We start from the raw sequence: 138,718 nt of genomic DNA on the forward strand, positions 1-138,718 counted from the left end.
TTGCACTTTGGCATGGGGAAATTGTACTCATAATAATATTGGAGAGAGGGATCACTATGACGCTAAAGTGCAATTTCCAACTAAAGATTTGATAGGTAATCGAATCATCTAGTATGAGGGCGTTTAATGCAGAGAAAGAGTGTGGAGTCCACAATTGAATGCGAGAAGACATGCATAGAAATATTAAGGGGGAAGTTTTCCTTCACCTTGTGGTGAAGGAATCGTATAGCCATCAATGGTTGTAATTCTCTACCCTTTATTCACAAATCATCAAAATCACATCCTTACTATTGTAAGATAACCTAGGAAGAGCAATCGAAGGCTTCATTCAAGGGAATCCCTTGACCGTGACTGAAAAAAAACTAGGTCCTAATCTTAATCATTTTCGATATGTTTCTTTCATCATCATTTATTTCTTTGTTTTTTTTTTCCTCCTCATTTTCTCATATTGGAAGAAGATTCAATGGCACGAGCCCCTCTCCGTTAAAGAACCCACAAAAATAAAATAATTAAAAAAAAACTATGTATCACACATTAATATTTTTTTTAATCCTTCGTCACTTTTGCCATATTGCCTGAGAAGGAAGATTAAAAAGTATTTGGTAGAATAAGCAAAGTAAATGTCCACTCAGGTGAAAGTGAAACAAACAAACAAACAACCGTAATTTGCGCCACGTAATTATTCCTTTCATGTTTAAGACTTCTTTTACCTAACTTTAGATATAAAAGTTTTGATTTGGGCCTACATGAAAAATGAAAACACCACTAGTTAGAAAATAATAATAATGAATCCAAACAGATTGATTAATATTCGGGTCAAGAGTCAAATCTCGTGCCCTAAGTATTTTGAGACATGAGAGGAAGCACCAGTAGTTACCACCACCCCACCTACCAAAAAAAATAAAACAAAACGCAAATATATTAAATGGAAGCCTTACAATATTAAAATTTTTAAATGGCCCCTTAAAGTATAGTCTTAGGTATTGGTATTAATTAGCTTTACCAGTAGCTAATCTTTTTTGTTTAATTATTATTCTATTTTACTTTCCTAGCCCCAAAAAAAATATTTTAACATCGATACAAATCAATTTTATCGGGCCGGATCAGATTGTTTTGCACATCAAAATACCAATATCATGATTTTTTAGACCATTTCATCCTCCCGTGTATCGAAACCACCGCTATGGTAAACGTATCAAGTACCAACGATACTGATAGGTATAAGTTGATACAACCGATATATCGATATATTGAACTGTTCCTTCAAGACAATCTACCAATCTAAGCCATTTGGAGGGGTTTTTTTTTTATTTTTCGGCGGAGACAGCTTACCTTCACTCTCCAATGAATGGAGAATTCCTTGCCTATGGGTTTGGATGTCTTGGGATGAATATCGGAAACAATAGAGAGAACATTATCAATTTCTTACCGTAGGGGACAAAGTAATAATGATCCAATTGGGTATATTTTCTTTCAGCCAAGGTGGAGAATTTTTTTATTTTTTATTTTTTATTTTATATATAAACTATCATATATAGAGGGCGGACCTCAATGCAACTAAGCGATCACGGGATCGAGCCAAGAAATAATCTCTCCGTGAAGTGAGGGTAAAGTAGCATACATAATGAACATGTGCACTAGGTACAGAGAATCATCCTCTCCGGTTCTCTGCCCAGTACAGTTCCCTAGTGCCTCTAATAAGAGTGGGGTGGACCCCACCCGGACAATGTGTTCGATAGGGGTAAAGTAGTCATCTCCACCCCCTATGAGAGGAACCAGACAAACTGAACCGGGCTAGGAACCTAAGAGGATAAAGATCCCACTAGGTACACCCTTCCCACTCCCTATTAAACAGAATCGAAATTCTCCTCCCCATACCTTATCATTATACCTTTACCCAAAATACACCTCCTCAGTATACAGCCAATACAATACTGATTCATAAATCCATGCTCTAACTTGACAATGATGAGGTAGTGATAAATTTTGGACCTCAAATAGATCATACATATAACCCATCGTCTGTTGTAATACCCCTTGGCATCTTTGGTCGTTAATAAGAATTTCAATGTTGACTTTTCTATGTTTCAAGGCTTTTAAATCCAAATAAAAAAATCCTTTTTCACACCATATGAACATTTGATATGGTCCCAAAGGTTACTACATGTAGATGACATTTGGGATCATTTAGGTAAGTTAATGTTGCTTTGGCCATGAAAGAAATTAGAAATTTGTCAACCTCTAAGGACTTCACAATTTGCTCACAAGCCTATCTAAAAAAATGCATGTGATGAATAAAAAAATTATATTTATTGATTCTACCTCTTATTTTTTTGTAAAAAGAATGAATCGTTTTGTCAAAGAATTAGAAGAAAAAAATCATCCCAACAGTCGACTACACTACACAAAATAACTAGAACCAATATAGGATGAAAAGTTCATCAAAATCAGATTGATACGATTTTTTGTTTTGATTCATCAACTTTTCTTCTACCCAGAGATCCTGATTCCGGCCGCTCCAAAGCTGCAATTCCTAGTGATTTTTGGACAGAGTCGTTGGGTTTCAAATCACTGGCCAATTTAAAGGTTTTTGTGACCAAATCCAGCAGTGACCGATTCAACTCCCAATTCTAAGTTTTAAATCCTTAGCTAGAACGCAGGCAGCTGCATAAATGTGCATGAGATATATATACCATTTGATTAACATACAGAGAGCATTGCGTAGGACTGTAAACGGATCGGATTCGGCTCAGATAATGCTATATCCGCATCCGATTAGCTATCGGACGGATTCGGATAATGCTAAACGGATACGAACACGGATACAAATTGGATATTTTATCCGTTTACATGTAAATATAACTTTTCAAACAGCTACAACCTATCCGTATCCGCATCCATTTAACTTTCGAACGGATTCGGATAGTGCTTAACGGATACGGACACAGATACGAAAATGGATTTCGACTATTCATTTACACCCCTAGCGTTGCGTTGAAATTTATAATCTTTCATTTCGCTTTCGCAGATCAGTGCAAAATGCGGAAACATGGCAATGATGCTCGATCATTTTTTTCCATTGCGACTGTCCCAAAAGGAGAATTGGTGCAGGCGTATGCGGACTATTTATGTTGCAATATTTTCTTCTCAGTACTTCACGACTTTTTTTCCCTTGTCGTTTCAACTGGAGGTGGAAGCAAAGATCAAGATCAAGCTACTGACAGTTACCAACTGATATCTTTGAAAATCAGTCAGGGATCAGGAGTATCCAAATGGATATATCATGGATTCATTTAAGCATGAATTGAGGATAAACCGACTTAAATCAGACAGGAATACAGGGGCTGCATTCCACAGCATTGCGGTATAGAACTCAAATGTACGCCCAAAGCCATCCACATCGCCATCCTCCCACTCACCTGATGCATGAATGAGCAGTAGACTGCATTTATACCATGTATAATTAGAGTTGCTGAAAGAGCTTCTTTCACATTGGCCCGTCACCTCATCATCTTTTCATCCTCTATGATTCAGCCAGACTAACAGAGATTTAAAGCTTTAAAATTTGGTTGAAAACGAAAATGATAAACCATATGGTTGAGATGAAACCCCCAAATTTGACTAAGTAAATCCATGATGGGAACTTGGACAACCGAACCCCATGTGGCACAAAATGGTAGGCAATCAATCCCATCAAAGGAGTTTTGGAACAAATTGTCATGAGGGAACTTGGACAACCTAACCACATGACATATAAAGAGCAGAAATCCTGAATCTAATCTCCTTCATATAACTTAAACTGTAGAATAAATAATATTGATTACACTGGACCCCAAAGGTTGTGGAAATACTTCCTATATAAGAAGCTGTGAATGATTCTACTGCACAGGTGCCAAAATCATCGACCACAGGCATTCGCAACTAATTCCCAAAGTCACAAATGCCAAAAAAACAGAACATCAAACAATTTATATGTATCAGGGTTCTATTGAAAAGGTGTCAAAATCAACCAGGGACATATGCTAGTTCCCAGGTTCACAAATGCCACAAACAGAAAACAACTAAAACAATCTATACAAAAGCATTTCCCTAAAGAAATAGCAGCATGATTTCATAAAACTCCATTCTATAATCTAATTCATGTTAATAATATTACCCTATCACACAACAATCCCATGCTCCTCCTCCCCCCCCCCTCCCCCCTTTTCCCCTATTGCAGTTACACGTAGGGATGTCTAGGGTGTTTTCTATTCAAATGGGGTTAATTTTGTAATTTTTATTATTGTCATTATCACTTGTAAACTACGTAGGAGGTAGAGTTCAATTCAGTTTTAGTCTTGGTATTAGATTAGGTGTCTTTGTTTCCTTTTCTTTACATATGCAAGCATGAACACATCAATATCCAGTATTAGAATAAAATGAAAATGAAATCTTTGTGACTGTTGTGTGTATGTGCTGATATTCCTCTCCTCCCTTCCTTTTTACTAGAACCATGTCCGAGTTCCTATAAGTTACCAAGGCTGTGTGATTCCCTTCCTAAATTTCCAGCATCATCTAGATTGTCTTTGGGCTGTAACAGTTCACTTGTTTGGTTCAGTTATACTACAGGTTGTGTTATCATGGAGAAGAATATACTTAATTACAACAAAGAACAGATTCTTTCTTTTTCCCTGTTTTTTTTTTGGGTGAATAAAAGAATCCAATAACAAAGAAAAAGGGCCCACAAAGGGGAGATACAACAGCCCAAGGCTAAGAAAACTTCAGCTGGAGGGAGCTGGAGCAGAGAAAGAAACATTTGAGAGACCCCAGGAGACAGCAATAAGCCTGTTCCTTGGAGTGTCAGTGCAAAAAGAGGGAGGGGCATACAATAATTTGGAGGAGATTTCAAAGGAAATGGAATCCCAAATCTGTTGAAAGGAACGAGAATTGGAGGTCCATTTCCTGATATTCCGCTCCATCCAAATATGGTTAATAGCAGGACAGAAAGCCATCTTCCCCACAGTGTCGCAGATAGAGGATTCACCAAAGGTCATATCAACCCAAATCCATTCTCTAGAGAAGTTGAGAATCCTTCTTTGCATAGGCCAGCACTTGGACAGAATCCCTTTCCAAATGGCCCTGAAGATAGGGCAATCAAAGAAAAGGTGAGCCGAGTCCTCGATATTGCTCCAACAAAGGCAGCAGGCATTGGAGACCTGAATCTGGCGCCGCTGGAGAAAGCTTGAGTAGGAAGACAGTCAGTAAAGACTCTCCAAGCAGTGAAGCAGTGGCGAGGGATGTGATGCTTGAACCAGAGCAGCTTCCTCCAAATAGCCGTCGAGCCCTTGAACCGGATAAGATTCCAAGCCCCCTTGGAGGAGAAAAGGTGCGAGCTGTTTGCAGTCCAAGAGACACAGTCACCCCGAGAAGGCAGCCTTCTTTGGATAGTTGGCAGGTCGTTCCAAACGAGAGCAAGCGGTTGGGAAGAGGTGGGGGGGATCCCAAACATCATGGTGAAGAATATCAGTAACAAGAGCCTGCCTATGGAGACCTGTAGCATAGATTGTCCTTGGGGTAAGCAGGTGAAGTAAAATTCCCTTGGGGTGCCAATTATCCAACCAGAGAGAAGTGGAGAGGCCGTCACCAATGCAGCTGAGGATGTAGCTTTGCACCAGATGACGAGACTCAAGGATCTTACGCCAAACCCAAGAAGAGTCAGAGGAGACAGAAGCAGTCCAAATAGAGTCTTGGCGGAGAAGGCCCGAGTAAACCCAATCTACCCAAATGCTCTTCTTCTTAGAGGCTATCTTCCAGATGAGCTTGATAATACCAACCTGGTTGACATCTTTGATTCTTCTAATGCCCAGACCACCCCCCTTTTTTGGGAGGCAAACTGAAGCCCATCTAATTGTGTGAAGAAACCTTGGCGAGTCTGTCCCTTTCCAAAGGTAAGCGGCGAACAGAGATTCCATAGACCTGATGGTAGCTTTCGGGAGCCCATAAATACCCGACTAGCATATGTAAGAAGCCTCTAGGACAGATCTAATAAGCACCAGTCTGCCTGCAAAGGAGAGAAGTTTGGCTTTCCATAACTGAAGTCTTTTCCTCATAAGGTCCAACATGGGAGTGCAATGGTGGGCAGAGAGCCTGGCTGGAATCAAAGGGAGCCCCAGATACTTGACTGGCAGATGACCCTCAAGGAAACCTGATCTCTCCAAAAATGCCCCTTTGACAGGGCCAGTAATACCAACAAAGAATATAAGGGACTTGGAAGGGTTGATGCGGAGACCTGAAATCTCATGAAATTGCTGCAGACAGAGTAAGATACACTCGAGAGAGGCGATGGAGGCCTTCGAAAATATCATCAAGTCATCAGCAAAAGCAAGGTGGGTAAGCTTTAAGCCTTTGCACTTGGGAATGGGGGCAATGAGATGCTGGTCAGTACAGGTCTGAAACTTCTCCCCCCCCCCCCCTGTTAAAACCCTCATTTCTGAATTCTGTTTCTAACTTATCCCCAGGCCATTTAAAATACCAAATTGGTCCGCTCCTTTTAAATTTATTTGTGATTCTGTCCTAAGTTCAGTTTCCTTCCCAAAAAGGTCCTGCACTGTTCTGGATATTTACAAATAGCCATTGCTCAGTCTGCCATTCAATTTGAGTTACTTATCATTCTTGTCTGCCCACAACGACCTACATCAGATTTTGGAACCCTAAGTTGCATTAATTGGTATCAGAGCCAAATTTAACCATGATAGGAACCTCTCATCTCATATCACTAATCCTGAGTTGTATAAGAAATTATGGGAAAACTAGCAAAAGAGTGATGCTAAACTTGATAAATTCATGGAAGACACAAGTTTATGGCAGAAAGTTTGGTTACATGAGAATAAACTCACAAGACTTTCAGTGAGATTCTTCCCTTGGTGAGGAAATATGATAAGCGAGATGATGCAAGACCATTTACACTAGTTCCTCAGTTTGGAAGTCTACAGATTACAAGATTGCCCCGAGTTAGCTATTCCCCGGGATGTCACCTGACAGTTTTCAGACATGGATTATGGCATCAAGATCGAGGTTCTAGAGTTTGACGATGATAAGGGACTGGAGGATTTTCTTAACTGGTTAACAAAAGTGGAGAGGATTCACCTACAAACCCTTTTCAAATGACAAGAAATGCAAGCTAATCCTCACCAAATTCACTGGGCATACTTGTTCGTGGTGGGATGATGTACCACAATAAAGGGTTATCAGGCGACTTGGACCCATCACAAATTGGGAGGCTATGAACCAAATATTGAACGAGAACTTGGTCCCTCCTAATTTTGAGAAGATGCTCTTCCACAAGGTTACTTTCCACCGAGGCAACAAAAATTCGGATACCTACACCATGGAGTTCCACAAGTTGTCTCCCAATTGCACGTTTCAGTATACAGATCAACAAGTGTTAAAGTACATTAGTGGACTGAATACAAAGATCTGGTTAGAGCTTGCTAACGGAAATTTCAATACAATCAATGTGGCAGCTGCATATGCCAAGACAGCCAAAGAAAAGTACAGTAATTTGAAGGAAATGATCAAGACTTCTTCAGACTACAGGTCTACACCCAAAACTAAAGAAAGGAAGACTGAGCCTCGCAAGGTTGAAGTCAAGACGTCAAAGTTCAACAAGGATAACGAGAGGCTGAAAAACATTATGTCACAACTGTAGCAAGAATGGTCACTTAGGTAGCAAGTATCCCCATAAAACCCATTCAATGAACATAGCTAGCACACAATCAACAAAAAAGGAAAGCAATAATAATGAGTGACATTATCATTTTTATCCTCCTTTGATCCAAATGATGACACAAATTACGGTCTTGGTGACAAAGTCGAAGCTAATTCAGCTATGCTTACTTCATTCGCCAAGTGCTAGTAGAAAAGGCTCCCCTTTTCTGACAAAAGGGTATTCCATCACATGATGAGGATTCCACTATAGTTCATACAGTTGTCAATACAAGACCAAACGCCAACTTCATCTCCATAGACTTAGTTCAAGCATTTAACCTCCCATAGAAGTAGCTTTTTAAGAAAATTTGTGTGTGAGGTTTTGGTCCTAATGCTAAAGAAGAGGCCGGTGCAATCTTACGAGTTGACCTATAGTTTGGGCCGCTTCACTACCTCCCTTGCTTAGTCAACCCCTTAGCGTATGTAACGTTCTTTTAGGGCGACCTTGGCAACGAAAAGATGGTTATTTTTACGATGGTGCACGAAACACTATCAAAGTGAAACAAGGAGTTTGAACATTTCAGATGTTGCTTCACATGTTGATAGATCTGCCTCGACAGTGACAATTCTCTCTTCCTCGAGCTATGGGTTAATCTCTCCTCCCCATTCATGCAGTTGTGGTCCTACCATCTTCCCCGAGTTACATGCCACCTTGTCAAGATCATCTTGGGTCTGTGACCTAACTCAACTCCGTCACGTTCTTTTAAAAGCAGGAAAGCTAATTCAGTTACACATATAGATGTTGATGTGAACCCGGGTTCAAACAGCCATGTTTGGGTCTCTTATGGGCCCACCCAAGTATTAAACAATTAAAAAATGAGGTGTAATGGCAATTTTGTAAATACATGGAAGTTTACAAAGACGGTGGCAATACGGTAATAACATAGAATCTTAAAGGATTAATAAGGTAAATAAAGAAGGATGTGATAGGGATTATAAAATAAAGAACAAGGACAATCTTGGCAATAACACAAAATAAGGGATAGAAGAGGATTAAATAAAAAAAAGAAGGGCATTTAAGGAAATAAAAATATAGGGGTTTAAAACAATCTACGAATGAAGGTTGTCTTCAACCTTCGACCAAAGGCAAGGATGGTAGAACCAGCCCTACTCCAGGAGCAGTATCTCACGCAATAACAATCCAATCAGGGCTGAAATTTTGGAGTTGAGTTCCTAATCCAAAGTCCTTTTGAGAATAACCAAATGCAGATTCAGGATAGTTAATAAAATACTAAATTTTCTGTAAACAGACCGATGCAGTAAACAGGAAACCAGACCTGAACCTTGTTGTGAAACTCACAGCAGGAGGGTTGTTATGGTGGGCCTTTGGGATTTAGGTCGCCCTCTGGTGATGAACTGGTAACCCAATTCTCAGGTCGATTGGGCTTTTACAACCAGGGAGTTCTAACAATTTCTTCCCAAGCCAGAGGTGCAGCCAATCGCAGGGAAAAGGAAAGAACAGTAACAGAAATCAAAAGATAAAAAAGGCAAGGAAACCAAAAGAGGAAGGGAAAGAGGAAAGAGATTGGGAAGAACACACGTGAAAAGAGTGATCCTGGTCTGAATGATGGAGGAGTAACATGCACGGCCAACAGTCGTAGTAGTAAAACTTAAAATTTCAATATAATTCCAATATATCCTTCCAGTCAATGGTTACAATATAAATAAGCACAGACTCCTATTCTCCTATGTAACTGAATATAGAAACTAAAATAAACAATGTGTTGAATAATGTAAACCAGAATACCGTGGGGGGTATTCTGGTCTTTTGGGGAGTTTATTTTATGTTTTAAGTCTGTTTTATTACTGCCTAGCTAAGTCGGCTATGGCAGGGGTATTTTAGTCCTGTAATCTTATTGTTAAACATTATAAATAAAGGTGCCTGGGTGATCACATTCGATCATTCAAGCTTTCCCAATTCTGGTTCTGATATTCTAGTTCTGAACATGGTATCAGAGCTAGGGTTTTAAGCCCTTCTCGATTTCCAAAACCCTTCCCCCCTTCCATCGATTCCCCTTTTCTATCCCCTTCATCGATTTCGTCTCTCTCTCTTCTTCCTCTTTCTTTGGTCCCCTCAACCCTTCAAGGGCAGCACCCATGAGGTGATCCAACTATGGTTCGAGTGCTGCCCTCCATCCCACCTCAATTTTAAAACCTAATTTCAGATCAATAGCTGCTGCAATTTTCCATCTCTGCAATTCAGGACTGCTTCAACTCTTGTGAAAATTGATCTCATAACAGTTGGGAGATTGATTGTGTTTTTTTGGAGCATCACTGCAGGTCTACAGACAGCATCTATCCTATCTGAATTTTCATTGATTGAAGACCTCAAAGCTGCAGGCTATTTCCCCTTCTTATCGATCTCAACTGTCAGGGTTTTTCAAAACCCTGACACCTTATCGATTTGGTTCTTCTAGGCTGCTGTTTGGGAAGATTTTTTGAGGGATTATTCCCTGATTACATTGCTGCAATCAACCCTGTTTCTACACCAAATTACTGCTGTTTTTTGAAGATCTGTATTCTGTCCAATTCAAGATCGATTTCTGCAGAATTTTGGAAAAATTAGTTTTTTTTTCTCAAGGATCGAAATCTGCCTTGCTGACTTATGGGTGACTCAGAGGTTACCTCGGCTGCTTCTGGAGGAGATCAGACCAGGAATGATTTCCTGCCCTATGCTGCTGCCATCAAACTCGATGGTATCAATTATCTGATTTGGCCCAGATCATTATCCCTGATTGTGGCTGGCAGGGGACTCACTGGCCACCTTATTGGTACCACCAAACAACCCACTGAAGAAGGGGCTGCCCGCACTAAATGGGCTGCCAATGATGCAATGGTGATGTCTTTTGTTCTGAATTCCATGACCACTGACCTCTCTAGTCAGTACCTTCTCCTTGACACTGCTACTCAGATATGGACTGCTGTCAAGGGTACTTATGGTCGTTCAGGGAGTGGTGCTCAGATTTATGAGGTCAGGAAGACTCTTCAAAACACTACTCAGAAGGAGATGACAGTCACTAAGTACTATGCTGCCCTCAAGTGCTTATGGCAGCAACTGGATCACTATGCTCGATTCCAGCCCACTACTGCTGCAGATATTACTGCCTACCATACCTATGTAGATCAGTTTCGGGTATATGACTTTCTGGTTGGACTTAATGATGATTATGACCCTATTCGGGTATAGGTTCTTGGTCGGGTTCCTTTCCCTTCTTTGGAGGAAACCTTTTCATATGTACATAGTGAAGAGACAAGGAGGGCTGCTATGATGATTACTCCTAAGGTTGACAGGTCAGCTTTACAGACTACTGGTTCCATCACTACTGACACTTCTGCTAATAATGTTGCTGCTACTGCTACTACTAAAGAGCTTGTGAATTGTGATCATTGCCACAAACCATATCACACTAAGGCTCAATGTTGGAAACTTCATGGGAAGCCTGCTGATTTTGAGAGCAAACGTGTTCGTGCCAAATCTAAAAACAAGGCCAATCACACTGAAAGTGTAGCTCCAGCTCCCACTACTGACATCGGTTTCTCCCAAGACGAACTTCAAGATCTCCGCCGTCTGTTGCACACATCTGCTGCCTCCACTACATCTGCTGCCAATTCAGGTTCCTTCTTTGCCCGTACAGGTATTTCCTTTGCTGGTCATTGTGCATCAGTAGTTTCCACTCCTTGGATTATAGACTCTGGAGCTATTGATCACATGATGGGTTCCTCCAGTCTTTTTAACACATACTTTCCTGCTTCTGGTAAGGACAAAGGGAAAATTGTTGATGGGTCCCTCTCCTCCATCTCTGGGAAAGGATCAATTGGCTGTTCCCCTTCTTTGACATTATCTTCTGTGTTACATATACCCAAGTTCACCACTAATCTTCTCTCTATTAGCAGTATCACCAAAGCTTTAAACTATAAAGTGATTTTCTTTCCTACTCATTGTGTTTTTCAGGAATTGGACTCGGGGAAGACGATTGGATCTGGTAAAGTGCATGGCGGATTGTACCTGCTTGATGGAGATCCTGCATCTACACAGGCTATACCTTCTAGACTTTGTTCACCAGCATCTTTCTCTTCTGAATTACACATATGGCACTCTAGACTAGGACATCCACCTTTAGGTACCTTATCTACTTTATTTCCAGCATTAGGTAAATCTTGTAATAAAGAAGACTTATTTTGTGAGCCTTGTGTCTTGGCCAAACAGACACGTTCAAATTATCTCATTTCTAATAAAAGATCATCTTCTTTATTTCATGTTGTTCATTCTGATGTGTGGGGTCCTAGTAGAAAAGTTTCACTTTCGAGTCATCGATGGTATGTCACCTTTATTGATTGTCATTCTAGATTTATTTGGGTCTATCTTATGCACAATAAAAGTGAGGTTTTCTCATGTTTTCAGCACTTTCACCAGCTGGTTAAAACTCAATTTTAGTCCACTATTCAAATTTTAAGGAGTGATAATGGGCGAGAGTATATGGAAGGTCAGTTCCAAAAATACCTGGCTGCCCATGGGATCCTCCATCAGACCAGCTGTGTTGATACTCCAGTCCAAAATGGTGTGGCTGATAGGAAGAACCGCCACCTCTTAGAGGTAGCTCGTGCCCTTTTGTTTGCCCGGAACGTCCCTTCTATTTATTGGGGGGATGCTGTCCTCACTGCCGCCTATTTAATTAATAGGCTGCCCAGTAGGGTCCTTAACTCTCGACCCCCTGTTGAGCTATTACTTGGCTCTTCCTCCTTTGTTGTTCCACCCAAAGTGTTTGGCTGCGTTTGCTATGCCAGGGATACCAGGTCCCCGGGCAAACTTGATCCCCGTAGTCTTCGGTGCATTTTCTTAGGGTACTCAGCTACCCAGAAGGGGTATAAGTGCTATCACCCTCCATCCCGCCGGACTTTTGTCGGCATGGATGTCGTGTTTCATGAGCATGTCTCCTACTATATGTCCCCACCTCTTTAGGGGGAGAGTGTTAGTGAAGATGTGTTGACTGTAAACTCTCCACCTCCTCTCCAGTCTGTTTATCTTGAGTCTGTTCAGCCTACTCCTCCCCCCGAGTCAGGGGGAGCAGCCCACTCTAGCCCAGACTCCTGTCCAGAGGACCATTAGTGAATTTCAGAGGAAGATTGATGCTAACAATATAAAGACCTATGGAAGGAAACATAAGCAGGTTCAATCAACCGTTGCTCCCGTACCCATCCAATTGCCAAACCTGGATCCAGAACTTGCCTCTCTGCCCGGTAATATTTCTTCTCCTGAGTTGCCTATTGCCTTTCGCAAAGGTGTCAAGACTTGCACTCAGCGTCCTATATCTCATGTTGTTTCTTATGACTCCCTTTCCCCATTATTTTGTGCTTTTATTTCTTCCCTTTCTTCTGTTCGTGTTCCTAATAATTGGCAGGAAGGTCTATCAGATGGAAAGTGGAAGGCAACCATGATGAAAGAAATGGAGGCTTTGAAGAAAAATAACACATGGGAGCTTGTGGTTTTTCCACCTGGGAAGAAAACCGTTGGATGTAAATGGGTGTTTGCGGTAAAACAAAAGGTAGATGGCACCGTGGATAGATATAAAGCACGACTCGTGGCCAAGGGTTTTACTCAGACATACGGCATTGATTACCAGGAGACCTTTGCACCTGTTGCAAAGTTGAATACAGTTCGGGTATTATTGTCATGTGCAGTCAACCTTGGTTGGGATTTGCAACAGCTAGATGTTAAAAATGCCTTTCTAAATGGGGCACTGGAGGAAGAGGTATACATGGACATTCCACCTGGTTTTTCTTGTGACAGAAATAAAGAAAAAGTGTGTAGGCTGAAGCATGCATTGTATGGGCTGAAACAGTCACCCCGAGCTTGGTTTGGTCGATTCCACAAAGCAATGATTTCTGTGGGCTATAAGCAGAGTAATGCTGATCACACACTCTTTATCAAGAGGGTTGGTGAAAAAATCACTGTTCTTACAGTCTACATTGATGACATAATGGTTACTGGCAATGATGGTGATGGGATCAGACAGTTGAAGACCTTTCTTGGCCAGGAATTTGAGATTAAAGATCTAGGTAAATTAAGATACTTTCTTGGGATTGAAGTGGCCAGATCTTCAAAAGGCATATTTCTCTCCCAAAGAAAGAGATACTCCTATGGATCCTACTGTTTACTAGGCTGCCACCCTTCGGATACTCCTATGGATCCTACTGTTCGGCTCAAGGAAAATGATGGTGAGTCTGTTGATAAAGGCCGGTACCAAAGACTTGTAGGGAAGTTGATCTACCTTTCACACACTCATCCAGACATTGCTGTTGCTGTGAGTGCAGTGAGTCAATTTATGCATGATCCCTACACTTCTCATATGGAGGCTGTTCTTCGTATTCTACACTATTTGAAGTCGGCTCCTAGAAAAGGCATCCTTTTGTCTTCACATGGTCACCGACGGATAGAAGCATACACCGATGCTGATTGGGCTGGTTCTGCAGATCGGAAGTCTATTTCTGGGTATTGCTCCTTTGTAGGTGGAAATTTGTCACCTGGCGTAGCAAGAAACAAAATGTAGTTGCTCGTTCTAGTACCGAAGCTGAATTTCGAGCTATGGCACAAGGAATTTGTAAGTTACTTTGGCTTAAAGGGCTGCTACAAGATCTGGGTATTCCTATTTGCCTTCCTATGATGTTGTACTGTGATAACAAGGCTGCAATCAGCATAGCACACAACCCGGTACAACATGACCGTACCAAGCATGTTGAGGTGGATAGGCATTTTATCAAGGAGAAATTAGAAGATGGGCAGATTTGTATTCCCTTTGTGATTTCTTCGGATCAACTTGCTGATATCTTCACCAAGGGACTGCCTAGAAAGTTATTTCATCCTAATCTAGTCAAGTTGGGCATGATCGACATCTTTGCTCCAACTTGAGGGGGAGTGTTGAATAATGTAAACCAGAATACCGTGGGGGGTATTCTGGTCTTTTGGGGAGTTTATTTTATGTTTTAAGTCTGTTTTATTACTGCCAAGCTAAGTCGGCTATGGCAGGGGTATTTTAGTCCTGTAATCTTATTGTTAAACATTATAAATATAGGTCCATGGGTGATCACATTCGATCATTCAAGCTTTCCCAATTCTGGTTCTGATATTCTAGTTCTGAACACAATGAAACTAAATAAAATCTTTTATATGTATCCAACTTTGCGGATATAAAAAGATTGCAAAAATTTACTAAATAATCTTAAGCCTCTAATTTTGTGTGACAGCATCCGTGAATTGGGTATTTTCTATTTAAATGGGGTATTTTTGTAAATTTAATTATAGTCATTAACTCTTGTTAGCTATGTAGGAGGTAGAGTTCAATTCAGTTTTAATCTTAATATTAGATTAGGAGTCCTTGTTTCCTTTTCTTTTATATGCAAGCATGTACCCATTGATATATAGTATAAGATGGAATGATATTGAAATTTTTGTGGCTGCTGTACATGTGTGCTGATATTCTTCTTCTTCCTTCTTTACTCAAATCAGGTCTGAGTTCCTATCAGTTACTAAGGCCGTGCGATTCCCTTCCTAACGTCCCAGCATCATCTTGATTGTCTTTGGGCTAAACAGTTTCTTCTTAATTACAACCAAGGACAGATTCTTGGTTTTTTCCATTAAAACCTTTTTTTTTCTAAATTCTGTTTCTAACTTATCCCTAGGCCATTTAAAATACCTGATTGGTCTTTTCCTCTTAACTTTATTTATGATTCTGTCATAAGTTCTGTTTGTTTCCCAAAAGGGTCATAAACTGTTCTGGATTTTTACAAAACTGCCATTGCTCATTCAATTTGAGCTATTTATCATTCTTGTGGGCCCTTAGCAACCTACATCAGGTTTGGAACCCTAGGTTGCATTACCTCTGGGCTTTAGAGAAACATGCACCATAGGGACAAGCAAAGCGAGATGGACAGAATCATGTGGTAATGAAAAATGCTATGATGAGCAAACACCTAAATACCACCTCTGACCCCATACAGTAACTATATTTATCACCAAGCTATTAATCCACCCTACCAAATATCAAACCATCACTTATGTGGCCCAACTATGCAACTATGCGGTATCTCACGAACATTAACCATCAGATTCAATAATGGACAACAAAAGCACCAAGCTTTGACTATTGCCACAACAAGCAAATATCATGGTTCAAGCAGCAAACACCATAAATCAGATCACTCTCAACCTGATTCCATAATCACATTGACTAGTTGACTTTTCCCTGAAGGCTGAGGAACATCAAACACAACTTGCATAGCGTATACTTCTGACAACAGAAATGGCGTATGAATACAAGTATCCATTATAGAAGCAACACAAAGATGTAATCAGTTTGCCAAGGTTAGGGTCACCCTCTGGTTGTAAAAGCAGGCAGCAGCTTTAGGAAGTGTACATCCAACATCCTCGTCAGCTTTACCATTTGCAAAACATTTTTATGCAAACAGTAATAGTCGAACAGCATGACCATGCCATGTCATGTCCTACCCTTTCGGGAAGTAAGCATCAAATCCAAAAGAATATTTAAACATAATTAAAGTTTCTCCCAAGGCTCCATTTGTTTCTAACTACTACCCACATGAAAGGAAAATTTTCAGGTAAAATACGAATGGAGCCAAAAGAACTAATGCTAAACAGCATTAATGGACACAAGCCAACATCGAGCAACACTGCAACAGGGGAGATGGGGATATTTGGAGTTTGGACCATGGTGGCAAGAAAGATCAAAGTGAAAAACCAACAACGAGGTGGCGGGATTGCTGCAATCATAATTATCAAGGCATTGAGGCGCCTTGCCGCCTTGATTTTAGACCCTCTCCAACGCCATGGTCGCCTTGCCGCTCTGATAACTATGGCTGCAACTGCTGGTCCCTATGTTTGGGATCCTCATAAACCAACTTAACATTGGGATTACAAGATTTCCCTTGATACCTGGCCCTCTTATCCATTCAAAATTACAAGAAATGAGGAAGTAGAAGGTTCAGCAAAACAAGGTGGAGCCTGAATACCGAAGAAACTGCAGTAATTGCCATGTTGGCACCAAAGAAAGGAGCTAAAAACCTCCAGGTTGAAGCACAGTTCATCAATTCAGTCTACTTTTTAAATGAAACATTTTATTTTGTTTCTCATAGATAATTGAAACAGAGAGATCATGGATTGGAGTGGATTGAGTAGATCATAAAAACAACAATGAATCTTAGAATGATCATAATATTAAGTACTTCATGTCTTAACTAAATCCTTCCTTAAAACGTTTCACAGAATATACGTGCATTTGGGATCTTAGAATGATCATAATATTAAGTACTTCATGTCTTAACTAAATCCTTCCTTATAACATTTCACAGAATATACGTGCATTTGGAATCGTCACCAAATCGAGATCTTATCCAAAACCAGGTGCAACAGGCTACAGTTAAACAAACGTCTATGATAATATCCAGGAAATAACTTACAGTATACGCCGGCGCTTCTTTGAAAGATTATCAAAGAACTGATGGACATCGGCTGTTGTGACTGGTTTTGATGGGTCAGAAGACTCCTGCACAGACCATGTATAAACAAAAGCTTCACATGCAACCTTTCTTTTCCCTTGTGAACTTTCACATCAAGCAAGCATTATCAGATAAGTCGAACCAAGTAATAGACTTTGGATTATGGAGTACATACCAGGAAGGATCGAAGCTCATTTTGCATATCTGAAATCCCATTCATGATCTCCAATTTTTCGACGTGACCTAATCCGTTGAGAAAATTTAACTCCACTCCTTCCTGCTGCTGCAACTTCTCCTCCCTCTTCTGCTTTGCCATTTTCTCATATTCTATAATTGTGTCCTCCTTGTCAATCAGAAAGCAAACACCCTTGCAGGCATAGAATTCTGTACAAGTATCACACCTGCATAGAAGATCTCTCCAGTTTTTGGAGAGGAACATTGGCTTCTCTTTCTCCAAGACAAATGGAGCTACTCGGAGATCTACTCCAACTATGCATCTGGAACTTACATCAGGATTCTGTGAGCACTGCTTTAAATTCATAATTTTCATAGGCATTTCTGCAAGCAATACACCCTCCTCCAGCTTCCCCGCCGAACAAACTGATGGTGCATCTACCGAAGCATTACCTTCTAAACTTATAATTTTTGCAGACATTTCTCTGAGAGGTGAAGAGTCTTTTTTTAATGTCTCCGAAGAACAAATGTCATTATCAAGTTTCAGAGAGGAAGGACAAGCTGATTGTGCATCTCCCAGCACGTTACTCTCTTTGCTAGTACCTATCTGAGCATCACTTTGCCTCAATGGTGCCCAAATGGTTCGAGGATAGAGGGTCAAGAAAGAACAGATAACAGCACATTCTTGACAGATGAAATCTTCGTAAAATGGTTCACCTTCGTCATCTCTTGGTATCTGTAGCATGAGCAAAAGTTGGACATATCAAAGTAGAGACCTAAAGAGAGTACAGAGTTGGTGGTCTAATTCTAAGAACATCAGAGATTAACCACAAAAATGATGACAAAAAATGAGGAGCTGAATTTAACAAATAGAATACAGGATGCAAGTGCAACAGTATGTGGGAGCAAACACTAGTATCAAGCACCAAAGAAGATAGGTAATAGTGTTGGATGTGGCAGCTTTCTGGAGTCCATAAATCACAATGACAAAGCTATATGAGAGACTGAGAGGCATGCTTTTCTGTTGCAACAGAATGAGCATGGGTTGTTGTTTGGAAAACACATCAAAGTTGACTTGGAAGCACAAAAAATGTGTTCCTTGGGTTATCCCTTTCCATGTGTCAATATCTAGTTCCTATCCTCTAGCCCTGGCCTTATGCTATATTGGAGAAAAAGACACATTCCAGGCCTCATTTGTACAAGAATATGAAGAATATTAAAGGTATTTCCATAGAGAAGAAGTGGGAATGCAAGGTGGGCCATTGGGTGGACATCAACAGTGAAATAGTACATGCAGCTAAATAATGCAGCTCATCATTTGGATAGTCTATATTTGCCATTTCAGCCCTCCATGTTGCAGCAAACCCTGTTGTACAGTTGTGCCCAACATGATGCAGATCTAAAGACCTACATCAGCAAGAAGAAGTAGTCCAAGTGTCCAAGTAGTTTAGTGGATTTCTATTTTTATAAGATTTCCATACTTAGTTTTATTTTATGTTTTTAAATTGAATCAGTCCAAAGATGGTTGAACCAGAGGTTCCATTTAAGTGATTAATTAGTTTTTATTTTATTTTGGTTTAGTAGTCATGTGACTACTTAAGTGGTCCACTCCTCTTGATGTAGTCCTAGGTAGGAGTAATCCCACTAGGAACCAGGGTAATAGCATGGTCCGAAAACTCGGGTCTCGAAGCCAATTCGGCCCACGAAAACCGAGTTGGGCCGAGATCTCGGCGAGTTTTTGCATTTTTTTTTTTTTTACTCGGAAGCCCATCTTGGTGGGTTTTAGGGCTCTGTTGGGTCTGAAAATTGGTACACAGCCTATTTTAGGCCATTTAAACACAATGGCATTATTAAATTTTGTAAAAACAAAGTCCAAATATGACTTTTACATCGGACCCTTAGTTGCTAGGTGGCGACGTATTAAAATAGCATAATAGATACATTAATGACATAATTTATGTACATAGAACTCAAACAAAACATTCAATTAATAGTAAACAAGTTAATAAGCATTACAAATGTTTAAGTTACAAGTTACAACTTCATCACATAAAATGAGATTGAATGACATATTCATTCCCCATTTGTCCCACATAGTCTTCCCATGACATATTGTTGCTAAACTGTTGTGTATAGTCCTCCATAGCATTCATATAAGAGTTCTCATCCACATATGCCAACATCCCTAACCTAGGGTATAGCTGTTCCACAGTGGCGTTAGATCGTTACCATGAAGGATGAGATGCACCACTTATGCTACTGTCATATTAAAGAATGCCTGGGACTTGGAATGTGGACGGATCGATGGACCCAATACTGGACCCAATGCCAGACTCACTGCTTTGATAGTCATACGCATGTGTTGGCTGCCCAAACTGACAATAGGAACTATATTCAGAACCGGTGCTCTGCTGGCCATAATCATACTCATAATGAGGTTGATATGATTGCCACGGCTGATGCTGACTACCAGTATCCATACTCATGCTTCCAAAACTTGCTAGCATGGTGTTCATACTCGTGTCATCATACTGAGGTTGGTTCTATTTACGACCCGTCCTTCTCTTGTAAGTTTTGTTGTGGCCACCATGGTCTTGATCTTGTGTGGCATGTGTAAACTGAGACTCACCTGTGAAACGCACAGGGTCCTGCTGTGTTCCCACTTCTTGCTAGTATTGCTTGCGCATCCCCTCATGACGATCATCATAATATCCACTAGCAGGCATGCCACCACCAGTACCACCACCACTACTACCAACAAGAGGGTCATCACCACCAGCAGGGTCATCACCATCACCATCACCATCATCATCAGGAGGAGTTCCTGTTGCAGCCTCAAATGGTCTTGGTGACTGAGAATGTGCACGCCCCTCTTGCGACATATAGTCCTCAACATCTGTGGCGGTTACGGATTCAATGGTGGAGTCGGGCCTACCTCCAGGCTCATCATTGCAGTCAGATTGTGTCTTGGGATTGACCTCCAACTTCTCAATAACATTTTCAACTGCCAGTAACAAATCCGTGTCCAGCCCAAGATCATGCGAGTACTGGTACTTTAGATTCAAATAGTATGCTAGTAAAGGGGAAACCACAAATATAAGTTGTTAATGACTGAATACTTTAGAGGTTTGAATATGTAAATGTAAAAACTCATATAAAGTGTATAGATGTTGAAGTGTTGAACTCACCAGCTTTATGCAAGGGATGACTCAAGTGCTTCTCCCATCGCTCATCAATGATGTTAATGTATGAGCGAGCACTTCGGGGTATTGCAGCTCGGACCATTTCCCTCATCTTTTGCAAGGCAGCATATATATGGGGCAAGGTAGGCTTCTTCTCCGTGGCAACCATCCTTAATACTGCCACCACTGGTTCTACTATGGCAACAACTTTATACAAGTCATTCCAAAATCCATCACTTGCAATAGTCTGTTGTGTTGCCTTCCCTTCTTGTGTCCTAGAACCTGGCCATGTAAACCATTGGTCACTTGCAAACATTGACCTCAGACCTACTACTTTCGACTGGATGCTCTTCAATGCAATGTAAATGGTGGCAAATCTAGTGACAGCTGGCCTTATTAAATCCCCCTTGCATTTCTCCCTCATCAAGGCTAAAGCATAACCATGGTTATACACAAAGGTGATCACTTGCCTTGCCCTATTGACCACACCAGCCACCAAAGCTTTTTTCCCCATGCCCTTTAGCATTAGATCAATAGAATGGGTCCAAAAGAGGCGGATGACGGATCCTCTTACTCTTCTTGTTCATCAGTTTCTCTCCAGCCTTCTTAAAATTAGAACCATTATCCGTCACAATTTGGATAACGTTCTTATCCTCCTTCACCACTTGCTTCAGTAGTTTGTACAAGTATGATGCATCCTTGACATGCTTTGATGCATCAACAGATTTCAAGAAGACAATCTTCCCATTACAACTCACCATGAAATTTATAATGGACTGTCTAGTAGGTCCAGTCCAACCATCAGCCATAAGAGTAACCCCATATGTGTCCCACCTTGGCTTCAGACCCTCTATGTACTTTTTCAGCTCCTCTACCTCTTTAGGCAAATACACATTATACAACTCATATGGTGTAGGCCCCTTCCATCCTGGGCCAGCCCTCCCTGCAGCATCAAGGAATGCATTATAATATGTTCCTTGTGCTACATTAGCTGGAATGCCATTGTATAACATGAACTTACTGAACGCTTTCCGTGCATCCTCTTGTTTACCACCAAACACTTGTGGGATGGTTGGCTGGAAGACATCTTGTTGCCTAAAGGTAGATGGATCCTACTCAAAAATGGTATCTAGGGATCGTGCTCATGGTCGGGCTTGGGGCCGTGGGGTATCTCTTGTGCTAGTGCTTCTCCTCCTCTCATCTTCTTGCACTGGTGCAGCTGAGCCAGATCCACCAGCTCCTCTTGCTTGCTCATATGCTCTTATATTGTCAAAATGAAAACTTTACCTACTTGCTGACAAATCCTCCATTCAGCCTCTGATTCGAACTCACCAGGTGTAGGCCTATATTCAGTATCATCTCCTACTCCCCCACGGATGTCTACACCAGGCCTCTCTAGCACTACCTCATCGAAAGCTATTTGTTGTCTTTCCCTCTCAGCTTTCTTTGTCTGTACTCCTCTTATATTTTGTACCATTGCCAGTTTCACTTAGCTCGGAACATTTTTGTATTTGGCAACATCCTTGCCCAGACCAGACAAATGTTCCTTTAACCTAGTTGCTCCTCCAGAATTTAGAATCTTCCCACAGTAGTTACACTTTGACTTCTTTTTGTCCTCAGACATTGGGACTCCATGTAACCATGCTATATCCCCCATTGTGTAAGAAATATCTTATTTTTTACACTGTTATACAAAAAAACATGTATTGGTAACTATTACAGACTTAAAGTAAGGTATTAAACACTTAAAGTATTGTATTTATAACTATTAAACATAATATGAAGCTACTACAACAATCAAATACCTATCTCTTATTTATTCCCTAACCCTAGTATTTATTTATTAATTAAAAATAATATTTATAATTTTTATTAAAAATAATTATACCTTCAAATATAAAATATTATAACATAATGATGTATTTGACATCATTTGAAGTTGGACATTATGTACAACTATTGTGCATAATTTTTCAACAAAAACAGGTATTTTTTCTTAATTTTATATATTTTTTAACTATTTCAATAATATTATTATTAAATCTGAAAAATAAAGTATTTTTTTTAATGGGTGAAAAAATAAAATGACTCCATGAGGCTGTAGAGCATGCAAACTAGTCTAACATACATCAAGATCACATCCAAACAAAAAGTATTTATCCTATTTTTTTTAATTTCTTTTTTGAAAAAAATCATTTTTTTTCCAGAAATTATAATAAATAATTTAATAACCCGAAAAAAATTTGGCCTCCATCAAGTCATAGATCGGCCTAACTTGTATAACATAACTCAAAATCACACCCATCTACCAACATTTCATCAATTTTTTTTCAAAAAAATAGGTTTAGGGAAAATGGGTTTACCTTCAAAAAACCTTCACAAACTTGAGCAATCCTCCAAAATTGAGCTGCAATCTTCACTTTGCCACCAAATTCACCTTCCAAATGTTTGAATCCAACCAAATAATGAAGAAGGGAAGAGAAGATTGAGAGAAGAAGAGGTGTCTCTATCGACAGAATAGCCCCAAAAACAAATCTGTTTTAACTTAAAACAAGTCATTTGGGTCAAATGACCCAGCCCCATACCCGACACCCAGATTTCGACCCAAGATCTCGCCGAGATCTCAGCGAGATTTTGCATTTCTCCTTCTATTTTTTCCCTGTTTTTTCAAGCCTATTCGAGAAGAGATCTCGGCGAGATCTCGCCGAGATATCGCTGAGAAACTGCACTTTTGTGTTTCGCCTCTCATCTCGTCTCGGCTTTCTAAAAAACCGAGAATCTCGGCGAGATCTCGCGAGATTTCGGACTATGGGTAATAGGATCAATAGCAAAAGGAAGTATGGGGGCTGCTGGTTCAGCAGTTACAATAAGACAGCAGTGTAGTTTTAGGTCAAAATTCTAAGGTTAGGGTAAGGTAATGGGAAAATAGTTTATAGGATTAAACTAGGCAGGTTTTAAAGGTCTTAATGAACTAGGTTTGGTTAGATTTGAATAAGTTTTTAAGTTTCAGAAATTTTAGGTTTAGGGTTTCGGGTTTTGGGAATGAAGGGGATGATGAGATTTAGGGTTTTTAGGGGGAATTAGGTCAAGGGGTTCTGGTCGAGTGTCACTGGTATGGAGAGGGTGGTTCGGTAGAAGTTTGGTGTGGTTTGGATGGTAGGTTAGATCTGGACAGATTTTAGAGGTTTTAGGTTTTAATGGGGAAGAGGGGGATTAGGGTTTAGCTGTTGGAATGGGGGCAGAATGGGGATCGAGTGAAGGAGATGGCCTACTGGAACTATGGTGTAAAATTGGAACAGATCTGATGGTGGGAAGGGGCTGGACAGGATAACTAGGGTTTAAAACAATTAAGGTTTAAGGGGGATCGATCAGGGTTAGGTTGAATGGAGAAGAAGAAGAAGGAAACTTGCAGGGAATTAAAAATAACTCACTGGTTTGATCTCCTTCAAAGGCAACAGCAGCTTGATGTAGCTTGATAGTAGAAAAAAGACCTCCCGATCTACAAGATGCAAGGAGTCGCCGGAATCCACCAGCCCTCACCTTGATATTACTCACAAGGCAACCTTGATATTACTCACTAGGCAATTCTCAGAAAAGAGAAGCAACAGCAGCAAAGCACGATTTTTTAAAACATAATTAGGTGGGGGAGCCTCTCCCACGATCTCTTATTAAATAAGAGGCCAAATGTCTAACTCCTAAAACTATTACAACTTAATCTCCATCCAAAATCGTGGAGAGGTACAATTAAGTGATTTAAAACAACTCAAAAAGCATAAAAAGACTCAATTGACCCTAATGACTTAAAAACAACTTAAAATACTTGAAATAAAAGAAGATTCCCTACCAGCCAATAGGATCACTTCACTTAAATTAGACCAATTGAACCAATTGGGTGCAACCAATTTAGACCGGTTCAATTAAAAACACAAAATAAAAACTAAGTATAGAACTGAAATAAACTAAACAAAGGCTCCTACTAAAACCCTAGGCTTAGGGTGGCTTCTTCAATTCGAGGAGGCTAGGGTCTGCATCACCTCTCCACTGTTCCTAGGAGAGGATGTGTTTTGTAACTAAGTTGGTTAGGGGAATCTTGCCTTCTCCTAGGCTGATTAGAACATGGCCTTTTGGCCTTATAAATAAAGCTAATTTTTGTGGGGCTCTTTTCACCTCACAATTTTGAAAATTTCAACTCTTAAGCTGTTGCTGCAACTTGTCTTCTCCAAGGAGAATTGTCTTGTGTTTGATCAAGGCTGGTGTGATCGGTGCTTGATCCGATTGACACCTTGCGGTGTGAAGCAAGGGTGGTTCGTTTTGGCTCTCTTGGTTCTCCATTACTGTTCTTCATTCAAGCTCACTGCTGTCAAGGTGTTCTTCTTCAACAAGAAGTAAGTTTGAATCTGATCCAAACGCTACCCCCCCCCCTTCTTCTTCCCTTCAAGACCTCCCACAACCATTACAGTCCAAATCCACCATTAGAAACCCTCCATACCTTGATCGAGTCTTCCCCTGCCCCTTAGGGAAATTCGATCCAAACCTGCACCAATTCTGCCCAGCCATCAACCCTAAATCTCACTTTCCCTTCTTCCCATTAATTCCCAAAACCCTAACATCACCCAGCCTAAACTAGCCACAGGAACAGTTTCAAACTTTGATCGAGTATTCCCCACACCTAATAGGAGACTCGATCCAAACCTGGTAGTTTTCTGACCAGCCAAAGTCCTTCAATCATCATTCCCCATTCCGTAACCTAACCCTAATCATTCTCAGTCTTACAAACCTTGCTGCCAATTCTATCCAGCAGTCTTAGGTTTGTTATTTGTTAACGTAACCTTCACTGGAAGACTTCCATACATCATCTAACCCTAACCCTACCATCAAACCCTAAAACCCCCTAAACCCTAACCCTAATTTAGCCTATTTGAACCCTAAACTGATTCAACTTTGGAGAACAGATCTTGGTTTGGCTCCTAGTTTGATAATTCAAACCTAGACTACATTAGAACACCATTCATTAGAACTTTCCCCTTAAAAGTTCAGCTGGAGGAATTTTAATTTTTGTAAATTGGTAAGGAAAAAAAAGAGAGCTTTATGCACCTTGAGAGTTTTTTGGATGATAGTTACTGCAAGTATAGGGTGACATTGCCAACCTATAAAGACCATTGGCTGCCAAAGAAGTTGCCACATGGAAGATTTCATTACAATGTGACACACTTGACACACATGTAAATATGCACAACATGTGTGCGTGGGTAGGGTGTCAAACAGCTCAAAAGTGAGAGTTCCTAATCATTGCGCAGGAACTTTCAATGCTTTTGTCATTGAAATATTTAAATACATGTTTGCAAATTGTCAACCTTTGATCACAAAAGATTACTCTGTAGGGCTCTCACCTTTGTCCTAGACACAACAGAGTCACATTGATGCAGCGTCTAGAGTGGTTAGACCAATACAATTGGCTTTGGAAACCCAACCCAAACAGAACCGAGCCAACCTGGGTTTTGGTCTAATAAAGGCTAGTGGTGGTTTAGTTAGGAGTTTTTTCTTTTATTTCTTTTATATTATCATGTCTTGCTTTGAATAGGTTACGTAGGAAATAGGAGATAGAGGTTGAGTTAGTTTGGATTTTACATTCTAGTTAAAGAATCTTTGTTTGTTTCTTCTCTTTATATACTTGTAACCAACAAACTCAGTTTTAGAACGAAAAAGAAATAGATTGGAGTATGTTGTGGTGTGTGTGCTACCGTGATTGTGGAGCTTTCCTTTCTTCCCTACAACTTTGCTAGGCTGAATCTTGAGACCATTAATTTGGAGAGAGCATGAGCCCAGTGAAGTCAACAGCAATGACAGTGATGAGGAGCGACAACCTTGCTATGTTCTCCATCCCGTTTTGACCGCTCAAAAGGTCTCTGAGGATTAAGAATGGCGCCACAATAATATCTTCCAGATCAGCATGAAGTACAATGACCAATTATGCAGCATGGTGATTGATGGAGGTAGTTGCACTAACGTCGTCTCTGAAGACGTTGTCCATAAGCTAGGATTGCAGACAGAGCCACATCCAAATCTCTACAAAGTTACATGGGTGAATGACACTAATTTCAAGATTACTCATAAGTGTTTGCCCATCTACTCTAATGGTGGATTTGTGGATACAGTACAATGTGATGTCCATCGTCTAAAGGTGTGCCACATTCTTCTTGGTCGAGCATGGCTGCTTGATAAGAAGGCACAACATTGTGGGTATGCAAATACCTACTCTTTCAAGCACGACAACAAAAAAATGAAGTTTCTTCCAGCTAAAGATCTCCCCAACATTATGCTCAAGAAGGTAGGAGGATCATTCCTCCAGCTTGTTGACTCAGATGGCCTCCTTGATCCTTATCTAAACTCGATGGATACGAGTTCTTTCAAGAGGAGGAGAGTTGATGCAATGGCTCCAGAGTGGTTGGACCAATACGATCAGCTTTGGAAACCTAAACCCAAACAGAACCAAGCCAACCTGGATTTTTTGTCTAATAAAAGCTGGTAGTGGTTTAGTAGGAGTCTTTTCTTTTATATTATAATGTTTTGCTTTGAATAGGTTACATAGGAAATAGAAGATAGAGATTGAGTTAGTTTGGGTTTTATATTCTAGTTAGGAGTCTTTGTTTCTTCTCTTTATATGCTTGTAACCAACAAACTTACCTTTAGAATGAAAAGAAATAGAATTTAGAACACTGTGTCAGTATGTTGTGACTATGATCATGGAGCTTTCCTTTCTCCCCTGCAACTCTTATTTTCCATCTCAGATATCTTCCTGTTCTCTCATTGGGCCTCCAACATACAAACTACAGGTTTCTCCCCCCCCCTAAGGTTTTTGGACAGATGTATAGCATGATTGTCAAACGGTCACCTAGGTGATGCAAAGGCGACAAGATGGCCCTTGAGGCCCAAGCCAATTGTGCCAAGGCACTAGACTTAACCTGATGAACTTACCCCCCATAAGTTGTAAATTTCAATTATTTCTCATTTCTACCATTCTATGCTAACTCAATTTTACCACCTTCATGTTCCATATTTTAGCCTTTACAACTAAAATATATGCATGATGACATGTACCTGGAAAGTATGGGCTGGAACATAACACATGACAATCACTTTGGGTGCCTTGGGATCAAGGCAGCTCCCTGCCTCCATGGTTTGCTTTGGCACAATGACAACTATGGTGTATAGTCTATATTCAAAAGCCAAGAGATGGGGAAGAAGGTGCTGTACATACTCGGATCTTAGCCAAACTACTCTCGTTTCTTCTCAAACACTATGACATGGCATTCATATGTCATGCAGACAAAGGACAATGCACGTCGGCTCCATCTGACCATGAGAGGACTCGATCCAACACGTCATAGTTCATATCAGTAGGCAGTCACAGACCACATTATTGCATTGTTGGGACTTGGAAGACTAGGGTGTCTATGACATATTTATTGTTCACTGCACTTTGGTGTCTATGAAATATGCACTGTTTATTGTACTTTGCAGTTTCTACTTTTAAGTATTTAACTATTTCTCAAATAATTATTCAATATTATGTGTCTTCATCCATTATTGCATACTTTACTTGTTTTACTTGCCACTTATGTCTCATACCACTCAAACAATGTGTAAAATAAGCAATATTACATAAGGGTTCAACGTTTGCGGTAAACCAACCAAAACACCATATTGGGTGCTTTTTTTTTACAATTTGAAGATTTAACTGTGTTTATAAAGCATAAAACAAGCTTCCCTTAAAGTTTTGGAGAACTATGGTCATCTGCCCACCAAAACATCAAACTGAAACCAAAAAAATACACTCTCGCCAAAATCTTGGTGGTCTCGACCTGGTCGAGACGAGTTTTTGAACCTTGATCTTAGCATTCTCCTCAGCAAATAACGGGCAAGGTGTAAATTAAAGATAACATTATAAAGGTTGGTCAAAAAGCGTGAAATCAATTCTAAAAGGAACTTAGGACAAAAAGAACACATCAAGCCAGGAATATTAAAGCATGAAAGGAAGAAACAATTCAAGTAATCTTTTGCAAACTACGATTATTCCACGTTGAGTCTAGGCATGTTAATATAGAACACATGTGGAACAGTGAGATATCTATAAGTGGAAAATGCCTTATAAAGCAAATCAAAAGCTATATCAGAATCAATTCACCCAAAATGTAATATCAAGGACATTGACAAGGGGAAAAGAGGTAGCGTACAGAGCACTGGTATCATTAATGAAATAAATGTTACAGGAGACATACACAATAATCTGGGCAAATACATATTCACACCATCCAAAACCATTGACAGTTCATAGATCCAAAACTGCACCAACTGGGCAAATACTAATGAATCAATTGATGTTCTTGGCTCACAGACTGCAACTCATGAAAGTCCAGGATTTGGCAACAAGGTAGTCATTGGAGACAATCAGGTCAATTTGATGCAGGAATATAGTCAATTAAGAAAGACCTTTTCAGTAAATCAGTAAGAGAATATCAGTCAGTTAAGAAGGCCTGGGTAAGCAACACTTTTTTCCACCTCGATATTCACAGTTTGGGATAAGAGTCACCAGGACTTATCCCATGCAAAACCAAGATAGCAATATTGATAGATCACAAGCATAGCAAGGAAAAATTGCAACCAACTGCATTAACATAGCATATCGAATGACCAGTAACTATAAGCCAGACAACCTCATCAGGAGACTGAAGACCCAAATGGTTCTCATGGAACCAGTCCTCGCAGATGCAGCACTGTATCATCTCCACCTGTTCTTCAGCATCTGGATCTGGGTAAGGGCGACCACATTCGCAATAGGAACCTTTGAAATTATGGTTGTATGCATTCCCCGAATTTTCTGGATCTTTATTTGCAAAAAGCTTGCAGAATAACGCCCCAAATTTTGAATTTCCACAATCACACTTGAAGTTTCTCTTCGTCCATAACTCCACGACCTTATCAGAGTAGCAAATATTCTCCATCAATTGTGAACATATTATAAATTGATAACATACAACAATACTTTTTTTGGATGGGGGTGGGAGGGGATAAGTATCACATGCAATAAACTTCAAGAACAAAAGCACTTAGCAAACACTTCAGATGGCTCACATGTACATCAATAAAAAAGACAACTTAGCACAAGGTTTAGTTTCTATATTTTCCATTCAAGTCCATAGTCAAATTACTCAAGAAAGTTTTGAGTCCGTCTATGATGTATAAACACAATCTATGCTTGCTTTGCGCGTCTTCACTTTTTATCAGTCCAGAGAAAAAGACTAAACTTAATTTCAAAGAGAAAAATAAAAACCTGCACTTGAGCTGCATTCCTCTCTGGTAAAAAGATAATACTGATGGGTGATGGATTTCATCTAAAACTGAAATTAGGTATAGCTGCCCAGTTCTCTTTCTACACTTCATTCCTATAAGTTCCTAATTGGAATTCCATAAAGTTCAATATCTGATTTTCTATTGAAGCACTAAGTTCTTCTAGTCAGTGGTCAGAGAAATATGAGAATTATAAGCTCTTTGATGCAGATTACAAACCAAGTTCTGTCGTTTTCATCCCTATTAGAATTCCATAAAGTTCAATATTTGATTTTCTATTGAAGCACTAAGTTCTTCTAGTCAGTGGTCAGACAGACATGTGAGAATTATAAGCTCTCCGATGCAGATTACAAACCAAGTTCTGTCGTTTTCATCTATTCTTTTCTATCAACCAGATTCCTAATCATATTTCTGTCGCTCTTCAATCGCATATCTGCCTTTACAGAATTAATTATTCTTCATTCCAATACCATAGAAGCTTTCTTCCCACCATGGACTTTGCTCAAGGAAACAAATATTATTTAGACTATGAATATAAATCTTTTGCTTTTGAACTGTGGAAATCTTAAATTATAGGATCATTGGCACACCTATGGTCTTAAATCAATTTTCATATCAAAATATATTCATCTTTACTTGTTTGATTGGCTATGGCTCCTGTCTAGACTGGATTGACCTCTAGACTTGACAATTTCTATCAGTACAAAGGTACTAAATAAACTTTAGTCCCAGTGGTTAGAGGATTTGAATATCTATAAACAAAATTTGTTTCACTCCTAGTTTCTCCCACTGCTCTAAAATCAGCTGTAGTTCAAGATACTTCTACAAGAATGCAAACGGAAAGAACAAAGAATTAGATCAATCTAGTTTAGACCTAAAATACTGTGAAAATTGTGGTGTTCCAATTTCCAAGGCAGGAAACACCAGCACACCACAAATTCAGCCCCCTAAAGTTTATGAAAGGAATCAATTTGGTGGCCAACCCATACATGATGTGGCCAAAAAAGAGATAAACTAGGGAGGTGTCAAAAATTTCATGGAAAATATAATCCCTGGGTCTTTCTCAATTCAATGACACACAGTCTGTTTGACTGGCATGAGATAATTTAAGGCCAGAAAATTCAATGAAAACATGTGAAATGAAGTTGATTTGGATGGAAGACTTCAAGACAACAATTATACAGTAGGCCTAAGGGATGACAGAAAAAGAATATAGGAAGAGACATACATCTGAAAAATTGCAAACTTTGAATTACATGCACCACATGGACAGACAATTCTGAATGCTCCAGCAGAGAAGCATTTTTATTTTCATTTGTGTATATAATAAAAAACCTACAAACTGGCAACACATGCTGAGTGATACAAAAAATGAATTGAATCCTCAAATTTCTACGGGTCCTTTTACATAATAGCAGCTGTATCTTTTAGGTGGAAGGTAACATTTTGATTACTAACCAGATATCAAAATGGCACCTTTCCCAGCTGCATCTTTGTGACATGTATTTTTCTTACATCAGTTAAAGAGAGATCAGAAAATGAAACCCTATCCCTACAGTTACAGAAGATCATGGCAAGCAAGTTGGACATGTGATGCAGATAAATCACCTAAATGGGCTTATTTTATTAAAAATAAGATTTGGGTTGGGCTATGTATGTGTTAGGCCTTTGATCCCATGTGTTTCATTGTAACTTTAATGGACTTATAATATGGGTAGATGCTAGGTATACCGGATTAGTTAGTTAAGGGTCTTCTTTCTTTATTTTAATTGTTATTAAGTGTTTTAGTTAGGTGGGATTATGATTCTATAAGTCCAGTCCTGTTTTGAGTCAATTTCCTACATATTTAGTTTTGTAGTCAAATTATGTTACTTTATTAGTTAAGGTTTGGGTTAGGTCTTTCCTTTTTAGTGTTTTCTGTTTCTGAATCTTTCATATAAGTTTGTTAGGAGGACCAGCATCGTACATGAATTTTGATTAATGAAAGCTTTGTCTTTGCTGCTCTCCTTCCTGCGTGAAGAAACTCTTGCGTCTGATCAAGGATCTTTGTGTGTGATTAAGGCTGGTTGGTATTTGATCCTTCCAAACACCTTGCGGTGAGAAGCCCAGTGCTTTCTTTTACTCTTATTCTTCTTTGTCCATCTTCTCCTCCATTAACAAGTAGGTATTCTTCTGGTTTCTCTACAATTCATGATCTGATCTGAAATTCATATGCAAGTGTTTTTTACATGAATTATAGTTGAGGAAATTTGGTCGTCAGACCACCATCAACTTTTTAGGAGTTGTTCTTCATCCTCAAGGAGGCCTTTGACCAGAAGTTCTTTTTGATCAGTATTGACTGGCCAGTATAACTCTGTTTTCTGATTATTATTTTGGGTTGTGAATTACCTGTTATACCCTTCTCCTATTGCATCTAGAACTGATCCATGATTTGACATCCACCCATCGGATTGATCTGAGATTTTCAGCAAGGGGTTCCTTACCCTTAGAACAGAACTCGATAGGAGTTCTGGCCCAATCTGAATACCTGATTTTCTCATATCTTTATTCTCCCTGTTCAGGATTTTATTCTCTGAGAAAAGATTATGTTTTGGTACTGTTTTGAGTTTTCAATAACAGTAATACATTAACATGTCAAAAGGAACTAAAGATAAAGGACCAAACAATGATAATTTTGGAGGTGAAATTGTCACGAACAATGTGATGTTCTCTTCCTAAGAATGGATACTAGGGCCCATGCAAAATCTTCACGGCCCACAGTAGATTATGGGAAACTATCCTTTATGGATCTTATATTGGTGGATGTGAAGTTAATGTCACTGGCAACATAAATAATAGCAACCGGCTGAAAATGTCCAAAGAAAGGCACTGCAAAACATATTCTGTGGATTCCTTAAATCCAAAGAGAGACTAAAGGGTGTACCCAGTGCACAAGACTAAAGGGTCATAATTTACACAACCTTACCCATGCTTTCGCAGAAAGGCTGTTTCCAGACTTGAACCAGTGACCACTTGGTCACAATGGAGCAACCTTACCGTTGTACCAAGGCCCGTCTTCAAATGCATAGAGAGATTGAAGGCTACAAATAGATAGATGCATGGTAACTTATCCTATAAGAGATTGTGGAAATGAAGCATGATATAATGTGGTTCCAATGAAAACTAAAAAATCTCATTAAAAGGGGGGGGGGGGGGGGATCTGTGATTATGACCATTGCACGCTTAGTTCAGGAGAACTGGAAAAAGAGATTAAACTAATTAAAGTAAACCTAACAATGCTGAGTGAAATATAACCATTCAACATTTTCAAGTTCTTCCACCAAGGTATGACACAAAAATGTTGTGTGATCCATGACAAAATCCAAAGCCAAGGAAGACTGCCACTAGGCCCACTGCCTACTCAAATTAATGGAATCCTCAAGTAACATATTCCACAGAACATAAGGATTAAAATTAAAACAAGCATAAGCATTGGCATTTCTATGCATTGCAAATATGCTATATGGATCAAATGAACTTTTAATGAATAATGCACGTTCTATGAATTACTGAACTAATGGACGGGCAAATCCCCATTAAATCCATCACAAGGAAGGACAATAGCAACAACATCAATTAATATAACTTAGAAAAGTGAATACCTCGTGTCCATCGTGGCAAGAGAGGCTACATGCTGTGCAAACCCCAGCATTACCATCTGGAGTACATGTCAGGCACGAGAAAATCGCCTGCCTTTTCATATAACCTTTGTTGTAAGTGCACTCCTTGCCTTCATCCCCTCCCAAAACCAAATCCGCTTCCTTCGAATAATAACAAACAGAAAAATAACAGAAACCAGCTTTGAATGAGAATAAATGAGAGCAAAAAACAAATCCTGAATGCAACATAAGGGAAAAGCAACCCTACTAGCTCTTGTTCTTCGACATCCTTAAGGTACTCATGGATCGTCACTGTCTGCTCTGCCTCCTCTTCGAACACGTCGTCCATCTTAGCACGAAGCTAAAACAAAAGCAAAACCCAAAGCTTTCACAAAACCCAATTAAATTCTCTGATGTCAATAGAAACTACTTAAACAAACGAACCAGAGATTTTCTCTAAGGAACTTGATTTTGTCAATGAAAACCGAAAAGGCTCAACTACCCGGGGGTGAATGCCCTTGAATAAGATGAAACCCTAGATTCTATACAAAATCATTGTTAATGGAGGATTTTCAGATATGTTTAGGAATAACGGTTGAAGGTTAAGATTTGAGAGAGTTCAGGAGAACTGCGGAAAGAAAAGATAAATTTGATTTTGAAACATATAATCGAAAATATAAAAGAGAATTTTGGAGAGGATGGGTCGTGGTAGAGGCCGAGGGGGAGCGTGTCTGTGTGTGTGGCGTGGGCTGTGATTCTGTGTGAAGACTCGTACTTCGGGTTTGGGTTGGCTTATTTATATAGGTGAGGCCTTGTACCTCATTTTCCCGCCACAATCTGTCCAAATTTCGGGATTTTTTGTTGGGACGGATCAAAAACATGTGAAATCTTCAATTTTATTTCGAAGTTGGGAACCTTTGTTACAAAAATCGGTATTGGATCGGTTGAACTGGTTGAATCGGATTGGAATCAATCGTTCAATTTCTATTTCAGACGTCTTAAAACGGCGGATTCCAATGTGTTTTTTAATTGAATTATTGGGTTTTCAAATTTGAGAGGCCCTGAACCGATTCTAGGATTTTTGGGATGGATTTCTGATTCGACTCCTGAACTTAAAACCCTTGTTAAGAACCTTAAAAATGATCAACATTTTTAGGCAAAACGTGAAGGAAATAATCCTTTCCTTTTTTCTATACAAAGAAACGATAAGTTAAATTAAGAATGTCAAATGGTCGATTTGGTCTAGTTTCAGTCTAGTTTTGATCTCTTATTGGTATGCTATCGTTCAATCTAGTTTTGATCTATTAGGATTCATTTAGATGTCAAGAAATGAAAAAATTGAATTCGATGAGAGAGATAGACACCTAAAATGTGTTGTTTTTATTATCAAAATTTTCAGTTTTTTTTTTTTTCCTTATTTGGTTGATCCAATTAGTTTCGATTTTTATGGGTTTTCTTAAAACCCTAAGTTGAAGTTAAATCGATGAATAGTTTGGTCTGATCAATTTTCCAATTTGGGTTACATTTTGACACTCCTTGCCCTTGGTAAAGCACAGGTTGTCAAGTGGATCAGGAATTATTGGATTGAAATATGATGGCTTTATTTACGAATTTGAGGTCTCACTTTATAACCACGATTATATGACCCATCATACATTGTACCTTCATAACCATGTTTCCACGATCTACTAAAAATTTCGATTAAAAGCTAAAACTTTTTGTTAGGAAATCACCATATATTATAAAAATGCAAGAAAGTATTGCTTACTCGCATGGTCTTTGCATCAACACGGAGTCAATGAGGATGCACAGGGCATTAACATGGATGAGATCTTTTTATTTTATGGGGGTAGGGCGATAGGATGATAATTGTGCATTTGTGCATGCTCCTATGTATGGGCATAGGTTTTAAGCGATCAGGTAACGTTTTTTTTCCAATATATAATCTTAAAATGAAATTAAAGAAGATTATTCCAATTCAACGGTGGAAAGTTGGGAATTTTTATCCTCTCCTGTTACACGGTGCAGCACACATCGTGCGGCAGTTGCAGAGGCCATGTGCACCATGTGGGGTCCACTGTGCCACATGACCTCTGCAGCACCGCACGATGCGTCACAGCACCGTACTGTAACAGGAGAGGATAACGATTCAAAAAGTCGGGGATTCCTTTAGGTTGTGTTTAATAGAAAAAGAAAAAGTATATACATATAAGAAGATAAAATTTCTTATCATTTGATGGCAATAGGAATGAAGAGACAAAATAAATGAAAAGCTAGAGTATGTTCCGTGTGGGTTTGGTGAGTAGGTTTCGTGAAGAGTAAGTTGAGGTGGGTTCCGTGAGTGGGCAAAACAATTTTAATAATTTGGTTTCTATTTATTTTGTATTTAATTTGACATATGGAAAATATTTAGGAAACGTTTGGTATGCATTTTTTGAATGTATTTTAGGTCGATTTTACATTATCGAAAAATAAAAATAGTTGTTTTTATTGTTCGAGAATACGAAATCAATCTAAAATGCATACCAAACACAATATATTTTTTTTTTGGTTTGAAAGAAATTTATTGCAAAGAAAGGGGTACACTCCTGTCATCTGAGACTATAGCTTCAGATAAGCAGGGATCGAAATTAGGCCAAACCATTCTCCCCGAAATGGATAGAGCCCTCCTGACAAGGCAATCTGCTACAATTAGTTAGGGATGTTGGAGCAATGGAGTTAATATATCACTATTTTACTTGGTTTGCCAACCAAGGTTGCAAATTAGATCCTAAGAACCCGAGTTTACAAGAGACCTACTTGGAAACTTCTGAGGGTTAGATTAGGAGTTTTAGCCCATGGGCCAAACTGGGGTTGGAAAACCCAAACCCAAGATCAAACCCTGCTAAGTTATTGTTCAGGACCTAGGCCAGGCCTGAACCTCTTTTTACATTCAAACTAGAACACTGGGGACACGACACAAAGGACTCAATTATGAGTGAAAGGGATTAGCACGGTAAACTCAAACTTGATGTTTGTATTAGGGTTTTAAAAATCAGATCGGATGAGTTGGAATTGGTTGAGGGCGAGGCTGATATCGATTCATCTTTGTTGAGGGTAGATGTCTTGTATTCTATGGTTTGGGTTATGGGCTGCCTTCGAAAGGCCATTAAAAACCCATAAAAGGAAATTTTGTAGGGTTTACATGTGTGTAATTTTGGAAATATGTTTGTATGTGTTTTTCCTTTAAATTAGTGATAATTGAGGTCATTAAGATTAACAAGAATTCTTTATAAACTAAGAGGCGAGAGGAAGAGAGTTTGTAACCTTATAGCTCTAATCTTTTCATTAACGTAGGCACATTATCAAACCACATATATCCTTGTGTTGTGATTGATTTTCTCTTTGATGTTACACTGAGTTATCTGCATCGTGAAAAAATGTTTTGGTTTCTACACCCCCATCTGTCTCCAGTTGATTTTGTATATATATAAAAAAATAAAAAATAAAAAATAAAATTTTTTTGGGTAAAGATATAACAAAAAAAAATAATAATATAATGTTGAAATTTGTTTGCAATAAATATCACACAAAAAGTTTGTTATTTTGATGTGGCACGCAGGGGCTAGCCCAATGTAGTTAAAATTCGAGCCCAAATCTCTCAAGGCTTAGTCCTAGCTGCACCATTAATAGATGCTTCTGATCCCATGATGAACCAAGTTCCATGATTGAACTAGTGAATTGATTTATGCTTGGATGTCAAGAAAAGAAATGAGACAAAAATCGTAATGATGCAATGATTGATTCATTCCTATACTTTTCTTAATCAATCTGTTTTTGATTAAAAAAAATTAAAATTTAACTATGTATCTCTCCTCAAATTCATTTTCTTTTCTTGCTTCCAAACATAACCTTAGTTTTAAAGACCAAATAAAGAAGCTTGTTGGTTATGGTCTTAAGTCTTGACCACGATAGTCATTAGAAGCACATAAGTGGAACCCCTAAAATCATATACTTGAAGATGGTCCAAATAACTTACCAAAAAAAAAAAAGATGGTCCAAATAATTATCAACATAAACCACAAAGCTCAAGGTACCAACTAAGCCAACTAGATTGGGAAACTAATCACTGAAGTAGATACATGTGTCCTTTGACGACATGTGAGTCTGTAACTAATCATGTCATGGTTTTATGTAGGCCTGTAAACGGCTCGGATACGGATCGGATGTAATCGGATTCGGATATTTTATGGTCGAATACGGATATCTCTAAACGGATTCGGATGCGGATCGAATTTGGATTTTTGACCATCCGTTTACACTTCTGCTTTGTGTAACCCGAACCTTCCTCCCACTAGTAGTTACAATTCACTCTCAATCCGTAGTTTTAGATCATGATTCTCTTCTCCTCATATTCTAGAACCTGTTGAATCTTAAAAAACCCTCAAGATCGTTATTTACTTAATTTTTTATAATTAAGTATTCGGATTCGAATTTTTATCGGAGTATTCGGATTTTTTTCGGATATCTCTAATCGAATACGAATGCCCCTAAACGGATACGGATGCGGATCGAATTCGAATTTTCGATTATCCATTTACAGCCCTACTTTTATGTATCGATATTGGTGTCAATTGGGATGATTCTCTATATTTGGGCTGAATCCATACCAGTACTGGTGCCAAAGGACCAATCTTAGAACTGTCTCATTTAGTTAATAGGACGAAACTTAGGTTTCAATCCCGATTAATAATAGGACGTGATGGTATTGATTCCTAAATGGTTCTAGGGACTACAGAAACTTAGGTCTTAGTCAAAACTATGCTCCCCCATCGCAGTTGACGAAGAGATACATGAAAAAAAACTTGATCCATTTTGTTGGTCAAAATATTGAATTTAATCAAATTTGATGTTCTAAATGGCTACTAAAGACTCTCTTAGTCATCTTAATGAGCAATCGAACGGGTATTTTCTTGAGCTAACCGTTTACTAAAATGATGAATCTAAGTTCCATGAAGACTTCTCAATATATTTATATTATCCAAATTACCCTTTACACAAATTTGTTAAAATTTGGATTACCAAATCTGAGCCTGTCTGTTCCTCACTCTTCCGGATCTCGGACCCTCCGAATTCTAGAAAAATTCTTAATTGTTTTCATTCTCCAGCTGCCTTCCCTTGCCCGATGTCAAAATGGGACAAGTAACCAGTTCGTCACCATTTTATGAAGGTCCGGTTCCTCCACGGGCTTTTGGATTTTTTTTCTGTTATAATTTTAGTTGGGGCAAGAGAATGCTTAACTCGCCATGTAGTTCCTGCACCAATGTGGTAGCCAATGAAAATATTCATAGAGGCATTGTTTTGAATGCGATTTTCGATTTGATTAGGGGTTGAACGGTTTTTATGTACACAAAGACAATATTTATGTCTAGGCTGAAGAACCACGTGATCGATTAACATTATTTTTTCCTTTTAGTTGTGTTTATAATTTGTTTTGTCAGTCAATTTTTTCTTACAAATAATATTTTATTAAAAAAATTTTGATAAATCATTATTATCATATTAGTTTATTATTTTTTTCAAAGTCACAAAGCAACTATATCCATTCTAATCATGGGATAGAGAGAATGTAGGCTAGATTAGCCATGTGTTAAATTTCAGAATCTAATTCAATAATTAGCACACCTCCTTGTATGTTCAACCATGTGTACCAATACTCTAGACATTGTTATACTCTCTCGATTCTAAATGGGAATTGACAGTGTAGATTTAAAAATAAAAAGGGTAAAAATGGATGGCTTAGATCTCTCTCTCTCTCTCATGTAAAGTTTTTAGAGAAAAAGGTTCTCTGAGCAGTTAGAGGGAGGGTACGCTAGCACCCTCTCTATATGTCTCTCTACTTCTCATATGAAATTACCTTGTTGTCCTCCTATGTATGATACCATTATGCCACACCTCATTGTTACGCTCTTCTATGTCGCTTGCTCAAAGAACCTTCTCCTAATTTTATATATATTTTTAATATTTTTAAGGATTATTATTACATTTGAAACCTTTTTTACAAGAAACTTTTCTTTTTCCAACTTTTAATTTTGAAACAAATAGAGCAAGAATGAAAATGGTTTCTCCATACCATGCCATTTTTTTTTATGAAAAAAAACTAATATATTAAATACAAGAGAAATGTACATAAGAGATAGGTTAGTGAGCATCACTGTTTTTGGTAGCCTCTTGTTGCGTCAAGAAATCGCTCAGCAGTCCTTCGAGTATCGTAACCTGCAAAAGACCCTGGGTGATAAGGGAGAACCGGTGTGATTCCGGCCTAGGACTCTCCGATGCCTAAGTTAGATCTCTTTGAGCAAACAGATGAATAATAGTATTCAAGATGAGTTCAGATGTCCCTTGATGGGGTTGAGTACCTTTCCTTTTATAGTAGAACATGGCGGTGTGGAGAGTCCCAGTTGATGTAGAGTGTCCGTCGTAGGTGATAGAGTCCTTGAGTAACAGGGCTCATCCCTGGCTGGTTGTCTTCCCGTGAAACGTGGTGTCACGATAGACTTGGTATCCTTGGTGGATTGACATATCTACGTGGTAGATGAGGTTCCTGGTACATGAGTCCTTTCAGACTACGTGACTTGATAGGCGGTGGGCCTAGAGTCCTTGGCGATGCGGTCTGTGTCTTGTTGATGGTGGTGGTTGCTGCTGTGTGTTCGAGGGAGACTGTGCTCGGGGATGATATGCCCGAGGGGGTCCGAGTCCGCGCCCGGGGTCCAATCCATGTCTAGTCCGCGCCCGAAGGAGTTGTCGCCCAAGGAGGTCCACGCCCCCAAGGGGGTTCTCGCCCGTGGGTGTTGGTGGTCGGCGCCTGCGATTGGTCCTTCAATGGCTCTGTCTTGGCCCACTTTTATGGGCCGTGACACATGGCGACCTCTGATTGGTTGGTGTGAATTTGGGTTCATCACCTCTAAAGCAAGATGTCCTATGAAACTAACAAAATCATCCTCCCAACATACCATGCCATTCGATAGATTAGATGTAACTAAAATCTAGTGGATAGATAGACTTCAAGATTCCCAATTCACATGTCAAGTTTTCACCCTAATAATATTGGTCAAGGGCAAACTATAACATGGATATGTCAACACATTGACAATTGAAAAATGTTGGATGGAGGGATTGATTGAGCTCCTCTCCAGGGAGCATCCAACCGTTGGGCTATGCCGCACACATCTCTAGGTGTGCGGCACAGCCTAACCCTTGGAGGTCCCCCGGACACTCCTTGGGCACTGAGCTCCCTGGAGAGGAGCCGGATCCTGGAGGGATCACCTTCTGGTGTATTAGGGTTGCAAACCAATGGGTCTCACGTAATGCCAGTGAGGTTGACTGTCCGACTCTCCTCCCTCATCATTTATTAGCACTAAGTGTGTGGTTCTTTGTGGGCCCCCTTCATGGCTCCTATGTGGGCCCTTGCACACAAAAAAATGTGGGACACCAAAAGGATAAATGATTGAACTTAGATTTGAAATATGACACATGACCTATTCAAATTAATTTTTAAAGGGATTGTCTAAATGACACATTTATAAATGTATTTAAAATTTGACACCTTCTTTTGATTGCTCCTTGTCTTAGTCCCAAGTGATTTTTAAGTTAAGAGTCAAAATGAGTTTTCAAAAATAATTTGAAAATGACTTACCATTATGTCATTATAGAAGTTGCTATTGCCTTATACAGATTTTTCAAATACATATGTGAACTGGCAGGATTTAGATTCCTAGTTATTCTTTTTGAATCTTGTAATTTCTTTCGTGTCTTTAGGGAGATTAACAACGTGGTTGACTCCCTGCCTTGGAAGGCTTTGTCCTATGTGAGTTGGATAGAATGGTCGAATTTCATTCCTTAGATTTTTTTATTTTTGTAATTTAGAGTTTAGACATCTTGCGCTCTTCTAGCGTTAATGAATGATTCTTTTTCTAACCCCCCAACCACCCCCCCCCCCCACAAAAAAAAAGAAAAAAAAAAGAGTAAGGTTTAAATTCATTAACAAAAGTGTGTTATAATAAGAGGACAATAAAGTAAGACTACAAATAATTTGACACCTTAAGCTTGGGAGGTGATTAAGAAAATCCTTTTTTTTTTTTAAATATCCAATGTTACGATTTGCAACGCCACCTTTCTAGGACGTTACTAGCTGTTTAGTTCACTAGAAGTAGACTAGGGACTTGTTTTTAATTGTAGGGCTAATGTTCTCTGTGCCGCACTGTGCCCAGACACATGGGCCTACCATTTAGGAGGCAGGGTGGTCATTTCGCCCACCCCCATGTTTCTGTAGCATGAGCCCCTGGTACAGAGAACATTTGGCCTTAATTGTAAGGTCACAAAAGGTTGTGATATAAATCAAGACTCATTAAAAATTTTATGTTCCATTTTATTCTCCCTTATGCAGCTTAAAACAAATAGAACCTAATAGTAAAATGATATCAGAAACTAATACTTTGACAAAAGGTTTCCCACGATGTTAGGATACAATTCTACACCAATAGGGGGTGAGTGACGAATCATCTAATAGGAGGCTTTATTGAGGAGAGAGGGTGCAGGGTCCATAGGTAAGATGTGAGAGGGTGTGCACAAGAATCTGCATACACTAGTGCCGTGCACTTTCTTTTCCCTTATAAACCTTTTCATAGATATTTTCCCACCCTCTTTGAGCTTTTTCCAACTTAATCATGTGATCAAGATAATTGAAAAACAAATTATAATGTGAGAATATAAAAGAGCTTCAAAATTTTAACAAATACACATATAAAGCTTGTATCCAAATAATTTGTCTCCGAATATATTTTGATGGAGAGGGATTGCTATGACGTTAGAGTATAGTTTCCCACCAATGAGAGGGTGGGAAACCAAGTTGTCTAATAAGGAGTTTTAATGAGGAGAGAGAGAGTGAGAGGTCCATGGGGAGATGTGGAGGGTATGTGTACGAATTTGCATACTGGTTTTGCGGTAAATTCCCTCTCCCCCCCTTATTTGGAAATAAGATCTCTCCGCTACCAATAATGTGGGATGATTTCTCACATTATCTCACATCTCGATCATGTGAATTTTATACTGGCATTCTCTCTCCTTCCTAACCATATAAACTTTTTTATTAGATGAAATTATTTCCACACCATGATTAATATAGAGTAAGAGATTCTCCACACTGTCAGCATAGGGAAACCTTTCCATTTTTATTACTAGAAAAAATAGAAAGAAACATTGCAAGTTGCAACAAGCAGAAGTTGGCTTGATGGCATGGTCTATCAGACACCCATATTAAAAAGTAGACAAGTAGATTCTAGTTGGACCTATTTCATTAGTTTTCTAAATTAGCCATGACCCTACACCTCTATGATCCATTGACTTTTCAAACAATCAAAAACTGCTTTGATGGCTGTGCAACTGCGTTAATATTCGGGCATCGATGAAAAACAAAGTAAAGAAGTGTCAATTCTCTACTTATCGCTTTTTTCCTCGGTTGTGCGGTGCTTCTAAAGAATCAAAGATTGATTGAAGGATGAGATTTCCATCCTCCCAAGGGTTATTATTTTCTTATCAGTCACAATCATAAGCTTAAACTTTAGGGCCGTAGCCTTTAAAATACTCATTCATAAAACTCATGAATTCAAAGTTCAAACACCGACAGCTTTATTTTAACGCTTATCAGTGACTAACCACAGAATCAAAATGGTTTGCTCCCAATCCCTCTCTTTCTTCTTCCTCCTCCTCCTCCTCTGTCACAGCGTAACAGTCACCGGTGATGAAATCTGTCCGGTTTTTAGCTGCAGCGAAACTGAACCGGCGATCGGGTTCCCTTTCCGGATAAATGATTTGCAGCCGGAGACTTGCGGGTACCCGGGATTCGACCTCACCTGTACTAACCGAAGCCGGACGATTTTGGAGATCTCTTCTTCAGGAGGGTTTTGGTTACAAAACATAGATTATATCAATCAAGAGATCCGGGTCAATGACCCGGATGGGTGTCTACCGAGACGGTTACTCCGGTTGGATCTCTGGGATTCACCGTTCAGAACGGCGTTATACCAGAACTATTCGATGCTGAGGTGTTCGGCGGAGCAGGGGATGCCTCCTGTACCTTATAATCCTATAGGTTGTCTTAGTAACTCGACGGATGAGATTTGGGCAACGGCTTCAGCGTTGTCTGTGGATATGATGGTGTCGAGCAGGGGATGCCAAGTGATGACGACGGTGGAGGTTCCAATTCCTTGGTCGGGGTACTACGATAACAGTGCCTTGTCGTTTAGTGATTTGAGCGCAGATTTGACACTTAAATGGGATGAGCCTCAGTGTGGAGATTGTGTGGAGAAGGGAGGGAGGTGTGCATTCAAGAGCAGTTCTAGCCTTGAAGTAGAATGTTTTGGTGTTTCTCAACCAGGTGAGTCACTATTCCCTCTTCTCTTGGATTCCATTCTCTAATCTGTCTCTTTCTCTATCTCTCTTTTTGGGAGAGTTTCTGGTAATGGTTTTTCAATGAATGGAATCATCCATGTGGGACCCACTGGGTTAGAATATGAGAGAACATATCAGTGTGAACCCCGGTTTCATTATTTGAGGGGTGCCCGGAATCAGCACTCTGGGCGTAGTGTAGTGTGTGTTTTTTTTTTTGAGGGGGGGGGGGGTCCGGCACCTCTCCAGGGAGCTAATACCCCCTGCCCGTGCCGCATATATCTCAGCATATGCCTAGGAATGTGTGCAACACAATCCAATGGCTGGATGCTCCCTGGGCATGCTTGGGCTCCATACAGAAGAGGTTAGGGGGTTGACAGTCCAAGTAAGAAAGTCCAGAAAGGGAGTGCGCAACACCTAACCCCCCATGTGAAAGGATCAAATGATAAATCTGACCATAAGACACTTGGGAAATAGTCTCGATTGACAAACATGTTTAAACCCTAATTCCACCACGTGAAAAGTCAAATGCCATATCCTCCTATGCTTGTTCATTGCATTCATGTAAAATTCTTAAATTTCAAATGAGTTTTTGGGGGGTAGAATTTGAATTAGTTGTTTTGCTATGTTGCCTATTCTGTTTTGATCAAAATTTGAGTCTTGATGTAAATACTTTTAAGGCAATATACCATGTGATAGAAGCTATGACTTGAATTATGTGAGAACCACTAGATAAGTAAATTTTTGTATTAACATGACATCTTGATGTAATTACTTTTAAGGCAAAAGGTTTTATGCATTGCCATGTACCTAGACAGTCATGCCTTCAACTGTTGGATGGGGGAAAAGAGGGGGGATGTGTGCTGATACTTTTGTCCTACTCCCATCCTATGGTTCAACGACACGACCATATATGTACACGGTCATAAATAAAAACCGGGTCCTACTTTTAATTTTGTTATCATAAAACAATAAACCGCAGGACCTTAGGATCATGGATTTAGGCATTGGTATCATATCGGTTGTATGGGCCAAACGAATAAATGGTATTGGTACCAATGGAAGGTAAAATGGTTCAAAAATCGAAGGTATCAGTAGTTTTAGGAGTAAAATGGTCTGATTTAGCCCAATACGGTACATATTGTTATCTACCGTAACTGATATGGTCACCGATACTGTATACTACTACCTTGATAATTCTCTGACTCTTCCATTTGATTTTGTTCGCTTACTGGGTTCTAACTTAGTTGTCTTCTTAGAAGTTAAAAACAATATAGAAAACTTACTGAACAATTAAAAAGAAGTCAGATCCAGATTTTGTGGCCTAAGTTGCTGCTTTTTTCTTTTCTTTTCTCTTCTTTGGGGAGATGTGTTGCTTGGTCAAACTAAGGTCTAGAAAATGGGGATCAGATCGGCCAGATCAATCAATCCATTCTAAATTTATAGGGTTATAACAAATTTTGGCCGATTCTAACCAGTTCCAATTCCATTCTTATTCTTTTAAACATTTTCCCTTAATCCATGCACACTAATTGTAATTAGATATATATTTTTTCCTAACTCAACCTTGTATGGAAGAAATGAAAACTCAAAACTATTGTTCTGTATTCATGGAAAAACAGGAGGATTATCAAGGAGCGTCAGCTATGCAGTGACAATAGGCATTGGAGTGCCTACACTCTTAGGTGGGATTGGGATAGCATGCTATGTGAGTGGGAGGTTCAAGAGATACAGGAGACGAAATTCAAGTGGTGCGGATGCCGCCGGCTCCTCCTCAACAGTAAATCCACAACCCACCGTTGTCGCGATGGGCCTCGACAATCCAACCATAGAATCCTATCCGAAAGCTGTGATTGGTGAAAGTCACCGGTTGCCGAGGCCTAATGACAATACATGCTCAATCTGCTTATCGGAGTATCAGCCCAGAGAGACAGTAAGAACTATACCACAGTGTCAACACTGTTTCCATGCCGACTGCATTGATGCGTGGCTTAGGACGAATGCTACCTGTCCAATTTGCCGGAATTCTCCGGCACCAGTTTTGGGTGCTCAGCCTCCATGATCTATCTTCTCCTTTATCCTTCTTCCACTCTTCTTCCAATGTCCCATTCTGAGCATTCAAAAAAATGGATGTAAGTTACAAATGGTGTTTGTTTTTTTTGGTAAAATTTCTTGTGATCTTGTACAAAAAATTAAAATTTTTTTTTCTTATGATCAATATACTTATAGAAGCTGTTATGCATAGATCACCTAATGTGTCACATACAAAGGCACCACATAAATTTTCACAACAAAGTTCAATCATTTATAACCCGTGTATTTAACATCTTTTTCTTTGCATTTTTGACCATCTAATAATTTTTTAGAAGGCAAATTATTATTGTTAAGAAGGTATGTTATTTTTAAATGTCCCAAGGCATTTATTCTACAATGTGGAATGATGATATGTTTGTTCATTCATACCCTTGAATAAAGGACACAATCTATATGAACCACATGTCAAATTTTAGTTTAATTCAATCAAATGCCCCCTTTTGTATTGACACATCTCGTGTATGTCCATGCAAGTGTACCAATACTCATGACATTACCATACAAATGTTTAAATGGGAACAAATGGTTTAGATTAAAAAAAAATCTTGTGAATTTCAAAAACATCACCACCATCTGTTCCATGGATAACTATCTTTTTTAAAATATAATGAATCTTCAAAATTTTATATAACCACATGGCCAACTATGATTGAGTTAAAATGTGAAAATTAATTAAGGAGCCATTGAACCAAACTAATCTACCACATGGTAGCTAAAAGGTTTTAAATATCCCATTCCACCCGAACAAAGAGCTCAAGCTCTTCCGACCCCATCTAGAAAACGGATATTTGTTTGAAAATTCTCAGTTCAGCTGTGACTCGATGATCAGGAGAACTCTCACCACCGGGTCAATTAGGGCAACTACTCTAGCTTTTGGAAAGAGAAAATCCTATTTCTCTTCCTTGCTTGGTGCCACATAACATCCTATGGTTAGGTAGAGAAGCCAAAATTGTAACAAACCATTTAAAATCCAAAATGAAACACTACCCCCCAAACCAAAAAAAAAATCACTTTTAATTTGGTCCCACTCAATTTCATGTCTGGCGTTTAGAAGAATCAAACTGAACCACACTAATTCAGTTTTGGTTTGAGGATTTTAAAACTATTATGGTTTTTTTTTTTAGGTTTCGATTTCTACATATTGTAACCTGAACCAAACCTGAAAACTGAAACAGTGAAACCAAACTGTTGATACCCTTAACAATTAACATAGGGCCCAATTATTATTGATTTTTTAAAGGTCATTTTCTCTATCTATACGGTCTTTGTGCAACATTGCAACACAATAGAGTCGCATATATCTGACAGCAATATACAAGTCTTCAGAACAGTTGGCTGTATTAGGAAATGGCCAGGATTTTCGGCGATTCCCATTTAAATAAAAGAACGATGCTTAGAGCCTTAGACCATAAAATACCTAGAATATACTTCCAGTGTTTGGATAGGTAGGTAGGCACCCATTGTTAAACTTTAAAGATTAGATTAGATTATAATTATAGGTACCCATAAACTGTTCACCCTTATAGGAATGAATAGATAACTCTTTGTTCATAACAAGCTGAAACCATTAGCTTGCTTTATAAAACACAAAAAAGGCTGAAACCATTATCAAGTTTGATATGTCTATCTGGACGGGGCAAACGCACTTTGGTAAGCAACTATCCATTTATGTTAAGCACTTAAGCCTCTAGATAAAGAAAGTCACCTCTCTGCCAAATCATATGCTATGGCAGAAAATGAATAAATCCGGAAAGCCATCACCACCTGTAAGATTTAAGGACGATATTAATATATTATACACCTTGAGCAACAGAACACCTAGTGATAGACTAATAAATTGCTTCACTATTTTCTCTTCTCACATCAAGCGAGGATCGACCAAACACAACCAAGGATAAAAAGATAAAAGGTTAACAAGTTGCCTAATACTCAAAATGTAAGGAGATGAGTGAAATTGCAATTTCAGTACCACACCCATTATGGGACTGCTAGTACAGATTGTGTTGAAAAGAACAGCTTGCAAATAAAGATAACATGGACAAGAAACCAATATAGATACCTCTCTCTCTCTCTCTCTCCACATATATATATATATATGGAAACTAGGTGTGGGGGAGTGTACTGCCCACGCCCACAGTTTGGGGGGGGGGGGGGAATGACCACCCCACCCCCTATGAAGGTGAAAATCCTACCCCCAAGATGCATCAATGCCTGCTCTCATTGGCCCTTGCACGCACACAGGGGCCACACTACAGTCTGAGGTCTCCCTGTGAAAGGCAGTGACGGTTGCAATCTCGCCAGCATCTCTGTTCTTGCAAGTGAGAAACTTTTGACCGTACGAGCACAATCAGAGCATGGGCTGGGACCAAGAAGCTTGTGGATGGAAGTGGGATAGGAATTCGAGAAGTGAGGAGAGAGAGGGGGAGGGAGGTGTCGTTCCGCAAGGGGCATGTAAGGGGGGATAAATGCAACTGTTGACCAAATCAAGCAAGTTTTTGATGGGAAAAGTGGGGAGATGGTGAGTTAGAAAAGTACGTGTGTGTGTGTGAGAGAGAGAGAGAGGTGACGTTTTCTAGAGGGACATGTCAGGGTATGTGATGCGGATCAGGAGAGAGAAAGTAGGTGTTATCTTTGGCAGGGAATAGAGAAGACGGGCATTATAGTCAAGTGAAAAAGTTACCAAAACTTGCACGTGCATTTGCACAAAAGAGATGAAACAAGAGCTATAAACACAAAAGAGATGTATTAGCAAACGAAAGAGTTCATATGCTGACTATAGAATCTCATACGCTTACACTTCAGCAATTCCATTGGCTTCCTATGCCCAATTCCCTGCTGCCCTCTGACATCTTTTCAGGTAAAAATTTATCAGCATCTAAGGTCAACCGTCCTAGTGAAAGAAAGAAACTTGTCAATCTTTTCTAGAACATGAAATCTTTTAATCTTTTGGTCATCAAATGTAACTTCAAAGATACCCAGAATAAGAACTTTCAGTACAGAACCTAGGAATCTGGGTTAATCGCGGAATTGATATCTAGGTCCTGAAACTCGTCAATCTTTTGAAGAAGTTGGACTCTCTGAAAAAAAGAATCCTAGGCACCTGTTCTGGTCACCAGGTACATGACCTCTACTTGCGGAAATGATATCTGAACTCTGAAACTTGTCAATCTTTTGAAGAAGTTGGACTCCATGAACAAGAGAATCCTAGGCATTTGATCTGGTCACTAGGTACAGAACCTCGACAGACACTCACACACACATTTATTCTTATTAAGGGAATATCAATAATCAATAGGTTTACAACAACTCAGCCTCATCCCAACTAAAAGGGGGTTGGCTACATTGATCCTTGCTCTCCAATTAGCTATATTTGAGGTCATACTTGATTCAAGGCCTAAAATATGCACATCTTTCCTCACCATTTAATGTAAAGCTAGGTTAGGGTAACCAAGCCCCAATTAACCCACAATAAATCACCGCAGTCCACCAGCAATAACCCTAACAGCAGGGTACAAACCAGGTCCAAAAATAGGACTTGAAAGACTTAGGGTTCAGGTCAAACACAACTTTCAGCCACTTAAAAGAACTGCAAGCAGAGACGAATGCAAGGCTGAGAATGCTCAGCAAACCCTCAAAACAGAGACTGATTTGGATGGCCAGAAACAGTAAGTCACCAAATTAGAAAGTAAAGGATGTATAGAAACCAAACCAGCCGTGGGAATGGATCCAAATTTGGATCGAGTGGAGCTGACAGTGAGGAGACCCCTTGCTGAAAATATGAGCCAATTCTGAAGGTTCAGTTAGAAGCTATGAGGGAAGCACCAAAATAGAAGGTTAGGCTCTGCAGGCCAAACCAGCCAGCAGACTGTGCTGGGATTGGGATTGAGTCAGGCCCTTGGGGTGTGATTGTCCTCCAAAGCTCAACTGAAGATGAGCCTTTGTTGCAAAGATATGATCACTTGAAGATGGCTGAGAAACCTGGGCAGGACAGGAATCACAGAGTGTATGGATGACCTTAGTTCCAAATCAGCAAACAGACTTGATTGGATCTTTGGAGTGCCTTCTGGTCCTTCACAGATACAGCAGCAATAACAACAATATTCAGAAGTGAAGGAGGGATCACAGCAGCCTTCGAATGATGTTCTCCAGTAGCAGTAGCAGTTCAACAGAGATCGAGCAGGATAATAAAAGAGGAGAAGATAGAGAAGAGAAGGGGGTAGAGGAATGGCTCTCTCAGCCTGGGTGTCTCACCCACAGCTATCTCAGCTATTGAAACAAGGAGGATCTCCCATAATTCGATGGCAAGCTTGGCCAGAAAATTCTATTCTCAAAATTGTATCCCTTCATTATATTGAGAGGCCTATTAATAACTTAGGCAAGCTTACAATAGAAAATAGAAAGTTCTAAAAAAGGAACTAATCTAAAATAGAAACTACTAAATCCTAACCAAAATAGAAGGTAACTAAATTAGAACTACTAGGCTTTATAATTCAACCACATGTAAGGAACAAATTAGAAACTACTAAATATAATAACTACTGAAGTGCACCAATCCTAGTTGACTGGTCAAAGGGGGATCTTATCAAAATCGTGGGACATCATTGGTCCCTGCTTGGCTGGCTCGAGTTGGTCCTGCTGGGCTGGCTTGAGCTGGTCCAGTTCAGGCCCAAAAATTTGATGGGTCTTTTGCTTCTTCCTCTGGCCAGAGTCTATGTCACCATTTCCCCTGGGTCATTTAGATTTGCTCCGGGCTCTTTTAGAGTTCCTTCAATCTGAATCAAACCATATGATCATTCTAACCATATGCTCTTGATTGCCAAACACATTGAAAGATTTTTTATCGGCTTGAAATTTTGTTCTGTTTTTCCTTCCCCATCCAAGTAATCTTTTTAAGAATAAACAAACTCATCTCAGTCCTAGTTTCTTCTTCAAACTAGTGTCAGGACTTTTGCTTATCTTGCCAACGCTAACAAATGGATTCCTCATCCATTTATAAAACAAGCATACCAGTGCACGTGGCTCCAGCTACTGTAGGGTCTGGATGGGGCAAATGTACGCAGCCTTACTCCCTATTTCACAAGAGAGGTAATGTAGGCCAGTCAGAAGTGATAACCAGTCCACAAGAGGATTGCAAACTTCAGGTCCAAACAGTAAATGCTTCAATCGATTCTCGGATTTGCAAGAAATTTCAGAATAATAAAATAAAAAAAACAAGAAATCGAAGGGAAGAAGAAGATAGGGTAGTCTCTCTCAAACTCGGGTCTCTCACCCTCGGCCTCTCAATGTATTTTGGTCTCTCACCAATGGCATCTCACCATACTCTCTGACAGAGCAAAGCACAAAGCTATATATTTTTTTTCTCAATCTCATTAATCAAATTTGTGTACAAGGCTGTAGCCCCTTATAAACTTATATAGAACACACAAAAACAAGCACAAAGCTATGTTTTTTTTTTTCTTTCTCAATCTCATCAATCAAATTTGTGTACAAGGTTGTAGCCTCTTATAAACTTATATAAAAGACTCAAAAACATAATCAATCACTAAAATTCTGCTTTCCTACTTTCTACCCATATTTAGTCCCATTCATGGTACAAGATTTCGCGATATATCGGAATATGTCGAGCCTATCGAGACGAAATGGTAGCTCGAAATGAAAAAGTATCTAAACTCGACGATATTTTGTGACTCCATGAAATATCGTCGAAATACTGTTTTTTGACTTAAAGTGTCACGTGACACTTGTTTTAAATGCTATGTTTCGCAAGTCTCAGTCAATATCGACTGAGACCTGCTGAAAGCTCAAAGTTCTTCATTTTTTGCTCTTCTTCCTCTCTTCCAAGCATCATCCAATCCTTGTTGAAGCTCATTTTTTACGGATTGTCGCCAGAAACACGTCGGAGCATCATCTAAGCACATCCTCCAAGGGTTTTCCACTATTTAAGGTAAATCCTTTTTCTTTAAAACTAATTTTTTTGAAATTACTATGTTCAAGAGTTGTTGGATGATGATGAAATATTTATATGTGACTTGTGAGTCTGGTGAGTCTTGCACTCTGGTAAGTTGTAAGTTGTGATTTGTGAACTTGTGACTTTGTGTATTGAGTTATTGACTATTGAGTCTTTGACTATTATGGAGTTTATGACTTATGTCTTATGAGTTTTCATTAGTTTGTTTAAATTTCTTTTGTCTTTTACTACCAAATCAATGTCTATTTAACTATTTATACATTAGGGTCGGCGACCGTACACTGTCAATCAAGGGTGCAAACCCAAAACACCACTTTGAGTTTTTTTTTTTTGTGGCAATATGAAGGTTTAAATGTATTAATTAGCTTAAATAAGGGTGTCCATGAAGTATCAACCCTTGATATGGCCAAAAACCCATCGAGATGGACTACCGAAATATGGCAGAAAAAAATGCAGTATTTCAGCGAAATTTCGGGATATTTCGGTAGGCCCGAGATACCGATATATTGCGAAATCTTATACTATGGTCCCATTAAAGTGGCCCATTACAAAGTAAACTCATGGGATTAAAGGCCTAACACATACATAACCCAGCCCAAAGCTTATTTTCAATAAAATAAGCCATTTAAGTGACTTATCTGCATCAAGAGGCTGTTTCCAAGTTTTGAACCTGCAACCAACAGGTTACAATAGAGCAATGTAACCATTGCACCAAGGCTCACCCACTAGTTTAAAATTGTCATCCATTTATCACAACTTTAAATTGCCAACAACCAACCGCAACCTAATTCAAAATCTTCTATAGAACCCTTTCCAACAACTGTTTCAGAAAACCTCATCAGTTTCTGAATGAGCCAGTTCATTTGATTACAACAAGAGGATACAGAAAGTGTCTTTAAAAATGCCATAAAATGACTTTAAAAAAAATAAATTCTGATATGCAAAGTTGCAAGCCACTTATCATTTGAATGCTTCATTTCTTAAGAGGATGCATGTGTTGAAAGATGCTACACAACTCCAATGATTGTTTAGACAACCAAGACCATAGACACAACCTATGCAGAATTCAATGATTTCAGAAGGTAACAATTTTCCACACAGAGAACAAAGTAAGATTAGACATACAGAATAAGCTCATTTCTTGGACAGAAGTTTCTTGGGAAGCATCTCACAGCGGTTGTTTTGACCAGGAAAATCCTAGCACCACGCTCCTGTAAAGTACCTCCACGTTTCAATCCATATTTTTGCTACTCCACTAAGCTCTCAATGCCAAGAGCCTAATGAGAATAGAAATGCATATTAGTAGAGGCAAAGGAGCAATAATAATAGCAGCAACAATGGACCGTGTACATTACCGCAATTACAAATTCAACTACAGCAACAATTGCCTAAATTAACTAATTAATGGTCATCTTCAATTATTTCACTACGTATGGACTAACATATAGCTTCCAGTCCACTAGCCATGGATCTCAGTGAAACATCCCCAAAGCGAAAGCATGCCAAATCCATTACCTAATTAGAGAAAATTTCCCTTAAATTATGTACACTACTTTTTCGCGCTGGAAATATCCATTTCTTCCCCCCGTATGTAGCACCATAACATTAAGAGTTAGATACACCTCCTACCAACAAGTATGATATGATGGAAGACATTATAACTACCACCACGGCAATCACAGTTATTATTCTTGCTTTCGACCAGAACTTATTCTTTGTAATTAGTTCAAGCATTTTAGTCTTTTCCAAAAAGTCTTTTCTGGAAATAATAGTTATTTTCAATTTTCTTTTTCTGTTTCCAGGTATAAGTAGTGGACTAATAATTATGTCAGGACATTTATGAGAGGAATATGCCGTATGTTTCCTCTTAATGTCAAATTGTCAATGAAATCTCAGTGTTTAGTTGCTTTCATGTCACTGCAATGCGAACAGATAGTGCAAAAAGATGGACCCGCAGAGCCACAAGTGGATTCCTATCTCTTCTGTTCTTCATTTTTCATCTATTGTAGTCCGCAATTACCAAAATTTGCTTACGCATATCAAAACCTACCTTCAGCAGCCACCTTAATTTCAACCAAGCAGGTAAACACTTCCTAATCCTAAACTTAATTCATGGTTTCATACTCTCATCAAACAGCCACTCCAGAAATTCCCTCTTACATCATCCATTTTAATTCCACAACAATTTTACCCTTCCCACCTAGTTACCCAGAAACTAAGGGTGTCAATTGGTACGGTATCGGTAATACGGTACGGTTTCGGTAAAGTATAAAAAACAGGTACCAGATACTGTTACGTACCATACCGTATGATATCTAGATTTCTAATACCGATACTGTACCGATTCGGTACAATTTTGGTATGGTATATATACGGTATAGACTTTGGCATAAATTTGGTACAAAAAACGGTATTAGGAAACGGTACTCTTCTTTCTATTTCTAAACTCTGTTCTTGCTTCTTACACAACATTCAACGACCTTTCTAGCTGCACACCACATGGATGTAGATAGTTTTAATTTCAGTCCATGATGACTAGTTCATGTCAAGAAAGTTGGATGGATCAATGGTATGCCGCTCCGGAAACCAAAATTTATTGGGTGTTTCATGAGTCTCATGACTACTCTTTATGCTCTCTCAATCCTCTTATCCAGCTTGTTCTGCAGAGCATTCAATTGTCTTTCTAATTGCAAAACACAGGTATTAAAACTGAGATCCACCATAGCTAGAAACGCTGATGATATCAACGGAAGCCCAAAATCGGAGAAATGGAACTGAGCTTAACCACAACTTGGACCGATCAAAGCTTCAACTGTTGGAAAAAGAAATTATCTTAGTGGGACTGTGGCAGCGGGAGAGATCAAAGAGAGAGAGAGAGAGAGGAAAAGGGCATTAGGGGTTTTCAATTTTAGTGTTGCGACTTAGCCTAGTGGAAGAGAACTCAAACTCGTTAGGTGTTTGCATTGTGCACAGCTGTCTGCTATCAGCCGCAGAGTCAGTCACAACAAAGAAGAGGAACAACTAAGCTCTAGGTTAGGAAAGGACGCAAGGTATTAAGGTTTTCAACTTTAATTTTGCAACTTTTGCTTGTTTACCCATATTCGGTATCGGTATATACCGAACGGTTTCAGTATAGAAACCAATACCATACCGTACCGAGGCCAATACCGTTTTCCCATACCGAACCGTACCAAATTTGTAACGGTACAGTTTAGTACGGCTTTATGCAGTCGATTTCGGTTCCAAATTGACAACCTTACCAGAAACCTAAGCCCATTGTGCATTTGTGCCCATAATTCTCATGATTGAACAGTCCTAATCCTTTGTAGTAAACCCTAACGGGTTTGATCGATTGGCAAGGGACTGTGCCTGCCGGGGGGTGGGGGTGGGGTGAGCTTTTCTGTGGTAGCAACAGACCATATTCTACAACCAACTTCCATCCCATATCCTCCCATAAGGCCCCAGTGGCTTCAGTGTGCAGCTATCCTTTTGCATCAGGATGGCAATCCATAGGGTTACAATACCAATATCCCTTTAATTGTTAAATTGAGTTTCTCCAGATTGATAAAATTCCTAAGTCTTAGAATTGAAACTAAGGAAAATTTTTCTATCTGTGAAAGATTAATGGAAAGCAATACAATTGTAATAATGAATGGATAAATTTTGGACATTAGCATGAAGCAATCAACAAACAGTAACATCTCAAACAGCAGCAACCAATCCAACAGAAACAAAATAAATACGGATCAAAGGTAAAATTACCTCCACCTCAGCAGCAAAGTTGAACTCCTCAAAATTCAATGGTTTCTTCATATCTGAAATGTTTGCATCTTCAATAACTATATCATGATATTCCAGTTTCGGCTCAACAGCATCATTTGGTTTGGCAGCAATAGCTCCGCCGTCAGAACCCTTCGACTCTTCCAAACCGGTTCCGCTGGTAGCCTGACCAACTTGTTCTTCATGATTCCCAGATTCGGGTTCAATAGGACCGGTTCCTCCAGCTTGAACAGCTTCAATTCCAGAAGCTGCCCCCGCCTCCAAATCAGAGATACCAGGGCGCAGGGCTTGAAACATAGTCTTTTTGCGGATTCCCAATTCAGAATCAACAGAGACCTCCGCTTCAGCATGAACTGCTTTACTTCTTGTAGCTTCCTCCAATTCAAAACCCCTTCTACCCGCAACATCGTTTTCTTCCTCAAAGTTGCTTTCTGTAGAACCTCCACCAGAAGACCCACATTTTCGGCCTGCGCATCAGAAACCGAATCCGGATTCGAACTCCTGTCATTCAGAATAACAGATATTTTCATCATCATCGCTGTCAGCCTCATCGTCCTCATCAGTATCGCTCTCATCAAGCTTTCGCTTCCCAGTCCAACGAAATTAACCAATTAACCATCAAAATCATACCAAAATAAAAAGCGCATTCAAGAAAAGGAACAGGGAAGGAGCAGAAGAGGAGGGCACTGGAAGACGAAAGTGGAATCTTGGTAACCTAAAATCTTACCATATCTTTAACCGCTTTCACTCGCGCTCGTTATCAGCTGTAATCTTACGCTTCAATCATTCGTGAAGACTGAACGCTTCCTTCACCGCCGCTTCAACCACTTCCCTGTACTTCTCGGAATCACCGGACGTCGACTTCTTCGCTGCTTTGGCCCGCTTCTTAAGGAAATCCTCAGCAACCTTCTCCAAATTTCCTCTCCTCGGCCCCGGCTTTCCACTCCTCCAATTTCTTCACCACATTAACATGTCGAAGCCTTCGACCGCTCCTATCTCCGCTCACATCGAAGTTGTTGGTCTTCTCCTGCTCCAAATTTGTGGCAGCGCCTCTGAGGAGGGATCCAAACCTTCCTTTCCCAACATAAGACGGTGCAGGAGATGTACAGAGTGACAAAAATACATCCTCATGAGGCTGTAATTAGGGTTTCTTCGTGGATATCTCGACAACCGGTACACAATCGTTGGTACTGTGGACGAATCCTGATTAGCTCGTAGAGCTGTGTCTTTAGGGCTTTGCCTGAGATGACTAACATTTGAAAGACCGCCATTGATGAAAATTGAAAACTTTGGAGCGCTCAAAGGAATCTGTAGATCGAGTTGGGACGTAGTCGCGTGGGTGAGGACCAGTACATTATGTACATATAGAATAGGATCGACCGGCCGGTTCTTTAGGACCGGCTTCTCAGACCGGTTCAAGTATCACGATGTGACATGTGTCGATTTATAAACAATCTGATTTGCCACTGGATGGATTCAAATAGGATCAGATGGTCATAAGATGTTTGTTTCAGTACAACTCAAACCGGCTTAATCCGATCCAATATGGTTCAACCCAATGTCCGCCGTCGTCACCATGGTTTCCCCCAAGTGGTAATAATTTCATTAAATTTGCCTTATTCAGATAAAGAGAAGTCACTTCTACGCCACCGGCGAAACAAAACAAATTCTCGTTTTATCCTCTGCTTCTCTCCCTTTCTCCCAGTTTCGTGTCTCTTCAATTTACAAGCAAATCGCTCATACGGAGACCAGAAACGTTGGAAAGTGGAGAAGCAGATGAAGGACGATCCATCTGATAAAAGCAGGGGTTTCCCGGTCGATCCGAATCTCCCTAGATGGGTATGTCAGAACTGTCGTCACGCCCTCTGCGTCGTAGGTGTAGATTCATACGCCGACAAGTTCTTCAACGACTCTTCTCGTTCTGGTTCGGCTTTCTCCTGTCTTTATCGTTCTTACTTTACTTTCTAGTTGATTAAAATCTTCCTGTGCTTCTCGCAATGGCTAATTTAATTGTTGACTTCTTTAAATTTTCGAGTTTCAAATTTGTTTCAGGCATTTCTTTGTTGATCATTTGGCCTATGGAATTGATACGGGAATTTTACTAGTAATTAATATTCTTTGATGGGCAGACCTCTTCGTCAAGTAGTTGGAATCCTTGAAACGGTTAATTTTTATTGAAGTTTAGTATCCCATAGTACCAGGCGACTTTTGAATTCCTTTTTGGGGGTTATTTGAGTCGAAATATCTTGTTGTAATTTAATTGGTTTAGGCAACTGGTTTACAAACGCTTTTCTTCTGAAATTTTCACTGGAACCGTATGATATAGCTTGCTGGTCAAGTGTTTCTTCAACTTTTTCAATCGCTGAAAGGAAAGAGAAATAAATGTTTCAATGTGTGGTTAAACTCTCTACCCAAAAAAAAATTATATGTGTGTTTAAACTACTCTTTACAATTTTAATCAACTATACAGCTACCCTGTAAACTTTACTTCTTGTGTTCTGCGTATCAGAAACATATAACTAGCTTTTTCTCTTTCTCGGAGCAGGGACCTGAATCCTTCCCCCAAAGCCTGTTTTGGTACCTCACTTGAATTAAACCTTGCAATGCGCAACTCTATACAAAGCCTGCCAGTCTTCAACTTTAAACATGGCCTTGAACATTTTTACTTTGGATGAAGTCTTTCATTTTCTTTTTTAATTCAGTGCACTTGGGACAAATATTTGCAGGGATGCAGGGCTCCTCAGTCCATGGGATGGGGAGTGTGTCAGGTTCAACCCCCATGGACAATTCATTTGTTGTGTTGCCAAAGCAAAGAAGCCAGGCACAAGGGATACCTCCTCGTCCTCGCAGTGGCACCTCACAGCCTGATTCTGGGAGGACCATGGAAGAATCATTTGTGGTGTTGCCTCCAGCTGCTGCTTCCATGTACAAGTCTGAATCCACATCTGATGGAATTGGGACCCATTTACCATCACATTATGGAGTCTCCAATAGCCCCTTGCAGCCAAACAATTCTGGGTTTCACTCGAGCATAACTGTCTTGAAGCGTGCATTTGAAATTGCCACCACCCAAACACAGGTATATTTTTAACTTATGCACACACACTTCTGTCAGCTTTCTTTGGTGATCTTTTGATCTTTGAAAGTTAGATTTTCTTCTTAATAATATTGAGCAACACTAATTTTTTACATCCCTCTCTCTATCTCTCTCTATCTCTCTTAGGTTGAGCAACCTTTATGCCTGGAGTGTATGCGAGTGCTGTCTGATAAACTTGACAAAGAGGTGGAAGATGTGAACAGGGATATCAAAGCATATGAAGCCTGCCTTCAACGCCTGGAGGGGGAGGCCCGTGATGTTCTTAGCGAGGCTGATTTTCTCCGGGAGAAGTTGAAGGTTTTTATTTGACTATCCATAATCCATTTGCCATGAACCTTCCTTTTTTTCATTTTTGTGGAAGATTGATTAGGTACCACTTATGGGATCAAATATCCTTGTTTAGATGGTATATGGTAACTTTTTACATAATCTTCAGAACCTTTTGAACCAGACACTTTGATTCGTATAAGAAAGGATTCATGCCAACATTATGGGTTTTATTAATCCTTATGTGAGGAATGCTGTATTGGATTATGATTTTCTGAAATATGCCAAACCTATGAGATTGGAATATCGCTGTCTGCCTTGATTCTATCAGGGAATTCTGCATGAGACTAAGACACAAACTGTGTAAAATAATACTCATATTGGGAAACTACACCATAAAGCTATACTTGAATCTGAATATTGACTAAGGTTTTGGGCAAATCAGAAGATCTGAGCTGCAAGACCGTGTTCTCTGATATTTATGTTTAAATCATGTTTAGAATTAGAAAGTAGTATGAACTGAAAATGACCTAGATCTATTTCTGCACTTGAATGTTAAAAATTTTGTTTGTTTAACTCTTGATGCTGTTTTAAGGTTGAAGAAGAAGAGAGAAGACTTGAAGCAGCAATTGAAGAAACTGAGAAACAATGTGCAGAAGTAAATGCCGAGCTGAATGATCTAGAATTGAAATCCAAGCGCTTTACAGAATTAGAGGAACGGTAAGTTTGAGGACTTCTTCTTGTCATTGATAGTGCTTTCCAGGTAGGGAATGGTTCAGATAACATTTTTCTCAAGTTTGCATTTCATAATTATCTTTATTGGGAGGGATGCTATTTATTTAACTGTCCGGATTGTTGCTTTGGATGTATCTCAGGTATTGGCATGAGTTCAACAATTTTCAGTTTCAGTTAACTTCGCATCAGGTATGTTGAAAGTAGTATTTTGTTTTATCATCACTTGTTATCAGCATCATTACAAAATTTGATTACTTTATAGAAGAACTGTGGGCAAACAAAGAAAGGAAGCAATTGTGGGGAGAGAATACTCCTGGAGGGAAATATAAAGGATGACCTCTTCTGTTCATGCATTTGAGTTCATTAAGGATTAATTATAATTTTCATGTGCAGTTCTCAGACTCTTGGTAAGAATAAAATGTTCCTTCCTAATCCTGTGAGGTTTAGCATTATTGATAGCCACTGTGATACGGGAATGTATATTTCTTCTTAAAATTTTGATTTACATAGAGTATGCCATTTATATTGGTTTTTCTTTTATTTTCTCCCCCCCCCCCCCCGGGTCCTCCCAAGGAAAAAAAAATCTTTCAAGCATTTACATTGAGGATGTTTCCAATTGACAGGAGGAGAGAGATTCTATTTTGGCTAAGATTGAAGTCTCACTAGCACATTTGGAACTGTTGAAGCGCACCAATGTCCTTAATGATGCATTCCCTATATGGCACGATGGTGAATTTGGAACCATTAACAATTTTCGACTTGGTCGCCTTCCTAAAATACTGGTATGCTTTTTCAAAAGTAGGCTATCTGGGGAATTGATATTGAGGAATGCTTCTGTTAGATGGACCAAAGCCCTTTTCTTTGCTTTGTTACTGTTAGACGTGGTACATCTGCTTGACAGCTGCAAACACATTTTTTGGGTTCCATCTAGGAGATATTATATGCTAGGATCTTAGAAGATGGTGATAACCATCCAATCCGTGGAAATTCTTGTTTGAACAACCAAGCGCAAAACAGAAACTATCTTCTCAAGTAAAAACTGAATTTGATTGCTGAGCTTAAGAAGCACCAATAAGATAGGACAACTTGAAGAAATTTATTGCAAGAACATTATTTTTATAGTGCTTTCCAAAAAAAATTTATTGAAAACATGAGTCCTTTACCTCTGTTATCAGTCTCAAAGCCTATATGTAGGCTTAAACTGAATATTCAACTGAGAATCAATGAAAATCTGAGATTTCTATCCCTAGATAATGAAATCTTTGACATTCTTATTTGGGAAAATTACAGGATTACTCACTTTTGAGTTTCCTTTTACAAAATTAACCACTGTATGTTTCACTTAACAAAACTAACCATTACAGTGTCTCTCCCTCCCTTACTTTATTGACATTTTTACGTCTACCCATCTTCCCGCCCATCCCTTCCCTGCAACCACATCACCTGGCACGGCTCATTACCCATCTTCAGCCTTCCTTTGAGCACTGCAAACCCACCTCTCACCAGCTGAATCTCTGATGCGAGGCCCCCACACCAGAACTTCCACCGCGAGGCTCCTGCACCCCTTGAAAACCCACTTCCAGCGCCTTGAATCCCCTGTTGCCAAAATCCTGTGATCATCACAGCTGGAGCAAATGTCCCGGGATTGAGTTCTGACCATAAAATGCAACTATCTTGCTTGGATGGAGGAGCATTCAATACTATCGAGGTTGGACGGAAGCACCTCTTATCGATTGGGAGTGAGTTGTGAATTCTGGTGATAAGCTTGTGATGTTTGATCTAAGTTATTCGGAATAAAAATCCATATAGATTTGTTGGCTTTTTCAATCACGTTCTTGTCAGGAAGAGCAGCTCCTAATTCCCATCGTTCCAAAACGAGATGGGAATCCAAACAGAAAACTGTGAGCTTCAAAAAGTTTTCCAAGGCTTATAACTGGGGCATCCTCTGCTTTTGATGGAGCCTTCAACTTCTCCGATACTTTGCTCCAGTGAGAAACAAAGGCGCTACGGACGGCGCATGGGAGCAGGTTATCATCGGACGTTAGCTTTGTTATGCAAATGCTGACAAGGAGAGGTGGAATGGTCCACTGAATTTTTTTTCAATTCCAGTAAAATTGCCCTATTTGCACATGCGACCCCAAGTTATACAACTATCGGACTTCTGTCCAGGGTGAAAATTGGGCGAAATTGCAGGACACTGGTTCCTCATAGGAGCGGCAAGGCAGGGGAGTGTTGTTGCCTCGGAGGTGGGTGTATGCGACAGAGGGAATAGGGTGGGGTGGGGAAAGACAGAGGTGGTGGGGCAGGGCTGTGTGTGTGTGTGTGTGTGAGAGAGAGAGAGAGAGAGATTGCAGGGTGGGGGTCGCTGGGTTCTGGCGTAGCAATGGGTGGGTGGGAGCGTGTGGGTGCACAGGCATGATGGGTGGGGTGGCAGAGGAAGAGGAAAAAGAACAAGAAGAGGCAGCAGCAGCAGCAGAAAAGGGGGTAGGAGGTGAAGAGCGGCTGGTTTAAGAATGGTAGTGATCGGAGAAGAAAAAGTGAGGGTAAAATTGTTAAAAATGATCCTTAATTGAGGGAAGAACACTGTTTTGGTTAATTTTGTAAACCTAAACCTAAAACAATGTACTTTTGTTACTTGAAACAATGAGTGGATCGTTTTGTAAAAGCAAACCTGACTTAGTTTAATCTTGTAATTTTTCCTTCTTATTTTCATACATAGACAGATATCCTAGATTAGTGAGATCCTTACAGATTAGTAGCAGCTTCCTAGTTGGTTATCTTTTTTGTTCAATTATCTTCTAATTGACCAAGATCCTGAATCCATCTATTTTTATACGGGGTATGATAAGGTGTGAAGTGAGGGCTTGCTGATTGGGTAATCCCATGTGGCTTACTAAAAAGGCCATACCCAGTGCACAAGGCTCCCACGTTTAGCAGGGTCTGGGGAGGGTCAAATTTACGCAGCCTTACCCCTGTTTCCACAGAGGCCGTATCCCATGTGGCTTACTATTTTCATTAATTGCTATGCATTATTAGTCTTCAGGTTGGGCATATTATATGATAGAAGTGGTCAAGTTGCGACTTTTGAATATTTGATATGATAAATGGTAAGTCCTAGTGCTCCATGCTTGCAACAGGTTTTGTGCCAGACTTGAGAGGAGCTGTTCCTGTCCTAACATTATGGCACGACCATTCCTCAATAAAAATTTGTGATACCCAAATAGTTGGAAATGGGCCATATGGCTTCTTGATATTTATGATATTTTTTGTGAGAAGTTAACAATATGAATCATTACCTAACATGTTTTCCTTGGGCATGCTGTTTGAAATTGAAATTTTAGGTTGAGTGGGATGAGATAAATGCTGCTTGGGGTCAGGCGTGCCTTCTCCTCCATACGATGGCTCAATATTTCAGGCCAAAATTCCCGTATCCTTCTATTGATTTTTTTTTAAAAGAATATTTTAGCATTATCGTCATCATCATTGTTTTATGTTTCTAGTTAATCGTATTATTTTTGAAGGGATGTCAATGGTGCAGATTAAAGCAGGCCAGCAGGTGCCAGGTTTCCACCCTGCCTACCTGCCCTGGTTACCTTGTGAAATTAGGGAGTTCCATGCATATTGTGTGGGCTGGTCGGGCATGGAACAAAATTAAATAACTATATCCTCAATAAACCCAAAAAAAAATAATAATGCATATCCAACTCGTTGTTGGTCCACATCCCCCTTGGTGGTGGATGAACCGATGTCAACGAACACAAGCTCAGTATGCCCAAGTTGATTGAGAAGATCATGCCTCTTTAAGTCACAATGAGATACATGAATTGGATAATTGATGTACTGATCGTAATTGTGCTGCGAGCTCTGTGGTTTGCATGGTAGTATTGTAACTTTAGTATCTTTATGTAGCTCCACAAACCATCTCCATTGGGATCTTGCTACTACAATGAGATTTTTCAGAATCCAATGCCTAACAATTGAGGAACCTTGGGTCCTAGTGCCTGGCAGCATTTTATAATTACTTTTCCTTATAAAATCTCAGTAAGTTACTATAAAAGTCAAGAGAAATGGATCCAGGTAGTCTAAGTAACAAAACGTACCTTTCCTTGGAAGATGCAGTATTATTAAGGTGGGTGGCTTTGTGCCTTTCTGCACTTTTTGCACATCATTGGCTTCTTTCTTGTGCTTGTGATCCTTTGTGGAATTTTATGGTTGGACTACTCTGTACGAGCAAATGAATTGCAGGCTCTGTTTGTTCAACCATTGTAAAGTTGGTGCTTGAGCATGGAACATGCTCTTTGCCCATCAGATATACTATAGAGCTAACACTTTGTTAAATTGCATGCTGATTACTAGCTTTGTTCTGGTTGATTGCTTGTAATTTTTGTTAACATGAAATGTGAGAAGTCTACACGTAGTTGTTCTGCCTAATATATAGTGCCTTGCCTAGCTCCATCCCTTGCTAGCTTGTCCTCCAACTTAAACATATTTGCATGACCTAGGTCTCATTCTTACATCAACTAAAATTTCAATAATTGTGGAATATCCTGAATTTTTTTTTCCAGATATCGAATAAAAATTCTTCCTATGGGAAGTTATCCTCGAATTATGGACAGCAACAATAACACTTATGAGCTGTAAGTATGGAGAATCCCCTTGATTGGATTGTTACAACTTTACAAGATTCATGTGAAAGATATTAATGTACTTGTTGAATTATGTATCAATGATTAACCAATAAACAGGTAGTATGCATACTGCACACAGAAAAAGATATTAAGGGGGATTGGACCTGCCATTTGAAGGGTTCATTGAGGAGATCACTAATAATTGTATTTGTGAGTGAGAACAATCAAATGGTCAGGCATGCCTTGGTAAGACTATCAAATGTGATGGTCTGAGCTCCCTAGCGTGCAGAATGTATGGCATTGGCCGTTTCTGGGTCATTGTTTTGATCTAATCAGAGCCAGGCTTCATCCTCTCCCCCCTACCTAGGCCGCCGTCTGTCATTTGATTTCTATGCGCATTGTTTCTTCGTCAAGTTCTTCCACACTGATTTGGGATAATTTTCTCTGCCCCAGGTTTGGTCCTGTCAACTTATTTTGGAGCACTCGCTATGACAAAGCGATGACTCTATTTCTGACATGTTTGAAGGACTTTGCGGAGTTTGCATATTCTAAGGATCAAGAGAACAACATACCTCCAGAAAAATGTTTCAAGCTACCATATAAGTAAGCATTCTGTTGATTCGTGCAACAGTATCTCAATTCTACTGGTAGTCTCTATATCTTCCTTGTTCGTGAGTGTGTGACATTCGTCTTATTATCTAGGAATCAATCATGTTATATATTTATCAATTTAACGTCAAGCATCAAACTATTAGGCGGAGTTGGAAAACAGTAATTGTGAAGGGAAAAAAAATCTAGGATGTTTGGTCCATCAAGAGTGAAAACACATAGAACCGCCTCTTTATGTGAGTTTGTATACTGTGTTACTTTCCTGGTCTAACTTTCTTGCACACAGCCATAACTTTTTTCCCTTTCTTTTTTTTGTATGTGTGTGTGGGGGGGGGGGGGGGTTGAGTGATGCAGTTAGATGTTGGATTCATTAGGGATTATTTGTAATTGTTTTATTCATGTTAAGAGTCTTAGAAAGGTAAGAGTCCAATTAGAGTTGAATTTGTTTTTCAGTTTTAGAATTACGATAGAATTAGAGTTTGTTTCAATTGAGTCCAAGATAAAGTCGATTTCTAATTTAGACTTCGACAAGGATTATGGTTGTTGAGTCTTTATATACTCGAACCATCGTATTATTCAGATTAGATATTTGAATGAAAAGTGTTTTTGATTGAAACCGATGGCTGGCTGCACATACCTCTCTCTCTCTCTCGTCCCTCCTTTCCATTAAGCATTATCACCTTCTTCCTCCTGTATTTTCGTTATCCTTCAGTGGTATGTTCTGGGTGTATCTACAACCCCAGTCAGTGTGGTCAAACTCCTTTGTTAATCCATTTATTAATTCTGAGATTTTGGGTGAAGGAGGGTATATTCACCTGGACGATCAGAAACCCTAGGATTTTAGTTGCTGAAATCGATCCTACTTAGAGCACAAGTTTCGATTCCTGGCTGGACCTTCAACTACCGCTGATTTCAAGTTTCAGAATTTTGTAGTTCAAGAAACACTTGATTTTCACAACTGTAGTGGTTTGGATCGAACCAGCAGCCTAGGCGACAACAAATCTGGAGATTTCTAGCTTTTTGAGACAGATTCCAAAGACTGTAACTCGAGTTCTCCTCTTGTGCGATACCATACTCCTTGGCTCCAAACTCCAAAGGTTGAAGAAATCCTTCAATCGTGAGTTATGTTTTAATCCTTTTTCTGACTTCCCATATTTGTCCCTCTCTACTTCTATTATTCACATATATCCTTATTTTGTTTTTACTTCCAATCTGTCCCCATATAAAAAAAATATGGAGACCTTTTTGTCCTAATCCTCAACCACCTTCCTAAGTAACCCTTGAAAATACTGATTATTTACAATTGTGCCACTGCATCTTCAATTTGAGCTATCTATTATTCGGGTGGGCCCATAAGCAATCCAACTCGGGTTTCAGAACCCTGGATCCGCATCAGGGAGAGGAAGGGATTTCTAAGAGTGTTTAATGTTTACACTAGTGGGAATATACTTAAAACTTGTGTCTTTTTTCCTTTCTTGATTTATAAGTTTATTAGTTATGTAATGAGGTCTATCCTTGTCTGAAATTTTAGTTGAATGAGCTTTCGATTGGTCCAACCTTCAGGTTATATACATCTTCAGTGATCTTCTTCTCCCCTCTAAGTAGGACATTTATGATGGACTTGATGTCTATGATCCTCAGTGGACCCACTCCTTCATAACTAGATCTAGCTCACCAAGCCATCTGTTGATCATGCCGTTGGTGGGCCCACCTTTTAAACTCTGTGTAGACCAAACTTCTGAGAGGTTGGGTTTTTGATTGATACAGGCAGGATATGAGACACTGGTAAAAATATATAATAGAAAGTCATTGTGTGGTTATTACCTATTATGCTTGAATAAGCCAAGATGTCTAAATTCAATAAATGGTCCAAGTTTTTTCGATGAAACAAGAAATGGTGCAAGTTTTTATTTTTGAGAGGGTGGGGGGGGGGGGGTTGCGGGAATGGATTGGATTAAGGCAATTGCCACCTAGAAAGAAGGATTGCTGCTACCAAATATTATTAAAATATTTTGGATTTTATATATTTCTGACCATCTAGGATTCACCTTGTAGGATTGAGAATGATAGAGTGGAGAACTACACCATCACACAGAGTTTCAACAAGCAGGAGAATTGGACTAAAGCTTTAAAGTACACCCTCTGTAATCTGAAATGGGCGCTCTATTGGTTTGTTGGGAACACAAACTTTCAGCCTCTTTCTGCAATGGTCTCTTTGCATGCTGAGGTACCTGGAATAGGCTCTTTGTACACGAAACATGTTAAGGACTCTAAGTCTGATCCTTGAAATTGACTGAACCCATGAGATGGCGAGATATCTCCCCCCCTAACCCTCCCCCCCCCCCCCAAAAAAAAAGAAAAAAGAAAAGAAAAGATACGGTGAGATTATACATCCACATGCCAATATGTATATAGCAACATTCATGCAAGTCAATAGTCTGTGCATAGTCAGGAAGCTGTTTACTGTATATTATAACATTTTACACATCCATTTTTCTCAATCTCTCTTTCTGTTGCTTCGTTTTTTTTTTTTTTTGTTGGCCCGGGGGGGGGGGGGGTTCTTATGACACAAAATCTTGTCTCGGGGGCACTAACATCATTATCCACAAGTTTTATGGGCCTAGGGATGGCAATGGGTTAGTTTTCACTACCTTTTCAATCTATTGCAGGCTATAGTTAACTTGCCATGAGAAACATACATATGGCATCCTCATTTACAAGGTACCAGGGCAGATACTTGTGGGTTGAGAGGTACTGAGTGATGGCTAGCCAGGACTTTAAAATTCCATTCACAACCCCCACATGATATTGGTCATACAAGATCCAAACCAAGGTGGGTTGGGTAACCACTTTAATGTGCTCCATTGCCTTCTGTGTTCGGACCTTGGCAGGAGCTATTGTTACAAGGGCTTGTAAATTTTTTTGACATGTAGACTTGTATAGGAGACAACTACGCTTTCCTTTTATTACCATTGGGCAACAATTGAACTGTTAGCATGCTCTAAGAACTCCTATATAAAGTTACAAGTTGGTACTCAAATCATAAAGAAACATTTCCTCTATGGCTTGCAATCAGAATATTAGATGGATTGAAGTTTATCATATGGCTCACCTTATATGGGGGTTTTTTTTCCTTGGGTTTTCAGTGAGATCTCTGTTTCATAGTAAGGTTCAGTGACTGTTCAATGGGGGTTACAGATTGGTTTATTATGGTTTTTATGAGCCTTACGTTTCAGGTACCAGCCCATCCTGGATTCATGATGTATGATAAGGTAGACTGTTTCATGGTTTCAAGTTCCAGTTTCCTGATTGAAAGTTGCAGATTTCGTCTCAGGACATGATGTCAACCTGCCATTGCCCTTACCAGCTGCTCTTTCTTTCGTCTTCCCTCCTATAAAGCATCTATACTTCTTTATTCCATTTTCCATAGACATACAAAAGTAAGACAATTCATAAGATACCCTGAGAAATATACCATTCTTGGAAGAGTACTCTCAAATCCAAGTTGTTCTTGGCGTCCCAAGTTAGACTTCTCAAGGGCCAAGGCACATAAGAAACCCAGCCAAGAATTCCATGAAAATATGTTGGTGGCTTAGGTGAAAGGTTTACTTCACTTCCTTGTTGAAGTTAAATTTGATTTGCTTTCAAGTTTCAAAGCCCTCTTTTAAATTGTAGACTTTCAAGTTGGTTCACTTCAATGGTTGTGTTCGTGAGTAAAACATGATAGGTAAAGGGTGTCTCAACTTTCAAGCAAGCCATAAAATGCTTAATAGATTACCAAATATGCTAACAGTTTTAAGTAAATTACATCATTTGTTGAAGCTTTGATTTTAATTTAATTTCAATTTCTTTCCCTTCATTTCCCTTACAAGCACAAAGAGGCAATTACACTTTCATGTCTTTGATTATGTATCAAGGCATGGGCTTGCATCTGAACCTGCAAAACAACTCCCTAACTGGCCCATGGATTTAGTTTGTGATATCAGTGACGGTATCAGTTGCAGCCAATACCGACATCGATACCGCTGTATCAGTTGTGTCAAGATCAAGACAACAATTTTTCATATTAAAAAAAAAAACAGAAGAGTCCTTGGGGTCACCATGCCTAGTGAAATATAAGGCTTCATTATTTGCCACTAGGCAATATATGGGATAATCCATGTGATAGAGGACCCTACATACATCTCAATGGCCACTAGGCAATATATGTGATAATCCATGGATCGGTCTGTTTCACTTTGAACCAAACAGTTTTACCCTTGATTTGCAATAACAATTGGTTTTTAATTATCTTTTGACCCATGATCCGTATAGTGGATTGGTATTGGATCAGTCAGGAATCGATATCGGCCTCTACAGATACCAATACGAATCGGTCGATTCGATCGATCCTATTTTGACTCCTAAAACCATGACTCTAATTCAAAGTTTAAATAAAATTACCAAAATGACATCAAATGGATATGAATATAAAATACAAAGTGTAATATTTTGTAATTGCAACTACTTCCTCTACTCATTTTAAGCTGAAATTGTACCAATGAAATACTTGCTTAGTCCTCTATTACATGGACCAACACATATATGTCATGTGGCAAATAGTAAAGCGTTATATTTTTACTAGGCACAGTGACGAGAAAGAAAATCCAAAAAAAAAAAATTTATGGGGAAAAGAATACTACTTGATCGCGTGCGGTGCATGGCTTCTGCGCCTAGAGACAGGACTGCATGAAATGACCACCCCACCCCCATGGAAAAATAGAAATCCCCGACGGTGTGGTGGTCATTTCACGTAGTCTTGTGTTTAGACGCAAGAGCCACATGCCGCACACTACCAAATAATGTTCTCTTTCCCAAAAATTATATTCATATCATACCAATTGATTCGTATCAATTCAATTAGGTATCAATATCAGTCACGATCAATTCCAGTACTGATACAATCGACCCGGTACCGATTCCTAAAACCGTGAACTGACCTCACGTTTTCATTGATGTGGTTTGAACAAATTAAAAAGACGGGAAAAGACCGTCACTTCACTTTTAGCTTCATACTCAGAAACTACTTTCCCATAGATGGGAAAAAAGTTAGACTAACGACTGAATTATTTGCCACAAAATATCAAATGGCGGACGAACCAAAGGTGGGTTGTTTGTTGAAGTTCTTTTAATTAATGGAAGTATGGACTTTGAACATGAGTGAGTGGTAGTTGACACTAATTTCATTTCTTCAATGATTCTCACATGTCTCTTTCCAAAGATGTTTAATTTGAACATGACTTGGACTTTAAGAGAAAGAAATTTGAACAATAAGTTGTTGAGCCTTGTTTTGGAATTCCTGGCATCGATTACAACGACGATGCCATGCAATTTTCCAATAAATGCTGAAGCTTATCTTTTTCTTTATATAGTTTAGGCCAACGATTTTTATACACGGTCGAACGCCCATGTATGTCCCCTCTGACTCTCTCACATGGACTTGAAAAAGTATTAAACCCTCCATCCCTATTAAAGCCTCTAAACTCCCACCCTTTTACATGCACGATTTGTACTATTCAATACAATCTTTAATTCATAAGCTCACGAGTCTAGAATGATGGAAATTTTGAAATGTGGATGGAAATAATAATTTATGTGGGACAAGGTTTCAAGGAATCGCTATTCTAGTGGTGGTATCGGTATAAGGGAGGGTAAAATGGTCTAAAAAAAATTTTAAGTATCAATATTTTGAAGGGCAAAATAGTCTAATTTGACCTTAAAAGGCCAATGTCGATCGGTATTAGTATCGATATCAGTCGAGATCAATATAGGTAGTGTATCATTATACTCTCACATAGTTTTTTTTAAATTATTTTTTCCATCATCATTGATGTAACATGAGAGATTCCCCCACATTGTCGTTGTGGGTAACCTTGTCCCCACATTTATATACAATAGAATGCCAATGTATCATTATACCATCATATAGTTTACATCGTCATTGATGTAGCATGAGAGATTCCCCCCCCATTGATCTTTTGGGTAATCTTGTCACCACTTTTATATACAATAAAAAATAAAATAAAAAAAATGTTGCCTAGACGTGTGCTTCCTGTGCCTAAAAATAGAAGCGTGCAAAATTGTCGTTCAACCCCCCCAATGAAATAAATAAATAAAAAAAATACATCCAAATCGATGCTCACGCTCTCATAGGCCCCGTGTTGATGCGGCGGCTACATGACTAGACAATGATCTCTTACCCCCCTCCCTTAAAAAAAAGGGGATGGAGATTTCCTAAAAGGCAGCATGGCCCCTACACTAACACGAGGGCAATGAGCTCGTGCACGGAAACATTAACAAGGATGGAATGTTGCCTTTGTTGAGGTTGACGTGGTCATTTCGCTTCCCACTATGTATGGACAGGCCAAGCAGCATTCTAGGTATTTTTCCCCAACAAAAATATATAAATTGCAAACTTTACCTTATCTCGCTTAAGTCTCAAGTTAATAATTGGCTTACCCTTTTTTCCCATTTTTTTTTCTTTTCTTTCTTAAAGGTGCCGTTTTTGACCGGCACAAGTAAGGAATGAGTCATGGAAGAAGTAATTGCTTATATCTTGTGGAAGAAGTGTATAGAATTTAGAATCATTTAAAAATTAAAATAAAATAATGTAGAAAAAAAAAAGTGCAGAGACTTGAATACATTGGGCAACCACTTAAAATATTTATCCATCTAGATTATATATTGACTTTATTCGGTGAACAATGAAGCTTGGAATAGGATATTCTAATGAAGAAGAACCTACCAATTTTTTAATTTACTTCTTAAAGAGATAGTGTTCTAAGGGTTTTAAAAATACGTAATTGAGATCAGGATCGGTACCTATCAATTCAGGATCGGTGAGGAATCGATAAGAATCAATCCAAAATATGCCTTAATCCTACTTTTCGGAAGGGAATTGGCCCAATCGGATTGGCCAGAGTCCGGATCCTCCATGGCTCGGATTGATTTTTAAAATCATGATCGTATAAAGGTCAGTAAGAACTAAGAACGCACGCAATGCCATCAATAGGGCGATCATTACCATCTTTCATGGGGGAAGGGTGATTTTTTCGTCCCCATGTGTTTGGACACAGGGGTTACACACGTCTATATAGAAATTTTCTCCATTATTATTAGACAATTCTTTTTTTTTTTTGATAAACATTATCATAAGAGAATTCACGCACAATTACCATCCATTTGTTTTAGATTTAAGAAACTACACTTGCTCATATATCATATAATGATTCACACATGTGTCAACGGCTCAACCAATTACATTTTTGAAATACTTATGAAAAAAAAAAGGATTCCTTACTTTTAATCAATCATTTTACAAGCTAGGATAATATTGATTTTTTTTCATTTTTATGGTAAAACTAGGATAATATTGATCGTGGCATTGTTTATGACGACCAATGAATACTAACTTGCCACATGACTATTTACCAAAAAGAAACTTTGCCAAAAGACAAATAGATATAGTATCTATGAAACTTGAAATTTAATTTTGGAGAAATGTTTCTGTCCAAGCGGGTTGCCTACGGGGTCAGGTAACACCCAATGTGTGCCCCTAGAAAGGAATCATTCTAAAAGAGAAGAGTTAGACACATGGAGTGTCAGTGTAAGCTATGCTCTCAAATAGAGAACATTTTCCCCTAATTTTTATTCACGTTTCTTACGTGAAATACATAGTCACACCAATGGATGTCCTAAAAATATATCATTTATGTGGAATACATTTTCAAAGTAAGTGAGAGAAAATAGAGATAAAAGGGCAAGTAACGCTGCCTGATCATGTAACCCTTGCACCAGTGCGGGAGTCTATGAAAACATATATAGGGGCATCTGTCTGAATGAAAATTTTAATTTCATAAGGATAAGATGATACTTTCATGTGTTCTTGTGTCTGCTCCTAAGGGTTACGAGCAAACAACATTCTTTCTCCCTACCAAAATAATGTGAGAGACAAACTGCAAACTAGAGTCATTTATTTTCAGTATGGGATTTGCTAACTCCAAAGGAACAGATATGATCATGTGAAGGTAGCTTTAAAGGAAGTTATATTTTAAGTCATTATGTTATTTGCCAACTACATTTTCACTTCTCTATATTAATGGAGTCGACACAAGGGATCTCTGAGCTCCATAAACTAGAGGAATGGGATGGATCATAAAATTAGGGAAAATGTTTTCTCTCTGGGTGTTTACAAGAAACACTTTCTTATAAAATTATGACAAAAGTTTTCATGCATGATTGTTTAGTACACGACCTACATTAAATGCAGTCTAAAATGTAATAAAAATCCCTAGCATGCCTATTTGATGGAGTTGATGGAAGAATCTCCCATGTATGAATACCTTAATTATTTTTCATTAGGTAGAAAAAACACCGGTGTTGCAGTGCGGTGTGTACTTGTGCCCAAGCACAACCGTGAACGAAATGACCAATGCACTCCCTAAAAAGATGGAAAAGACCATGGGTGAGCCGGTCATTTTGAGCATGGCTGGACCTGGGCTCAGGTATACGCTATGCTGCAGCACCGGTTAGCATTCCTTTTTCCTTTCCATTATTATATTTGGTCTGTAAAGTTCATTGGTTCACATAATCTGTAGAGATTAGCATTTGTTTTTTTTTTTGGGGGGGGGGAGGGGGAGGTTGGGGTTATTATTGAACTTATAAAAAAGATAATTGAGCTGGACTCATAGTTTGGTTGGGACCGTTGAGGTTGGGTGGCCTGACAAAAAATCCAGTTGAAACAATTTACTAAACTTGGATAAATGATTTAAACATTTTGATAATCTCTTTAAGCAATACAATTTATGATTTATCTATTTTTATTTTGTATGCTTTTATGGAAATGAAAGTTCTCCAATCTTGTTGGGAGTTGGTACGTAGATGAATCCAAAGTCCCATGGCAACACTCTTTCTCAAACAACCCAAAGTTTTGTCGAGTCCAGTGGAACAAGGATGTCATAAATCAACCCAAATCGGTTGGACCGTTTAGAATTTCATTAAAAAAACCAAACCAAATCGAATCTTTTATTAGTTAGGTACGAACCGAATGGACCGACCATCAAGATCGATTGCCATCAGACAAACAATAAAAACAGGGGGAAAAGCCGATTAAAAAAATGAAAAAACTGGCTTATTTGCATTAGGAAAAGATTTTTCGAGCCAGGGGAGTATGCTAAGTGCTAACACCCCCACTCCCACTCTCTATCTATCTCCTCCTTATAAGATTACCTCATTGCCCTCTATATTTCCATCCATTCCGTTGCATTTCAGTGGTGCACACCCTCTGCCTTTTTTATATATATGAGAAACAAAATTGAATCGATAATCGATAATAAGCCCATGAGTGTCCATTAAGAAAACCTGATGAAAACACTGAAACTAACTAAACCGAAACTGAAACCGAATCCTACCTTAAAGTTTCAACTTCAATTTGGATCAGTACATGCATAAAATCGAATTGAACCGATGAAAACCGGACCAGACTGTTTAACAGCTCTAAATGGAATCACAAGTCAAACAAATTCAACTCGTGAATCAAATCAGTATCACCGATTTCCAAGATGTAATTAATCGCGAGCTATCTCAATTAGGAAGGACTGTCTCTGGGCCTTGGATCTGTCTTGGAGATTTCAACGAAGTATTATTAGTAACGGAGAAATCTGGAGGTAGGTTGAAGAGTCTAGCTGAAATAGCCCATTTCCAAAATGCAATTAATGAGTGTGGGTTGGTTGAGATGCATTTTTCTGGACCTGCTTTCTCTTGGTCCAACAAGCGATCAGGAGCCGATCTGATTTTATCAAGCATTGATAAAGTGTTCTGTAATGGGGAGGCTCTTCAAAACCTTAGTTGTGTGGATGTCCACCATCAGGCTATGGTTGGTTCAGACCATACGCTGCTTCTGGTGCAGCTCTTAGCCCAAAAGAGGAAGAAAGATAAAACTTTTTATTATGAATCTAAATGGGAGGGTCACCCAGACCTTCCAAATGTGATATCTAGTTGTTGGGCCTCTCATTTTTTTGGGGTCTCCTTCGTTTCTTCTAGCTCGCAAGCTATTTAGTTGCCAGGCTAGGCTTAAGAAATGGAGTAACGACCAGTTTTGCAATAGCAGTATTGAAATTGATAATGTTAGTGCCGACCTCTCCGCGATACAAAGTTCTCCCATTCGGCCTTCGTTACAAATAGAAGAAGGCCAATGTCGTAGGAGGTTGGAAGAGCTTTTAATTCAAGAGGAGAAAAATTGGACACAACGCTCTGAGATTAAGTGGCTCCAGGCTGGAGATAGGAATACTATCTTCTTTCATACAACTACTGCTTGTAGGAGGCAATACAACCATATAGCTAGACTTCGTGGGCCTTCAGGGGCTTGGATTAGTGAAGGGGTGGAGCTCTCTCGACATATTGTTGATTTCTTTTCTGACGCCTATAAGACGTCAAATCCAGTTGGTATTGATAGTTTTTTGGATTGTGTGACCCCCCGTGTCTTTCAGGAATAGAATTTTGTTCTATGCAAACCTTTTTTCGAAGAAGAGATAAGGTTAGGTATGTTTCAAATAGGGGCCTATAAAGCCCCTGGTTTAGATGGCCTGCCTGCCAAATTCTATCAGACCCACTGGAACATTGTAGGGAAGGATGTGGTTAGTACTGTGCAGTGGTTCTTTGAAACAGGACACATGCTTAAGGAGTTTAATCGCACAACCATTGTGTTAATTCCTAAACAGAAACATCCTGAAAATATTACTCAGTTTAGACCTATTAGCCTTTGTTGTGTCTTTTACAAGGTCATTGCCAAATGTCTTGTTAATCGGCTTAAACCTTTTTTAAACTCTCTAATCAGTCCATACCAAAGCGCTTTCATCCCTTCAAGAGCAATTTCAGACAATGTTTATGTTGCTCATGAAATTCTCCACCAAATGCGCTTCTCTAAATCCAAGTCGGGGTTTATGGCCATAAAACTTGATCTCTGTAAAGCATATGACAAAGTGGAATGGATTTTTCTCCAGAACATCCTAGTTAAGATGGGGTTTGAGGGGAAATGGGTTAATTGGATTATGGAATGTGTTACCATTGTTTCCTACCACATTAAGGCTAATGGATCTATCATAGGGAGAGTTCTCCCCCAGCGTGGCTCAGGTAAGGATGCCCTCTTAGTCCTTATTTTTTATCCTTTGCTAGGAGGCTCTTTCCTCTTATCTTTTGAAGGCTGGAATTGGTAATCAAATCAAAGGCATCAAAACCAGTCGTGCTAGCCCGCGTGTCACTCATCTTCTCTTTGCTGATGATTATATGTTATTCTCAAAGGCTAACCTCACTAATAATGAAACCCTGTTATCTTTATTAACAGATTATTGCCTAGTATCAGGACAGTCTGTTAACATCCATAAGTCTAGCATCCTGTTCAGCCCTAAAGTTTCCTCTCAAACTAAGATGCAATTGCCCTTGCTTCTGGTTTTCCGGTGGTAGAGAATCATGGGAAATATTTGGGTCTGCCACCAGACTTTGGTCACTCTAAGAAAACACTTTTCTCTAGTGTTACCGAAAGGGTACAATCTCGTTTGTCTGGATGGAAGGAATTTCTCATTTCTCTTGTTGGGAAAGAAGTCCTAGTCAAATCTGTAGCTACTTGCATCCCAACTTATGCTATGTCTATGTTCTCCCTGCCTTGCTCTACCATCGATGATATTACCAGGCATATACGTCAGTTCTGGTGGAAAGATAGAAAAGGTAAGAGAATGTTTTGGAAGAAATGGGAAGTACTTTGTTTCCACAAGGCTGTAGGTGGCTTGTGGTCTTTTAATCTTGCGCTCTTAGCTAGGCAAGGGTGGCGCATTCTCCATAATAGTGAGGCCCTTTGAGTTAGAGTCCTTAAAGGAAAATATTTTCCTAACTCTTCCTTTCTCGAAGCTAAGGGGAAGCCGAACTGCTCTTGGGGTTGAGAAGTATGCTTAAAAGTAGATACTCTCTTTCTCTTGGCCTGCGTAGACGCATTGGCACTGGCCAATCCACTAGAACCTTTGAGGATGCTTGGGTTCCTTCTCTCCCGGGGGGCATTTCTAGTGGTTATCTAGATACCAGATATGTTTTGGTCTCTAATCTCATCCATCTGATGACCAAAGAGTGGGATTCATAGGCTTTGTTAAACCTGTTTTCGCCAAGTGAGAGGATGGCGATCAGGTGTCTCCCATTACCTACCTCAAATTTTGAAGATAGTTGGGTTTGGGCCCCTGCAAAAAATGGTAGTTTTTCAGTTAAATCAGCTTATCACACCATCTTTAGGGCTACCTTCTCTCAACCTTCATCTTCCTTTGCTTCTGACCCGTTCTGGAAGTGGCTTTGGAGTCTTAAGCTCCTCCCTAAAATCAAGATGTTTTTACGGCGTGCTAGTTCGGATGCTCTTGCAGTGAATGACCTCCTTTTTCGGAGATCTTTGGTGGTCTCCCTTTTGTCCTTTTGTAATAACGTTGAGGAGTCTCTTGTCCACACTTTAGTTCATTGCACTTTTGCCTCCACTGTGTGGCGATTTTCGCCTCTTAGAGTTGATACCCACCTCTTTAATGGAACAACTTTTAGGGATTGGGTTTCGTTTTTAGGCGTGATAGGGCAAAACTTCCAAAACATAGGCGATTTTACTTTGCATTGGACCTCTATTTGTTGGGAGCTTTGGAAAGCTAGAAATAGATTCATTTTCAAGTTTATTCAACCTGATCTTCACATACTAATGTCTTTCTTTTATTTGTTTTTGGATGAAAGTACGATTGCTCTACAAACATCCGCTGCACCAAGCTCTATACCCTCGACAAGGGTGGCACCTCCGTTACGGCCTCACTTGCCTTGTTGTTGCGCTATTACTGACGGAGCTTGGACCGCTAGCTCTTGCAAAGGTGGACATGGTGTTATATTGTTGGATGATTCTGGATTGTTTTTAGTGGCCCACTGCAAAGCTTCGATTGGTAGTTCTGTTGCATCCCTTGAAGCTGAGGCTGTCTGCGATGCTGTCCTCCTTGCTAGCAGGCTGCACCTACCTAGACTACAGATTCTTTCGGATTGTCTATCGGTTGTCCTTGCTCTTCAGAGGCTGCCGTCTACTTTGGACTGGGTAGCACAGATTGTGGTTGATTATATTCTGTCTCTATGTAGTAGTTTTTCTTTTATTTCTTTTTTGCATGTTTCACGATACCGTGTCAGAGGAGCTCATCTTCTTGCTAAAGGAGGTTCTAGGTTTAGCTTGTCTCGACTCTGGTGGTCCCTGCCACCCCCCATCCTTGTACATCTTTCTGCCGGCTAGAGTTTCTCTGTTGCCGATTTTTCTTAATAAAATTTTCTGTTGTTGGCCAAAAAAAATAATAGAATAAAAAATAAAAAAAATATAAGGTTTGATGACCAAGATTTACTGGGGACAGATGATGAGGCCCACTTAAGAAAATATTCTTATCCAATTGTTTTCTGTAGAGAATTTCCCGAGCAACATCTACTGCCAGCCATAGGTTATAGTGGACGACGCCAGTCTAGTCCAACAACATCCTTATCACCGTTCATCTGCTGGCAAGGTCATTGTATCGGACGGTTTGTTGTCACTTTTTTTATGACTCGGAATCGGGATCAGGATCGGCCATCCAATCTCTGGATCAGACCAGAATCGGTGTTTTAATACTCTAACACTCTAGCTTCCACACAAGGATCCGATAAGTCGAATAGGAATCAGTATGGATGGGGATCTTTATCCCCTGCAATTCCCTGCCAGGTCTAGTTCGGACCTGGCTCCTGTCTAGCCTTGGCGGGAGCTGGATGGTCCAACCCTGCCAAAACGACAACAAAAATAGGGGTGGGGTGGTCATTTCACATGTGGGGTCTACCAATGAAATGACCACCCTACCCCTGTTTTTACTGTCGTTTGGTGGGGCTGGACCGTCCAGCTCCCACCACGGCTGGACAAAATCCTTTTCCATCCAATTCCCCTAACAAGGGGGTGCAATGACCATTCTACCCTTGCCCGAACATACTACCTGGGTGGGGTCCACCACCCTCTAATTACATGCACTAGAATTGGACCAGGCAGGGAATTGCAGGAGATAATTTTCCGTCTGGATGGACCCCGTAATAGGTGTTTTAATACTTTACCCGGCTATACAAGGATTGGATGAACCGGATTCATGATTTGTAATCTCGGTCTTGGATCGGGAAAATTACTCGAATTGAGTCGGTATCAGCCGAGACCGTAGACTGATCCGATACACCTCTACGGACAAGGGTAAAGCCGTAAAGGAGGGCAAATGCATCCTATTTGGCCTAGCCGATTCTCATTTTTACAACGGTTGTGGTAAACCCAACTACTCTTCTCTGTCATAGGAGGACTTCTTGTTTACTACGATTAGGAATTTTATAATTCAGAAATGGGGTCGAAGCCGATGGTCATCTGCTCTGTCATCACTCACATCTGCTCCTTGGTCTGGGTATTGGATTGCTGTGGCGAGTTGGTCTATAAAGTCAAAGTGGGTTAGCGTTGGCTAGCTCTGAAGGTCTTCTCTGGTGGCCATTTTGGTGAACGAAGACGAAGACTATCTTAAAGGAAAAGGAAACGTCGTTTCTTGACTGTTTCATACGATCTTTACTCTTCAAATAGTTGAGATTTTTTTTGGTAAACAAGTTGTTGAGATTAGTCTCAGAGAAAGAAGGGACCGAGACAAGAGAGTGAGGGAAATATTGTGCTCTGGTTTTGCCGATAATGGAGCAGAAGAAGTATGTTGTTGAGGTTGAGAAGGCAAAGGAATCAAAGGATGGAAGGCCTTCGGTTGGTCCTGTTTATCGGAGTGTGTTCGCTAAGGATGGATTTCCACCTCTACCTGAAGGATTGGAAAGCTGCTGGGATATTTTTCGGTAGGTTTTTGTTTCAGTTTGTCAATGGAGATCTCAGGTTTAATTTGGCTTATTAATTCGAATTTGTTGCAATCTTCCAAGCTTGGTTTAGTTATCTTAATTGAAGCTTTTCTTTTGGAAATATTGGTGCTACCACGTTTATGTCCGATGATTCTTAAGTATGAACTGCTTTGGTGCCTTTCTTGCTTCCTCTGCTGTGCTGATCACGTCAAAATTTCTTCTCTTTTTAAGGGAGGAGGTCAATTTCAGTGTTGCATGCCGGACTATTTGCATACTCAAGACGATTACAATATTCTTGAACTGTTCTCTTAGTGAACAGGAATTGACTTAATTATTGGTTCTTAGTCTAGGGGATGGATGGATTACGTTCTTCTCTTTTTAATAGAAAGAGATCAATTTGAGCTTTGCATACCGGACTGTTTGCCTAATTTAAGTGGATTACAGTGTTCTTGAACTGTTCTTCTAGAGAAGAAATTTGCCTTTATCATGGTTCTTATTCTTTTTTTTTTTTTGGGGGGGGGGGGGGGTGGTGGTGGTCGGATTACAAAAATATGGCCCTTCATGTTTCTTCTTCTTCCATTAACAATTTACTGGAATCTGGACGATTGTTTTGGTAAAGAACCACTGGGCAGCGAGGCCCTGGTCCTCCGACTCTCAGTCTTGGGAGTCACCTCTTAATAGGTCATGTATGTACTTTATTTTTTTGTGGACCCCGGCAATTTATTTGGCCTTTATCCATTTTGTCCATGAAAGAGAATAAAAATCTTTCCGTACTTTCTAGTTTTCACTCTCTCAATTATCGGCCATGAAATTGAGCTTAGTACCCAATAACCAGCTACGCTAGTTCTGCTGAATCTGATGCTGAAAGTTCAAGATTCATGTTTTCTATGCCTAGCAATGATGAGACTATGACTTTCCATAACTGTCTTAACAGTAATAAAAATGTATATTAGAACAAATGTATTCGCTGTATTCTGTTCATGTTCAGGCATCCATTTCCTTACATCGGAATCAATTGAGGAGTTCACAGTTATCCTATCCAAATGCTGGCCAGGTTAAACTTTGCTTATGTTTTCCTAACATCTTCCAATTATGAAAACGTTTATTAATCTTTTTGTTTAACACTTTGGGGCCATTGGAGCATATTCAGTTTTCGGGTTTGTTTGCATAATTATCAGCATAAATCATCAAAATAAATACAGGGCAATGCATTATGCAAATGACTTAAAGGCATGATATGCATATTTTTATGCCTTTTAATCATAAAAAAATGTGACTCCTCGCTACAATAACTCCAGTTACCTGAGTCCAATCTTGTTATGACATTGTGTTTTTTTGACATTCAAATTCAAGAGTACTGGTGCATAATCCTGTTAATATTGGATTCTGTTGGATACTGTTTTAAGGCTCCGCAACGAGTCACTACAACCAAAAAGGTTAAATTGAATGCTTCGAGTGTTCTCGTTCTATTGTCATCCTGGTAACCGTTAGTGTATTTGTAATCCTGTGACAGGTTATCCGTTGAAAAATATCCAGGAAATCGAATGCTTGGTCGTCGAAAGATAGTGGATGGGAAGGTATATCTTCATTGTGGATTATTGACTACTGCTCCTGCCCTCCTCACATATGCTTCACTTCTCCAATAAAATATATCTGCTACTTTTCTTATGGACCTGGATTTCCTAAATGGCTGTTTAGGATGGAATCTCCTTAATGGGCACCTAGTTCTTCCACATGGCAGGTCAGATGGGATTGAAATTTTGGAGACAGGTAGACCTCAAGGTCTCTTTGCTCGCATGTCAAGTTCAAGCCTAAATGGAGTTGGCCATGTGGAAAAACAAATAATTGAAAATTCTGGGACTACCAAGAGGGTGCATGGACATATATGGAAGGGTATGCCATTATGGAAGGGTATATGACTAAACTTGATCCTGAATTTTGACAGGTGACCTATTAAAACCATTCCCTTGATATCCATGGTCGGATTGGCTACATCACTCTTCCATGTAGCAAAACTAGGAGTGCTTGTTAAGGAAATTCTGTGCTAAATGTCCGTGTCAGAAACTTTTTGCCTTCTGTTATTTCCTTTCAGTCTTTATAATTGTTTTACAAGTATCACTTTTGTTTTACAGGCAGGTCAATATGTGTGGCTAACTTACAAGGAAGTATATGATATTGTAATGAAAGTGGGGCGTTCCATTCGCAGCTGTGGTGTTGAGCCAGTAAGTAGCTACTCCCATATAATTATTTTGTTGCACACAAGGACTTGAACATACAAGTCCATTAAAAGATTTTTCGTTTAATTTAAACTCGGGGCTTCCTGGGTGAAGACACAAGTTCGCGTTTGAGGGCAGCTACTTTGTGCAAAAAATACCAAAGATTAGGACCAACCCCAAGCCACCCTTCCCAGGACACTGTGAAAGCGAGACTGCACCGGGTTATGCCCCTCCTCCTCTGTCCTCCCCCCCCCCCCCCCCCCCAACTTTTAGATTTCTGTTTAGGTATGGCTGCCGATCTTTTGATTAAATGAATGTCCAACTCCTTTGCCCATCACTGGGAAAGGCCCCTGCAAATGACTCACTTTGCAGAATTGATCACATCTTCACTCGTGCTATCAGCTTGGACCAACCATACACATGTTGCAACTCACAAGCTTGGAGAAAGGGAAAAAAAAAAAAGATCAGGCCAAATTGACGTGGTTCAGATTTCTAGAGCTGAATCTAGAACCACACTGATAAACCATGATCACTCTGACCAAGATAGGACAGAATAACAAGATTGAAAATAACTGTAGCGAGTCACAGAATAAAGGCACTGTATTCCCTGATTTCAAGTAAAGAGGGTTAACAAATCTATCAATTGATGCAAAAATATTTAGCATAAGAGATCAGATGATAGATGGACTCCACTCCAGCTTGCTTAGATTTCCTGCAAAAAGCGGGAGCCTTGTGCACTGGGTATGGCCTTTTATGTAAAACTGAGAGAATCAGATCTGCTAAACTAATAGAATAGGATCAAACAGAGCTGAGATTTTCAGATTTGAAAATCAGAAGCATTATCTTGCAATGAACTAATTTTTTTTTTTTAAACCCGAATATTCTCTGGGACCCGGGCCGGCCCCTGAATCTTTATTAAAAAATATCAAAGAATGATAGGTACACAGGGAGGGACATGCCCGCCTTACCCCAAGCCCAACCTTTACAAGAAACTCTCCACTCTGTGTAAAAATCAATCCCAACCCAAAACAAAACAGTCTACACACGTAGGACTGGTAGGCCTATGGCATCTTCTCGAATTATTCGCCTTAGTTCGAGGGGAATGTCTCTGTCACCAGTAAATCTGTGTCACACAAAGTGTTACAAGCATAATTTGCAAGCCAATCAGCCGCCCTGTTTTTCTCTCTGTAAGTCAAAACTAAAACTGGGCGGATCTCCTCCACCAATCTCAAGGTTTCCTGGAACCAGTACCAAACCTGCCAAACCCTACACTGCTTTTTAACAACACTACGGATGGTAGAGACCGAGTCCGAATCAACATAAACCCCCCTGAGACCCAAATCACGACATAACCACAGCCCATCTCGAAGTGCTCTTAGTTTGGTCATGGACAATTGGAATAATGAAATTGATTTGAAGAACAGATGAGGAGGGTGAAAATATAAGAGAACAAAGAGAGTAGAAGAAGAATAAGGAGGTAAAGGAGTATAAGCATCTGGTTGCAGGAGAGAACCAGAACAAGATGGAGAAGAATACCCAGTCTGCCAGGCTTTGTAACCAGTCACACTCACCAGCAGTTTCTAAAAATTCAGTTTCCTTTTCATAAAATCAATTGAATTGATGGGGAAATATTATGTATAAATAAACTCTCTAAAAGACCAATGCTGACCCACATAAGGACTCCTAATCACAATCTTATACTGCATAAAATATTCTAAAACTAAATTGGACCCAAAACTATTTTTGGTGCCAGCCTTAGAAGACCCCACATTGACTCAAGCTCTACTTTGGTTTAAACTAAAATAACTCTCTCTAGCAGTACCTATCGACTACACGTGGGACCAACATATTTTAGTTTCCAGATTACTATAATATCCCCAAATATATCCTAATAGACCAGGCTACCCCTATACTGTTGCCTGTCCCTCGTGGGTTTCCTAAGCTTAGGCTTTGGCTTCTTTATTGGATCAATTTGATCCGGCCATTTGAAGGCATCAGCTGCTGTGTCACCTAAGCAAAAAACAAAATCTGCCTAGAGAATTTAAAATTTTATTTTTCATTTTTGTAGAACTACTAGTTTCTTTAATTAGTATTCTTTTATTTTGTAGTCCCTTCTAAATTTAGTGATTCAAAACACATGCCTTCGAAATGGAAGTTAGGATTAATCAGTGTGCCCATATTTTGTTAATTTCTGTGCAACAACTGATACCTAAAATCTAATGTTGTCGTTCAAGAAATGGATACTTAAATCAGATCTAAGAACAAACCTTAAATTAGAAGGAATCTTTAAATCATTTTGAACATGTCGTTTTAGAAGTTGATCATTGATTACTGGATTTAAATTTTAATGCTCTTAGAAGGCCTTCTACTGAGATGTAGGGTTGGGAAAGTAAGATTCTGCGTAAGAGGTTTTGTTATTGTCTATCCTTTCACAACTTGTTTGAACTGAAATTCTTGTACTTTGTTAAATTTCATCTGAACTTGAAGAGGAAACCTGCATGAAACATAAAAATGAAAGATTTGTTCTTCTACCTCATTAGTTGTTTTGGGGAAGTGTGACAACATTAAGACCTTTTATAGACCTTATGATAACCAACCCTGTAATTGTATAAATACATGGAAAAATAATCAAGCATCAACTATACTTTCTACTAAAAAGGTATTTTAGGTTTTAGCTGCCTTATGTTCAATCATTGTGCCTGACCTTGGAAATCTTATCGTTTTATTCTGCTATTTGTGAATTACTTAGTTTCTATCCTTTTGGTTTCTCATAATGTTTGTTAGAGGAAAAATAAACTCTGCCCTACTTTAGGTTCTCCGATGATGAATAAACATTCACATTCACCTTTTCCTTCATTGAGGGTTCTGTAACCAGGATTCTTTCTGAGGGTTTCATGTAAATGAGAAAATTTAACAATTGCATCTCTCATGTTTTCAATTTTTCCTTGGTTTGAATGGATGTAGTTATTCTCATAGCATATGTTGCTTGTATATATTTGTAATCCTTTTGTATAAAAATATGTCCAACTTAATCTGTTACTTTATTTTCTTTTTACCAGGGAGGTAGATGCGGTATATATGGTGTCAATTGTCCAGAGTGGATGATCAGTATGCAGGTTCAGTTTGCTCTCTGTACTTTTGATATTTGTTTCTAGTGACAATGACATGATATCTCAGTTATAGTTTTGGCTGTAAGTTTAAGCAGTTCTGGTCTTAATACATTTCTTTCTCCTCCTTGATCATATTATGGTTTTATCTTGTTTTTCCTGTGATTTTCTGCATGGAGTGAGCTTTTCTATCTCACTGTTGTGAGTTTCTTGTTCTCTTACCATATTGATCGTATATAAATTTTGTTGAGATTTATTCTAATGGAATAAAATTTTTGCAGGCTTGCAATGCTCATGGGCTTTATTGCGTTCCTTTATATGATACCCTCGGTATTCATTTTGCACGTTTTCTATAGATTTGTTTATACATGTCCATTTACCCGTAAAGTTGCTTATGGTGTGGTTGAAATTCTTTCATTAAATATAGGATGTAAATACCTACTACCTTACACTTCACAAATTGTGAAGTTTGGGTCTGCTAAAAACTGTAGTTGATGAAAATTTGATTATTTATTTTATGATTTAGGTGCTGGTGCTGTGGAATATATTATATGCCATGCCGAGGTTTCAATTGTGTTCGCAGAAGAAAAGAAAATCCCAGAGGTAGATGATATTCTATTTTAGCATTTCAGTTCTGGAATAAGTTGGTTTGAAAAGGTTTGTGGGGAATGTTTTTGCTTGTACAGCTATTTGTTCATATGTATTACAAAAGCTGGAAATTTTATCCAAATTGACAGTTTATGTGGCTACAGGAATTTGGTTCTATTTAAGTCAAAAAGATCCATTGACCATTTACAGGAGTATCATTCCTACCGTGGTTTTTATTTGTAATAAATATTTACTTTTTTGAGATTTGAGAAGTGATAAAACATGATAGCAATGCACTTTGCAATTCTAAATTCAGATTTCCCTCTTTTCAGGTATTGAAAACATTTCCGATGACAACAGAAAATTTGAAGAGTAAGTCAAATTCGTTCATTTCTGTCCCATATTTGATGCGTTTTGTGTTAAAGCTATTGATATTTTTGTTTCTCTTTTGTAGCAATTGTGAGTTTTGGCAAGGTTACACCTGAACAAAGAGAAGAGGTTGAGAAGTTTGGTTTAGCAATATATTCTTGGGACGAATTTTTGCAACTGGTATGCTGATTGGTTCAAATTATAAATCTTATGATTTGCAATCATTTCATGAAATCATAGTGAATAGCTATTTCATCTCCATTAATTTCTTGTTAATTTTCAACTTATTTAATCCAAAGGATCAGGGAAGAGTCAGTTTTAAAATTATTAGTTAAACGGGTAGTTTTGAGTTAAGCTTGGGTGGTGTTTCTTGACTTAATACAAAGTTCTATGTTGTCACTTCCTCTTTCAATTCTCTTATGCATAGAACTGATTTTGATTTCATTTTTTACTATGTTTTATCAACAGGGAGATGGTAAGGAATTTGATCTTCCAATGAAAAAGCTGTCTGACATTTGTACAATTATGTATACGAGTGGAACAACTGGTGACCCCAAGGGAGTACTGATCTCCAACAATGCAATTGCTACTCTTTTAGCGGGTATAGGACAAATGTTAGAGAGTGTGAATGAAAAGGTGAAGTTATAATCAATTTATTCTTTTACTTTTCTTTGTGTCATGTGGGAGAACAGAAATGGAAACACTTTTGCAACTTTATCAGTTTCTCATGAACTTTCATTTTTGGAAGTGTTGCAGTTGACTCCAGATGATGTTTTTATGTCTTACCTTCCTCTGGCTCATATCTTTGATCGGGTTGTTGAGGAGCTGTTTATTCATAAGGGTGGTTCAATAGGATTTTGGCGTGGGGTAAGTTGATTACAGCATACAATATTACCTAGTCAGAATTCAATTGCCTATAAAGATTAACTTTTTTTTTTTAGGAAAAAGGAAATAGATTTATCATTTACCTAGAAAGATTCCTACTTATAATTGATTGCTTTTCATCTTCAGGATGTCAAATTAATGATTGAAGACCTTGGGGAGCTAAAACCAACTCTGTTCTGCGCTGTTCCACGTGTGCTGGATAGGATCTATTCAGGTGAAATTTGTTAGATAAATTATGCCTTCTCTGCTTTTCTAGTAGATATGCACAGAAAATATCTGCCGATTATTTGCAGGAGGAATGCTAGAAACTCTTATGTGCAGTGGCATTGTAATTCAAATTCCTTGGTCCTGTTTCTCTTTGCTGATGGTCCATTGGTTACAGAAGATGAGATAAATACATATTCACATTCTTAGCTCTTTTTCTATAATTTTGTCAGGTCTGACAGAGAAGGTATCTTCTGGGGGTTTCTTAAAGGGCAAATTGTTTAACTTTGCGTACTCATTGTAAGTTTCTACTCATTGTTTTAAATGTTATACTGTAACTCTCTGTTATGTCGCGACATAGCTGGCTGCCCATTGACTACCAAATTTTGTGCCTGTGTGTGTGTAAACGGTAATTTTACCACTGCATAAGAAAGCTTTTTCAAAGAGGATAACCAGTGTCTTCAGTACTGAGACTGCTCCTGAGCACAAACACTTGCAAATAAGTGGACACATGATAGGCAAGCAATTCCGGACCAACATTTAATTGGTCCTGCCGAGAGATCTACTTGGCCTAGAAGCAATTAATCAGATGGTCTCCATCATCCAATTTTAATCTTCCATTTACAGTAGAAAACACCCACATATGTTCCAGAAAAGTCTGCAGATTAGAGGGTCAAAGATAGCTGATTATTGTTGCCCATTCATTAATATTTCCTTATCAACAACATATTTGACACATGTCCAGATTTTCTGGTTAGGGACCAATGTTTATGCATACTACCTTTTATCTACCTTTGTTCAGTCTTAACTTCTCAAATTGAAGCCCGCGCAATTCTATTGGAGCCGGATTTCTATAGCCGTTCTGAAGTAGCTGTGATAAGGCTTAGTTCAGTTCAGTGTTGGGTTGGTTGGTCTTTGTTGAATGCCTTGGAACTTCATAGAAATATATTGTAGGAGCAGTTCAAGTCTTGAAGATGTTCCTACAAAAATAATACCACCAATGTCACTCATGGTTCTGTTTATAACTAGTTGTTTGCAGTGCATTTTTATTTACTCCATGATGTTTCTGTGCTAATTCATAAACTAATGTTTAGATTTTATTGTGTTTCTTTTGACTTCTCCTGCAGTGAATGTTAGTGCATTAACTTTTCATTTCTAGTTTTTAACCTACAACATACAAATGTTGCAGCAAACTAAATAACATGAAGAAGGGGCTTGCACATGAAGAGGCCTCCCCACTTAGTGACAAAATTGTTTTTAGCAAGGTATTGGAAGTGGAAAATTGTATTTTCTCTAATTTCCTGCTTACTTTTGCTAGAGAGCTTTCCAAAATTTACTTAGAACTCTTGATGATTTTCATGACTTCGGCAGGTAAAGCAAGGTTTAGGAGGGAATGTTCGTCTCATTTTATCTGGAGCTGCTCCTCTTGCAAATCATGTTGAAGCTTATCTACGTGTGGTGACATGTGCCCATGTCTTGCAAGGATATGGTACGCAGTATTTTGAGAACTTATGTTGTTGAAACCCCTTCTCCCTTATTTTTTACGTGCTATTCGATTGCATCGGTTTCAATTACCATGGCAGTTCCTACTAACTAGTAATGCTATCTGACTCGTCAAAAAAAATGAGGGCAAAAAAAGTTAGTAATGCTATCTGCTGAAAGCTTGATGCTTTCCTTTCCAGGTTGAACATGTTTAATTTGTAGTGGTGTTTATCTGGGGATGGATGTACTATAAGTTATCATTCATGATGAATGAAGTATTCCGTAAGAAACTGTTGCAACACTGAGGGATGAAGTTCTCATCCTCTTTTGTATATGTGACTTGTGTCTTTGATGCAAGAGAAGCCTTGTAAGTCATTTTTTATTATTTTTATTTTCTCCATATCTTTTTCTTTGGATCCCCATGATTGACATCTGTTTGTTTAAACATGGGAAAAATTAGAAAAAATTAGGTAACCATATCAGGATTCATCTTCAATGCTAAATGTCAGTTCTGAGAGCATTTTGCACATTATCATCATCTGGCGCCATTTATTAGTTAAACTATTCCCTCAAGGCCATGGCCTAATGATTGCACCACTAAGGTGACCTGTCTGTCTGAACGATGCGGATAAGTCATCTGAAGGGTTTATTTTATTGGAAATAAGCCTTGGGATAGGTTATGTATGTATTGGGCCTTTGATTCCATGTGTTTTCTTTGTAATGGGCCTAGAATGTGGGTACAAGGTAGGCATACGGGATTAGGCTTAATAGTAGCTTATTAGCTTTACTCATAGTTTCATTCCTAGTAGAAGGATGAGATGCTATTTAATAGTTGTTTTTATTTTCAGCTAAGTTGTAAGAACTCCTATTTATGGAGTATATTTCAGTTTTCATAGTTTGATTAGGAGTTTATTTTTCGGTCTATTTTAACCAATGTAAGGCTGCTAAGCCTCTTTTATGTTTTGAATAATAAAATTTTGAGTTGCCTTTGGCTGCCAGAATCTGTGAGAGACACAATGGGAGAGATTCCCTTCAATTTGAGATAGGTTTCCTCCCCCCTTCTCTGTTCTACCACCGGTTTCTGTTTGTCTTTGCATTCTGGTTTTAATCTATAGCTGCTGCTGATGTTTGCAACCAGATTCCAAGGGAGTTGATTACTCCATCTTATGTTACATTCCTAACATCAGGTATTATAAAACAAGAGTTTAATTTCAGTTTTATTGAACCTGCAGATAGCCTGTTTTGTTCTCTATTTCAGCATGTAGTGTTCTTTCAATTAAATCTGATTCCCATGTCTGATTGCACCTAAAGTCTGGGATTTCAAAGAGTTCAATTTGACTTTTGTCAAAATGGTTGGGAAAACCCCTTTTTTGTATAAAAACATGCAATTTCCCTTGATTAATATATATATATATATATATATTTGCACCAAAAAAAAAAGTTTCCCTAGGAGGGCACTCAATCCAGGTTTGGTGGTCTTCTGGGTTTTAGTTTGCTTGCTACTTTAAAATCACTTTAACTCAGTGAGTTCGGGTTTCAGATTTATTGTTGGTCTAATTACTCCCTATTTAGCCATCTGATTTGTTTCAAGGTTTTAGGGGTTTGATAGTTCATATAAAAAGTAAAACTTGATCCAATTTTGAGGGGATTCTGTTAGTCTGATTTGATATAATTTCAGATTGACTATTTTTCATTATTCTTCCCAAATTTCCACTGAGTCGAAAATTTCCAATTACTCTAAAATTACTTATCCAATCACTCTCATCTTCTGACGTGTGTTATTATTCATCGTGAGGGTTAGAAATGTCTAGTTTGACCCTCATCTGAGAAGGTTGACTTTTGGGAGTTTGACTGCTTCTTGAGATCTTGCTGTGAGAATAGGTCTGAGCTTTTGTTACAGGTTTACTCTTGCATTACTGTCAAGGACTCTACTTGTAACATAGTTTGGACAATCCCTGGGTAAACTTTTAGTTTATGCTTCGAATTGATGAATTGTGTCATTTGTACATCATTCATTCATGTGCAGCGAATCCACAAAACTGAACAGTTCACAGGTGAAATGTTTCTGCATACTGTTGCCCTTTCTGTTTGCAAGGAATCTTCATATCAATTTTCTTATATTAAACTAATGTTCTTTATAACATTTTGGCAAATGATAAGCCAACTCAATCAACTAACCCTGATCCTGATTACTTGGGGGTGAGCTAGGAATTTAAGGGAAGGGAAGTGAAATCAAATAATAGAAACTTTAGTAATCATTACCTAACATGATTGTATAACTAACTCCAAAACATTCCACATCTGATATTAAATTTTACTTTAGTCATGCCTTTTTCTTTTTTAAATCAATTTCACCTCCCTTCCTTTTACTTGCAACCAGAAGAGCTATATGAATCCACTCTCCAAGTCTACTGTATCTAGCGCCACTGTCCTGAGAAATCATGCATGATTTACAACCCCCTCCCCCTCCCCCTCCCCCCCTCCCCTCCCCCCCAAAAAAAAAAAAAAAAAAAAGTTTGGCTTGCTACAATTTAATTTCATCAACCTGTATCCTATATGTCTGTAGTATTAGAATATCAAATTTATCTTCAGTGCTAGGTATTAGGGCAGCACCTGGTCAGCTTCTGCCTCAGTCTATGGTTCCATACTTCCATATACTATGAACAACAATACCTTTACCAAACCAATGAATAAACTGCATTTATTTTTTAAAATGCTTTAACATACATAATCTGATTTAATATAGTCATTTTCTGTTGGTGTAGCATCATATCAACTTTGCTACTAATTCTTTTAAATCAAACAGATGAACTATGAGATAATCCCAACACTTAATTAAATACTGTCAAATGACTGTCACCGTCCAATCCATCACATTCTCTTGGGCAATTGAGGGGAAAAATGTGTGATGTTGCTCAATCAAGAGAAGGTTTCTCCATGGATGGTTGCATTTGTCTGATCAGTCAATTAATGGCCTAGGTGATGCAGGAAAATCACGTAAATGGGATTCTTTCAGTGGAAATAAGCTTTGGATTGGGTTGCATACACATCGAGCTTTTGGTACCATGGTTTTTTATTGTATTGGACCACTTTGATGAGCTTAAAATGTGGGTCAGAGCTAGGAATACGAGATTAGTCAAGTAGAATAAATTTAGTCCAAATTCTTGTTTGTTATTTGAGTGAGTATTTATTGTCCTTATTGTGTTAGAAGTTAGCTGAATCAAGTCCTAGAATTATTAGGAAAGCTGGTTGAGTTTTACCATGAATTTTAGAGTCCTAATTTGTGTAGGATTGTCAAATACCTTGTCTGTTTTGGCTATTCCGTTTGAGTTCCAAATCATTTTAGGATTGTTAGAGAGTCAATTATGAATTCTATTTATAAATGTAATGGCCCATGGCCTAACCCACGTTTTATGATTAATGGAAGTTCATTTTTCTGAGTACAATGACTACAGTGGATTCAGTGGGTTGACTTGGGTGGATTCTGATGTTTTATGATTAATGGAAGTCCATTTTTCTGAGTATAATGACTATAGTGGATTCAGTGGGTTGACTTGGGTGGATTCTCAAGGGTTTTTGGTGGATTCCAAAATCACAGCAGGTGGACTCTTGCACCAATCTTTTTCTTCTTAATCTACTTTTAGCTTTCTTCAATTTTCAGATCAATTTGCTATCTCAACTTGATGCGCCCTGTTTTCTGAGTAAATTTTGGATGATCAATTTTTTGTACATCTGCATGTTTATCTCTTGGATTGATCTGGTATTTCGTATATAAGTTTCTACTCTTGTGCAATAATTCCTAGTCTCTCAGTCCAAATAGTAGATTCACAGACCCTGGCCTGTTCTTCTAGCTCCACTATTCTGATCTCTAAGATCTTTTGACAGCAGGCAGCATCCTGTGTCAAGTTATTAATTTTCTCCTAACAGTTCTTCAAATTTGATTCCTCGGTTGTAGTTTACATTATTCTTTGTTTTTTTCTCTGGTTAATACTCTGAGTTAGAGATCCACCAGCAGATCCTTTCTCTTGAGTTCCACTACTAGGCTTGAGAGATCTGATTTGCTATTACTAGGAGATCTCTCCTGGGCATGCATCCTGGTCACTTATGTTGGACAATGTGTACCAACAATTTTATTGTAGTGTGTTTAAGACTTTGCTGATAACCATATACTCTTATATGCTAATGACCTTTCTCTGTTAATATAGGCCTGACGGAAACATGTGCGGGGACGTTTGCTTCCCTACCAAATGAACTATCAATGGTTGGCACAGTAGGACCTCCTGTTCCAAATGTAGATGTATGCTTGGAATCTGTTCCGGAAATGGGATATGATGCCCTTTCAAGTACTCCACGAGGAGAAATTTGTATACGGGGAGGAACCCTATTTTCAGGATACTACAAACGTGAAGACCTCACCAAAGAGGTATTGGTTGACGGATGGTTCCACACAGGTTTGTCCATCTTGGCTTCTATTCTTCAATTATTTTTGGGTATTGTATTTCCAAGGTTTGTTCTTCAATAAACTTATTTGTAATGACCTTTTCTAAGCAGGGGACGTTGGTGAGTGGCAACCAGATGGAACCATGAAGATTATTGACCGCAAGAAAAACATTTTCAAACTTTCCCAAGGAGAATATGTTGCTGTTGAGAACCTTGAAAACATTTATGGTCTTACTTCTGCTATTGACACTGTATGTCTCTTACTATATTTACGTTCTCTCAAGAGTGAGGAAGAAAATGGATCATTTCCTGTTTCAGTTTAACAGATCCTTGATACATGTCTTCTTATTTTTATTCTTGCCTCTTTTCTTTTTCCTGATAATATGAATGTAAATGGACCATATCCTGGTTCATTTTAACAGATCCTTGATATCTTTATTCTTTTCTTCATTCTTTTCCTGAGAATATGAATATCTTTGTGTAATTAGACTTTATTGCTCTTGAATTTCATTGCTTTCATTTTTACTCTTCCTTATTGGCTACTGGCTCGCCAACAAATTGATTCACATTCTCTCCATTTCAGATATGGGTTTATGGGAACAGTTTTGAGTCCTTCCTGGTTGCTGTTGTCAACCCCAATCAGCAAGCCCTAGAGCGTTGGGCTGAAGAAAATGGAATAACTGGGGATTTTAATTCACTCTGTGAGAATCCCAAGGCTAAAGAATTCATCCTCGGAGAACTCACCAAGATTGGAAAAGAGAAGAAGGTTTGCCTCCTTAACTCATAATTGTGAATAAATTTGATATTGTTGGGAAGAAACAAAAGCCTGCCCAAAGCTTTAGAAGTCCTAACTTATTAGTGGTATTGGCAGTTAAAAGGTTTTGAGTTTGTCAAAGCTGTCCATCTTGACCCAGTGCTATTTGACATGGACCGTGATCTCATCACCCCAACCTACAAGAAGAAAAGGCCTCAGTTGCTGAAATACTATCAGGTGAGATTCTCTTGTCCCTCAGGGTAACCGTAGAGCGCACGATCAATAGTATGCTGTGCTAGACAGATTTTCTCATCATTTTGGACGATTCAGTTGATAGGTTTCTCTGAATATTATGATTACATGGATGGCATATTATGAGGTTACTCTTCCAAACTTTGGCCTATCAATTGAATTGTTCTTGATTATATCAGATGACAGTCATGTCTGGATAATATTTATCCTTAATTTACTCTGGTCTTGGAAAATGAAAATATCAACAGATTAGAACTTCTATTAAAAAAAAAAAAAAATGAAAATATCAACATATTAGAACTTCTATCCAACATTATAATTTCTGTGCATTCTCTTTTGACCAATTCGTACTGTACAATTATCCTTTTAGTAAAGCTCCATTGTTTCCCAGTGAAATGTACACATTTTTACATCTTTCCTTGTGGAAAAGCTCCATTTGTTTCCAAGTGAAATGTACACTTGTTGCATGTAAAAAGAACATCCAATTATTGGGGGGGGGGGTGATGTATCCTACAGGGACAGCATGGGAGATATTCCCACACTGAAAGAGTACTATTATTTTACCTGAATGAGGTTTTCCTTTTGTGATATTCATAACCTGAAAGTTCTCGTTTGGGACTGTTGCTTGGTGGATCACGAAATTAAAACATGGATTGTTTCTGTTGATTCTTTGGTGGTTAATGTATACTTTGTTCATGCTTCAATTACAAATTTTCAGATCACGCCTCTTAAGAGAAAACCATTATAGAGCGGTTTCTTAGTTTCTTTCCTTCGTGTGTACATTTTTATTCTGCTACTAACAGTTGAACTTTTTTCGACAGAGTGTCATTGATAACATGTACAAACCTACTAAGTGAACATTTGACCCTGCACTGGCGGCCGAAGCCTGATCAACTATTTGTTATTGACCTTCAGAGGCTTCCTCACATAACATATTTGGTTAGAGTTGCAAATTTCCCAATCATCAGACTGTATATATGTTCATTATTCTGATCAGATGCTACAATTTAAGTCCTCTTTTTCATGTGATAATTTAAGTCTATATGTGGACAAATGTGTCCTTGTCCAACTACATTTGCCTTATCGTCCATTAATAATGATTTTTCAGCTCTTGGATCAACATTTATCGGCAATGGATAGTTCAAATGGAATAATTCTTATTTATCCACTTTTGCCTTGTCTGTTTTTTTACCACCCCGTGTATTGGCATTTTTTTTCTTGACCGATGGCCATGGGCAATCTAGAACAAGGTTTGAGGAATCGGTATTGGATAACCTGAATCGGACCATTAATATCGGAATCAGCAGACGGTGATGCTCTCCCAATTTTGGAGCAATCCCGCATTGGTGGATGGGTATGGACCAAGGGTAAAAAAATGTTTTTTTTTTTAAAAAAAAAAAAAATCTGATTTTTAAAAGAAAAACAGGGATAAAATCATCCAGTCTGGACTGATTCAGCGTGACCCAGATTGGTTTTGGTTGAGATTGATCCCGATATCAATTAGTAAAATAGTGTTAGGTATCAGATCGTCTGAATCGGTCAATTCGTATTGGAATCAGCAGACAGAGATGTCGATTTCGGGGTGACCCTACATCGGTGGATCGATATGGACCAAGAGTAAAAAATAAAAAATCTGAATTTTAAAAGAAAAACGGGGTAACATCATCAAATCTGGCCCGATTCAGAATGACCTAGATCGATATCGGTTGAGATCGATCCCGATACCAATTAGTAAAATAGTGATCTCAAGAACCATGCTTTCTTACCTTGTCACCTCTCACAGAGTACATTTGAGTGGAGCACATAGAAAGGTTTTCCTTTGTGATTGGACATGGAATGAAGACTCGGTTTCAATGTCCAATACGAGTCCATACCAGTCAGTTTAAATCCAAGTTATCCCCATAATTTTATGACATGAAGCAAGCAGCTTCCGGTAACAGATCGTATTGGAACCTCCCGAAACCAAGCTGACTCAACTGAGTCACACCTGAGACAGCGGAAATTCTAAATCGTGCACACAATAAGAAAAATTTTAAGAGCACAGACCATTGACTATCATTAATCAACCCATTCTCCCAACCAAACTTAAAGGATTTCGGAAATTAATAAACGAATTAAGAGATTCACACAGACCAACGGGGTCTCGGTTTTCCCCTCAATTAGGGGACAAAACCATGCCCTCTGCGCTGAACAACACCGGAGACAACCGACAATCCACCAGCTTAAACGCAAAACTCTAACCACTCACCCCAAGCACCAAATTTCCCAAGTTGTACCCGGTAACTACCTATTATGAAGTCTAAACTCCGCAGCTCAAAGAGAACCTAAAATTTAACAAGACCTTTGCAGAAGGCACGCTTGGTAAACAAAACTACATATCCAATTCCCCGACACCCACCCTCCACATGAAACTGAAATCAACCCATCTTCGATGCTGGCACTGGCAACCAGGTTCTGATCCTTCGCCCAAGAAAACCAAATCCCCACCAACCAAGTAAACTAAAAGAAAAAAGCACAACAAAAAAAAAGGGGGGAAAAAAAAATAAAACTGACCTCTGTAATTGCACTTGCGTAGAAGTGCCGCGATGATCTGCCGTGTCGAATCATCGGCTTCAACTAGCAAAACCCTCAGAAACATCCGAGGGAGAAATTTCTCCCACTCGACCATAGATGTAGAACTCCACTTCTTTTCTCTCTTTGTCTCTCTCCGCTCTTCCTCCTCCTGCAATACCATTTCCACGTCTTGTTCTTCGCAAAGAACAGCTTCCCCCATTTCTTTCTTAAGGCCCAGACTCAGACCAGCTCAGGAAAAGCCCTAATTCCTCACTATCCACAAGTAATAGTGCCAGAGCTGCTGTTTACGCCTGGGATATTCAATCTCATCTTACCCTGTCTACTTGTCTCGCTAAAAATATCAGAAGCCCCAACAGAACAAATACTGAAGTCCGAAGAGAAGACGGAGAAAGAAGATGGAGTAGTAGCAGCAGCAGCAGCAAAGTGGTTTCCTTGGTACCAATTCCACCTCAAAGACACTCAGGGGTCAGAGTTTATACTCATAAGGACGGAGTGTGAGCAAAATATCTTCAGATCTCAGTATCTGCCACGTCAACCCTCAAATTAAAATCAGATCAGAAAGTGGGCCGTCATTGGCTCTGCCTAAAACTCATGATGACGTGGCGCACTGTAGGTCACCCATTGAAAAATGTATATTGTGTGGTGCGGCTGGAATTTGGATTCGTTTGGGCCCCGCAATAAAGATACGTGCTGGAGTAGGTTGGCTACCGGGGAAGATATTTTCTCGTTTCTGAGTAGTGCCGCCACGTCGGTGGGGTTGTCAAAGATGTCTCATGGCTATTAACACGACACGTGGGAAGTGAGAAAGAATCTTGGTGTCAGTAGATTGTGGAGTCGCTATTATTCTATGGCAACTTGTAATAAGTGATTCTATTCTGACAAAAACACAAAACTGCATTTTTCCAACCATTCTCATCCTTAGCATTAGCCAATGGATCGAAATTTCAGTCGTGATCTCTAATCCACCTGATACCTAGAAGATGGAACCAGGATGATGGCGTGTCCTCTTCGCATCCTCGGAGTAGAAAGAGATCTCGACAGTACAACATCAGATATTTTAATATGGAAAAGAGAAGGCCACTCGATCGCACAGCGCCTATACCTAGAGGCCCACAAACAAGGGTACGTAAAATGACCACCACACCTCTGATTAATTGCATATGAATGATTAGTAAAATTAAATCGGAATAGTCCTGTTGGAATTCGAGTTGGTTGTCCTTGAATCTAATTTCACCTATTTTTTAGCATTTCATGAAGCAAAACACTAGTCTCAAGGATTTCTCAGATAGTTTCCAAATGGAAAGTTCAATCCTTGGTTGCAATTACATTTTTCTAACAAAAGTGCTAATCTCTTATGCCCGATTTGTTTAGTGGAGTTTTGGTGGGATAAGATTTACGAGGTGGGAGTTATACTGACTTTCTCAAAAACATGGAAAGATGAAAGTGTATGGTTAATGTTTGAGTTAAAATAAAATTACAAGCGTACGGGTCAATCGTAGCTACGGGTCGAATACGAGAAGATATACACCACTCTATTTAACTAACTTAAAAGTAATGCAAAGTGAACCAAATTAAAGTGTTAAATTAAACTAATTAAACAAACGAAAATCAATGCATCTTAACTCATAAGCATCTAACAAAATTAAGGGATTAAATCGGCGTCCTAACACATGAGCATCTAACCTATCAATCTAAAGCGAATTGAAAAGAATAAAAATACAGCCACACATACTAACCACATTAAAAAAATAAGGGAATAAAAATGCATCCATAAACCACAACCATATAAAATTAAAATAAAAGAAATAGAGGGAGAAGAAGAAGAAGATAGAGAGAGATAGAGGAGATGGAGAATGAGATTGAGAGTTTAGATAGTAAAACCTGGATGTGCTTGTATGAATGTAATTGAAAAACCTGAATACTTGCATAAACTTACCATGGCCTCTTCTTCTAAATCTTCAAGTCTTGTCATCAACTTAAGAACTTAGACTAGAAGGCTTAAAACCTAAACTAGAATTAAGAAATTACAACCCAATTGAAGACTTAAATTGAAATTAAAGCATAAACTAAACCTATTATAACCATTAACTAAATATCATAAAAACAAACAAGAACTTAGAAAAGTCAAAAATCACAAATTAGAAGGAGAAGAAGAGAAGAAATTTCACTAAGTGAATGAGCAATTTTTACAAGAGAGGTAGGGGGTATTTATAGGTGGAAGAGAGGAGAAGAGAGAAGATGGAAGTGTAGGAGAAATATTCCCTAAGAAAAGATAATATTCTCTTCTCTTTCCTCTTTTACAATGCCTTAAATCCTAAGAAAAAAAGAAAAAAAAAAGAAAGAAGAAGAAAAGAAGATTGTTTACATATAGGCCTTCTATTTAGAAAAATAAACTTCCAATTCTAACAAATCTTCCTTTTTGTGAGATATCTTTCAAGAATAAAATCAAAGATCTTTGATTTTTCAACCTTCCATACGTGAGAAAATATAAATCTATCCCAAGTAGAATTTGAAGTGCCCTTGAGAAGTTGGAGGAGAGAGAGAGTAAGGGTGATGACTAGGATTCCTTGAGAATAAATAAAATACTCATTCGTCCTTGTAAAACGTGGAGCATGGGGTACTTATATAGGCCTCACCATTGTGTTCCTTGCGAAAAATCACCCAAAATATACCCAAATTTCGTCCAATTCGGAGTTGGGGAGCCCAAGATATCTCAAGTTAAAGTTGGACTGTCCAGAGCCTTCCAAATGGAATCTTTCGGGTACAGTAAAGTAACTTCTGATAATTGCATTAAGACCCCTGAAATCCGAACTTCCGCTTCACTTTGTCCCCGTTCGACTATTAATAATTATAAATAAACCCCTAAAGACCATTTTCGCGCGTCGTTACGGAAACGGCCATAACTTCTTCGTTTCAATTCGGAATCAAATGTCGTTGGAACCGTTGCGAAGCTGACTCGATGGGCTATGCATCCATACTATTAACACCTCGAAAAAGATTAAAAACATCTCCTTAGCATCATCTCCTCCATTTTCATAATAATTCACCTAAACCCTAAAAAGCACAAGAAAGCACCGAGTAATTCTGTCCAATGTGGTAAAATGTATGTTTTATGCCCTAAGATTTCACACATAAATGTGCTCATCAGATTCCCCCACACTTGAACGTTACTTGTCCTCAAGTAAAGCAAAAGATAAACTAACCTAGAATGCAAAAAAAAATCCTAACTCACTTTCGTAGGAATCACGGTTGCACTTAGCATGTGCAACAAGCCTTTCAACCCCTAGGTTACCCCTAGTGGACGAGTTGTGTCTCGTGGGTATTTGCAGTGAATATACACCCAAAATTCAATAAATCAAAAAGAATGATGTAAATTTTTCTCATGGCATAAGTAAGATAGGGCACACAATCTTAAAGAAATACTCAACTAAAGATTAAGAAGCCAAAGGTTCCCCCACACTTGAATTTTATCACCCCGCATCAATTCAAGTAACAAGCATGCATCAAGGTCAAGGGATCTCCTCATATTTTCTAAACACTACTCACCTTCAAGTAAACTACTCATAGCACTGATGGAACCAAAGACTTAGGCATTAAGTATTTTTTACCATACTTTCTTTTCCAGGCATTAAGGCAAAAGCTTTTTTTTTTTTTCTTTCTCAACAACAAACTCTTTTTCTACTCTACTATTGTTCTCTGAATGACATGGTGGAGCATACACCAGACACCCAAATACTTGGTAGCTTTGCTTTTTGCATGTATCCATAAGACATTGAGACATTGATGCAAGAGTTTTTTTTTTTTTGAGTTTCCTTCCAAGGAATTTCGATCAAGTCACCCTGCTTCATGAGGCACAGTGCCATGTCTAGTCCCAAGGAATTCCACTTTTCTTTCTGTTTCTCTCTCTTCTTTTCTTTTTTTTTTCATTCACTTCACTTTCATGCCTTGCCACAAACAAATTGGTCTCAACTACTAGCCAAAAAATCAAAGGGGTCCATAAACACATAGAGGAATCTAACCATCACATGAAGTAGCACTCATATTTTCAAACTCAATCCCCATCACCGGATACAAACCAACTATCATCCTTGAAAAGGGATTTTTTTATTATTTCGCATGCTAGGAGGGCACCTAATTCCCTCTCACTCTCGCTTTGCAAATCGAAGAGACTTATGCACTAACCAAAAACTATCGCCACAATCAAAATTCACAATTAAAATCCAACACACCCCCCCCCCCCACACTTAATTCATGCAGTGTCCTAAATACATGCAGAAAAGAAAGAATAAGGACAAGGGAGGGGATACATACCAGGATATCAGGGGTCAAGGTAAAGAGGTTCATGGAGATCCATAACCTCTTCTTCAACTGGAGTAAGCATCTCTATATACAGCTTCAATCTTTGGCCATTGACCTTGAAAGTAGCTCCTGTACTTGGATTGAGGACTTCAACAGCCCCATGAGGATAAACTTTTTGAACAATATAGGGGCCATCCCATCTAGAACGCAACTTACCTAGAAAGATATGCAAACGAGAATTGTACAACAAAACATTCTGGCCTACCTCAAAAGATTTTCTCAAAATGTGCCTATCATGGAAAGCCTTGGTTTTTTCCTTGTAAATCCGGGCATTCTCATATGCCTCATTCCTAAGCTCTTCCAACTCAGATAGTTGGAGTTTCCTATGGGCACCTGCAGTGGGTAAGTCAAAGTTAAGCTTCTTGATAGCCCAAAAGGCCTTGTGCTCAATCTCTACAGGTAAGTGACATGCCTTTCCATACACCAGATGGTACGAAGATTGACCAAGATCAGTCTTGAAGGCTATCCTATGAGCCCACAACGCATCTACCAATCGGTTAGACTAATCCTTGCGGTTTGGGTTGATGGTTTTCTCAAGAATTTGCTTGATCTGCCTATTTGAAACCTCAACCTAGCCACTGGTTTGGGGATGGTAGGGTGTGGCCAACTTATGGACGACACCATACTTTCTCATGAGGGCCTCAAAAGGCCGATTACAAAAATGCTTGCCCCGATCACTAATGATAGCCCGGGGAGTACCAAAACGGGAGAAGATGTTCTCCTTCAGAAATTTCACAACCACCTTGTGGTCATTGGTCTTACAATCAACTGTCTCAATCCATTTGGACACATAGTCCACAGCAAGTAATATGTACAGGTTACCAAAAGAGTTAGGGAAAGGCCCCATGAAATCAATACCCCATACATCAAACACCTCAACCACCAGAATTGGATTGAGGGGCATCATATTTCTCCTAGTAAGACGCCCTAATGATTGGCATGAAGAACATGCCTTGCAATAAGTAAAAGCGTCTTTAAACAGACTAGGCCAATAAAATCCACACTGTAAAACCTTGGCCGTAGTTTTATTAGGCCCAAAATGGCCTCCACAAGCCTGATCATGGCAAAAAGATAAGACAGATTATTGCTTATGATCAGGGACACATCTCCGGATTACCTGATCCAGACAAGTCTTAAAAAGATAAGGATCATCCCAAAAGAAATACTTAACTTGTGAAAAGAAACGATTCTTATCTTGGGTGGACCAATGTGCAGGTGTCATACCCGTAACCAGATAATTAACAATGTCAGCAAATCAAGGTCCACTAGACACTGCCATCAGATACTCATCAGGAAAATTCTCGTTGATTGGAGAATCAACAGTCAAGGAATTAGACAGCCGGAATAGATGGTCTGCAACCAAATTTTCACACCCTTTATTATCCCTAATTTCAAGATCAAATTCTTGTAACAAAAGGACCCACCTAATGAGGCGAGCATTGGCATCTTTCTTCTGCACAAGATATTTGATAGCTGCATGGTCAGTATAAACAATTACATGTGATCCAATCAAGTAGGGCCTAAACTTCTCTAAAGCAAACACAACAGCTAAAAATTCTTTCTCAGTGATGGTATAATTAAGCTGTGCATCATTAAGAGTCCTACTTGCATAATAAATCACATGGGGCAATTTGTTGATTCTTTGCCCAAGAACAGCCCCTATAGCAAAATCAGAGGCATCACACATAAGCTCAAATGAAACTGTCCAAATTGGAGCTTGAATAATGGGGGCTGAAGTCAACGCTCTTTTCAATTGCTCAAAACTATCATGACACTTAGAAGAGAAATCAAATAGGCAGTCCTTTGTCAAAAGAAAGGTGAGAGGTCTAGCTATCTGGCTAAAATCCTTGATGAATCTTCTATAAAAACCTGCATGGCCAAGAAAAGATCTAATGTTCTTCACACTCTTGGGTGGTGGTAAATTGGCTATAAGGTCCACCTTAGATCTATCAACCTTTATCCCTTCTTTGGACACAATGTGACCAAGAACTATGCCTTGCTTCACCATGAAGTGGCACTTCTCCCAATTTAGGACCAAGTTCTTTTCTATGCATCTTTTAAGAACCAAGGAGAGATGATGCAAGCAATGAAAAAAGGTAGAGCCGTGAATAGAGAAATCATCCATAAACACCTCTAGGAAGTGTTCTACCATATCATAAAAGATACTCATCATGCACCTTTGGAATGTAGCAGGGGCATTACAAAGCCCAAAAGGCATACGCCGGTAAGCAAAGGTTCAATAAGGACATGTGAAAGTGATTTTGTGTTGGTCCTCTAGAGCAATAGGGATTTGGTTATAGCCTGCATAACCATCAAGAAAATAATAATATTCATGGCCAGCTAGTCTCTCTAACATCTGATCAATAAAAGGCAAGGGGAAGTGGTCCTTCCAAGTTGCCACATTCAATTTTCTATAGTCAATGCACACTCTCCATCCCGTTTGGATATGGGTTGGAATCAACTCATTATTGGCATTCTCAACTACAGTGACTCCTCCTTTCTTAGGCACAACCTGCACAGGACTCACCCATTGGCTATCAGAAATAGAATAAATGATGCCATGATCCAAGCATTTTAGGATCTCTTTCTTGATTGCCTCTTTCATCACAGGATTAGCCATCCTTTGGGGTTTCCTAGAAGGTTTGAAAGTCTCCATCAGATGTATATGATGTTCGACAATGGAGGGGCTAATACCTTTGATGTCAGACATGGTCCAACCTATGGCTTCCTTATGGTCCTTTAGAAGCTTAATCAACTCTTCTTCCTGAATAGAAGTCAAATCAGAAGCAATAATAACAGGAAGAGTATGATCATGTCCTAAGAAGGCATACTTGAGGTTGGAGGGCAATGCCTTCAACTCTAATGTGGGAGGCTCAATAATAGAGGATTTGGGAATGGAAGTGGATAGGGGTCCAAGGGGCTCCAAAGGTGGTTGGATGCTCCAGACCTCAGATAAGGGAGTATCATCAACACCCTCCAATTCTTACATATATTCTTGAAATCCCGAATCAAAATCAATCTTAAAGAACGTATCAATATCATCGAAAAATCCTTGAAGCATATGCACCTCTTCATCCATGTCAGACTGCTTGCCCAACCTAAACACATTGAAGTCAACAGAAGTATTGCCAAAAGATAATTTCATGAGACCATTCCTGCAATTGATTAAAGCATTACTGGTAGCTAGGAATGGTCTACCCAATATAATTGGGATTTGGTCCTTGAAGTTGGCAGTGGGTTGGATATCTAAAACAATAAAATCCACAGGAAAAATAAATTCCCTAACCTTCAACAGGACATCCTCAATCATTCCCTTAGGAACTTTAACCGACCGATCTGCAAGTTGAAGAGTAATTTTGGTCGATTTCAGTTCTCCCAATCCCAGTTGTTAGTAGACATGAAAGGGTAAGAGGTTCACACTTGCACCAAGGTCCAATAAAGCATGATCAATAGTGGTATGACCTATAGTACAAGAGATGGTGGGGCTTCCAGGATCCTTATGATTGGTGCTCGGTGTGAGATTAGAGAACTAATGTTAGCGATCAAGAATGCCTTTTTGGGCACATTGGTGGTCCGCTTTTGGGTGCATAAGTCTTTGAGGACTTTAGCACAAGCGGGGATCTGGGCAATAGCATCCAACAAGGGGATATTCACCTGAACCTGTTTGAACACATCCAATATCTTCTCCACAGAAGGAGATTTCTTGCTAACCAACCTATTTGGGAAAGGGGCAGGTGGGGTATAAATTCTTTCAGGATTGGTTTTTTAAACTTCCTCAACAGAATCCTCTTTGGTTTTCTCAACCAAATCATCTGGTATATCTTTAGGTTCATCAGACGAACCTGGAACAGTAGGCACTTCAATGGCCTCTTCAGAAGGGGGAGAGTCAACAGGAGTATGAGATGGTAAAGACTGAGGTGCATTAACCTGTTGATACTCACGGCCACTCCTTAAAGCATAAACAACATTTACCTGTCTAGAGGGCCCTTGGTGCTGTTGGCCTTGTGCAACATTGGTTGGAGGAGCTTGGGTACCTTGCTGAATATGAACCTAATGCCTAGGATTTGGCTCAGGCTGGCTAGGTAACTTCCATGTTTTTCTCTCATGTAGGATTGTAACAAGCTGGGTGAGTTGTTTTTCCATGTTATTGTGGCTTGTCATGAGAAGAGCTATCTTGTTGTCCATCTCATTCAGTCTTGTTGCCTCTCCTGTATTGATAAACCCTGGAGGTTGCTGATAAGGTGCAAGGAGAGGAGGCCTAGCAGAATTAATAGAAGGTCCTGAATGAGGACGAGGGGGAAAGGGGTTAGGAGACATTCCTTGGCTTTGTGGTGCATAGTTGGTCCTTTGGGCACCAACCTGGCCTTGATGGTTAAAGTTGGATGGGCCTGTTTGGTTCCCTTGATTCCATGAGAAATTGGGGTGATTTCTCCATCCTGGATTGTAAGTATTGCTATATGAGTTATTTTGGTAGAGAGCACTTACATTCTCAGTGCTGGAATTGCCCACCAAGGTGTTGGGGTATTCCTCAGAAAGGTGTCCAGGGGTTTGGCACCAACTGCATATCGACACATGGTTGACCTAGTTGACCGGATTAACTGGTATAGACTCTTTAAGAACTATGGACTCCAACCGTTTTATGATGCTGTCAAGTGTGGCCTCCTTGGCTGACATACCCTCAATGAGATACCCCTTAGTGGTCCTTTCAGCCTCTTGGGAAGATTCTCATTCCCTAGTCTTATCAGCCAAGTTGATTAAGAATGTCCATGCATCATTCTCTTCAGAAAAAGAAATAAAGCCTGCTGGACACATAGACTCTACAAGTTGCTTGGTCTGATAATCAATACCCTCATAAATAATTTGGCATAGCTGCCACAAGTCAAAACCATGATAAGGGCATTCTAAGAGGAGGTCCTTGAATCTTTCCATTCATTTAGAAAAGGACTCATGTGGTTTCTGCCTGAACTGGAGGATGTCACTTTTAAGCTTATTGGTCTTGTGAAGAGGGAAGAATTTTCTCAAAAAGACAATGGTGAACTCATCCCATGTATTAATGAAGTTTGTTGGCAGTCCATAGAGCCACTTCTTGGCCTGGTCTTTCAGGACAAAGGGTATAAACCTAAGCCTAACTGCATCATTAGTCAAATTCTGAACCTTAATTAGAACACAGACCTCCTCAAATTTCCTAAGGAAGAGATATGCATCCTCATTAGCCATCCCATGGAAATGGGGTAGCATGTTGATGAAGTTGGTCTTGAGTTCATAGTTATTCCCTGTAACAACAGGCAGACTAATGCATGAGGGTTGTGCAGCCCTGGTGGGGGTAAAACCTATCCTTAAGAGTCTTGGGTTGTTGGTCACCCATGGTCAAAGGTGGTAGAGAAGGTGGTCTTCTAATAAGACGATTACTTGAATCACGAGTCCACACCTTAGCCACCTAAACAGATATGAGGTCTCCTTTAGAAAAATTAAAGAAAAATAAAACACTTAAAAAAAAAAAACTAGAAACAAGAGGAAGCCCAAGGTAGATAGTGCATCTCTATCCCTCAAAAAGCGAAACAATGGTTCAAAAGCTGTAAAGATGCCATATAGGTTGACAGCAAGGGAACCCGTATAGTCTTCTATAGCCACCTACGTGCGACTCCAATATGGATTCTGATGTAGAATGGAGGTCTACTATACGTTTATGTTTCCAACACTCTCACTATGTCGATTTCCTGTTATCAAGAGTGGTCACCTCCAAAGATAAGTCACATGTCAATCCACCCAACCAAGTCAAGATGTAGCGTCATAGGTAACTTAATCCTATGAGGGACACCAAAAGATCGAGGGTTGAAGCATATGAAGGACTTTAGATTGGGCATACACTATTTGAAACAGAAGAGAAACAAGAAGAGGTTTTCAATAACTGATTTTTATTTTTATTTTCAAAAAAAAGAAGAGAAAATAATAAACTAAAACACTTCGAACTACTTAAAAATCAGATAAATAAAATGGACAATAATCTCTCCGGCAACGGCGCCAAAAACTTGTTTGAGTTAAAATAAAATCACAAGCGTACGGGTCAATCGTAGCTACGGGTCGAACACGAGGAGATATACGCCACCCTATTTAACTAACTTAAAAGTAATGCAAAGTGAACCAAATTAAAGTGTTAAATTAAACTAATTAAACAAACAAAAATCAATGCATCCTAACTCATAAGCATCTAACAAAATTAAAGGATTAAATCGGCATCCTAACACATGAGCATCTAACCTATCAAACTAAAGCGAATTGAAAAGAATAAAAATACAGCCACATATACTAACCACATAAAAAGAAATAAGAAAATAAAAATGCATCCATAAACCACAACCATATAAAATTAAAATAAAAGAAGTAGAGGGGGAAGAAGAAGAAGATAGAGAGAGATAGAGGAGATGGAGAATGAGATTGAGAGTTTAGATAGTAAAACCTGGATGTGCTTACATGAATGTAATTGAAAAACTTGAATACTTGCATAAACTTACCATGGCCTCCTCTTCTAAATCTTCAAGTCTTGTCATCAACTTAAGAACTTAGACTAGAAGGCTTAAAACCTAAACTAGAATTAAGAAATTACAACTCAATTGAAGACTTAAATTGAAATTAAACCATAAACTAAACCTATTATAACCATTAATTAAAAATCATAAAAGCAAACTAGAACTTAGAAAAGCCAAAAATCACAAATTAGAAGGAGAAGAAGAGAAGAAATTTCACTAAGTGAATGAGCAATTTTTACAAGAGAGGTAGGGGTATTTATAGGTGGAAGAGAGGAGAAGAGAGAAGATGGAAGTGTAGGAGAAATATTCCCTAAGAAAAGATAATATTCTCTTCTCTTTCCCTTTCAAAAAGAAAAAAAAAGAAGAAGAGAAGAATTTAATTGAAAAAAACTTCATAAGTCAGATAAACAAAATTTGATTTTACCTTCATTGAAAATATAAATTATCCAGAGATTGTGCCTGAGTTGGAGAGAAAATGTTAATAAAATATCCATTCGTGGAGAGCATGGGGTGCTTATATAGGCCTCACCATTGTGTTCCTTGCGAAAAATCACCCAAAATAGACCCAAATTTCGTCCAATTCGGAGTTGGGGAGCCCAAGATATCTCAAGTTGAAGTTGGACTGTCCAGAGCCTTTCAAATGGAATCTTTCGGGTACAGTAAAGTAACTTCTGATAATTTCATTAAGACCCCTGAAATCCGAACTTCCGCTTCACTTTGTCCCCGTCCGACTGTTAATACTTATAAATAAACCCCTACAGACCATTTTCGCGCGTCGTTACGAAAACGGCCATAACTTTTTCGTTTCAATTCGGAATCAAGTGTCGTTTGAACCGTTGCGAAGCTGACTCGATGGGCTATGCATCCATACTATTAACACCTTGAAAAATCTTAAAAACATCTCCTTAGCATCATCTCCTCCATTTTCACAATAATTCACCTAAACCCTGAAAAGCACAAGAAAGCATCGAGTAACTCTATCCAATGTGGTAAAATGTATGTTTTATGCCCTAAGATTTCACACATAAATGTGCTCATCAGTTAACTTTGGGAGGAAAAGTTCTTAACCAACATATGCATGTGAGGTTCTTATGTCCACTGATGTGTCCTCCACCCCACTCCTTTCCAAAGTCCCACCAAATGATGTGGAGACTCCATTCACTCACGGTATAGAGAGATTTGGTCCTTCTCAAGCACGCTTGGTAAGAGTTTAGTGAGCTAATGTCAATTTTAGTTGCCATTTTAGCCTTCCATGTCTCTACAAATGATGAGATCTGCAAATGTTACCCCAAAAAAAAAAGAAAGGGTAAAGTACACCCCCTTATAATGCACCCAATATTCCTCGTACCCCCCTAAGCGTCTCAAAAGTCCACGTACCACCCCTCAATATTCCACGTACCACCCCTGCTTTACACCCCTAATGCCAAATAGGTCCAAACTGTTAAGTACCACCGTTAAATGCTAAAAATTTGACCATTTTACCCTTTGTTCCATTTTTATAATTCTGAAAAGACTTAATTACTCTCACTTATTTGTTGTCCTAAACTAATTGAAAATGACCATTTTACCCATTGTTTTATTTTTATAAATATGAAAAGACCTAATTGCCCTCACTTATGTATTGCCCTAACCTAATTGAAAAAGACCATTTTACCCCTAAATATTTGTTCTTTAAAACCAACCCAACCTAATATTACCGTTGCATACCCAGTGGAGAAAGAATTCAAGAAACGAAAAGCTTGGGAGGACCTACTGCTCCGGCAAGGCGTCCAGCTCCCTGCTCCGACCACTTCCTTCCTTCTCCGGCGACGATCTAAGCCTGCAGGTAACTCTTCTCGGCTTCCCCTTCTTCTACTTCTTCTATGCTCTTTCTCTGCTCCTTCTCTGTCTCTTCTTCTGCTTCAACTTCTTCTGCTTTCCTTCTTCTTCTCCTTCTTTTGATTTCGTTGTTTAACCTAAAACAAGTGAGCGACTCTATCGAATTAAAACAATTTATGTTGCAACCTAAATTTAATAGAACCCTAATCAAAAGGGTTTTCGAACCCTAAAACGAGCTGGACCTGGACCCAGGTTGTGCAATTACGTTAGTTTAAATTGGCAGATATTAGTTTAAATTTACTTCATTGGCATTCATACTTCTATATCTCTCTTCCTTTCCCTCCCCATCCCCCCCTACCCCCAAGTTTCTCATACTTGATAATTTACTATTCGTTAAGTTAGAAACTGAATTTTATTAAAAGCTGTAAATGAGGAGACTGCAAAGAGAGCCAAGGCCTGAAAACATAACAAAGAGCAGCAAATGTAGATTGTGGAAAGCAGGAACATGGTGATTGTCCATCATAGGGCCTAGATGGGAGCTTTGAGATCTCGTTGACACTTCCAATAGCTGTCTAGAGTTGCCTTTAAGCCAAATATGATGGGATCTAGTTTCTTGGACAAAATGGTTCCCTCTCTGGAAAAAATACATTTTCCCACTGTCACCAAGCATCTACCTTGCCACTCAGTCTTTGCCTTTAGAGGTTTGCTGTTGGAGTATCAAACTCATCCAACTGTTGCTTCACCATCCCATTGAGTGGCATCAAAGTTGATGATAGCATTATATATCCCCCAAAAAGAAAAAAGTTAATGAATATGATGTACATCTACATGTAAAATTTAGCTTATCACAAAAAAAAAAGCATGTTTAATTGTTCCAGATAGCACTTATATATATGTTCCAACAAAACATGAATTACTTGACACAGTTTGATCAAATAATGTAGAAAACAGAGGTCACGTAGATGAGCCAACTCTGAGGACACTAAATGTGATAGTTGAAAGCTCTGCGAGCTTAAAGCCTGATCAAGTGACTGACACTTGGTTGATGTAGGGGACATAATCAAGAAGGGTTGAATGTCTTTTGGTCGAAATTTGGATCAATCTATGATCTAGTTCATTGCCTTAATTAGACTTTGGTTTTAAAATAGTACTTTGTAATTTAAATCTTAGGAATATGTTGGCAGTTTTGAGTCAATCCTCCTTGGGTCCACTTGGTCAAAAGCCTTGAGTTTCTTCAAGGAGATGTAGAATGTCTAGTAAGAGGATCTGCGATTCTATTGTTATTTTCCACATTCCTTAAATTTTGTCATGTCCTTTGTTTTTGGATCCCTGCATTTAAATCTCCTTCCACTAACCCTTGAAGTGATTTCCTTTGAACTTTACCATCCTTTTGAGCTTTTAAAGAGATGAATACTCTCTCCAAAAAATCCTCTCCTTCAAAAAGTTCTGTCTTTATCATTTTCTTAATTTAATATGGAAGAAGCAACTTACTTTGATGCCTATTTCTTACAGGGAAAATGTCTGGTAGTACTGGTAGTATGAATGATTGGAACCATGATGGGTACCTCAAGTATGTTAGCAAGAATTGTCATATCTGTAGTAGAAAAGCTATAATTAAGGTGTCTGGATCTGAAAAAAAACCCAAACAGGCTTTATTACAGTTGCCCAGAGATGATCAGGGAAAATAAATGCAAGGAATTCTTGGAGTGGTGTGAACCCATCACTGAACTCAGAAATACTTGTGTTTCCATAGCTACACCAGTGGTCAATCAAATTTCTCATAAGTTACGACAATCGGAGGAGATGCGCAGTTTGAAAACTAGAGTGAAACAATTGGAAAAGTTCAATGCATCACTAATGTATACTGGTCAAGTTGTATTTGTGACTATTGTTGTAGTCTTTATAGGGATGATGGCTTACAAAATGATGGTGTAGGGTTAAATTTAGTTGTAATGGTAATTCTACTGTAATGAGAGAACAATGCAATTGAAATGAATTAGGTTTCTTTCTGTTATGGGTATCTATCGATCTTAATCAAAGTGTTTGGAGTTCAAATGGACAGCATTTCCCCTAAAACAGGACAATTGTACACCTGTAAATATCACACCATTCAATTCACTGATTTAAAAGTAGTGTAAATAAGACCTCAACTACTTAACCTTGGATACCAAATAAGACAATCCTTCAATATGACAACCATTCATGTTCAAATATCATTCAAACACCTCAAATAAAACATCAAACCTATTGTTTCATCTTCATCAGATCATACAAACCAACTGTTTTTAAATTACAAACCCAAATTTCTCATCATCCTAAATAATCCAGCCATGTCAGTCCTATACTAGATGGAAACCCATGTTGAACTAGCAGCAACTCATCTCCCTAGCATCAAGCACACAAGCAAGCCATCATTTTTATCTTTTGCTCCTCAACTAGCTCCCCAAACTCATCTCCAACACCTGATACATATAAACAGAAATGTGTTAGGTATAAGAAACTAATGTAATTTAACAAAATCACTTATGTTGGCCTACAACTCACCAAATAGTAGTTCATCTGTGTGGCTGTGCTTGTTTTTGAGCTTGTGATTGGAGTTTTTTGGCAGCTCTTTTGGCTCTCATTGTGGTAGCCTTTTTGGTCATTTGTGTCATCAAATGATCTTGATCTTTTGTACAAAGGTCAGTTGTACTTGAATGCTGTGAGGATCTGGTTACCCTCTGGGAGGAGCTGATATCATCAGTTGTTTCACTCCTTTCCTTTCTCTACAAATATACCAACAAAACAACACATATTTAACAAGTTGTTATTAAATAAGAAAGTTTAGAAGAAAATTAGCAGAATTATAATGTCTTACCTTCATACCAACCCCATGTGAAGATGAGTTGCCCTTAACTGGACCACCTTTGCATGTCCTTATATTATGGCCAACCCCTTTGCATGTAGGACAAATATTGGATTTGGACTTCCTTGACTTTTTTGGTTCCTCGTCAAGTTTCCTCCTCCTATCTTTTTTTGGTCTCCTAGATTTCCTCTTCATTTTTGGAGCAAGCAATGGAATATCCTCTAAACTATTGATATCAGGACATGGTTCAATCATTTTCTCATTTGCGAGAACATAAGTGGATAAATAGAAGAATGAATCACAGTAGTCCTCTAATTCTCCCCTAATATCATGTATACATGCTCCTGCATGCCTACAAGGCAACCCAGTCGCTACCCATACACCACAATCACAGGTACGATCTGTAAGGTTCACAACAAATCTCACACCACTACCATCCAACACTTCAAACTTATTTTGCAGTGATTCTACAATATCTAACATCCTTCGTAGTGCAACTTCTTCTTCATTCGGAGTGAGTCTCTGTCAAATTGTTCCTTGCATGCACTCACAATCTATTATGCAATCTTTTCATCATCTTATCCTGATTTGATCCATTAAGGTCACAATAGGCTTGCCCCTTAGTGGTCCAATCCACTGGTTGAATGACTCTGATATGTTGTTAGTTATTTCATCACACTTGCCTCTATGATCAAATGCATGTCTCACCCACATTGATGGTGGATTCTTCATCAACCAGTCATGTGCCTCTTTGTTCACAGTTTTCATCCCATTCATTGTCATGTCAAACTGTAACTTGGTGTAAGCTTTGCTGGCAGCCCAAAAGTAAGACCTCAATCCAGTTCCACCACCCCATTTGGACTTGAAATTTTTGTCTAAGTGACGAGCACAATACCTATGGTTGGCTTCTGGGAAAATTATACCCATTGCATCAATAAGTCCCTATAAGAATATAAAAATACACATTCAAATCAGCCCATATGTAGTTTATAGAACATATAAATTTAAAAAAAAAAAACATAACAGTTATAATACCTTCTGTTTGTCTGTCATAAAGGTGAATAGGAATCCTCCGGCTATAGCTGTGGTTAAGTCGGTCCGAATACATTGTCGTAATTCATATAAGAAGAATAAGCAGCTATCTTTTCCCTCAGACTCAACAACAACATAGGCAAGGGGGAAAATGCCATTGTTCCCATCAATTGAAATGGCAGATAATAAAACTCCACTATATGGGCCTTTCAGATGGCAACCATCTAGGCCTATGAATGGCCTGCATCCCCTTAAAAATCCCCCCTTACATGCATCAAAGCATGCAAACACTCTCTTAAACTGTAGATGCACTATCACATCTCCATAAGCATCCATTTGTCCATACACATTCTCATTCTCAAATTGAATCCCAAACGAAGTCCCAGGATTTTTTTCTATCATCATATCCCTATATTTACACAATTTGAGAAAAGACTTGGAATGAGTGCCTTCATTTTCTTCTCTAGCAATCCATCTTGCTCTATAAAGCTGTTTTGGGTGAGCCTGGAATCCATACTGCTCTTCAAGCATTTGATTCATAGCCTCATTACTCAAACCTGGATCTGCTCTAAATTTGGGGCTAAGTTTTTTGGCTATCCAAGGTGAAGTGAAGTTCTTCTTATTCATCCCCCCCTTGCAATGTGGTTTGGAATAAGGGACTTGATCACAAATGTGATCCCATCAGGAATTATTGAGGCATGGATCCTCCATGGACACCCTCTTTGTTCACATATTGCCGTCACCCTTCTCTTCTCATTTTTTTGTTTCAAACTATGAAACCCCTCTTGGATCTCATAATCTTTTAACACCTGTCTGAAATGGTTGACATTTCTAAATGATTGACCAACAAACAACATGATCTTTTTGTCAACTGGGCCTTCATCATTATCTCCATCTCCCTTTGATCTACATTCTGAATCTTCATCAGAGGTATTAACCCTTCTTACATCCTCATCTTCCTCCTCTATATTTTCTTCATCTTCACGGTCTTCAACACTGTTTGAACCGTCACTGACTTCATCTGATTCTTTAGCCACATATTCACTATCAGAATCATCTTCCTCACTAGCTTCATTTAGTTCATTTGTTGGAAAACTGTTGCATGCACAGCAGTAGGAGTTGGAGTTGTAGTTGCCTCCTCTATGCGTGTAGCAGTTGTAGTAGTAGCACTAATAAAACCAACACCTCCACTAGGAACTGCTCTACTAGACATCCTCACATCACCAAATGACTTTCCAGTCGCATTCAATTTTGCCTTAGTCTTATTATAGAATGTCAACTCACCAGGAGCTCCTGTACTCTGATCAAGAACAACACTGTGCTCACATGTACTCCTCACAGTAGTAGGATTCCTCACAGTAGGCTGACTCATGTTAGTAGTAGGACTCCTCAAAGTAGACAGACTTCTCACATTTTGGCTACTTTGGCTGCCACTACCCATCCTGATACTGTCAATTTGAACTTGTCTAGGATGCAGTAATGGCTCTGATCTACTTGGTCTTGTAACAGCAGTATCACCACCCAACACAGCCAATGGATGACCATTGATGGTAACATTGTCAGTGGGTTCACTTACAAGAACATTATAGATGTGTAAGCCTATGCAACCCACCTCCTTAAAGACAGTAAACAATTTAAAGACATCAACATCATTCATCACTTCCACATCTATATTATCTTCAGGAGTCTTGTATCTGACATTGAATCCAACAGACCTTCCTTTAGGTATATGAGACAACACTATATTGTAGATGTCAGCCATCATGTCTAGATACCCAAACCTATCCACATCTATGATTTTACTATAAATTTCTACATTGTGGTGATAATATATTGTGCAAACTTCCATCCTGAAAAAAAATAGATAATAAAAGATCATGGAATCAGAACACAATGAAATTAAATTCAAAGTACAATATCATGGTGATGCTGTCCATGGAAACAATACTCGAGAAAACAACAGTGTTTCTATATTTTCAGTCCATTACGGTAGTAATGCTAACATCACATTCATATAGCAGTCCATTACAACAGTATGACTCTTGACACACTCCAACTAATGACACACCTTCAACAAACTAATGCTATCTATGATGCACATGGAACATATCGACTCTTGAAGACAACCATCATAACTTTTTAAGGCCATTGCAGGACAACAAGACCTATACCACAGACTCATAGATTCTAATAAGTTTCAAAACTATGTACCAAACTAATTTATTAGAAAAATATCTAACAAGACTTAATTGCTATGAATTTTTGTGTTTTACAACCAACAAACTTAAAATTTTGGTGAGTAAGGCTCATCCAATGTTTCATTGCCAATGGCTCCTGGTTCACCTGCCAATGTCCTTTTTCATTTAAGTATTGTCTTGCCCCTATTTAATGCATACAACTTCCTCCCTCTTTATTCAGGCACTTTATTCCTTTGGCACCTTTTTGGGCACCTCCCTTCAGGCAAGAAGCAACCCACGCAAGCACCTGATGCAAGATATTATAATATATTTGCTTTTAAATGTTCACACTTCAGGGAAGGTCTGTTGAAAACGACAACAACAAAAACTAGCAGTTGTTCTGTTTGATTTAAGAAAGGCTTAAGCTACATAGAGAAGCCCGAATGGTTGTTCCATTTAGTTGAACAAATTGCACAGAAGCCTCTAGGCGCTATTCCAGTGAATAGGAACAATCTATTATTCGACAATTTAAAAGGAAAGAAGGTATGGGTTTTTTTGTCCACTCAAAAAATGTCTTCGCAACCTGGACCTTTTGGTCGTCTCAGGAAACCAGATACTATGGGGTCCATATGATGCCATTTTTATTGTATCCAACAAAACCACAGAATTTTATTACTCTGTTAAGATAAGTGATGCCACTGGCTACATCATAGGCAAGCATAATTTACATCCTAACAGAAATCATGGACTCACTACTAACTAATGATTCTAGACCTTTATCAGTTGGATAGCACTTACAAAGCGTAGGGCAGTGCACAATCCAAATGCTAATTCAAAACTCCAACAAAACCAAATTCTCCTCAAATTGAAACTTTAACAGTACAAATGCAGAAGAACTACACAATAATTGTAAAGCTAATTCGAATTCTAAAGTTCAGATCAGCATTCAGGCTGCAACATAAATTTTTTTAATTCGAGTCGCTCACTTGTTTTAGGTTCAACAAGGAAATCAGAAGAAGGAGAAGAAGGAAATCAGAAGAAGAGACAGAGAAGGAGCAGAGAAGAAAGAGCATAGAAGAAGTAGAAGAAGGAGAAGCTGAGAAGAGTTACCTGCAGGCTTAGATCGTCGCCGGAGAAGGGAGCTGGACGCCTTGCCGGAGCAGCAGGTCCTCCCAAGCTTTCCGTTTCTTGGGTTGGTTTTTAAGAAAGAGGTGAATGGGGTGCCGCTGGTTGTCAGGGACTTCGATCGTAAAAGAGGTGCCGTTGGTTAGGGACTTCTTTCGTGAAAGTGCAATAGAGATTAGGGCTGAAGGAGGTCGTTCAAGATATGAGAGAAAGGGTATAATTGTATTTTCAAATTAGGTTAGGATAAAAAGGTCCAACAAATAAGTGAGGGTAATTAAGTCTTTTCAGATTTATAAAAATGGAACAAAAGGTAAAATGATCAAATTTTTAGCATTTAATTGTGGTACTTAACGGTTTGGACCTATCTGGCATTAGGGGTGTAAAACAGGGATGATACGTGGAATATTGAGGGGTGGTACGTGGACTTTTGAGACGCTTAGGGGGGTACGAGGAATATTGGGTGCATTATAGGGGGGTACGTGTACTTTACCCAAAAAAATTCTACAACTATATAGTCAAGCTGAAATAGAACCTCTTAATTTAGTTCAAGCTCTTCGTAACATTACTTGTGAAGGCATTTGGATTTGTTAAAAACACAAAAAAATAACCACCAAGACATACATAGAAGCATATGCATGGCTGGAAAAATTAAACCGGAACCATCCGGTTGGAATCCGAGTTGGCCGTCTTTGATTCTAGATTTCACACATTTTTTTATAGAATTTCATGAAGCAAAACACTAGACCGAAGGATTTCTCAAAAAAAAATTTCTAAATGAAAAGTTCAATCCTTGGTTACAATCACATTTTTCTAACAAAAATGCTAACCTCTTAGGCACCATTTGTTTAGAAGGGTTTTGGTGGGGTGGAATTTAAAGGGTATTAAAGCTGTACAGACTTTCCTAAAAAAATATAGGTAAGTCAAAAATGTGATTGCATCCAAGGATTGAACTTTCCATTTAAGAACAGAGATTGCAAGGAATGCAATCACAATATAGGGAAGTTCAATCCTTGGTTGCAATCCTTTTGGGTTCTTACTCTGGTGCTCTATGATTCTGCAAGTAAAAGAACCCAAAAGGATTAGATGGGAAGCTCTAGAGCATCAGAGTAAGAACAGAGAAGAGTGATTGTGCTCTTGGTAACAATTTCTGAATAGATTTCTGCATCTGGGTTGAAGTTTGAAGAACCAAGCTTCTGAACAGATTTCCGCATCTGGCTAAGTGTGCTTTGACTGCTTTCTATCTCCATTTGGGTTTCAGAAAAGAGGGGAGGTGCGAGGAGTGATTGTGCTCACATAAGAGAAGAGAGACTAATTGGAAGCTCTTGAATAAGTGAGAAGAGAAACAAAAATAAAGAAATCTTTAAATTTCTAGAACATGCAATAGCAGACGTAAAGTAATGAAATGTGGAGGGATAATGTTGGAGGTACGATGTCTTGTATTTTGTCGTTTGCATAAGTGGGCTAATTCCAAAGGGCCATTAAAAGGCCATAGGGACTGAAAGGTTTTTATTTAAAATTCTTGTATAGAATTTTGCTATAAAGTTGTAGCAAGCAATCTTTCTCTGAAATGCAATCTGCGATAGGTGTGAGGACGTGTATTTGTAATCCTATTCTCCATTGATAGTGAAACAAATCTCAACTCATCGTGGACGTAGGCAATCTTTCCAAACTACAGAAATCTTTGTTGCAGCAACTTTGTGATTGTTGTTTGCGCTTTCCATTTTTTTCTGCATTGTTTTAGGTTTCCGTTTTGCACAAGAAAACCCAAAAGAAAGGAAGGAATGTTGGTGGATTTACCTTGAGAAAAGAATATGAGACATCTATGGCAATTGCAGAAACACTTGCAGACAATGTTACCTGCGGCATCTTTGTGCTCAAGCATGCGAAGTTGTGAGACATCTTATAAATAAAACACCGATCCCAAGGCCAGCAAGCTCAATTGCTGAAGTCAAACCATCGATCGAACCACCTGCATACATTCTAACCAGATCTCTAGTTTTCTGTGTTCCATATGCAATGCCCTTTGCAGTCTATGTTGAAGTCCCTAAACTTGGTGTTTCTTGGTTGCATCCTGCAACACCAAAATCCGCATATGCCCGAACAAAACCATGGTTAAATAAGAGAACAGCAGCCCCCTCAGATGTTTCAGAAGTGGATCAAAGTTACCATGGAAAATTAATTTGGGAGGATCCTTAGAAGGTAGGTCTTAATAACCAACAGGGGATGAAGAGTTACTATCATGAACATGCGTAGGAATAGAATAGTAAAAAAATACTTTATCAGTTATCAACCTATTTCAAGAAATTAGAGACAACAGCTAAGGGGTTTGGAGAAGCATGTTGAAAAGTGCATTGATTATGAGCCTGCCATATAAAATAAAATGTAATAGAGGCAACAACAAATATATTTATTAGGCTTATCAAGAATGCCAATATTCATATTATAGAGAGGACAGAATGGAAAAGATGAATAGGTGGAGCTTAGAAGACTTCAGTCTGCATACCTAAATGCCCTGCAAACCAAACTATTTAGAAAATCGGTAGTAGAGGAAAACATGTCAGTCAGACTCAACCTCCTTATTAACAAAAACACAAGTGGAATTAATGTTAAAAAAACAGAGGCTAACTTCTTCCTTGAAGATACTCCACCTATTAAGACTTTCCAACAAAAGAGCTTAAACTTTGGGTGAACTTTAATTTTGCTAAAACCTTCCAAACTCTTTTGAATTGATCATAGGAACCATCAATAAAATGGCTTTTGGAGAGATAAGAAGCAGCCAGTTCAGTGGTGAGACCCCAACCCTAGAGATGGGTGAAAAAAGCACATCTGAAGAAGAGGTTCTATTAAGATTAATAGCCAAAATAGCTTTAGCAACTTTTGGAGGAAAGAGAGAATAAATTAAACATCGGTTCCATCCACCATTATACTTAAGGCCATGAACTTAATCATAAAGAGGGTGCTGATTCACAGAACCTCAAACAACAAATCCATCAATAGATGGAATCCAAGCGTCTCTCTATATGAATACATGTCTACCATCCCTTATTTTCTAGCTCACTAATTTCCTCGAAGTCGGTAAAACTTTCTTAACACTATTCCAAAACCCATGAAACCATTCTTGGGTTTAAACATAAGATTCAAAAAATGCGCATTTTGAAAATACAAACTCTTAAGAACTTGAGCCCATAATGAACTAGGAGAAGTCAACAGTCTCCAAGCCAATTGGAGAATGAGAGACTGATTATGGACAGTACTAGTCCTACACCCTAATCCTCCACATGATTTTGAGCGACAGATAGAAGACCAAGAAAGAGAGATAACCTTTTTATCCCTAGTTGTTCTCAATCCAAAGGAAAGAAAAGATAGAATCCAATTGATGACAAACCAAAAGCAGAGAAAAGGACACAGGACATCAAATAGGTAGGAAAAACATTAAGAACAATAAGCACAACCCTTCCCACTTGGGATAAGAAAGACTCCAAGCCGACTCTTGATTCGATTTACTAATCGACCAAAAGCCTGCAATTTAGATCTAAGGATTGAAGTAGGGTTCCAAGATAAATAGATTCAGAATCAATATCAAGAAACCCCTAAGAGTCTAGAAACATAGCATCTAGTGTCTTTGACCAAATAGATCTATTGAAAATCACCCCACTTTTCTCAAAATTGATGTGTTGGTCGGAAAGATCTTGAAATAAACCAAGAATATATTTAAAAGTAAGAATATCATTCTTATTAGCCTAACAAAAAAATGAATGTGTCATTGGCATATAATAAGTACGAGATTTTAGAACAAAATATATGCAACTTAATTCCTCGAAACATATTCATATCTCTAAATACTTTAAGAAATCTAGACAAAACTTCAAAACAATGATGAGGGGCCTAGGCCGGTTCAATAAGTTCAAAACTACTACCTTCAAGTTTAATAGAGTAAGAATAAGATGATACAAGATAACCAATCATATGACACCGTTTAGAGTTAAATCCCAAAAATTCAAAGATTTCAGTATGTAACCCCATTCAAGATGATCATAAACTTTTGATAGATCAAGCTTTAATGCTACCCACCACCTTTTACCTTTGTATCTCTTAAAGAAATGGAAGGTTTCATGAGCAATAATCAAATTATCTACAATGTGCCTATCTTTTATAAAACCTGAAATGGTAAAATGAACTTATGTAACCCTAAATGAATCCCTATTTAGTTAGGAGAAAGCACTGCTAAGTTGAACTGGATGAATCTGAAATCTTTGTTTGAAGATTCTTATCGGTGAAGATGATCGCCAAGCATTAAGCAATCCTTAAATGCTAGCACGAGCCAATTCGTGACAATCGTAACACATTTGCCCGCATTGCCAATTGTCATCTATGAGAGAGACAGAGAGAGAGGACCAATAGAAAATTTAATCCTCTATATCCGTTGGCCATGAACAATGGTACTAATGGGTTCTTCATCAGAACAGATTTCTAATTCCCCAATTCTCCACCGGGGATTAAATTCTATTATATGGGCACTGGATTCTTTCTCTTCTTCTTTGAAAATCTCTCGGTGGATACACTCAACAGCTTGTTGAGTGACATTCCTTCCCCTATTAGTTTCTTCTTCTCTTCATACCTGTCCTTGATTCTCCCATCAAGCTTGTAACCCAGAAAGGCAGGAAAGGCCAACAACTCTTCAATTTCTCGGCCCATCTCCTCGATCAAGTATTCCATTTTCTTCTCTAATGACCCGTAATTGTACTGCAATATCTGAGGATGCTTCTTGCTCATGGTATGAATGTCATCGTAGGAGAGCCCATAAGCCAGGAAGACCATGATCACCTTCTGCAAATTCTCACAGCTGGTTCTGGTCACTGCCCCCAACGCCAGAGCTAGCTCCTTCGTTTTATATTTATACCCGATCTTCACCAGAAACCCCAATTTCACAGAGAGGTTCTCTTTGAAAGATAAGCTAAGAAACAGTGGTGCTTTGATGAGGAACCTGAATATATCAATTGAATTCAACCTACATTGCTTGAGGAACTCAACCCGAGGACTCAACTTCCTATCCTTGCTGACACTGAAGACATTTGGGTACACAAGAACGATCTTAAAAATTTCAGGGTCTGTCAAGCCAACGGAGGATCTGAAGAACTCGGTATGGCTTCGTAGATGCTCGGGGCTGTAGGTTAGGACAGATGGGAGTTTACGCAATACGGCTCCCGTGGCACTTTCATCTCCACCGCTAAGCTCTATGAGAATCATGGTACGTGGAATTAGTTGCGTTTCCAAATCCAAATTAAGAAGTGCGGGGCGTCGAACGATCAAGTTGACACCATCGAAATGGTTCAGGTAAAGAATCGTCCGCTCGATCTCTTTAGTTGGCTTATGGCAGAACACCTTGAGATTAATGTTATTGAGAATATGAGGGAGTTCTTCCTTTGGAATTCCCTGGTTAAAAAGCAATTCAACCTTTCCTGCAAAACCATAAAAAAATTGGAGTTCTGTAAAGGTCAAAAAACGTTCGAGCTTCACGGGTTCGATCTGCCCTTTCAAATCATCCCTTAGAAAGCAGAGGAGCGGTCCAATTTGTTCTGCGGTGAGTATTTCGGGGCGTTTGGCTATCAAACGACAGAGAGCAAAGCCATCGATTCCAGCCAACTGCAGAGAACGAAGTCGGTTTCGCAGAGACTCCAACGTCCAAACTCTGAGAGGTGGGTTCTTCTCCAATAGAAGTTGGGTTTGTTCTTCTCCAAATGCAAACTCTTGGAAAAGCGAGAAAAATGATCCTGAATACGAAACAATATGGAACACTAATGAACCTCATTCTTTCTGGTTCAACTTCCGTAGATACTTACGGATCGATAACATGAGTGATTGAACTGAAAGATAAGGTTAAAATTACCCCATACCTTTGAAGAGATTGGAGGACGAGGAGGAGGAGCTGCTGTTGCGGCACTCAGTCAACAACTTCGGAGAGGCTCGAAAACTCACCGGAGCTGAAAGGGGTTTCTGCACTAGACCTGTTATTCTACCGAACCTTCCCACGCAACAACGTTGTTCCTGGGGGAAGAAAGTTGCCGCAAAAGAAATTGTAGGTAAGGTTAACGTCATCTGCAGAGTAATCGTCACTGCGTTGGTGCAGTTGCGACCACAGATGTTCTTGCTGCTTCCAGTTCCGGATGAGCGACGGAATCAGAAAAGCACATTTTTTTTCTGCTCTGGTTAAGGGTTTTGCAGAGGCGACGAGAAAATGATGGATTCAGTCAAATGACTGGAGTAAATACCTGAGGCGACCGAGTATACCAGCGTCAAAGCCCAACAAGGGCCCCAAGGATATCGGCTTATAGATAAAGAACCTCTAGGCTCAAGTTGGGCACTTGGGCTTATAGGTTTAGGGCAGGATCTGGATTTGCGCTTTACACAGGAAAGAATTAACATTTAGGGCGGAGGGGGGAGAGCGTTTTCTGTGAGGGAGCGCAGGGTCACACACGCATGGCAATCAATGAGAGCACATGCTGGCATCTCTAGGAGTGGGATTTCTGCGTTTCATGAGGGGTGCCCCTCCTCCACGGTGTCTAGGTGCGCCCCTGTGTTCCTCACAAAGAACCTTTCTCCCAACATTTAATATGGGGAATGGTGGTTACTCGTTGAGCCGCTAGTGCAAGGCATGCTAGGACCTCCATGTCTATCTCTTTTTGCCTCAAATGAAATGACTTTGTTGCCTTCCAATACATTATACCATTTTGTCACACTTCATTAGTGCACTCTTCTATGACGTTTCTTCTCTGAGCAAATGGTATAGGGAGCATACCAATGAGAGGCGGAATAGTTTCCTAAATATAGAGTAGAGAGGTCATTTCATATGAGAAGATGAGAGATATAAACAGAATGCTAACATACCCTCCGCCTGTGAATTAAGGCTCACATAACCTTTTCCTATTTTACTAATAGGTAAGGGATCTCTGAACAGCCAACGGAAGGTACATGCGTAACGGGAGCCAACAAGGGCCATCGGAATGGTTTTGTAAATAAAGGCCAAGGCCCAGAAGTCATTTCATGTAAGGAGAGAGGATGCTAGCGTATCTATACCAGCGGCTAGATTTTTTTTTCACTTTTCTATTATATTTACATAAATACCTTGGATTTTAAATCTTCATTGATTTTGTTTTTCTATGATTTCTTACTTAAAATAGGATGGATGGTGGGAGGGGTGAAGCAAATATCATTATATTTCAGGTGTCATGTGGGTTTTTATGGTTTCTTGGTGCTTCTGCTCTACTTATTTACTTGTGCTCTCCTGTTATATTTGTCTTGTCCATTTACCAATAAAGGGCTTTATGCTAATCAATTCAACTCAACCAAGTCTTTTCCTAACTAAATGGATTCAGCTCCATTTATATTGTTTTGAAACTAAATCCATTTTAAAATATAGTTGGAAAAACAGGCTCTCTAACTTTACACGTTTTTCAAAAATTTGTTGACTGAGTTTTATAAAATCCGATCAAGATAAGCCATGTTTTTTTGTTTTTTTTTTTGTTTTTAATGCGATAAACATATATAAATTAGTAAGAAAATCAGAAAAATACAGAAAACATATGGGAAATCCAGGGAAAAAAATCATGAATTCACATATCAATGCATTTTGAGTTTATTCCATTGAACAAAATCAGGGAGTCGAGGAATTGAGGGTTTCTTGCTGTTTAGAATACGAACAAGATAAGTGAACAGGCTTTTTGGTTTCTGAAAAACAACTAAACTCATTGAATTTGTGGACTTGGGTAAAAATAATAAGTTTTATTTGATTCAGACAATTTAAGACTACATCTTGTCACTTTATACCTTAGCCTAGTCTACTCGACTTTTAACTAGATTTTCCACAATTTTGACTCGACTTGGGTGACTTGCCCCAAAACCCGTTTTTTCAACCATGTTTTAAAGTCTAGAGCAAGAACACTAACTGGGCGCATGTGGTATGCTACCCCTGCACCCAGACACTGGAACAAGGGAAATGACTGCCGCGCTGCCATGGAAAAGCTGAATTTCTTAGGGGTGGGGTGATCATTTTGCACGCCCCTATGTCTCTGTGCAGGGGGCAGCACACTACGTGTGCACCCAGTTAGCGTTCTTCCCTTTAAAGTCATATTTATGATTAAACTTAAGGTTTTATTGTCTTTTAGCGGATTAATGGAATATACTTAAAAACATGATGCCCGGGAATTAATTCGAGAATATCACCATGAGCAGTCGTAGCTTTGTCTTTAGAACAGAGCTTCTTCCTTCGATCCCCAACTCTAATAACAATCGGATTTGATCCCGCCTACAAAGAAATCAAAATCCCAAACAATTAGCCAATTTAAATTCCTATTTCCAAATAAGGACTCACACACCCAAAATGACCACTATGTTTGCAGTCAAGTCTCAGAGATATCGAATTGAACACATGAAATCACCAAACGCAAACATGCGAATAAACTCCGAAATTTATCCATATCCACAACCACTTCAGCAAAACCATCAATCGAAGCTTTCAAACTGATATGATTGCGGCTCACTATTTTATCAGAAACGGAGATATTATCTGGGCCGAAAACATTGGCTCCTTCTAGAATCGGTAACTTCGGGATTGAATCATCTTCCTCCGAATTGTTGTTTAGGGGAATCAAAAACCGACTCTTCATGGTTTTTTGGATGATTTTAGGGTTTTGTTTTTTTATTTTCAGTTTCAAACCCTAAACGATTTGGGGAAGATGAAGGCAACTTAATCATTAAATTCCTTGAAACTAACGTCTAACATCTCAGACTAACACACTAGACTAAAGTGTTACAAAGTTTGAAAAATAGAGGTGCATTTCAAAATAGTAAACTTTTAGGGGTACATTTGAACAAATGTACATTTTGAGGGGCATTGAAAAAACCCAAAATTTTATTCTATAAATCCCACCCCCTTAGATAGATTTGGATTATTTGAGCAACTATGTTCAAAATTGCGGGGGAAAAAAAGGCAAAATTTTTCTTAGATGGTACCTTTGCAAGGAACGGGTTGATGGATACACTTTGTTCCAAGTTTCAACATCACACGAAAGGGAAATTTAAGAAATGAACTAGATTTGTGATGTTTCAAATTGCTCCTTGATATTGAATCATACCTTTGTAGTACAAGCAAAGGAGAATGATTCAGGTCCTCCATCTCCCTTAGATTCCATTTGTACACCCTTAGGCGCATGAGAATGGTTCTCATTCGAGAACTGATCCTGCCTCCCAAAGGAGGGGGAATAGATTATCGGAAGCTTGTGGAACTTCATCATCATCATCATCAATTCATTAGAGCTGGGAAGTTTGTAAACATCGGATCAAATTGAGAAGGGGGGTGAATCAGCTTCCCTTTTTTGATGTTTTCTGTAAACAACGTGGTCGCTTACAGTCCCACCTCGCACCACCAGAATGTGGCCAGGTCTACTAAGACTGTAAACCCACTCTGCAAAACAGGGATTAGTCTCCAACAAAAACAGCAAACAACGAGACAAGATATACGTGCTTCACCTCACAGTATGTGAAGGCTACGTCCACGGAGCAATACCCCTCGAGGTTTCGTATATGCCCAATACTCAACTGAAATATAATAAGCCGTCCCTACGGCCAGGATACCCCTTACCCTACTTCAACCTCTCACCTCAGTGAGGGCAAGGACCTCAATCCCAATACAATAATGGCCTCAGTCAATCAACCCAAATAAACAGATTCAATCACAAACCCCTCCCACAACAGATCACACTCTAGGTTCTACCCAATACATTAAAAAACAAGAACTAAACCTAGAACAGAGAAGTAATGGTTTGTGATCACGTTTACCTCCTCAAAGGCAAACCTCCAACACCAAACGAATGCTGTGAGATCTTCAATAGAACGAATCAAGCACTTGAATCCATCGCCAACACCAAATCGAGGTTTTCAGATGATTTCCTTCGCGTCTCTGCTCTCGAACCATGCCAGAATGGTAGAAGACGACTTCTCCTCGATTTCCTTCTTTTCTAGGGCTCCAAAAGTGTGTTTTCGGTCATACTAAGTGAATATATATACTTTCCAATACATACCCTCTGGACCAATAGTAAGAAAATGCAAACCCAAAAATTCGCTTTGGGGGCTGCCACCCTCGAACCCCTGCGGGACCATCAGGGATGCTGCCCCCGAACCCCCACGCCTATGGCGGAGATACACCCTGCTAACCAACATAATACTATACCCACAACCATATGCTGATGACCACCACTGCCAAACCTTATTACCAACAATGGCAACGCACCCACGAGCACTAACAAAGTTTAATTTTGAGGTATGGTGGTTTGAATTTGAGGTATGAATTTGAAAAGTGTAGCAAACCAATGAAAGAAGTAATACAGTGAGTTGGGTTGTGGGGACCAAGTCATTACTCATTAGATTAGATTAGAGAGAGAACCCGTGAGGAGGGGCTGCCAGCAGACAACTATACGGAGTAGGGCTGCAACAGGGTCGGGTTGGGCCGGGCTTTATAGAACCTGTTGCGTCAAGAAATCGTCGAGCGGTCCTGCGAGTGCCGTCACCTGCAAGTGGACCAAAGGGGTCAACAGAGAGAACCGGTGTGGTCCCGGCCTAGGGCTCTCCGATGCCAAAGTTAGATCTCCTGGTGCAAATAGATGAATAGTAATTATTCAATATGAGTTTTGATGTCCCCGATGGGGTTGTGTACCTTGCCTTTTATAGTAGCATATGGCGGTGTGGAGAGTCCCAATTTGATGGCGATTGTGCCGTTGAGTGGATAGAGGCCTTGGGTAACGGGGCTCTATCCTGATTGGCCATCTCCCCGTGGGAGGGAGTGTCCTGGTGGCATCAGGATCCTTGGTGGATAGATACCCGCGTGTGGTGATAACGTCCTTGGTGCTTGAATCCGTCTGGGTGACGTGACCTCTAAGCGGCGGTCCAGAGTCCTGATAGTGGCATGAGTCTTAGCGATACGATCGGATCGTAGATGGGTAGCCCCCACCTCACGTGCCCACGATGCTGTGCCTGGGTGGTGGCCGCGCCTGGGTGAGGCCGCGCCGGTGTGGCCGCCCGATGTGTGGCCACGCCTAGGTGAGGCCGCGCCCGATGTGTGGCCGCGCCTAGGTGAGGCCGCGCCCAAGTGGTGGCTGCGCCTGGGTGAGGCCGTGCCGGTGCCTGGGACCCGGTTCGTTCTCCTTGGCTATGGAATGGGTCACCTGTGACACGTGGCGATCGTTGATTGGCCCGGTGAATATTGGATGTATCATTTGCCCCCCACTCTCTTGGGATAGGATGTCCAAGAGAGTAAGTGCCTTTGCATAGTAAGGGGTCTGCTGCGAATAGACTTTTCTTGTGGGGTTTGTCTGTAAATCCACTAATGAGGTAGGAGAGGTTGGGGGTTCAAACCTTTCCTCCTACACTTTTTCTTTTTTTTTTTTTGTTTTCTGTAGGTATATGTTCCTTCCTCTCACTTTCTCTTCTTTCACTTCTCATTTCTCTTTCTTACTTTTTGTCTCCCCTTTTGCTCTCCTTTAATTCCCCCTTTGCATTCCCCTTTTTGTCTTTTGTCTTCTCTTTGGTGCCCACCATGTGCTTGTTTTTGGGTCTTTGTGTTTGGGTTGTGTTCTCTTGGTGCCTTGGTTTGCTTGGAAGGCTTGAGTGGTGCTTGGCTTGAGTGCCTTGCCTCTTGTGACCTCTATCCCTTGATTGTGCCTCGTGGTGCGGCTACGTCATCGCCGTGTGCTTGTCCTTCCGCGCGGTCGCCTTTTTTCTGAGGTAAATCGATCCCCCCTTTTTCTTTTTCTTTTTTGTAGGGTGGCTCCTCGGTGAGGCCGCGCCTGCGGGGTGTGGCCGCAGTGAGGCCGCACCCTGCAGGTGAGGCCGAGCCCTTGGTGAGGCCGCACCCTGCAGGTGAGGCCGTGGTGAGGCCGCGCCTGTGGGTGTGGCCGCAGTGAGGCCGCGCCTGCGGGTGTGGCCGCAGTGAGGCCGCGCCTGAAGGGGTGGCCACGTGAGGCCGCGCCTGAAGGGGTGGCCGCGCCTCGGTGAGGCCGCGGTGAGGCCGCGCCTGAGGGTGTGGCCGCGCTGGGTGGCCGCGCCTGGGGTGGCCGCACTGGGGCGGTTGCGCTTGGGGTGGCCACACCTGGGTGTGGCTGCGCCTTGCGAGGGTGGCCGCCTGGGTGACCGTGCCTGGGTGTGGCTGCGCCTTACGAGGGTGGCCGCCTGGCTGGCCGCGCCTGGGTGGTCGTGCCTGGGTGTGGCCCGCGCCTTGCCGGTGATGCCGCGCCTATGGTGGCCGCGACGTGGGTGTGATGGACCCTCGCTCTTCTTCCTTGTTCTTCCTCTTGTATGTGATGGATCTGCTGTTTATATTTTGCAGGTGACATTCCTTTCATTTTTCTTGCCAGCTTCGGGGAGATTGCTTTCTCGAGTAAGTAGTTCGTTCCCCTCTTGTCCTTCATGTCGTTCCCGGGTGACCTTGGCCCTGCTTCAGTCGGGGTTGGATCTTCAGAGGAGCGTTCCCCCGGATCGCCTTCTTCTGTGGGTACTCCCTCCTCTATACCCTCCCCTAGTGATACTGATGGAAGAGTGGGACCTTCTAGTGTCTCCGGTCCCCGTAGGGATCGTCAGCCCTCTGGGGGGGCATCCTCAGCCGCCGGTCCTGCTAATAGGTTAGGCCCTGTTGCTAGCATCTTGTCACCTTCTGACTTGGTCTCCTTCCGTGAGGAGTTCCACATTCCCGCCGAGGTCATGTTGCGTGCTCCTGGGCCTGGCGAGTATGCCTTCTCTCACCGTGCGGGTGAGATCTATCTCTACCGTTCATTTTTTCTCCAGGGCCTTCGCCTTCCTATCCCTCGCTTTGTCGAGTTAGTGTTAGAGCATTGGCACCTCACCCCTGGGCAGGTGTTGCCCAACTCTTGGAGGGTGATTTTGGGTTTCTATGTCTTCTTCGCCCGCTTTCAGGGCGTGCCGCCTATGTCCCCTTTTCTCCCACTTTTATCTGTTGAAGAAGGGGAACCATGGATACTATCACTTTGCTCGCCGCGTGCTCAAGGGGCCCTATGCCTCTGTGGAGCTTCTCACGGGGATCACTAGTCACGTGAAGTATTGGAGGGATCGCTTCTTTTTTGCCACGGTCCCCCAATGCCCATTTCGGACCGTTAGGGAAGTTATTGACCTTAAGAGGGTCAATCAGGGGCTTGAGCTGAGTGATTTTGAGGGTGACTCCCTCAAGCTGTGCCTGGGTCGCGATCTGTTCCACGTCCAGGAGTTGGACTCGGAGGCCTTCCTGTCTCTCTGGAAGCTGAGTCCTGGTAAGAGCATTGTCTTTTGTACTTGATTGGCATGTTGGTATTTGAATGTATATGTCATCCGATTGGTTGGGCGGTCTATGCAGTGGATACGCGTCCGGACTTCAGTTTGCTTCGCGGCAATCTACGGAGGAAGGCCACTTCTCAGGGTGGTCCGTCTGCTGGAGTGACCGACGTTAGTGGTGCCCCTGCGCCTGTGGTTGTTGGAGCGAAGCGGAAGGGGGGACCAGGACATGCCCGCGTGACGAGCTCTGGCGTGCGGGTCCTCCTTCCCCGTACTTCTCCTGGTGACGATGGCGTTTCAGGCTCTGTGCCTCTGCCTCCCTCTGTTATTCCTTATGGATCTTCTGTATTGCCCCTTTCCAAGGGGAAAGGTGTGGGTTCCTCTGGTGGTACTGCCACTGATCTTCCCACGCTGGGTGAGTCCCTGGTGATCACCTTAGGCGTGCCGGAGGGCTCGACCTTGGCCGAAACCGGCTTGTCGCGGGAGTGGGTGGATAGGGCGGGCTCCCTACCGCGAGGATGGCCTTGCGAGAGGCTTAGCGATGCTTGTGCGGCTCGAGACCCTCTACCATGATATGGCTTCGGTGAGTTATTCCTTTTCTGTCTCATCATGTCCATTGCTCCATTTATTTTTATAATATTTTATCGCTTGCCATGTTGATTGTAGGTCCATCACCGTATTGCGAGGCGGTGCTTCGCGGAGGGTCACGCTTCTCGAGAGGTGCAGATACAGCGCACCTGCGTGACGTGGAGAGGAGCTCCAGGGTCGGATCGATGCCCGTGAGAGGGCCAAGGCTGCGACGCTTGCAGAGGGTATCGGGAGCTCGCGGTGGCGTCAGGAAGCTCCTAGAGGTGTACGAGGAGCTACGTGTGACCTCTTTGGTACGGCCGAGAGCTCGGCTAGGGTTCTTGCTTTGGAGGAGGAGCTTCATTCATTGAGGGAAGACATGAGGCGGAGGTAGCATGCGGTGAGCGAGTGTGGTGAGTTCAGGGCATCCTCTGCGTTCGATGTTCTTGCATATGAGGAGGAGTCAGGGACTTAGCCAGCTTGTGTCTGGAGGTGACCCCGATTATGACTTCTCTGTTTTTGTTATACCCGTACCCGGGATATAATTAAATATCATTTCTTCTCGAGTAGAGCATGCCATGTATCTTGGTCATGATGGTCAAACCTAGCTACAAAATCGTTGAGACACGGGTTTGCCTGTGGAGGAAAGATTCCTCAACCGCCGAGTGGGGAAAGTTCGTGGGCGACTCGTCGACTACCCTCCAAGTACCAGCCCGGGCGAGGAGTTCGGGAGAGAGCATCTGGACCGTCACCTCATTTGGATATTTCGTTCGGTGATGAGCTTAGCATTGCATCATGGGTAATAAACCATGACAGGGGGAAAAGTAAGTTCTAGCCTCAAGACTTATTAATTATTCTTCCCTTGGCGAAGTGCGGGTCCGGGCTTGAACCGCTCGAGCTATTTCATGAGAGAAGGGAATAATTTAAGTTCGGGTCCCGCGTGCCTTTAGGAAGTACATTGGGGACTTAAACCCATCTCATATGAACCCATCTAAGAATGGGCTTTTCCTAATTGAGGTTGTGGGCAGGCCCATATAACCTATTGACCCAATGATGGGTTATTCCATCCACTTACCCGCATAGGACTAATGGGTTGACCCATTAGGCCTCATGACCATTTGACTAGAGGTACCCAAAGACCCATTTATTATAAATGAGTCCATGAGGGAGAGAGAGAACATCACTTCTCCTTCAACATCCTCTTCTACCCTAAATCGTGGAGGAGAGAAAGAGGAGAGAAAGAGGGAGAGAAAGAGAAAGAGGAAGGAGAGAGAGGCTTGGAGGAAGGTGGAGACCCCATTTCTTGGGCCATAAATCGTGGAGCTCTCATCTTGGGGGTAGTAAGCTTCTTCCTTCTTCTATTTTGGGTTTTAAAAGGGTTGGGTAATGGGAGAGATTGACCTAGATCTCTCTTGGAACTTAGGGAGTAGATGGAGCTTTAAAGCCAAGCTATGGTGGAGTTAGTTCACTCCATTATGAGCTCTAATGTGAGGGTTCTCATTGCCATTTGGGAGATTTAAGGTTGGACCCTAATGAGCTTAGGATGGAATTTTCTAGAAGTCCTTGTGCTTTAAAACCACTTGAAATGGGGTCCTTGGGGGAATCCTTGGATTTTGGACTGAAGGTGTGAGGGTTTACATGTGGTTTCGGCACTGCAAGAAACCACCACGAAATTACCTTCCCGAGAAGGATTACTGTGAAGGTCGGATTTACACTCGGATTCAGTTTTTCTGAAACCACATCGCATCCGACCTTGACTAAAGCTGTCCCGAACCCCGGTTTCCTAGGATTTACATGTGGTTGCGAGAATTTGGGCATGAAACCACTCCTGCAACCACTTCGTCTCTGAAACCTTATACTTAAGTGTTTATGGGAGACCTTTTGGGGATCCGTTCCTTTCGCTCGTGTAACCTTATTCCACTCTTTGTATAGGTTAATATATTCACTTTTGTGGCTTATTGCTTGATCGAGGCGACAAGCGATAATCGTGGTGCTTGGTGTATACGTAGTGAGTGGGTTTGGTTGTTTGGGCTTGTTATTATTATTGCACTATATATTATGTACTCATTATAATTAATAGCATGTTTGCGCATATTGCATAATTTTATATCTATTTATTATAATGTTGATTGGTAATGTTGTACCTTGATGGGTCGGTGCGGTGGGGTACCGGTGCAGGAACCCTCCGAACTCTATATACATTTATGAAGAAATTATGTTGAATGTCATATTGAAGCTGTATGCGCGTACCCGTCTTTGTGCAGGGCACTAAACCGGATGAAAAGTTGATGCGCCGGATTACCTCTCGGGACGATAGGACTTGCATGTAGTATATTGTGGCTAGGATTTCACACCCTTATGCTCGACCCTTACCAACGAGGGTTTAGGTGTTGGGTAATCGGTACATCGGATTACGTGGAGGTGGGAGAGGCCGATCATGGTAGTATTGGTTATGGAGTGCACTTGCGATTGGTCTTGGAGGCTTCGATCGGCGTAGGTCCCACGTGACAATTGAGGTTTCATTGTGGCGATAAGTTAAGTGACCCACAGTGTCTCAGAGTTGTCACAATAGCATATGCCATTGACTTAGTTGTTTGTTAGGTGGAAAAATGGACTTAACATGTGCATGCATCATTGGACTATGTGAATTGCGTGTTTGTGCATCCCCATCCCCTCACTAGCTCGTGGAGCTAACCCCTCGTGCGCACACTTTTTAGATTATGATGCGGGTGACGGATATCTCGCGGGACTTGGAGTTCAGCCCTCGGGATACGATGAGATCGGTGAGGAGGAACCAGAGGCGCGTTTGAGGAACATGGCGACGGGTGTCCTTGCGATGATTGTGCCTACGGACCGTGAGGATATTCGGGACTCGATCCCTTTTGATTTACTTTTGAGGCTAAGACCTATGTTGAAATACTTACTATTATACCGTTTTTGATAGTTATTAGATGGTCATTGGAAATGTAACTAATTCTTGTATTTATCATCTAGCCTTTGAACATCTTGTAACTATTCGATTTATACGCTTCCGCAATACTCACGATCCTTGGAATGTAATATTCCTCTTTTACGCATTCTAATATTATATTATGTTAATATTGGTTATGTCGTGCGTTAGGACAACGTGTCGGTGATCAGGGCGGTTTAGTAGGATGACACGCGTCGTCCTAGTCACCCTTTATATGATATTATATTCCTTGTCTGGAATAGGGGCGTGATAGTTTTGGGGTTCTCTGAGTTTGCTGCGGCGCTTCCGGGTGTAGCTGTGGTGGAGAGCGTCCCGGTGTCAGAGGTGGAGGCTATCCTGCCTGAGGGGGGTGCTGCTGCGTGTCCTCTTGAGGTGGACATGATGTCCCCTGCTGGGTCGGAGGTGACCCATCCCTCTGTGATCCCTTGACCCCATGGCTGTATGGATCCTGTAGACGTCTCAACCTTTTTCCTTTTTTGAACTTGAATTTGTAAATACTATGACTTTTCTATGTGATCGCTTTTGATTTTCTTTGACTGCATTGTCTCTTGGTGGTTGTTTGCGCGTTAATACTCTCTGACCCTTGGTAGTCATAGGATTTTGTTAGTGGCGTCGTGCCTTGGTGATCCTCGGACCTTGGTTGGTTATCGCCTTAGGCGTAGAGCCTCAGTGTTGGCATCTTGCCTTAGGCATGAAGCCTCGATGTTGGCATGTTGCCTTAGGCGTAAAGCCTCAGTGTTGGCATATTGCCTTAGGCATAAAGCCTCAGTGTTGGCATATCGTCTTAGGCATGAAGCCTCAGTGTTAGCATGTCGCCTTAGGCATGAAGCCTCGATGTTGGCATGTTGCCTTAGGCATAAAGCCTCGATGTCGGCATGTTGCCTTAGGCATAAAGCCTCGATGTCGGCATGTTGCCTTAGGCATAAAGCCTCAGTGTTGGCATATCGCCTTAGGCATGAAGCCTCAGTGTTGGCATATCGCCTTAATGTAGTGGCCGTGATTCGATTGAGTGGTAGAAGAAGACAAGTATTCTTGCAACATTTCTTTATTTTGAATGAAATTCACATTGTCCTTGATGTCGTCTCATCTCATCGCTTCGTTATCACTACCACTACTCTTGTTATGCTTCTCTTGGTAGTACTTCTTCGGATGTTCGAGTTCCAGCACGGTCTACCTTCTTGCCCCCGGAGTCTTCAGCGGTAAGTCCCTAGGCGTATCTCGCTTGGAGACTATGTAGGGTCCTTCCCGATTGGGTATGACTTCCCGCCTTCGTGGTCGTGATGCACTTGCCCTCCGTAGTACTAAATCTCCCTGGTGGAATAGCCTTTCCTTGACCCTGGCATTATAGTACCTGGCAGTACGTTGCTGGTAGGTGACGTTCCTTAGTAGTGCTCTCTCGCGGACCTCATCTATAAAGTCTAGGTTCGCCCGCAGTCCGTCGACATAGGTACGTTCATTGAAGTGTAGAACCCTATGGGACATGGCGCAGACCTCTACCGGCGCCAATGCCTCAGTGCCATATGCTAGGGGGAATGGGCTCTCTCCTGTGGGCGTCCGTACTATAGTTCGGTATGCCCACAGGACGCTTGGTAGCTCTTCTACCCACTTGCCTTTGGCTCCTTCTAGCCTTTTCTTGACCCCTTCCAGTAGCGTTCTGTTGGTGACCTCCACCTGACCATTGGCCTGTGGGTATGCTACCGACACAGGCCGATAGTCGATGTTGTAGCTGTGACAGAATGCTTGGAATTTAGGGTTGTTGAATTGTTTTCCATTGTCTGAGACGAGGATCCGTGGTACCCCGAACCTATAGATGATGTCATTGCGGATGAACTTCTCCATCTCTGTCTCTGTTATCTTGGCCAAGGGTTTAACTTCAACCCACTTGGTGAAGTAGTCGATTGCGACGACCAGGTACTTTCTGTTTCCCGATGCTGCGGTGAAGTTGCCTAAGATGTCTAGTCCCCACATGGCAAAAGGTATGGGGTTGAGGATTGATGTCGGCTTGGTGGCGGGTAGATGGAGTGCTGGGCGAACAACTAACATTGCTCGCACTTCTTGGCATATTGGATGGCCTCCTCTTGCATTCGTGGCCGATATAGTCCGCGGAGGATTTTGTAGGCTAGGGCTCGTCCCCCCATGTGACTTCCACATATCCCCTCATGGACTTCGGCTAGGGCATACTCTGCCCCCTTGGGTCCTAGGCACCGGAGTAGTGGTGTTGTTGCCCCCCGCTTATACAGTACCCCGTCTAGGACGGTGTACTTTGCAGCTCTCATCCTGATCTTCCTTGCTTCGGCCTTGTCTTCTGGTAAGACATCGTTCTGGAGGTAGTTGAGTAGAGGGTCCATCCAGCTAGGTCCCTCCATGATCTCGTTAACCTGCTTTTCCTTATATGTTGGCTCATGCAGATCTCAACATAGTCTAGCTGGCCAAATTTCTGGAGTTCCTCATTGGCTAGCCTGGATAGGGCATCGCGGCGGCGTTCTCCTCCCTGGGAACTCGAACCATCTCAAACTTCACGAAACCCTCAATCAATGCTTGAGCACGTGCTAGGTATGATGCCATCCTTTCATCTTTCGCCTCGTACTCTCCATTCACCTGATTCACCACGAGCTGGGAGTCGCTCCGGGTGGATAGGTGTGTGACTTGGATGGCTTTGGCCACCCGGAGTCCAGCTAGCAATGCCTCATACTCTGCCTCATTATTGGATGCTTGGAAGGTGAATCGGAGAGCATATTGGATACGAAATCCCTCGGGGCTGGTTAATATGAGACCCACGCCGCTTCCTGTCGCATTGCTCGACCCGTCCACGAACATGTCCCACGATCTGTGATCCTTCTCTTTCGGCTCCCCTGTTTCTGACTCGATCTCAGACAGGGTACACTCTGCAATGAAATCTGCAAGAGCCTGGCCTTTGATGGCTGTCCTTGGTTGGAACTTGATGTCATGCTCACTTAGCTCCACCGCCCATGCTATCAATCTCCCGGAGACGTCCGGCCTGTGCAGTATCTTCTTCAGGGGTAGGTCTGTGAGGACTATGATGGTATGGGCTTGGAAGTATGGTCGTAGCTTCCTGGCTGCCATTACCAATGCATAGGCTACCTTCTCGATCCTAGTGTACCTGGTCTCTGCATCGATCAGGACATGGCTGACGTAATAGATGGGCCTATGGACTTTGTCTTCTTCCTTGACGATCGCGTGACCGCGGCAGAGGTGGCGGCCGAGTAGAGCGCAACTCTTCGTTAGGTTCTAGTCGCCCAGGTGGTGGGCTCTCTAGGTACTCCTTCAATTCTTGAACGCCTTACGGCACTCTTCCGTCCATGTGAAATCTTTAGGGCTTGGAGGTTCTTCAATGTTTTGAAGAATGGTAAGCACTTATCACCCGATCGTGACACGAACCTGGAAAGGCGGCGACCCTTCCATTCAACCTCTGCACTTCCACGACCGTTCGAGGAGGTGCCATTTCTTGGATGGCCTTGATCTTGGATGGGTTGGCTTCTATTCCACGGACTGAGACCATGAACCCCAGGAATTTTCCTGACGTTACCCCGAAGGCGCACTTTGCAGGGTTTAGCTTCATCTGGTCCCTCCTCAGTACTGCAAATGCCTCCTCTAGGTCGGTCAAGTGTTGGCTGGCGTGGATGCTTTTTACGAGCATGTCATCCACATATACCTCCATGTTGCGCCCGATCTGCTCCTCGAACATCTTGTTGACCATCCTCTGATAGGTAGCCCCTGCATTCTTTAACCCGAACGGCATGACGTGGTAGCAGTAGTTTTCTTTGTCCGTCCAGAATGCGGTGTAAGACTCATCATCCTCACACATGAGGATCTGGTTGTATCCGGAGTAGGCGTCCATGAAACTCAGCATCTCATGGCCGGCGGTGGCGTTGATTAGTAGGTCGATCCTGGGCAGTGGGTACTCATCTTTTGGGCATGCCTTGTTCAGGTCGGTATAGTCGACACACATCCTCCACTTCCCATTTGGCTTTGGTACCATGACCACGTTGGCGAGCCAGGTTGGGAACTTCTCTTTTCTGATGAACCCTGATCGGCTTAACTTCTCGACCTCCTCCTTGATTGCTGCTTGTCGGTCGAGGGTGAAGTTACGCCGCTTCTGTTGAACAGGCTTCCTGGTTGGGTCGACATGTAGTCGGTGTTCCGCTATGGAACGTGATATTCCCGGCATGTCGGAGGTCGACCATGCGAAGACATCCATGTTCGCTTGGAGGAGGTGTCCAAGCCCTTCTTTCTGTTCCTTGTTTAGCAACGAGCCAACTTGAACGACCTTGGAGGGGTCTTCTTGGCTGAGGGGCCAGGTGATGAGGTCTTCCACTTGCCTTCCCCTTCTCTCTGTCAGTTCATCTCTCTGGTCACTGACCATGCTCTCTAGAGCGAGTGCCATTCCACGGGTGTTGCCATTATTCTTTTTCATGAAGGTGGCATAGCACTCCCTTGCTTTCTTCTCGATCTCCTCGGACTTCGCCTACCCCATTCTCGGTGGAGAACTTCATCTTCAGGTGAAGTGGTGATATGACTCCTCTAAGGGCTGTCAGTGATGGTCGCCCTAAGAGGCCGTTGAAGGACACCACGGACTTGACTACCATGAAATTCACCATGATGGTTACTTGTTGAGGGTGTACCCCGAAGGTGACGGGTAGCTCTATGGTACCTCGATGGAGGCGGTGGCACCCGAGAATCCATGGAGATAAGTGGGCTCGGTTTGAGCTGGTCGTCCCCGAACCCGAATCGCCGATAGGCGTCCAAGGAGAGTACGTCAACAACGCCCTGTGTCTATCGGTGCACGTGTGCGGGTCGATTAGCTACCTCCACTGTACTACCAGGGCATCTTCATGGGGAAGTTTAGTCCTTCCAGGTCTTCATCCGAGAAGGAGATCATCGCCTCGGTCCTGGCTATCTTCTTGGGCTTCTCCGCCACTCCCACGAACCTGGCATGAGCTTTAGCTTTTCCGGTGGACTCTTGTCCCGGTCCTCCAAGTATGG

General features: G+C 40.1%; 7 protein-coding genes across 9 annotated transcripts; 3 read left to right on the forward strand and 4 right to left on the reverse strand.

Moving 5' to 3' along the window:
* Positions 1 to 17,107: 17,107 nt before the first annotated feature.
* LOC122648933 (putative E3 ubiquitin-protein ligase UBR7) lies at positions 17,108 to 34,149 on the reverse strand. 2 transcript variants are annotated; one of them, XM_043842254.1, is made up of 6 exons: positions 34,101 to 34,149; positions 33,867 to 33,959; positions 33,602 to 33,760; positions 29,327 to 29,587; positions 17,432 to 18,166; positions 17,108 to 17,303 (listed from the first exon to the last, which is right to left on the reverse strand). In XM_043842254.1, the coding sequence occupies exons 2-6, from the start codon at positions 33,945 to 33,947 to the stop codon at positions 17,214 to 17,216; spliced, it is 1,326 nt and encodes a 441-aa protein (XP_043698189.1). In that variant the 5' UTR covers positions 33,948 to 33,959; positions 34,101 to 34,149; the 3' UTR covers positions 17,108 to 17,213. The 2 variants fall into 2 exon arrangements, with proteins under 2 accessions (XP_043698189.1, XP_043698190.1); XM_043842255.1 differs by having other exon boundaries at positions 33,867 to 33,965; positions 34,107 to 34,138.
* Positions 34,150 to 43,288: 9,139 nt separating this feature from the next.
* LOC122660659 (putative RING-H2 finger protein ATL21A) lies at positions 43,289 to 46,115 on the forward strand. Its single transcript, XM_043855986.1, has 2 exons — positions 43,289 to 44,012; positions 45,646 to 46,115. Exons 1-2 carry the CDS (start codon positions 43,304 to 43,306, stop codon positions 46,083 to 46,085), a joined length of 1,149 nt encoding a protein of 382 aa, XP_043711921.1. The 5' UTR covers positions 43,289 to 43,303; the 3' UTR covers positions 46,086 to 46,115.
* Positions 46,116 to 55,787: 9,672 nt separating this feature from the next.
* LOC122655934 (replication stress response regulator SDE2-like) lies at positions 55,788 to 57,136 on the reverse strand. The gene is given in 7 exon segments (XM_043850330.1): positions 55,788 to 56,332; positions 56,375 to 56,460; positions 56,593 to 56,606; positions 56,691 to 56,780; positions 56,782 to 56,949; positions 56,951 to 56,991; positions 57,106 to 57,136. Coding segments are annotated over 7 exon segments (975 nt in total).
* Positions 57,137 to 57,551: 415 nt separating this feature from the next.
* On the forward strand, positions 57,552 to 67,528 carry LOC122670863 (beclin-1-like protein). Its single transcript, XM_043867878.1, has 10 exons — positions 57,552 to 57,789; positions 58,592 to 58,944; positions 59,089 to 59,259; positions 59,825 to 59,949; positions 60,105 to 60,153; positions 60,588 to 60,746; positions 63,306 to 63,391; positions 64,530 to 64,601; positions 65,046 to 65,195; positions 67,257 to 67,528. Exons 1-10 carry the CDS (start codon positions 57,642 to 57,644, stop codon positions 67,486 to 67,488), a joined length of 1,545 nt encoding a protein of 514 aa, XP_043723813.1. The 5' UTR covers positions 57,552 to 57,641; the 3' UTR covers positions 67,489 to 67,528.
* A 12,363-nt stretch (positions 67,529 to 79,891) lies between these two features.
* LOC122639307 (long chain acyl-CoA synthetase 4-like) lies at positions 79,892 to 95,541 on the forward strand. The gene is made up of 19 exons (XM_043832133.1): positions 79,892 to 80,111; positions 81,625 to 81,688; positions 82,244 to 82,333; positions 85,387 to 85,443; positions 85,716 to 85,764; positions 85,961 to 86,037; positions 86,355 to 86,394; positions 86,477 to 86,571; positions 86,860 to 87,027; positions 87,148 to 87,258; positions 87,403 to 87,490; positions 87,714 to 87,780; positions 88,670 to 88,745; positions 88,852 to 88,969; positions 93,168 to 93,413; positions 93,514 to 93,653; positions 93,986 to 94,168; positions 94,274 to 94,393; positions 95,230 to 95,541. The coding sequence occupies exons 1-19, from the start codon at positions 79,960 to 79,962 to the stop codon at positions 95,263 to 95,265; spliced, it is 1,977 nt and encodes a 658-aa protein (XP_043688068.1). The 5' UTR covers positions 79,892 to 79,959; the 3' UTR covers positions 95,266 to 95,541.
* A 16,536-nt stretch (positions 95,542 to 112,077) lies between these two features.
* LOC122655944 lies at positions 112,078 to 114,103 on the reverse strand. The gene is made up of 5 exons (XM_043850341.1): positions 113,567 to 114,103; positions 113,240 to 113,473; positions 112,544 to 113,053; positions 112,379 to 112,451; positions 112,078 to 112,148 (listed from the first exon to the last, which is right to left on the reverse strand). The coding sequence occupies exons 1-5, from the start codon at positions 114,101 to 114,103 to the stop codon at positions 112,078 to 112,080; spliced, it is 1,425 nt and encodes a 474-aa protein (XP_043706276.1).
* A 7,154-nt stretch (positions 114,104 to 121,257) lies between these two features.
* LOC122648776 (transcription termination factor MTERF8, chloroplastic) lies at positions 121,258 to 123,090 on the reverse strand. Of its 2 annotated transcripts, none has more exons than XM_043841997.1 (2): positions 122,760 to 123,090; positions 121,258 to 122,636 (listed from the first exon to the last, which is right to left on the reverse strand). In XM_043841997.1, the coding sequence occupies exons 1-2, from the start codon at positions 122,959 to 122,961 to the stop codon at positions 121,372 to 121,374; spliced, it is 1,467 nt and encodes a 488-aa protein (XP_043697932.1). In that variant the 5' UTR covers positions 122,962 to 123,090; the 3' UTR covers positions 121,258 to 121,371. The 2 variants fall into 2 exon arrangements, 1 of the variants encoding a protein (XP_043697932.1); XR_006331129.1 differs by having other exon boundaries at positions 122,443 to 122,636; positions 122,753 to 122,905.
* Positions 123,091 to 138,718: the final 15,628 nt, after the last annotated feature.

The sequence above is a fragment of the Telopea speciosissima genome, chromosome 1 (genome assembly GCF_018873765.1).
Source record: "Telopea speciosissima isolate NSW1024214 ecotype Mountain lineage chromosome 1, Tspe_v1, whole genome shotgun sequence".
In the NCBI taxonomy this organism is placed as follows: Eukaryota; Viridiplantae; Streptophyta; class Magnoliopsida; order Proteales; family Proteaceae; genus Telopea; species Telopea speciosissima.

What these genes read in the sequence shown, in the direction of transcription:
- LOC122660659 (XM_043855986.1), top strand. Translation starts at nt 43,304, where the DNA reads ATGGTTTGCTCCCAATCCCTCTCTTTCTTCTTCCTCCTCCTCCTCCTC. An exon ending in TTTTGGTGTTTCTCAACCAG is followed by an intron (nt 44,013 to 45,645) that starts GTGAGTCACTAT and finishes ATGGAAAAACAG; the next exon opens with GAGGATTATCAAGGAGCGTC.
- LOC122648933 (XM_043842254.1), bottom strand. Translation starts at nt 33,947, where the DNA reads ATGGACGACGTGTTCGAAGAGGAGGCAGAGCAGACAGTGACGATCCAT. An exon ending in ATGTCGAAGAACAAGAGCTA is followed by an intron (nt 33,761 to 33,866) that starts GTAGGGTTGCTT and finishes TATTATTCGAAG; the next exon opens with GAAGCGGATTTGGTTTTGGG. An exon ending in CTTGCCACGATGGACACGAG is followed by an intron (nt 29,588 to 33,601) that starts GTATTCACTTTT and finishes TACTCTGATAAG; the next exon opens with GTCGTGGAGTTATGGACGAA.
- LOC122670863 (XM_043867878.1), top strand. Translation starts at nt 57,642, where the DNA reads ATGAAGGACGATCCATCTGATAAAAGCAGGGGTTTCCCGGTCGATCCG. An exon ending in AACAATAACACTTATGAGCT is followed by an intron (nt 64,602 to 65,045) that starts GTAAGTATGGAG and finishes TCTCTGCCCCAG; the next exon opens with GTTTGGTCCTGTCAACTTAT. An exon ending in TGTTTCAAGCTACCATATAA is followed by an intron (nt 65,196 to 67,256) that starts GTAAGCATTCTG and finishes TTCACCTTGTAG; the next exon opens with GATTGAGAATGATAGAGTGG.
- LOC122655944 (XM_043850341.1), bottom strand. Translation starts at nt 114,103, where the DNA reads ATGAATCAAATGCTTGAAGAGCAGTATGGATTCCAGGCTCACCCAAAA. An exon ending in TTATGACAGACAAACAGAAG is followed by an intron (nt 113,474 to 113,566) that starts GTATTATAACTG and finishes ATATTCTTATAG; the next exon opens with GGACTTATTGATGCAATGGG. An exon ending in CACATGGGGTTGGTATGAAG is followed by an intron (nt 112,452 to 112,543) that starts GTAAGACATTAT and finishes GTATATTTGTAG; the next exon opens with AGAAAGGAAAGGAGTGAAAC.
- LOC122648776 (XM_043841997.1), bottom strand. Translation starts at nt 122,961, where the DNA reads ATGACGTTAACCTTACCTACAATTTCTTTTGCGGCAACTTTCTTCCCC. An exon ending in GTCCTCCAATCTCTTCAAAG is followed by an intron (nt 122,637 to 122,759) that starts GTATGGGGTAAT and finishes TTTCGTATTCAG; the next exon opens with GATCATTTTTCTCGCTTTTC.
- LOC122639307 (XM_043832133.1), top strand. Translation starts at nt 79,960, where the DNA reads ATGGAGCAGAAGAAGTATGTTGTTGAGGTTGAGAAGGCAAAGGAATCA. An exon ending in GAAAGATAGTGGATGGGAAG is followed by an intron (nt 81,689 to 82,243) that starts GTATATCTTCAT and finishes TTTGTTTTACAG; the next exon opens with GCAGGTCAATATGTGTGGCT. An exon ending in GGGACGAATTTTTGCAACTG is followed by an intron (nt 86,572 to 86,859) that starts GTATGCTGATTG and finishes TTTTATCAACAG; the next exon opens with GGAGATGGTAAGGAATTTGA.